Source organism: Epargyreus clarus, unplaced genomic scaffold (genome assembly GCF_041222505.1).
Source record: "Epargyreus clarus isolate Ecla_fem2 unplaced genomic scaffold, WU_Ecla_fem_2.2 ptg000008l, whole genome shotgun sequence".
NCBI classification, from domain to species: domain Eukaryota; kingdom Metazoa; phylum Arthropoda; class Insecta; order Lepidoptera; family Hesperiidae; genus Epargyreus; species Epargyreus clarus.
Window position 1 is genome coordinate 6770854 of NW_027332216.1, and position 144179 is coordinate 6915032.

Genomic DNA, 144179 nt, shown 5'->3' on the forward strand with positions numbered 1-144179 from the left:
ACAAAACATAAAGCGCCATTTTGTCAATTTGGACATTTAATGTTAGGTTACTAACACTATAGTTCTGATACAATCCGCTAGGGGCGCTATTTGGAAATTGTATGGGCAAATACGTAAACAATTACCAAAACATTCATATTTCTCAAAAACGTAAAAACTCATGGTAAGGGTACTGTTGCGCGTCGAATAAAATTGTATCAATGGAAATATTTGTACATTTATTAATGTAAAACAAACTCATATGTCTCACTATTGAGCATAGATTTTCTCTTACAATGACAGGAGTGTAAGCCAAGGTCCACTCCGTGGGCCAAGAGCTAGTTGGGACAATTCACACATCTTTTAGATTTTTTGAAATTACTATCACATGTGTAGGTTTCCTCGCAATGTGTTCCTATACCGATAAATCAAATGACAATTTATTTCTAAGAGGCACATAACTTCGGAAAAACAGAGATGCATGGAATTTCTCTATTTGACCATTCAAGCATGAACTACTTTGTCATTGAATGACAATGGCACTGAAATTTTAACCATCACAACAAAATGTTTTCGAAAAGCAATCATCACCCTATTTTATTTTTGCTTTATGTGTATGTGGTTCATCGTCCCCGAATATCCTCCCTAGCTGTTTTTGTTTTAAACGTCCTGAATAATTTCCCCTCGGAATTAACTTCAGAAGCGATAAACAAAGGAAATAAATTCGTGGAGCTGATTAATAAATCAACATACACAACAAAAGATTTACGAATTTAAAGGAAATATAAGGTGTGATGAACATAAACTTGCAAGGATGGACCTGTCCTGATTGGATTACGTTAATTTGTGCCTATAAGTAGGACTCAATCAATTATATTACAAGGTATGAGGTATGACAAAATCGATCGATTTTCGGTCGGTGTCATCGATAAACGACGATTAGTGTAAATAACTTCGGCAATTCGACAAACACGATGAAAAATCGTTAAAACGCCGATAAAATGTCGATAAACCATCCATGAGCATTGCCGATCAATAATCGAATCTATCTTAGGTTTGGCCCAATCTGTCCCTGTAGTCTCGGGAATAGAATAGGGCTACGGTATCCCCGCCTGTCGTAAGAGGCGACTAAAAGGGGGCTTCCGGGGTTGCGGGTGGCAAGAGGGAGCTCGAACCGTCCAGCAAGCAACCCCGGGAAGGACGACGGTATGTGTGGTCGCATACCGTCGTAAACACCAGATGGTGTGGGGTAGAGCCCGATCGGGGCATTGCGCTTGGAGGACTCCGGTTGTGTTCCCTCGGAGATCCCGGAGTTCTCCAACAAGCGTTGAGAACGACCACCGGGGGGGGGGGGTTTAGTGCGGTTAAAAATCCCACATAACCCGGCGTCGCTCCCACGTCGTCGGGTACCTTTTGAAGATTTCCCCCTCGCAAACAAAAAAAAAAAGGATTGGCCCAATTGCAAAAATGCTAATTGCTTTTAATACTTTCGTGATTCATATAGGAATTGACGACCCGCGTGGCGCAGCGGTTACCATACCGGTCTGACGCGCAAAGGGTCCCGGGTTCGATCCCCGGCCAGACAGATATCTAAATGATTAATTTAGATTTATGTTTCTGGGTCTGGGTGTTTGTGTATTTGTTCAGTATGTGTCCATGGCACCCACGACACAGGGAATCCTAGTGTGGGGTTGTGAGTGTAGAAAGCGTTTCTTTATTTATTCATATAGGAATTGAATGTCTCAAAATCTACATCGATTCTAGCGTCAATCGATGTAATCGATCGATTTGTGTGATTTTAGACGATCGACGTTGTATGCTCGATTTTATCATAATTCGATGATAAAGCCCTTTATTAATTATATTATCAATCTATCCAATGTTTTACATGCTAACAATCGACATGTGACTATATGTACCGGTGACAGTGTAAATGCCTGATATTTTCAGCTCGCAAATATTTCTGACTAATACTGAGTATATTTCAAAACAGATAGTGAGTGACCCTTATCACACAGTATAACTCAATAACTAGCCGCACTCCCGTCGGTCCCATGAGTTTTTAGCTGCAAATTAAATTTTAATGTTTTTGACAAAACCTCTACCAATGTATATTTATACAATAATCCCTGATTTTTATGTGCAATTTTATTACACACAAGTTATTTATTTATAAGTTCACTTTATTTATATAGAGCTTTATTTATTCAAATGTACTTTTACTGCTCACTCTACTAAGTCTTATTAGAGTGGCAAATCTAAAAAGCTTAGCCAGAGCTTTACTTAGAAATGTTTAAATAAGAACTCGTCTTCTGACGGCATCACCGCTACAGCTTTAAAAGTGCAGTGTAAAGCTTACATGCTCAGATTTAAAAGCTAGCAAGGCAAAAATAAGTATTTTTAAAAGACATTTCAGATAAGCCCGGTATTAATAGTCAAGCTATCTTAATGATACGATCGAACGATCGGTCAAATACGATTAAGACTTGCCAATTTCTAGTATGCTAAAATTGTCAAATGTGTATCTTTGGAGATCAAAATATTCAAGAGATTAGTTATTAATAACAGACATAAGTCTTCAGGGTCATCAACTACTGAAATAAATTACCAATTCAAATAATTAAAAGAAATATGTTTTACTATTCCTTCAGAAAAAAATATTCAATAAGGTTTATATCCTCGGGTCAATCCGATAGTTAAACCGTAAAACATGTAAAAAAGACAGTTTACTAAGTTCTGAACTATCCATTGAACAAAGTGTTATCTTACACACGCCAGTGACCAAGATAATGAATAAAATCACAGTAATTCATTAAATGAACTCAGTTCAGCAAAAAGTTTTCAGCACTTTGAACGTCGACTAAGTTTTTATTCCTCAGCTTGGCGCCCTAAAACACATTAATATGAATAGAACATTAAAAACCAAAGTTTGTTATATGTCAGTGTTTCTTAACCTGTGGTCTGCGGACCCCTGGGTATATGTGTATGGGGGTCCGCCGCCTTATCTATGGATATTTATATCAATAAATAAATGCCAGCAAGTCTTTGTACGTTTGTATGTCCACGGCGTTCTTCTGGACGCTCGGTGGCGGATCACGAGAAGCGACAGCACTCCATTCGCGGCCCGGCAACGTCAGCCGACGATGGTAGTAACGCGAGTCACTTCCCGTGCGGGAAGGGCCCCTCAATGATATCCCTCAAGAAATATGCGTTCAGAACGCACAAACGACATTGCGAGCCCCATAAACAGGATTTGGATTCCCCGAATCCGCTTTCGAGGGTTCGTAGGACAGGGAAGGCTTTCCGCGAAAGCGCCCTCAGGCGTCCCGTGCGCCTGCGATGAAGCACCAGGGAAGATGGAATCCGATTCATCCCAAGTCATTCAACACAAATATTACTAATTTAGTTGCAAGAAAAACAGTACCAACCTTCACATTAATACAATATTTGTATTTTTTCACTATAGGGTCCTCAAAATTGTGCTTGATGTTCTGGGGGTACATGGATTTAAAAACTTTAACAAACACTGTTATATGCTATTATTTCTGTCTTATTTTGAGGAACGCTGTAAAGTTGAATGTTTATTTTATAGCCTGAACGAAACACATTATATATTCAAACGAGGTGCTTACAGACATAACGTTGTATTTTGCATTTTAATTGGAGATATAAATGAAATATGATTATAACAATCTAGCGGCACCTATTTTAATTAAGTTTGTCGTTTATGTTCGCTTACAAACAGACACAGACTAGCAGACTGTATATTATCTAATATATAAAATTCTCGTGTCACAATGTTAGTTACCGTACTCCTCCGAAACGGCTTTACCTATTTTCACCATATTTTATATGCATATTCAATAGGTCCGAGAATCGGCTACTATCTATTTTTCATACCCCTAATTGATAAGGGTTGTTCACATTTAACATTTTTTTATTTCTATGGCAACACAATGTTTGCCGGGTCAGCTAGTGTATTATAAAATTTTATATGTTATATTTTACAGATACGTAATCAACCTAAACTTTGATAACATACAGTACTTAAAAGTATGGTAAATATAGTATACTGTATTATATACTGTATAGAACAAGCTCCAATCAACCAGTCATGAGTAAAGTCTAATACCAAGCAGTGCCCACGCGGGTAAAATACGGAGTAGTAGACATCGAATTATGTACATTATTAGCTCACATAGTCAGACAAACGTAGAAAAGATAGATTAATTAGATTATTAAACAGATTATTCCAAAAAATTATCCCCGAATTCAGATTAGACTATAATCTTATCTGCTGTTGATTACTACACATACCACTTAACATAGGGTGAACTGCTTAATGGTTTCCCATTCCATATATAAAACAAAAATCTGTACCCTTAGTATGTGTTGTTACGTTTTTACAAAAATGACTGTTTTTGTATTCGTTGACGTATTTTTCATAAATTTCCAATCAGTTCTGATACAGTCCGCTAGGGCGCTGATTGAAAATGTATAGGCAAATACGTGAACAAATACAAAAACGGTCATTTTTGTAAAAAGGTAAAATTCATACTAAGAGTACTGACTTATATACTTACCACAAAAAGCCTACCTTTATACAAACCTCTTACCTAACATCTTCGCAGGCGATAAAACTATCAAAGGCTCTTCACAATCTGTTCTTAAGATCTGTAATTAAAAGTGTACCCAACCGTGAAAGAACTTTTCGAGGATCTTTTTTGAACTTTTCAATTAAGTAAGGTATCGAATGCTAGATTAAAAAGTTAATTGAAGTTCCTCTAACTTACGTTTCGGTACTCTATTTTTATAGGATCTGAGAGGTTTCATATTATTTTATTACGTTTTAGATGAGAAACGTCTATTGAATAAAATATAGTAGATTGGTTTTAATGTTGTGTTTTATTCAGTGCTTTCAATAATATAACATTTGATTGATTTTTAACATAATTTGGCTGGTTATGAGTATTATAAATTCTTTATTAATAAAATATATAAAGCCACTGAAGTTGGCTATCAATTTCCGATTCTATAAATAAATAAACGCTTTCTACGCCCCACACTGGGATTCTCTGTATCGTGGGTGCCATGGACACATACAAAGACGAATACCCACACCCAGACCTAGAACAGATAATTCATCATCATCATTCATAATTCAGATATCTGTCTGGCCGGGTATCGAACCCGGAACCCTTTGCGCGTCAGACCGGTATGGTGAGCGCTCCGGCACGCGGGTCTTCACTATTCTTACAGATAGAACGAGAAATTATACTTAGATTTTATAAATCGTTCATCAAAACTGACAATAATGTCACCGGATTTTTTAAATTATTCAATTATCAAAAATGTTTTATCCATTCAAATAATTATTCTCTAATTAACCGTTACGAACATACTTTTATGCAGATGAATACAAAATGTTTTAATTTTCCCAATTCGACTGTAAACTATATACCTACTAGGTTTAACTTCCGGAAAACTTAGTAGAGTAAATAACGTTTCCCGGCATCTATTTAATGTCGCTCCCGTATCGAAATCCCCGCGGGCACTACATTCCAACTAGGGTAGCCAATTCTCGAGTACTTACTAGAACATTTGCATAATAGCTCTAGCTTATATAGTCTTAAATACCGGGTTAAAATTGAAGCTTCATGTTGAATTGTTTGATTTCTAAGTGAGAATTTCCTTTTAAACTTTATTATAGTAATTATACTTTATTATAATCCATCTATAATAGAGACAAGATACTCCATTCTGAACAATAATTGCAGAGCCTAACTATAAAAGCTACAATCGTGAAAGGACAAATAGGTTCATTTAATGATTTACATACCCACTTAGAAAGATTTTTTGAGATTTCTCCATTCGTTAAATATTTGTATTATTCATGTTAAACACATGAACATAACACATAACTATGAGTCAGAACGCACCGGCAAAATGCGGATTAGTAGACATCAGATTATGTACATTAGTTCAAATAGACAAACAGACGTACAAAAGATATTAGTAAGATTTGTTTGTATGAACATAATAGAGTATTTGCAGTAATTAGGACATCTCGCAAAAATAAAACTCATGGTTATGATCTTTGCAACTTCGAGAATGTATAATATGACGGGCCGGTAACTGATTTTCAGTCTTGTTTTAATAAGCCAAAGTTAATGTTGCTTTAGGACTAATGAGACCTTTGAATTTCCGCTCGATACCTCATCATAACATGCTTTATGAATAATGCATGTGTTTTATTAAAAACTGATTTTCATTTAACACTAACGTAGGTACTATGCTTATATTGAAATGAGATAAAATTGTATTATTTTGGCTTATGGGAGTACTTAAGGATACTGAAGATCAAATTAATAGATTTCAAAATTATAATATACCTAGTACCGTTTTATTAGGTGAAAATATGATAGACAAGTTATTAATGATTTTATTAAATACAAAATATTCAAAAGTCAAGCAAAGAAGAAAATTCCCAAAGCCAAGCTGGATTGCTGCGTTCTACTTTGAATGTTTACTGTCAATACAAACAAACCATACCAACTTTAAACTAGTGGACTAAATAAAAAGCTATTTCAATAAAAAATCGAATTTAATATTTCGCGTTTATGCATAGTAAAGCGATTAAACATAGTAGGAAGTAAGTATAAATCAATAGGTATCTACCTAAATAACATCAAATTATTATTTACGACAATTGCTACCCACCTTCCGTCCTATTACATTAATAACGAAGATTTATGCAAATTTACTGTTCGGATTACTTCATTGACATAACCGAAGTTGTTAATAGTTGAGCGCTCGTGGCGTTGTGGACAAGTGACAAAGGATCCGGGTGTCTCCGAAGACAGATTTACGATTGCCGCAAAGCCTAATGGCTGTTTCTTGTTTCTGTCATAGCTCTTTTAGAGGTGCAAATATAGTATGGAAGTACTGACTTTTCAAACCTTTAAGGTTGATTGTCTTTGAGGTACTTGGGGTCTACATTTCACAAATGTTTTGTTAATGTTACGTTTCGTTGCCCATATTTCAGATTTTTTTATTAGCAGTGTTAAGCTTGTTGGTGTAACTTATTCCATTCCATTATCATTCCCCATAAATAACGATAAAATTGTAACTTCTCAGGTGTACATAGCATTCGCAACCTTCAATACCCTTAGTATAAGTTATTACAATTTTACAAAAATAACTGTTTTGGTATTTGTTAACGTATTTGCCCATACATTTCTAATTAGCGTCCCTAGCGCATTGTATCAGAGCTAATTGGAAATATTTGGGAAATACGCAAACAAAAACAAAAACAGTCATTTTTGTAAAAACGTAAAAACTCATACTAAGGGTATAGTTCTAATTTTGTTTAAGGATTCCCGTTTGCTACTTGTATAGTATTACAAAAAACTTAAGGTGAAACACCCCTTAGATGCTACCCGAATTTACTTTATTCAAAAAATATTTTTTATAATATAGGAGTAGCAGACGAATATTAAATCCACCTGATGGTAAATGGCTACTGCCCCCCTTGACATCTGTAATCAACCCTAGGTACGATTAGATATTTCTACCTGAGGTCGGCCAGAGATGCGCCGCTACTCTTGAGGACTAAGCTGGAACGCCTCGGAAAAGTATGTGTCCCTTACTCTTCAAACCAAAACACAGCAGCGTTTAACACTGTTGTTATGAGGCGGAAATAGGTGTGACGAAGGTGCCGCCGGAGTCGACCCACAAAGGGTTCTACCGCCTTCAATTTAAAGTATTATATTTATTATTTATAACTATAGACATTGAAATTAAAATTATAAATAAGAAATATACAAGAAAATTAGAAACTTATTAAGGAAATGTACAAATATGAATTCAAAGTACCACTTCTATACAGTACATAAAATAGATCCGAGCAATATCTACCAGTAGCGAGTTGAACTTCGAATTCCAGACACAATTAGTTCGAGAGCACGTCGCCCGGCGCCCGACGAATTCCGTTATTGATCTAGATTACATAACTATCTACCGATAATGCACCCATCTTCATTTATGTACAGTACAGTATACCTACAGTAGTCGTAAGGGACAAATATTTATACCTATTTCTATGGATGATCAACGAAATAGCCAAAAATATTAAAGGATAGTAATAATTGGTCATTTACGTGAATGATAAAAAGATTAATTATACTACAGAAGTAGCTAACAAGCGTGCAGTACGTGATGGTAATGGTAAGTGGTCACTACCATCCATGGACATTTATCATCAACCCCAGATAGGATTTAAATCTGTCTGAAGTTGTCCACAGACGCGTTGCTATCCCAAAGGAATGAGGCGTACGAGGCGTTACGACGTATGAATAAGTGTATGTTTTTTTAATACAGGGTGTATTAACAAACAAGAACATGTTGTTTCATTACTAGTTACTAAAATATTATAAAATTATTTTAGTGTGAATTTTATATTATGAAAGAATATCAAAAGTCCGGAGGTTATTTACTCCTCTAAGAATCTGACAGAGCAAAGAGCGTACCCTGGAGACCAGAATAATGCTTCCCCACCCCCACATTGCATACGCAACATATAAGAGTACAGGAGGGTAAGATTCCCCTAAGTAAGTAACACTTTACACTATTCTTATAAGGTAGAAACAATCCGGTAGTATTGCCCCTGAAGTCGAAACACGGAAAGTGAATTTAAGTAGTTACACCCAAATCAACTACAGACTCGCATAAACTGAATAAGTTATAACCAACGTTCCACAACGACTACTCGGCCGAGTTTCTGTTAATTTTACATCACTAGCAACAGTAATACAACGAGATGCAGAAATATCAAACGTAGGAAAGTTTTGGTTGCGGGGAAACAGTTTCGCAAATTGCTTGTAATTTGCGCCGCTGCCTAAAGAGGAATCTGCTAATGGTCGACCAAAATCCGTCTTTGCAGACAGAATAAGTAGGTACGTTTACATCCTCGTGAGATTTATGCATCACTTTGATAGATGAAATAACTACATAGAGCGGTTTCACACACAATATATGTACTTATAGGGATATGTACTATATAATTATGTAATACGCATAGACGTTTCGCGCTTCCTGTGTCGTGGTTGCCATGGTTGCCATGCACACATATAAAGACGCACAACCAAATAAATACACAAACACCCATACCACAGATTAATAAATAGCCCATACCCATAACAGAAAAATAAAAACATAATTTAGAGGTTTGAAAGGAAAGGAAACCATTCACGTGTCGGACATATATTTCAATATTATATACTATTACTATCTGACCCGGCAACACAACGTTTGCCGGGTCAGCTAATACATGTACCTAATAGTTATCATGTAATAGTATACACGGTGTCACTTAGGGGTATGAAAAATAGATAATAGCCGATTCTCATACCTATTGAATATGCAAAAAAAAATGGTGAAAATCGGTAAAGCCGTTTCGGGCGAGTACGGTAACTAACATTGTGACACGAGAATATTATATATAGGATTATTATGCGGTGTCGTTGAAATCATCAAAATATTGGGAAGGAAAAACAGCACTGCGCGGGATTTCTATTCCGCGTTAGCTAAAGCTGAGCCACTTCCTATTGCCCCATCGCATGTATATTAAAGAAATATTTGTTATGTATCGTAATCTATTGTTTTATTCATGTGTATGGGAATAAATGATTTTATTATTATTTATTATTATTATTGAGGATATTTTAAGCAGTCAGATATTTTTCGTTCTGTTCTTATAATAATTCTCTAGTATTTCTTAGATTTTTCGGCTTCAACCATGTCTTTTCTTACATAAACACATGTGTAAGAAATCGCACATAGGATTGTTATATTAATCAACGCAATCAGAGCATTTATGTATATGTAGTATACCTACATGGTTTCTGTCAATTCTCGGTATCAACCAATATATGATATTTTATCTCTTTTTTTGTGTAACAATTTTATTGTTACTACTTCCATTCTGTGTCATTCAAAGGAAAATAAAGTGAATTGTTTTGCGAATATCTGCGAACATTCTATTGGGCTTGTGTTATTTGAAAACTGTTTTTGTTTTTGTTAAAAAATAAATACCCTAGAGTACTATGTATTTAAAGAACCTGTACGGTTTTATTACTATTTGAATTTTTTATTATAGAAAACTTATTGTTACCAGGCGGAGTTATTCGAGAATATGGAGAGTCATAATTATGCTCGACAGCCCAAACGACTTAGCGGATTTCAACATCTGAGATGTCGTTAGATTCATATTATGAGACTGACATAGGCTATCTGAAAATATTAAGCACTCGGGTTTATTGTTTTATAACAATTCTTTAGTTATTATTTTTTATAACTCAACTAGCTGACACGGCAAACTTTGTACCGCCTCAAAATCTACTTATCAAATATATTTCATATAAAATATAGCCTATGTTACTCGTGGATAATGTAGCTTTCGAATGGTGAAAGAAATTTTAAAATAGGTCCAGTAGTATTTGAGCCTATTCATTACAATCAAACAAACAAACAAAGTTTTCCACTTTATAAACTTAGTATTGATATTCCCCGTAAAGTGATTTAGAGAAAGAAAAACATATAAACAATGATTCAGAATAAACATAATAGGAATATTAACAGATGTTGTGTTATGCTTTGAATGACACAGTAAGACAGAGACATACAAGGGGTTCGAATTAATCCTCAAGGGTGGCAACGCATCTGTGACCGAGTTCAGGTTTAACTGTAATCCTACTTGAAGTTGATTGCGGACTTCCGGCAATAACCTTTTACATAAGTAATATCTACCGCCCATGCACATCTGAGACCAATACCAAGACCAATTCAATATAGAACAGGTTTTATGTAAAACCCACCGTTCGCGTTATTATTGCGTAGATGTTGAGTACTAACAGAACTAAGATGGTTTTTAATATAAGTCAGGCAACATACCACGGAAACGCAGAACTTGTTCACACTAAAATAGGCGTGGCGGTGGTGCTTCCACGCTTCAACCATTCTCTGCCCATTTTCAAAGTTTCATATACCACCACACCACAAATAACTTTTCATATAAAAAGAGCTGGCTTTAATTTTCTCATAAACTTAGACCTTCTTTTAACACCTTTTTATACCTAGGAGCGTTATTTACGGGCGTGACCTCAGTGATAAAGGTGAAAGTTTTATGTAAATGTCTCCAAGGACATCCATCCATCTATAGCATAAGTTCAGTAATAAATTAGTCTCTCCCGAGATAAATGGAAGAGACAAAGAGCTTCTGAAGTCTCAGACACAGTGTACACAAAGGACACTTTTATAGTCTTAGATGGAGGAATGAAATTATAAAAAGTTTGAGGGGCAGATTATTTTTTATAATTCAGGAGTTGTAGACGAATATGCAGGCTACGGTATGTGGCAACTGCCGTCCATGGACATCTGTAATCAATCCCAGATAGTATAGATTTACTATATAAGGTCGGGCACAGTTTCGCCGCTACCCTTGAGGAGTAAGTTGGAATGCCTCGGGAAAGTATATCTCTCTTACACACCCTTCCCACTCTTCATCCTTCTCTCCACACCACCCTTCTCTCCACACCCTTCAAAATAGAACACAGCAGCGCTTAACACTGTTGTTATTAGGCAGAAATAGGTGTGGCGCGGGTGCCGCCGGAGTTGAACCATAAAAGATTCTACCACCTTTGAAGCTACATTGCTGCAAAAAATAGTTATATACATTTTTTATGTTTTGTAAATTGAGTTAATGAACAAACATTATCAATATTTTTCTTTTATTGCAATTAACTAGGTCTATACGCGAAAAAACATAGTATGTCATGCAACAAAAATATGTAAATTTTGCAGCAACCGTTATCCGTATCATTTTAATACAACTATTTAAAACCACTTAAGTGCATTAGTGATCTGCATTAAAATCCTTTCAAAGCTTACTCAACGCAAGGATACATGAAATTAATTAACACGCCCACACCACTTTTGTGCAAAATTAATGCCAAAGTAATTGGCAACAAATTGCGGAACCAATACGAATTGAAAGGCTGTTTTAAACGCACACGGCATTAAGCTAATTAATCTTCCGCTTTTATTTAACGCCGATAAATAATCATTTGAATAAATGAAGTAACACGTTTAATGGAATAAAGTTTACGATTATCTACGATAGATTAAGCAATTCCACCATGACGCTAGGTCTAGCGAGACGCTCTTTAAATTAAGAGGAATATTTCTCAAAGCCTAATGTATTTTGTAGGAAACTATATTTCTCGTTTCATAAATATAAAAGTATTAAGCTATAAACTTAAACTGAAAATAGGTCTTCCTTCAGGAATAGGATAGGATAAGATTCTAGACATACTTTTCTAGACATCCATCATAGAGGGGAGTTTGTGAACTCCTTAGAGGTGTACCCCTTTGAGAAATTGTAGAATATTCGAGTAGGTTAATTTTCCTTTACATTTTTACCGGTTCACTAATTATTGTATGAAACGATATACAATCCGTAAGAATATACAAATATCTGTTTAGTAAAGCACTTATATTATGGTATAGTATAATGGCTGTGAATGATGTTTCAGATTTAAGTGATATATTAATACAGAATTATTCATTAACTATTATGATGGTCCATTCAAACTCATACACAATAAAATACCTAAGACCCCCCCCCCCCCCCCGGTGGCCGTCCTCGGCGCTACGTAGAGGACTCCGGGATATCCAACGGAAAGCAACCGGAGTCCACTTGGCGCGTTGATCCGTCGGGCTCCGCGCAGGTGAGCTTGAAACTTACCACACAATCTGGTATTCACGACGGTATGCAACCACACATACCGCCTTCCATCCCGGGGTTGCTGGCCGAGCGGTTCGAGCTCCCACTCTTGCCGTCCGCAACCCCGGAAGCCCCCTTTTATTCGCCTCTTACGACAAGCAGGGGATACCGTAGTCCTATTCTGGTCCCGGAACTACAGGGACACAATAAAATACCTAATAACGCGCCTACAAGTATAATCAGGTACCCTTTTCTTTCAAAAGTTATTTAATATTATATTATATAATAAAATAAAATTTATACAATATTTTTATGCACTCCTTTATTTATTCTGGATTACCATTTTACCATTTGTCTTTTTACAATCTAATACAATTTATTATAGGAGCCACTTGTTTTACTTTAATGAACTGAACGCAAAGAACTTTGTAGTAGGAAGATTGCAAAGCTTTGTACTGAGTTTTCAGTTTCAAGAAAAGCTGTTCCATTCTTTGATTGCAGTTTCCAATTACATTTCCATTGTAAGTTTAATAAAATACATGTAAAATATTAAAAAAACTAGCTTTTTATTCATGAACTGAATAGTAACATATAAAATATTGTATGAAGTTAAGTAGAATATAACTTATGAACGCTGCAGACAGTAAACACTTTTAATGGTATAATTAATTATATAATTATAAAAAAAAATTACACTGTTCATATATAAATCCTACAATTTATACAAATCCAACGACACCGCATAATGTTAAAATATATCAAGCCCTTTGATCTGCTGGGCATACTCAAGAATGAGACATTCATATATACATACATACATACATACATACATACATACATACATACATACATACATACATGTATTGCCACTTGCAGTCGGATAAAACTGCTAACATTGTTATTAATGACTGACGCTTAATTTTTAACGTTAAGTAATAAAATTTTACAATTCTATTCAAAGCAAGAGGTGAAATGTCCACCTCTTGCTTTGAATAGAATTGTATGGTTAATTTAAAAGTACATAGGCATTTTGATTTTTTTTTATAGTATAAGAGTAGCAGACGAGCATGCAGTCCACCTGATGGTAAATGGCTACTGCCGCCCATGGACATCTGTAATGAACTCCAGATAGGATTAGATATTCCAACCTGAGGTCGACTACAGATGCTCCGCTACCTCTGAGGACTAAGCTGGAACGCCTCGCCCTAAGGAGAACACCCTTCAAGACGGAACACAGCAGCGCTTTAGACTGATGTTAGGAGAAATAGGTGTGGCGGTGGTGCCGCAGGAGTCCAACCACAAAGGGTTCTACCACTTGCAAAACCACGGGTTTTAGTTCACGAGAGTACCCACCCTCATTGCACAGATAAGTTCTCAAGTAATAATTACTCTCCGGCAGTATTATTATTACTGAGCAGTTTTATATTACACTAACATAACATTGACTACCCTTTACTGATTAACCCTTTGATAGAAAATACGGGTGACTGTTTGTTTATCGGAGTGCAGGTGCTCGGAAGCAAACGGTGCCCTTAGGTAAACGACTGTGTAGGGGCGGAATCACCCTGAGATAAATACCTATTTATACCGTTACTACGTGATATGCGCTACATTATATAAATTGCAAGGTCAGTATATGGAGTAACTATAAGTGTAAAAAGTGTAAAAATTTAAAACATAAAAAATAATGTACAGAAACATGATATAAATGAAGGCGAATTGTTTGTACTCAGAAGATATGTACAATGGCAAAATGGTTTATTTTATGTATTTCGCCCACTCCAATTCCACATGTCCGGAATAAATATAACTGAGTGACAAACGTCACCCACACTTTATTCGTACGCTGCCGAAACGAATAAATTGCAAACGATTTTCGAGAACGTTTCGCTCCGAGCTGCCAATGATACGTCTTCCTAGGGATGTGACAACTAGTGAGAAAAATCGATTAATTAATAGCCGACCCTTGTTTTTTTTTTAATAAAACTATTACTCAAGTAACGATTATTTTAGAAATAATCGATAGATTGATATTCTATTTTGAAACGGAATTATAAATGAACCAGCGAAAACCAAGGCCGTCAGTAGGTACTTAATTTCTGAAATTTGACTGATAAATAAATTTGACACTAATATGAGGCTTCTAGGGTCATGACAGAGTCACGAGCCGTGCGTAGTCGGAAGCCCATAGAATATTCGATTTTTATCAAATAATCTTTTTAAATCGATTATTACGAAAAATAATCGATTATTATAAAAAAAATCGATTCTTTTTTCACATCCCTCCTTTCAGTGTTCGACCCATCCTGACTTGTGCGTACCTCACGTTCTCGCGATACCCATACAAATTGCTTGATAACATTAATTGTAACCCTGTAACGGTGACAAGATTGCCCTAATTTCGCTGATTAGCAAGTTACGCTACGAATAACAAGATATTAGAGACCGTATCAAAGGTATTCTTACCGAATTGGAGTCTTAATTTGTGGGTTCCTTATACGTGTTTATGTCTACTGTGTTTTGTTTGAGACTTCAAATTACTGTCGTTCATAATACAAATATAAAATAAATATCTGTCCGTCGTAATGGGTTGATCCTGAAATTTCATATACAGAAAAATAGTGTAGAGACTCTAAAGGGTATTTTTATAGATCGTAAAATATATAGATATCGTAGGGTCTATAAAAGGCATAGGCCTAAGTAAAAAATAAACCATGTAGAAATACATGTATGGAGATGGATTTCTTGCGGCATCCCTTTTTATAACCAACTGATGAGCGTGGTCTCTCCACAACGAGGTGTAGATTGGAACATACACTACCACGCTTCGTCAATGTGGATTATAGTGGTTGGACAGTTGTTGGAAAAACAGAAATCGCCGATGATATAATAAATAGTAAACACTTCCTCGCTTCATTTTATCAGATTCCCCTTACCTTGTAAATTCCATGGTCAGAGCAGTAGTCAACAGTCACGTAGAGGACGATTCCTTGATCATGAATGACGCTTACGTATTCCGGCGGCTTCCACCCGCTAACGAGAACACGAGATAAGTTTACAAACGTCGCGTCGTAGCGAAGGCGTTTGGTCCCGTTGATTATCTCGGATTTCGAATTAACATATTATAAATGTTCCTTCCTCGTCGCATAGAGGGCTGTATATGTTTAAATGTAAGGCGTTACGCCTCGTCTTTAGACAATGTAAATCTTGCATCTACGTATGAGGTGCCTTGTTTACGCTGGCTTGAATATTAAGTAGGACTAGGGTTATTTTTTCCCTGTAGTTCCGGGACCAGAATAGGGCTACAGTATCTCCTGCTTGTCGTAAGAGGCGACTAAAAGGGGCTTTCGGGGTTGCGGGTGGTAAGAGTGGGAGCTCGAACCGTCCGGCCAACGACCCCGGGAAGGATGGCGGTATGTTTGGCGGTACGTGTGGTATGGTGTGTGGTCGTCGCACACTGTCGTGTACATCGGACGGTGGGGTGATTCAATCTCACTTGGGCGGAGCCCGACGGGGCAGTGCGCTGAGAGGACTCCGGTTGCGTTCCTTTGGAGATCCCAGAGTCCTCTACGCAGCGCTGAGGACGGCCACCGGGGGGGTTTTAGTGTGGTAAAAATCCCACATAACGCCGTGTCGCTCCCACGGCACCGGGTACCTTTTGAAGGTTTCCCCCTCGAGAAGAAAAAAAAAAAAAGGGACTAGGGTTATTTGCATTTGGTAGAAGATGCCCATATACTGCATTTAAATTTAAAGAAAAGAAAAAGAAATAGAGGTGGTGGTAGAAAGATAGGTTTCTTTTAATAATAATAGATACATTACAAATATATTTTGTTATTAAATTTTAAAATTATTAATTAGAAAACATATTTTTATTTAAAATTGTTTGTTATTTATTACAACAATTTAATCTAACTTAATCCAGTGTAATTGAAATAGAGTAGACTAGAGTAGAATTTCCAAAAACAGTGAACTTCAACGCAAGATCTAAAGAACAGAGTATGAGTCAATGAGATTTTAAGTATGTACAAAGGCGTTTAAAATCATTAAATATTTGCAGTGCCTAATAGAGCAACAGCAGTTTGTTGAGAAATACAATCCAAGGCAAATGAATCGTTAGCCCTAAACCAATATTAACCGAGTGCCCAAACAAAGAGTTTTGGTGTAATATCAGAGGGTGTGGGAAGGCGTTTTACTTTAAGTAAATGTTCTTTCATTTTCTAATGGGTTGGTTGAAAGGTTGTTTATTAGCTAATTTATCAAACACATTGCTATTTTTATAACTAAATACCCTTCTTTAGTCTCAACATCCTGTTCAGATTCTTAGTATAGAATTAGAAATAGAAAAACCTTCACAAAATTGTACCAAACTGGTGGATATGTTTTCTTACAATTATTACTAAGTTTATTTATTTTTAAATTAACACTAACGGATACTGCACTAATTAGGAAACGTTCCTATTTTTAATAAATGTTCACTAGTAAAAGATTTGAAGGTGCTTGTTGCCACAAAATGGCTATCTAAAAGCAAGGTAGGTGACCATATTATTTAAAATTCTTTATATTTTTGTTGCACTGCTTTTTACCCAACTGCAGAGGGTAATGTTTTTTCTAGCATATGTATATCACACTCTTTGCAGCCAAAATGGCTTGACGGATTTTAAAATATAAAATGTTGTTGAATACGTCAAAGATCATATTTCTAAGTAACATTTTTAACACTGTAGGTACACTCTTTAAATTTAATTACGTGGCATTGAATTTATTTAAATGTCCCTAGAATCGTATTCATGTCATTTAAATCAAAATTTCGTGAAAGTTTGAACATTGTAGCATCGCATCAACATAGTCGTTTTGTACCAAATATCTTGAATAACGAAGCTAAGCTTAGCGAAGGTGATTTAATAAACTGCCGTTTTCTTTAGCGCCCGTGAGCGTATAAAGAAAATTTAGTACCTCAAAGGTGTGAAAACATGTTTAACTATGCGTTATGTAGATCTTTTAATTCCGACGTTATTTTTTCTACGTTGAATGAGATCTTTTTAGTGACTACAGAATTAGTTTAACGGAATTCACGTCGACATTCTTTTTTTTTAACTATTGTTTAAATCATGGAAGGGTATATGAAAAGAGTCGATCATGCTGATATTGTTGTTATGAAAGTCTTTATGAGATAGGAGTAGCAAACGACCATGTACTCCACCTGGTAAAAGGCAACTGTCACACATGCTCTTATGTAATTAACCCCATTTATTAAAAAAAAAACAGGTAAGAGTCCTACCAGAGGTCTGCTACGGTCGGTAACACGGCACCGATGAGCTGTGAACACTGATATTATTAACCAGATATAGGTGTGGCGGTAATATCTCCCGACTCGAACTAGAAAGGGTTCTTCCACCCTATATTTGTTATTACAATTCTTACCACAAAAGTACAGATTTCAAAAATATATTTGCTATTTCAATATTATTCTAAAGTTATAATTTCATTAATATTTGCGTAAAATATTTTGATGCTCGCAAACCAAATATTAACGCCACTTAATATAACGTGTACAACTTTTGATTTAATAAATTGATCATATGACCAGAGTCAATTTTAGCTTTAATGTGTGGCTTATTAAATTACATAATTATACCACATTTAAATTATGACATCACATCGGAATGGGAAATGTTCGTGTCATTTCTATTAACGAATTAATCACATTGAAATATAATTATTATCGTATTAACCGTATTATTATGGAGTAACCACTTAATATCAAGTTGACTTAATACTCTTTATACTTTCGCTAAAAAACAAACCAATTATATTTATACTTGCACAGACCTGTATTTTTTGATGTGAAACATCTATAGCCGCACGTAAAACCGATTTCTGGCGTGGCGACGCATGCCGTGGTATACGCCACGCCATACATGCCACGCTATACGGTGGTATATATATACAGTCTATATGCAGTAGTGTGTACGGTGTGGCGACGCGTCGCCATGCGCAATCGAATTCAATAAATAGTCATCGTTATCTGGAAAAAAATCGTAATATTTTATTTTATCATTATGACATATTTAGTTCCTATCACAATATGTTCTTTTCTGCATATTACTTTTACAAAATAATGTCGATGTTTCACATCTGCCAGGCGTCCCGTGACGTCTCACATTTTTTTAGATATAGGTCTGTGTATACTTGCATACATATTTTAAATACATACAGCAATGCAGAAATAGTATTGCCAAATTTGTACATCCAAAAATTACACAGTCGCCAAACTCATGTCAATAGATAAATAGAATGTCACCAATATTTTTACAACCCCGGCAACATGTAAACACAGTAAAAAAGTATATTTGAAGCCTGACAAGATATATACTCGCAGGCAAATATTTTCAGTTAAAATCTGCATGTCGAGCAAACGAAGCGTCGCTTTACTAAAGCTGACGTGCTTATCAAACGTTGCCGCTATGAAAATCCTGAGGAAAAGGCTCTGATAATGTAATCGAATATATACTATGAACTTATAAGTAAAACGGCAAAGGGTTTTAACAAAACTTAAAGATACCCGAGCCGTTTTCTTTTTGAAGTTAGACTCCTTTTTGCATGTGAGAGACTTTACATAGAAATCAGTCTTAACAAATAATGCCCAATTGTGGAAGTTGCAAACTGGGTCGATACTATTGAAAGAAAGTCAGGACACAAGGAAACCTAATACCAATCTTAATTTTTTAAATAAATTTTCAGGTTATTTCGCACATAATATTATCAAATTCAACGAAGATAATTAAAAAAATGGCATGGAATACAATACAGGATAAAAACTGAATTAATATAAAAACAAAAAACTTAACTTAATTGAACTGAACCTAAAAAAATTGGCAAATCGTTTTGAGTATGCCAAAGAATGAGATATACTCGTACTTACAAACATGCGTAAAAAGACATTCGTCCAAAATCGGGTTGAAATTTAAATTATTATTTCATTATAAAAATGTTTTCTCAAAGTACATTGTCGAGAAAATACGAACTCTCATCAAGCGGTGTTGTTAAATTACGCCAAGTAATCCAGACCTATTATATAACGGTGATTTACTTAATTTGGACCGCCATCATTACAATGATTGAGGTAAGTAAGAAAAATGAACGCACTTACACTTCAGAAACTGTACCTACTACTTTACGTAAAATTACGTTGAATTTGAAACTCTCTTGTGATTTAAGGTTTCCAAACACCCATTTCAATGAGTTAAGAAATATGCTTTAAAAAACCTTCAAAGATTTTTAAGTAATTTAAGAAAATAAATACGGTTTTTACATAAGCCTTTGACATTTAAAGTTTTACGAATTCGTGACGTGTTTTAACGGGTTCTTTTGCAGTGTACTGAAGGTTTAATTCTACGAACTTTTCCCTTTTCACGTGAAATTTCGTTCGCGTTTAATTAATACTACGAAACATAAGATTAAATAATTTATGAGGAATAAATAGTCGCCGACGTAACACTAAAACATAATTTTTAAAGTCTTTAAAAATTTATCCGTCTCTGTTTGCTCCCATTCCATCCAATTTGATCCCAGAATAATACATATTTTAGAAGGGTATTTCGAACATAATTAAAAGCTAAAGTGGCGATTAGTGGTATTAATTTCAGTCCACATGGGAGATTGCAAATCATAGACACCTCTGATTTTAAATAGTTTATAACAGTTATTATTACTGTATCTTGTATCACAAAAGCGACAGCCTGTGCCGGCAATGATCCTGACGGCCGTCGTGAATCGTCAGTGACTACCTGCAATGATCGTTGACGGTCGCCAACCGTTAGACACTGTCGTCAAGAATCATTGGCGGTTGTCACCAACTGTTGGTGACTATCAGCAAAGATCGTGGACGCTCGTCAGCAACCGTCAAAGATTGCCACCGTCACCGCCTGACTCAACGACTGTCAGCGGTGGTAGCTGGACCGGGCTGTCACTTCTAATTCAGATACTTTAACATAAAACTCCAATCGAACAAGTCGTTTAGACTAACAGACGCATCAACCATTATGTACAACTTAATTCATCAAACATTCTATTCTTATTTTTCCTTTGCCTCACACGTTTATAAATCTCAAAAGCTTTAGTAACTTCTCAGATGTGACAACATTTCACATCCATTCATTCCTTCCCCGTCGTACAGTGCGCTTGTTTAGCGAATTCATATTTGTAATACACTTAAGGCATTCGAGTTAGATGTAATCTTCTAGCGAATAAAGCAATGACAAATCTGCGAAACGGAACGGATTTCGTAAACTCCCAAGTCATTTGTCTTTCCGAGTTGGTTTGGATTCTCAACAATGTATAGCCTTTTGTATGGAATTCCGTACTACAGTAATCGACTAAGTTTAGTAAGTTAGGAAATAACTCTTTTTATCTAAGTAGTTTGAGTTTGGTACTTCAAAATGTATCATTAAATGTCCAGGGAATTGTCCCTGGTATATTTGATTTTGGTGTGCATTAATTAATTAAAACAAGTTGGAATGCATGCTTGTTCTTATTTTAAAAGCCCATCAACGCGCCTACGTTTATTTGCGCATAGTTTTGTTCGAATTCAATGCAATATGACTGCATGTCCATGCCGGCAACATTGCGTGCGAGCTTCGTGAGCTCTTTGTGAGTTATTTAACGCAATATGATCACAAATTCTTCGCTTCCACGCGTTCATTCCCCGTTCTCGACGTGCACGTTATTACTATAAAGTTGCTTCCTCATCGCAGTCATTACGTCACCGAGTACTTTATTGCACTTTTTTATAAATTGATATGATGATTGATGATAGACTTTTGAGTAATAACGTTAGTAATATAACACGTAAAAATTCTGTTATGTTTACATAGGTATTCAAAGTTATTTCTTGCATTTCTTAAAAACATAACGGCTGCCTTAAAAACATATATTTTTACTGTATTATATCATCGTTGACCAGTCGAAGTCATAGGTATATATATCTTATCTATACAGGTAATTGGTTGATTTTATAGGTAAACCTAGATTAGTATGTTATAATATAGATTTCTTCTTTTTATTATGATAGTTTAAATAGTTTTATATCGAGCAATACAGAACAAGGTGTATATAAACAAGTATGTGTATTTTAAGGGAAAACAATATTACTCGTATACTCACCGTAACGTTGTGCCGTTGAGCCTCGTGGAAGTTCATCACAATATATAATAAGTACGCTCCGACACGTTACAACCGTGACTCCTGATGCGTTGTGGAAATTGCATTTCCATTACTGAGAAAGCAAGCAAATTGTTGCTTTTATAAAACTTATATGTTTCTCTCCTTTAGTCTTAGCCTTGTATTTTGCTCCTTATTTTACTATGATACATGGTTTTCTGCCTACTTTTACAATCTAGTCCATATGGACTAGGCTATAATTAAATACGATTATGTGCATTTTCACAAGTATCACGTCAAACTTCATCAACTCAACAATGTAAAATGTAAAATAGGCAATAAGATAACACATTTTCTGTACTTACAAAAGTAAACATTTTATATATCGGTTTAACACCAAAGTCTTATAAACAATTCTTAATAACTACGTTCTAATTTCTTGTGTTGTGAAAAATTTGAGTCTGTATTAGGAAGTACATTATCCAAACCGCAACGTTGCACCGTTGAGCCTCGCGAAAGTTCAGCGTAATATAAGCTGTACGCTCCCACACGTTACAACCGTGACTCGTGAAGCGTTGTGGGAATCAAATTGCATTCCCATTACCAGGAAAGCAAGTAAATTGCTGTTTTATAAAAAGTATGTATTTCTCTCCTTAAATCTTAGCCCTGTACTATGCTCCTCATTTTTAATATGTTACATGGTTTTCTACCTATTTTCACAATGTAATCCTTCTGGACTAGGGTATAATTAAATATGAGTATTGCAAAATCGCAAGTATCACGCCCAACTTCATGAACGTAACAATCTAAAATGTAAAATAGGCAATTAAATAACACATTTTCTTTACTTACAAAAGTACAATAATAACTACGTTCTAATTTCTTGTGTTGTTTCGTGAAACATTGGAGTCTGTATTAGGAAGTACATTATCCAAACCGCAACGTTGCACCGTTGAGTCTCGCGAAAGTTCAGCGTAATATAAGCTGTACGCTCCCACACGTTACAACCATGACTCGTGAAGCGTTGTGGGAATCAAATTGCATTCCCATTACTGAGAAAGCAAACAAATTGCTGCTTTTTAATGTGTGTCCTGTGTGTGTTAGTCTTGCACTGCGCTTCATTCTGGTCTCTGTATCTTCAGCTTTGCTTTATTCATTTTATTGAATGTATACTATGGACAGAAGGATGAGTTTATATATAAACAACAGTATACACATTATCGCAAACTATACTTCAATATTCAATAGAGTAATAACGCCACCATAATTATCTAAAGCAGATATAGATAATATTACGATAATAATAAATAATTAATCGTCATCTTTTTTTCTCCCGGAGACCTCCATACTCAAAGTCCTCCACTTTAAAGTCGAACAAAAATTTTAAGTTACAACTTACGCACGTAAGTAATCACCAGTCTATCCAATGTTATGCCTACCAAAGATCGGAGCTTGATAATTTCAGGTTATTTAAAATTGATGATAAACTTCATGAACACTATCGCGAATTTCATAACACGGAGTATTCTAACATCTTGAAACAAAAACAAACTTGACAACTCCCTGAATAAAATTAGAAATTAACATTTCTTTTTAATTTCTAAACACCTTAATTAATTTAATATGTTTTAACACACCATGTACATACTGTCAAACAAGTTAAATTAATTCGAATACTTCGTCCTCAACAAAAGTTATACGACAGTAACATTCAAAACAAATTTAATCGGAAAGTTCTATTCATATCTATAATGTTCCTCTGAATTTACCTGTCCGGAATGAAATTACTCAAATATTAATATCATTGTTGAGGAAATAATTCCCAAGGTTCATCGGAGTTTCGCATTCCGACAACGAATTAAACGCTTGTATTGCTTCTTACAAATGGAGATCTTTCGCCTATTTTCTCATCTTCGTACGGATTTTAAATTATAATTTCGTTCGGACTAACCGTCTATCTTTTCGTGTTTCCTAGTGATTTTACTTGGACAAGTTTGGGTATAATTGCCCAAATTTTTATTGTGAAGTTACTATAAGGCGGCAAATTCACTCTATATACGTACCGAATAATAAAAAATTGACAAACATACAAGATACGCTCGAAAACACAACCCCTCCTTAGCAGTCAGGTAATAAGTACCTATGTGTCAATATTCAGTAACAATATAATATATATTCTAATTATTCTCTTATACAAAAAATCTTTAAGTGTGTAAAATGTATTCTATTTAAATATTGCTAATCAAATATTGCTAATCTAATAGTAACATTTTACGTGACTTCCACGTTCTTATACTAGTTACATAATTCATACCATGCATTTTGAAAATTTATATTTCTTAGTTAACTATGAAATTGTACTGTTTCATTTCTTTACTTATTTATTACTCACATCATTTATAATAAGACGACTTCTCTCGCGCTGTAAGTTTAAAAATATTGTGCTTTTACAAAAATCTGAAGTTGCCAACACTAAAACAAAAGTTTCCGAGCTCCCGAGGTCCCGCGCTCGAATTGTTGAAATGTTGACAAATGACAACGGCGGATTACTTTGCGGGAATATGAAGAAAACTACGCGTCCTCACAAATTACCGCGCTGACAAATACCGCCGCAGATGACCTGCAATTTATTCTGCCTCGACGAAGTTATTTCTCGCGAACAGCCGAAATAAGACCCGCAGATGAAGTAGAAATATGTGCCTCTGTAAGCCTACATGCCTTTATTATCTCTGTTATTAATAACTAAAGACATAATATGTCTACATTTCCTTCACAGTAACTTCTTAATAAAAGATTCTTAAGAATTATATTATGCTGAACAGTTCTCAGTTATTTCTTCAAAGGTGAGAATGGTGGACTATGCTTTTAGCCTTCGGGGGTTTTCAGTCTTTAGAAGTCTTTTCGAAAGATCTACACCGTCTTGTCAGAAGTCATCTAAGATTTTTAGATCTATGACGCTGAAAAACATTTCGTCAAAAACTGTTATCATTGATCGCACATATCATGAAGTTGTAGAATACTAAGCGATATGCCTTTTTAAATTTTCTAATAACGTTTCTCAAGAATATAAGTGCAAAATAGGATCAGATTTGTAGAATAAACGTTTTCATTCTCCAAATAAGTATTTGTCTGAAATTCGGTTAGGATCCTTGTTTCGAGAGGCAATTTTGTCCAGCAATAGAGTAAATGACTTCTCTAGATTGCTTTTTTCTAACTCAGCTACATATATGATTTATATTTATGAGTAAATATGCTGTATTTGGAAGAATAGACAAAAATGATTGGGTTAATTATCATTATCAAACATTCGACGACTGCCAAAAATGAATTATAATTAGTGTCGTTGATCCATTGTTCATTCATGCTCATTATTGACAAATAATCACAACTTTTGCGTACTTAATTTTCAAATTTCGATCTACAGGCTGAAAAGGATGGTATGCGACTGTTTCGAAATGTAGAAACTTTTGTAGATCGATTATTATTTTAATAAATATAAATAGGTGAACATTTAACAGATATAATTAATAAATCTCTATGAGATATATAAAGTCTAAAATCTACAGTCGATTTAGTTGTGAAATTATGGAGATAGAACCATAATTTCAAAAAACTCTGACAAAAAAATGACATTTCAGAAATCGGCTTCTCTATAAACGCACCTCAATTTAAGAAGTATCGAATCTATCGACAAAAAGTTCAGCTCGTGTTAAACACGGTCGCTTCGAAAGTAATTTATGTGACTCCAGCTGCAAGTTCGAACTTCCAGTGGTTTAATTAGAGCATTGTGAAACGTAAGAACTAATTAGCTTCACGTATGAGTTGAGACTGTTCGATCTAACTTGGAAAATTAAACAATGTTTTGAACTCATACTATAAATATAAATTTGGCAAGAAATTAATATTCAAATATGAATTAGAATGGCGTGTATTATCTTTAGTTGTACAAATCCTGATATTAAATATTAAAATATCAACAATTCCACAATATCCAATTCCATAATATCGACAATTCCAAACGCTCATTTTCAAAGTTTATATGCTTGTTTAAAAATTGATTATTATAGTTTTTGAAAATTGTTGAAAAAAATTTTGAAACATAAAGAACACCCATGTATAATTAATAGGGTTTATTTAAAAATTAACCACGTTTTATCTCGACAAAAAAGTTGCGGTTGCCTCTCTGTCTTTTTCTGTTCCCTGCAGAATTGACTACTGATTTAGTCCTGCTATAAAAAGGGGATTTAAAATATTATCTTTAAAAGGCATGGGTTACATATCCCCAAAAAGAGATAAATATTTTATGTCATAATTCACCCGCGTCATAAAAAGGGAACGCCATGCTGCTACTCAATGTTGTTCAACGGCATTTGCTGGTAATATCCAGTACGTGGAATTCGAACCTGCTTTAATCTTTGAAACAAGGAAAAATATTCCCCTACTTTTATTTTTAATAAAATCGTCCTCGTAACTCCTTTCAGCATTTTTCACATATCCTTAGGTTCGGATTTAGCCCTTTTTTTTTTGTTTACGAGGGGGAAACCTTCAAAAGGTACCCAGTATCGTAGGAGCGTCACGGGGTTATGTGGGATTCTTACCGCACTAGTTTTAGTGCTCCCAATCTTGCCGCCCGCAACCCCGGAAGCCCCCTTTTAGTCGCCTCTTACGACAGGCAGGGGATACCGTAGCCCTATTCTAATCCCGGGACTACAGGGACATCGGAATTAGCCCTGAAGGCTATTTTTTTTGTAACAATATAATGTTATCTTTCAAGCAAGAAAGAAGAAAGCAAAAAACTTAAGATATATCGATTAACTTAAGAATATATCGATATGTTTTTAATTGTTGAATAATTAATGAGTGGGAAAAGGAGGTCACCGGGTTTCTTCAAGAGAAGGAAAAATATTCCCCATGTGAAATACACAGCAATGTCGAGAGAGCGTCAGACTTGAGAATGCACTGATCTTCTCATTCCTTGTGAATTGTGAACGATTTTAGCTTAAAGCATTTACCCGTTTTCTTTAGTGCACAGTTATATGGGTCTAATCTTCGAGGAAAGGAAGAATATTGCTCCTAAGAAATTTATAACAATGATGAGAAAGCGTCAAGCAAAATAATGAAGCTTAACTATTGTTCCCTGTGAAATAGACACGATTCTTATGAGAGAGTTAAATTGCTGTTTTCCTTGATTATATAATTTATTTGACTTTTATTTTAAATGTAGGGAAAATATAATTTTAATTAATTTTCAATAACTAAGAAGCTTCAGCCATGCTGAATAGGGGAGAGAATGGAGATACTTTTAAACATAAAGATATATTTGACTTTATATTTTTGTTCACTTACAAGGGAAAAATACTTTTGTGGCAATGTAGATAAAGCATCCATCGTCATCATCACAAACTTTATAAAATAGGCTGGGCCCTGATTTCCCTTTTTAACTAGTTGTCGACTAAATCAACCGAATTTTACCCCAAATCTTAATTTTATACTTGAAAATATAATTTTCAATATCCCACTCGTAAAGAACGTAATTTCCCGACACGTTCAATATTGCAAACGTGTAATCGTTGAAGTTCGGTCGCAGAACGTGCAGTTACCGCAAACAGTGTTGCCAACTCTCAAAAATATTTATCCCTAAACTGAAGTCGAAACCCCCTATAATTGCATTAATTATTTGAAAATTCCCCTAAAAATATATTCAACTTTTTTTTTGGGATGCCGTGCCACCTTATGACCCGTTTCCCGTTTTTTTTTTTTTTAGCCCCGCCGTGCCGGCTCAGAACATGTTTGTTTTGGACGCCGTGCAAGCTTATGACACGTTTCCCGTTTTTTTTTTTTTTTTTTTTGCTCGCCGCGCCTTTACAAAACCCCTAAAAATACCCCTAGACATATAAAACCCCTAGAAATATCCCATACCACTTATTTACCCCCTAAATCTGGGGGGAAAACCCCTAAGTTGGCAACCGTGACCGCAAAGGAACTGTAAAATTACATTTAACGTCGCCCAACGACCCCTCGATACCATTAGTGTGAAATACGATCTAATTGAGTACCTCGACCGACCGCCGCGGTTTGAAAAAGTGGACAAAATAGCTGCTTGTCCGGGAAGATAAGTGCCCATTGGCTTCTGATAAGACATGCCGTTTTGTACTCATTTAACTTTTAGACTAGAAGTGGATGATTAGCTTTTTTGTGAATGGAGTACTTATGAACGTAACTTTTTTCGGTTTCGTTTTTTCCACTGTCTAGTTGCACCTCCACCAGTGTCAAATAGTAGATAATTTAAATCGTAATTAAATATCTCGTTATTGTCTCCAGAATAAATTATATTAATATAACTTTCCCTCTGGTTGCAGCACCATAGAACTAATTTAGTAATTGTAGAAATCTTAATTCAATATCACCTATTTTTTCCGGAATAAACAATGGAATAAATTATATTAATATAGCTTTCGAACCGTGAAAGGACAAATAATTTATTTAACGCGGTTATAAGCAGCTAGGCTTTGTCTAGTTTTAGCTATGACATAATTAAATGTTCTAGCAAATACATGTACTAAAGCATCATAAATATCTCTTAACAACAATTTAATTCTTTCAAAATGTAATTAATTTATTAGTTACTTCAATTCTTTCATACCTAAGATATTTAAAGACTATATCTAGACATAGTCTTCACACATGTAAATCTAGGACTCAAAGCTGGTACTGATATAGTTTATTTAACGTGTAACCACTAAATAACGTTCATTCTACTAAATACTCAAATCTCGGTCACATTCTGTGACCAACGTGACGTAAATGCATTCATATTACGACAAGTGAAGCTGATTATATGTCCGGTATCGCTAATATGAACGGTTTAACATCGACTATCTGTACCGCAATGTTTGTTCAGTAAATATTGAATCAGTGGTCGTTTCATTTAAACGTATGCTTTATCACGCGACTGAGAGTGATACATTGCTCTGTTTTATGTTGACTACATTTCAAAATGACAGTCCTATATCTGTAGCAAAGCAGATGGCATCTATAGTATATTTAGTCTGAGATACAACGAACAATTACAAAACTTTATCATTATCCAATTCCTTTTGCCGTCATTTCTAGCAAAGTTCCTGTGATTGTAGTTCAAATTGAACACCTTTAATAAATTAAATAAATTATAAACGTTAAATCGGTATTACTATAATATTTCAGTATGCCAAATGTCAGTATGCCAAAGATAAATTCCGACTATGATAATAAAAGTTTAATGGGTAATCTATGTACATACAGAGAAATATTAAAAAAATCATAAATCCATAATTAAGTATTTATCATCACCCTAGATTAGATGTAGACTTTCTTGCATTAAATTCGTGTAAATCATCCATTATGAGTCTATGTTGATCTCTAAGTGACAGCAGCCAACTACATATTAGAATACTAATATTCCTACAGAAAGAATCTATGTAGAGTTGCTTAAACCATTAGCAGATTCCTTCAAACAGCGGCGCAAATTACATACAATTTTCAAAACTTTCCCACGACTGAAACTTTCCAACATTTGATATTTCTACACCTTATGTGTAGTGCATTTTGCTTGAACATTGGCTCTTTATTAGAACGATACGACACCGCACCGATACCGTTATGTCGCGTCACAAATTCAAAAGTATGGATAGTGCATTTGACTTGATTTGTAAATGTTTGCAAGTGCTTGTAGCATAGCTTTTGATCGAGCCAAACATTTGTAGAAATTTGGAATTCTCAGCACATGCCAAGAGCGCTGACGCAGTATGAAACTTCTGTCAATGCTATCGGTACCCTTAGTATGAATTTTTACGTTTTTACATAAAATAATATTTTTGTATTTGTTTACGTATTTCCCATACTTTTCCAATCAGTTCTGATACATGGTTACTAGAGCTATTTGCTATTTAGATAGTACATCTGTGGTGCCGGTGCCGTGTCGTGTCGTCTCAATAAGGAATATCCCATTGTAGGAAGTGATGTGAAGCTGGCGGCGGTCTTATTGTGGGCGGAAAATTTCGATGTGTTACTATTCTAAGCAACTTCACGCTTTACGCTGTTCATGTTAAGCTATTTTCATTTTGTAGCACCATCACTATTTCTGTCCTAAAACATAATTCCGATGAGTTGAAGCGAAGTAGCGCTTACAATAGATTATAAGTAAGAAATTAGCCGTATTTGAAATTGAATTCAAATATTTAAAGCTCAACTATTTCTACCTTATAACAGAAATGTAAAGCGCTGCTGAATCTGTTTAAGCACAAACAACACCTCATAATAGTCATAATATATATCTACCACTAACTACTTAATTCATTTAATTTGGTACAAGGAGTATTCAAGGGTTTTTCCATCAAATTCCCATTAAAATGCAAACGATTCTATTTTTGAAATTAAATATTCGCTTTTAATTTTAGATAGGAAAAAAATACATTTATTCAGCCTACAAAATCTTAAATCAGTCAAGTCAAGTCATCATATAACAGTGATACAATGGCAAATAAACCAATAAATACACAAAATGGTAGCCGAGCAGTTCAGCGGATAAGATCTCAATCCATTATTCGCGACCACATCTCGACGGATTAGCCGCCGTCCATTAGACGCCGCTTTAGGTACTCTTCTTTTGTTTTACGATCGTATTCCCGATAAATGTATTGAAAGTGGTCACATAAATGTCGACTATTGTTTCGTTACGATTTGTTATTTGTTACGCGAAAGTTGAGTTTGATATTTTGTGGAATAAATTGATCGTAGTTCGCCCGTGGTTGCGGACTTGATCACATTACAAAGTTGTTTTGTGTAAGAAGTTTTTGGAGTAAATAAGATTGATCATATTAGTCATACTTTCAGGGGCTTATTGTTTCTCTAAAAAAGTAGTGTTGAGAAAAAATATATTAGGATAAAAAACGGACTGGTATGTGATGGAAACTGCTTACTATTTATGTTTTTACATAAAATAAGAGGTAATCGCTTAATTCAACGGCACCCGACCTGTTAGAGTAGCGCCAATTAGGGTAAGCCTATGTCCAGCAGTGGACCTTAAAGGTGGTGGATGTATAAACGAATAGATGTGCCTGGGATAAGCTTGTTAGTAAAACATTCCAATATTTTTCTTAATATCCTATTTCCAATTAACTTATTAATCTAAATACGTACATACACACTCTCAAACACACACACACACACACACACATACACGCTATGATTTTAAAACCCAGGAGATCCTCTGCTGCTGGCTACGGCTGGCGATCCTCTTATCCCACCTAACACCACAGGGATTATAGGAGCGGCTGAAAAACAGCGCTACTCGAATCGCTGATTATGAGACAGCAATGCTGAGCCGAATTCCTTTTGTCATATTAATATTACTGTAAAATGTACATTTATTCTTTGTGTAAACTGTGTTATTATGGCAATAAACGTTTATTATTATTATTTCTTAAAAGTCTCGACTCAGATGTAGGCGAATCGGTATTAACAATGATGTTCACGGGCTTACACCAAGTGAGCGTCATATTTATTTATATTGTGTTTTTATATAATATATATTTTATGTATATATGTATGTATGTAACTTATATGTATGTGACTATAAATATTATATTATACTATATATTTTTGTATATATTATGCTACTTAATTATTTTATATGAATTATATTAAATGAGTATCTTTGTCTGTCTGTAAAAATTTCCTAACTATTCTACATGTGTTTAATATAACTGCTTTCTCCATATTGATATAAGTATTAGCCGATAAATGTAAAGACTCTAGGGATATGTGTAGTTGTTTAGGTATTACTCCAGTTGTTGAGAGGGCTATTGGTACAATATTTACCGTTTTCAGTTGTCACATTCGGATAATCTCATCCCTGAGTTCCGTATATATTGATAAGTTTTCAGCTATTGTATTCTGTAGATTGTGTGTATTTGGTATTGCTATATCTATAATTTGAGCTGTTTTGTTAATTTTATCAATTAAAGTAATATCAGGTCTATTGTAATGAACTGTTTTATCGGTAAGAATAGCCCTATCGAATTAAAGTTTGTGTGTTGAATTCTTTAATACTGTTTTTGGTAAATATTTATAGTAGGGTAAAGGTTCAATGTCAATCAATTTGTGCTGTAATGCTAGTTTCTGGTGTACGAAGTGGGCAACTTGATCGTGTCTGTGCTTATAATCAGTTTGTACGATGGATACACATGCGCCTGTTATGTGTTGAATGGTTTCGGATGCCCTATTACATTTTCTACATAAGTCTGTTGATATATTTGGTACTTTTATAATGTGTTTTCGGTAGTTTCTGGTTTCAATTATTTGGTCCTGTATAGCCACCATAAACCCTTCTGTTTCGGGAAAGATGTCGCCAATCCTAAGCCAGGTGTTAGATGCTTTACTGTCTACATGTGGTTGCTCAAGATCGTGAAAATGCCTTCCGTGGAGGGATTTATACTTCCATTGATTTCTTTTGGTCTGTACATCAACGGGTTTCTGGTGTTTTTGCAAGGTTTTACTATAAAGGTTCAGAGGTGTTAATCTTCGATCATTATGCACTATTGCGCTGTGCAGACTGGATATTCAATTTTATTGTGAAAATATGTTCTTAAGTTGATTATTTGCTTGATGTGTAAATTAAAAATATCTACCAACCCCCTTCCTCCCTCCGCTCTTGGAAGCGTCATTCTTTGCGTGCAAGATCTAGGGTGGTGCTTTCTATGTTTCGTCATATTAATATTAATCGTTCGCTGAAGTTTCTGTAACTCTGTCTTGGTCCAATTAATAACACCAAACGAATAAGTTAGTAAAGGTATGGCATAGGTATTTATCGCTTTTATTAAATTTCTAGAATTAAGCTGCGTATTTAATATTACATTTAATCTGCGTTTAAATTCTTTCGTAAGATTAAGTTTTATTTCACTGTAATGTATACTTTTGGATTGATTATAGCCTAGGTATTTATAAACATCGTTTTGCATTAATGGACTAATTTGTTCGCCGTTTTGTAAACTGAAATGATGTAAATGTTGTTGACCAGCTTGAAATGAACTTATTTTACATTTATCTATCCCAAATCTCATACAAATATCAAGTGAGAATTTTTCAGTGTTATCAGCTAATTGATTTAGATCATTTTCAGATGAAGCGTACAATTTTAAGTCAATTATGTATAATAGATGACTATGTTTTATTTCTTTATTTAAAATTAAATTATCGATTTTTATGCTACTTATTAGTTTATACCCAACATTTAATGAATTTAACTTATTTGACAATGGATTTAATGCAAGACAAAACCATAGTGGACTAAGTGCGTCACCCTGAAATATTCCTCTTTTAATCTTTATAGGTTGTGTCTCTATTGTTTGGTTGTTTAAGGTTAATTTTAATCTTGTTTCCCAATTTGACATTGTATTTTTTAAGAATGAAATTACTAAAGGATGAATTTTGTAAATACCTAAAACTTCAAGCAGCCATGAGTGTGGAACCGAATCGTATGCTTTTTTATAATCAATAAACATTGTATATAAATCTGATTTATTTTTTTGGACTTGTTTTAGAATAACGGAATCAATAATCAACTGCTCTTTACACCCGTAACTAAATCTGCGACAGCCTTTTTGTTGTTCGGTTAAAATATTATTGTCTTCAATGTGTTTATATATTATATGTGTTAAACAAGAAGTTATTATTTTATAAATTGTTTGTAAGCACGTAATCGGTCTATACTTATCAGGATCCTTTAAATTATTATAATCTTTGGGTAATAGATAAGTTGTTCCTACTGTTATGTAATTTGGCATACTACTTGGGTCCTTAACGAATTGATTTATATATTTGTACAGGAATGGGTGCATATAAGTAAATGTTTTATACCAGAAGTTGTGAATATAATCAGACCCAGGTGTTTTCCAACTATGAAGGTTTTTAATAACATTCTGAAACGTTTCGGATGGTATATTTTGGAATTGCATTTCTCTTGTCTGTAAATTCTGCTCTATTTCTGCTTGAATCCAAGACGCATTTTTATCGTGTGTTACATTGTATTCCCAAATATCTGTCCAAAAAGTTTTTAAATCATCTGAAGTAGGGTATTGAACATTTTTACTATTTTCATTTATATTATTGTCTTTCAACGTCCTATAAAATTGTTTTTCGTTGAAATTAAATTGATTATTTTGCTGTTTTTCTAAGTGTACACTCCTTGTATCTTTTTAATCTACTTGAAGCTACTGATAATTTTTGTTTCAATGTATCTAAAAATTCTGTCAATTCTTTATTTGTGTCTTCGTGTATCGTGTGTATTTTATAATTATCTAATATTGCTTCAACTTGTATGCTTAATTTCTTATTTCTATTTCCATTTATATATTGTGTAAGACGTCCTATTTTAACTCTTAAATCTTTGACTTTATTTTTTAAACTAATTTGCCACCTCATTTTCATCTTATTGCGACATTGATTCATAACTTGAGTTGTTAACTTTAGGTTTGATCCATTTAGTTTAGCAGCTGTCCAAGCTGAGCAATATATTATGGTTTGCAGAGTCCAAAAATCTGTATCATCATTAATTACATGAGGTAAAATTTCACTATTGATAAAATTTACTATTTTAAATAAATATTTTGATGTTTTTTGTTTAGGTATATATATTCGTTCTGTTGCGCTAGTGTTCTTGAAAAAATCAAATGCTTCTTGAAATGTTTCTTTTATACTTTTATTCATGTTGCTATTAGAAGATAATTCTGTTGGTGGTTCTGTTGTACAAGTGTGATTAATGTCAATATTTGTATCCAAAAGTAAGCTATTATTATGTATAAAACTATTATCTTGTTGTGTCTCCATGTTATGAATAGTGTTTAAGTCATTAGCCACCTCCTGCTTTATAATTTGCAGTCTTTCATCTTTAATAAGTTTATTATTTATAATAACACGCCTCTGATCAGCTATTCGTTGTTCTGATAAGTGTTTTAAATGTGGAAATTTGTTAATAAAATCTTCATACAATTGTGTTCTGTAATTTGTTAAATTTGCCTCTAATTCAGTTATTCTAAAATATGCCCTAATTATGGTTTCGTTATATTCCTGAGTCCATTTCATTCGTTTAAGTTGTTGGTTGGGGACCGTATTTAAGTTGTTTTGTGTGGAATGTTGTGTGTAGTTTTCTGTTAGGTGTTGTAATTCGTCTTGGGCCTCTTTATGTATCCTATCTATTGTATCTTGTGGTAACAATTTACTTCTAATTATTGCCCTTCGTTGGTCACCTACACGTTGTCGACTAACAGTCATATCGGGAAATCTATCTAGGAATTTAGAATGTAATTGCGGAAGATATGTACTATTATCAGTTTCCATCTTAGTTAGAATGAAATATGTGCGTAGAATGAATTGGTTCATTTCGTTGCTCCATTTTCTACGCTTATTTAGAACGTTAGTGGTGGGCGCAGTCTTTGTAGCTTGTAAGTTAGCTTCCTGTGCAACATCCTCCAACGCTATATTAATGTTTGATGAAGAGGTAGGTGAAGGTGAGAATGAAGATGAAGTTGAATTATGCGATGAACTTGGTGATGGTAGAGATGAAAATAGTGATACGTTTGAATCTGTATCTGAAATTTCGACATGGTCCGTGGGTTTTATACTCTTAAATAACCCGTTAGAACCTCTACCATCACTACTACTACTACTACCCTCTTTCGCTTGGGGTAAACCCCGGTCTCTTCCGCTTCGCGGCCTCAAATTATATTTTAAAATATTGGAGATTTCTTCATTTCATGATCGGCCCCCTACGGGAGCCATGTGTATAGCAAGGGATCTAAATGTCCACCCTAACAGAGCCCGGCATGCTAGAGTAAGGCAAAATACTCTCCGAGGGCGCCAGATGTCGGAGAGGGACCGTTCGCGACTGAGCTCCCCCTCAGCCACGCATCCCTGACACGGTGCCTTCACACATTGGATTGGGTGTCGAGCCATTTGCCAGTAGCTGACATAATTGCCAACTACTGCCCAGGGTGCACCGGTCTGTATACACAGACACTCGTGGAGGTTGCTCGACAAGCACCCCTTATTATTATTATTATTATTAAATAAGCTAGGTAAAGACTTTAAAGTTAAGATTAATTTATTTCAATTCATTTTATTGCGGTTCGTTTCATTTCATTGCATTAATAGAATTATGTGATTTTAATTTATAATGATTTGAAATACCCTATATAAATGTATATAACTATTATTATCTTTCATTCATTCATCACATCTTGAAACAACATTTCCGTATTGAATGTCGTCATTGCCTAGTGACACTCACTTTGATCTCGATCATGTTGTGTGACATAATGACATTATTATAGCCAACCACTCGCCTAATATCGTTTGGTCGCTTTTAACATCAAATCGGCATTATCTGTACACTCAATGTATGCAGAGTAAACACTGAATCAATCATCATTCATTCTGATTTTGTTTGTCAAGGTTTAACAAACTGCTTTGTATTTAGTGTATTTATGTGTGTCTTAAAGAATTATAAAGCTATTTGAATATGTTAAGAAAAGCGACAGTCGTATACGAAAAACGACGAATGCGTTTGAATGTTGTACCTCTACTTTTTTGATACATCACATTATTTTACCTCGTGTCTATTGTACCACCTTGTTTATCTATCATGAAAACCACAGCCAAAGCGAATGATAATCGAAATAGGAAATCATTACAATCATGAATCTAAATACATTAAAATATTTACATCCAAAACTGTATTTTTACTTCACATGGATATCATTTCAAAATGGTTTGCAATCCTGTAGAACTGATACCAACTAGATTAACTAAACCATCATTACGTAAGGCGTAAGTTTGCGGAAGGTCATTATACAAAGCGTGTTTTGCCTTTAACGTACATTGTCACCTAGATTGTCTGTATCAACCCGAAACCCTTGATTTCCTAGAAAGCGGCAACCCCTTGTACATGTAGGAATTCCTGAAACGTTTCCCACGAACATTTCTATGAGCGTTTCAACGTTTCATGTTTACTCCAACACCGTATGAGTCGGTGGTGTGAACGAAAAGTTAGCCGTATCTCACTGTTATTTCAGATTTCGATGTTTATTACGTGTTTTAAACAAGTTTATGCTTTATGCTAGCTATTTTCAACACGCTGGCAAATAGTTTAATATTTGCTACCATAGAAATTGTCAGGATGTAGAAATATGTGTAATGTGTATGTGTGACGTCCATTACTTATTAAGATTATCGTAATAATTGGCCAAGTACAAGTCGAGCTCGCACACGGATGGTTCCGTATTACCATTTTTTTTTAGTATTTGTTATTATAGCAGCTATTGAAGTACATGCATTGTGGAAATTCGAACTGTCTACCTATTATGGTTCAATAGATAAAGTGAAAAATGACAAATGAAAGTGAAATATGAAAAGACGGACAGACAGCGGAGTCTAAGTAATAGGGTTCCGTTTTTAACGGGTACGGAACTCTAAAAAGTTATTAACAACACCCAAAGATTGAGTTTATATAAATATTAGTAAGTAAATGTACATAGTTGGTAGCAGTAAATCTTCGAGTGATATTGAATATGAAAGGTAAATCTGTGCTAGATAAATTACAGAATCTGGTTCATGAATTTGCATATTGAATAGAGCTACAAAACGGGACTTAGTTACAAATTTAGATGCAGTAACTGCATTCATTAATACGTTACCTATTCTGCTTCGGAAAACATGATCGAATTAACGGAATAATTTAAGAGAAATGGAATAGAGTTCGTCCCACTTAGGTAGGTGGTGAAACCCTCTGTGGTCCGACTCTGGCAGCACCACCGCCACATCTATTTTTGCCTCATAGCAGCAATTTTCAGCACAGATACATTTCCGGTGCGTTCCAATTTAATCCTCATAGTTAGAAATGCATTTGTGACCAACCTCATACAGGACTCTGAAACTTATTTGAAATTGATTACAGATGTCTATGGGTAGTAGCAGCCGCTTACCATCAGGTCGACTGACTACTCGAATCATCATCATCAACAACTCAATACTGTCGCACTGCTGGGCTCGGGTCTCTCAGAATGAGAAGGATAAGGTCATAGTCCACCGCGCTGGCCAAGTGCATATTGGTAGACTTCACATACATTTGAGATTTTTTTTACTCGAATAATCGAATGGTACTTTAATATTAAAGTTTCTATGTAATTACTTGCGCCACTTCTTCATCATAGCAAATACTTTCTGAAGCAGTATTAGTTTATGTTCAAAAACAATTTTGTAAAGGAATTAATTTGGAATATTTTAAAAATTTGGAACTTTACTTCTACATATAGATTAAAACTACTATATAGACAGATGTAACCAACGTAGGTTTGAATTTGATAAATTTCATCAATCTAACTAAATCTACGTTAGACACGAGCGAATTGCTTTTGAAATTGGTGTAGTTATTTATGCTGTCACTCTTCACAAATGAAATAAAATAAAAATTCAACGAATTCTAACTATACTAACGCTATTTTTAAAAGTACCTGATATTTTGTGGATAGTGAAGCTTTGTAGATAACCTCAAACAAATGCGTAATCCTTTATGTTATCAATATTAAAGTGTCCAAAACTTTACTAGAATTGAATGCGAAGAATGTATACTTATTTCTTAGTTAAAATACAAGTAGCACGCAGTAGTAGCAGTTATATTCTGATTGTAACCCCAAAATCTACGTCATAAACACAACATAAGAAACAACAATCTCTGACTTACCTCAAGTGTAAGGGAGACTCTTAAGGGCGGTTGCAAGTATTTTTTTTATAAATAAACTTTTTTTGTTATAACTGTCGATCCCACGAATTTCTGAATATAATTGCTTGTATACTCATGAAAGGTGTTACGGCAACAGTGGTACAACTGTAGCAGTAGTAGAACTATAATTCTAAGTAACAAAATAAGAAATCAAAATGAATAAATACGAGATTTAATATAAAACAATAATGCCCAACATAAAAGTATATTTAAACCTTTCAGTTCAAGTGTACTATTCCTTTGTGACAAGTTCAATAGTATCGTTAGCAACTTCGAGACCAGGGGAACGGAACTCGAACCGAACTCAAATACTCAATACACCTGGAGATACAACTTCACACAAGTTGCACACTGGGTCTAAATTGAATAAATCATACCGAGTTGCAAGCGAGGGGATATTTGCGTTAGAAGGACGTCCGGACGATCCCGGACGAGAGGAAGTGATTGGCGTGTGACCGACGTTGACGCTGATAACGCGGTTCAGAGTACCTATGAGCTCGGAATACGTGGAGAGATGGAGGCTACTTCAAAGATGATATTTTCATACACAATTTTTGATAGGACTTTGAATTCAAAGTACTTTTTTTTTTCTTTTTTTTATAATAAAGGAGTAGCAGACAAGCATGCAGTCCACCTGATGGTAAGTGGCTACTGCCGCCCATGGACATCTGTAATCAACCCCAGATAGGATTAGATATACCTACCTGAGGTCGGCCACAGATGCGCTTCTACCCCTGAGGACTAAGCTGGAATGCCTCAAAAAAGTATGTCTCCCTTACCACACCCTTCAAAACGGAACACAGCAGCGCCTAACACTGATGTTATTAGGCAGAAATAGGTGTGGCGGTGGTGCCACCGGAGTCGAACCACAAAGGGTTCTACCACCTTTTGTACTATCAAAGATCCTGAATTCAAAGACGACAAAATTATTATAGGAATAACGGCTTTGAGGTTTTGCCTAAATATATCCCCATTTTTTGATAAGGACATCTTTGAAAAGTACTCGGTTCCGTCAACAGGGAACGAATAAAATCCCGCTAAAGCTAAAACACCACCCGGTGGCCGTCCAAAACGCTTTACGGAAGACTCTACAGCTCAGCGAAACATATCTTCGGGTATTTATAGCGGTATGCTACCACATATAACTTAGTTACAATTTTCTTGACATACTTTTGGACAAACTATAAAACGAGTATTAACGGTTTTAACGCATTTTCTTTTCTTTGAGAATCGTATCCAATTTCTTAAGATCTTGAAGCTTAGGAGCCATCAGTAATTTAATTAAACGACCGCGAAGGTGGGTTGGAGACGAGCAAATTGCACTTAACCGCTATCTCGAGCTATCCTACTCGCTATTATCTTTAATGCATGCCTCAACTATCTTCATTGTGTGCTAGTGGGGATGCCAGTCAACTTAAATCTCTATAATAAATGGTTCTGTTGTACTGGTAAGTTTTGCAGTAGGATGGTTGCTTCCTTCTTTTTTATGAAAGTAGTAAATAAGCATGCAGTTCACCTGATGGTAAGTGCTCACTATCGTCAAAAACTTTCAGGTATAGTTATCTACCACTGAGAAACTCAAATTCAAATATTTCATTTGCTTAACATAGGACATGAAATGATACAAAAAAAGACAGATTATTAAAAATCAATTTCACCTATGAACGTATCAAATATGAACATTATTATTTTTAGAATGGCAAAAAGAATTATATATTATACCTTATTGCACGAACACGATTTATCAATCGTAATATGGTAACAAAATTTTTATTACGAAAGTAGTTTGAATGTTAGAATAGATCAGAAATCCGCTTACCTCTCAATGTATCAGTTTATTCATGTAGCTACGATTCGTCAAAGGTTCATTTGTACGTCACATGTTAGTTTGCACCGTGTGTAATTCTCCGATACATGACGAATTTCGGCATTTTCGGATGTTATGGAACAGATGCTAGCTCCACTTGTTTCGCTTTACACACTCGCACAGTAGATTTGTATATTTACTAGTATCTAAGCGCTGGTACGTATAATATGGTTTAAGTACATTTTATTTTTTTCATTTACTTATAGACTTAGTTTCTTTATCATAGTATTATCATCGTCATCGTCATCGTTAGTATCGTTGTCGCTGTCGTCGTCATCGTGGTCGTCATCATCGTCGTCGTCGTCACCACTGTCACGCTAGCTCTGATACTATTTTATTCTCAGTTGAAAAAAAATAACTAATAAAATACATTTTTTTATATTTTAAGGCCTTCCTTATTTGTGTAAACTTTATTACGCAATTATCTGTCTTCCTACACATCTATCGTTCGTAATAACCCAATTAATGCCAGAGTACTGAGTACTCCAAACATTAACAAACAAAAAGCTTAGCCGTACTTATAATTAGAAAATTATTTCCTTCCATGTAATTTTTTAATTTTCCTGAAAACCAGCTTCTTTGTCAAATTTTGTGTAAACTGAAATAGACCTTATTTCTCAAAAAACACTATATATAGTAAAACATTTAAGTATTGTAATTATTGTAGTATCTAGATATTTTGCGGTAAATGTGCGTTTGAGGCCAAAGTTTTCCAATTACACAATCATAATACCGAACATTCATGAAATTCACTTTACATCTTACTCTTTGAGTTGTTTCGTTACATTCAGAGTTATTGATACATTTATTTAAATGGGCCAATAAAATTTCAAGACCCGAGAAATATTCCGTTGGGCGTAAAATTACTTTAGTGGAATTATAAAGAGATAAATATATTTTCAAGCAGCCATAGGCAGTAGGAATAATACGATGAATGAAACGATTTCATAACGGATGAAATTTAGGGAATATTTTTTCACTAGAAATTTTATATTTTTTCTAAAGCTTATGAAGTTATCAATCCACAGTCTTACAAATTTATTTTGTCATCTCACGTCAACCCTGGAAGCCTAATTTATTTAGTAATCTCACCTCTTACAGGTCGTCTCCCTTATTACGTATTTCAAAAGAAAACACAGTAACTGAAAGTTTGAAAATGATGTCTCCGTAGTCGAACCAAGAAAGACTTTACCAATGCTGGTATTCTGGAAAGTTATTTTAATTTTAATAAAAACAAAAACCTGACTCATTAAAAATATAGATCGAAGAGGGAAGTATTGTAGCCTATGTCACTCCAATTTAAAAGAATCCAACGACATCTCATATGTGGTGGTATTGAAGGTGGTAGAACCCTTTGTGGTTCGACTCCGGCGGCACCACCGCCACACCTATTTCTAACTTATAACAGCAGTGTTAGGCGCTGCTGTGTTCAGTTTTGAAGGGTGTCGTAAGGAAGACAGACTTTTCCGAGGCGTTCCAGCTTAGTCCTCAGGGGTAGCGGCGCATCTGTGGCCGACCTCAGGTAGGATTATCTAATCCTAGCTGGGGTTGATCACAGATGTCCATGGGCGGCAGTAGCCACTTACCATCAGGTGGACTGCATGCTCGTCTGCTACTCCTATATTATAAAAAAAAATGTAAAATCCTTCAGGGCGTTTGCACTGTATAGCGTGCCAAAAAATGACACATGCATACATACATACTCTGGAAAACATTCTCCGCGTTAGGGTAAAAAGTTATCCCTACGTCACCCAGACTTACAAAGGCTAATAGTTCTGTAGTTTCATCTGCGGGTATAATTTGTACCAAAGAGCATTCACAGTCATTTATCTATGTTTGTGCTGTTCTCGTTGAGCTTTGGCTGAACAAATCGCGGGTCATCTACGTCATTAGTCAACTTGACGTAATTAAAAATTCCCGTAATACGGAAAAATTCACGCTTGTGACGTAGAGCGTGGAGCTAGGTTAATGTTCAGGTTTATGACGAATAAATTAAACTGAGGAAATCATATTAGGTACGTGACGTAATAGTGCAACATAAAATCTATTTCTAAATCTATTTTCTATGTTCTATATATTGAATTATAAAAATAAATACAGAAATAAAATTGATTTCCTTAATAACGGCAGAAAATTGAGTATCTTAAAAACAGTGAAATAGTCTTTTTTACTTTGAAAAATATTTAGTTTCTACTTAAAAAATTAAAAAGCATTTCAATGGAACACAGAAATTCTAATAAACATTTAAAGCGCCACAAAAGTAATGACATACATTAATAAATATTTAGAAGCGAATAACACAAAGGATCTATTAAACTTCAACTTTGAAGCCGACATAATTCACCGATATAAATTCATAGACGAATTCCTTAAGACTATTGTTTTAGCTATCTCATTTATTAGAAACAATAAAAACAAATTGAACGCCTCCAATGAACCTTGGGAATTAATTTCTCAACAATTATATTAATATTCGAGTAATTGGATTCCGGACAGGTACGAGTAAATATTAGGGGCCGTCGGGAATAGAACAAATGAATATAACTTTCATTTGGCCCTTAAAGTTTATTATGATCATTGCTGTCATAATGAGAGAACTTACTTAGTTGAAATAACCAATTTCTAAAAGCTTAACTGATATTAGTTGAAATTATTTGATATTAATTTGTATTGTTTTATTTTTATACGAAACTAATAATGCTAATTTTAATACTCAAGGTAGAACTCTCGACGGGACCACACCTACATATGTCTTATAAAAAACAATATTAAGCGCTGCTGTGTTCTGACTTGAAGAGTAGATAAGAGAGGTTCCAACTTAGACCTCCGGGGTAACAGTACGTAGTAGTATGAAGTAGTTCTCTAACCCTGTCTTGGGTTCAGTATAGTAATGTGCGGCAATTGCCACTTATTATCTAACTATCTTAGTCAAATAGTGTTGCTATAATATAAAACATAATAAAAAACCCATGCCCGTACTTATATGCAGAATATATAATGTTAAGCCAAATGCACTTTTGTAAACTTCGATGCAATACCAAAAAAATAGAAACATTTTTTAAAATTCAGACTAAACCAATCAGAATTGAATGGAAACGTATAAACCGATTCTGACGGGATTTTTAAGCAACGAGAGCCTAATGGGCACTGACGAAAGCTAATTTTACTTTCAAAATATCTAGAAATCGAGGATAAAAATTGAAACGGAACCGGGAGAGACAAAGGCTAATTTAATTTTTTGGAGTTCCGCTTTTTTGGGGCGTTTAGGGAATACGAAAGTTTTTTGACAAATCCGACAGATTTAAAAAATCTAATCCATGAGGTTGACCTAGATTTTTGAAAGCCTAGCAGATAAAAAAATATTTTGTGTATACGATACGATACATTACGTTTTTTGTGTTATATTTCGTTACATTATGTTACGTGATGCTGCTTGTTGTAAGGTAACGTTACGTTAGATTATTTTTGTTATTTTCCGTGTCTTATTCCTTCTTGTCTTCTCATATCATTTTTAATTATTTTTCCTCCTTCTTATTAAAACTTCCACTCTTGCTTACCTTTATATTACTCGCAAATACGCCAAAAAATACATCTTCTCATCTTCGTACAATGTAAACACACATGCCTTTTTTAATATCCAGACAGGCAATCATTTTTTAGCTACGAATCAAAATGCACTCAGCCCAAGTTTCTTACACAATAGATATGAAATAACTAAGCAAGCTCTGATGTGAAGTGGATGGAACATTGTGACATCAACAAACTTCGCGAAGCAGTTCCGACGTTTGCAAGTCGTGTACTAGGTTAGATACTAAGTTATTTTGACACAGTTGTATCTACTCTGTTGACAATTTGCTTATCCCTAAGGAATTCATGTTAAGGTACACACACAATTAAGTGGGTATTGGAAACACAATATTTTAAAGCAAAATATCGAAACGTTAATAAATAAATATTCATTATGGTTTATAAATAAAAATAGTACATTACAATACGAGGACGAAAAATTTTTTTCTGACAAGTGTGAGTTTGCAGGCCGAGCCGCAGGCGAGGACTGCAATCACACGAGTCAGAAAAACATTTTTCGTCCGCGTGTTGTATAAAATTTTATATTACGGGGTCGGAAATGGGGGTTTTGCGCACGCGAAGCGTGCGTAAAACGTCAATTTACGCACGCCGTGATATAAAATAATCATTATAAAACGCAATAGATTTTTAAACTGAACTATGAAAAGCTTCTGTTTTCTGGTTTTATGTGTGTATGTGTGAGTGTGTGTTGTGTGTGTTAGGCTGAACACTAAACTTCAACATACCTTTGTGTTCCAACTCAGTACTCAGTGGTAGCATCGCATAGATAACTAACTTCTAACCCAATGAGGTTGATTATAAATCAACTTATATAATATGATATATCTTATATATAAAATTCTCGTGTCACAATATTAGTTACCGTACTCATCCGAAACGGCTTTATCGATTTTCACCAATTTTTTTCACCAAATTCAGTAGGTCTGAGAATCGGCTATTATCTATTTTTCACACCCCTAAGTAATAAGGGTTGTTCCCCCTTAACATTTTTTTATTTATATGGTAACACAACGTTTGCCGGTTTAGCTAGTATGTATATAAAATAACTTATTGTCACGCTAAGTTAAAAACATTAAATGTAGATAATAAATAGTTAAGAACTAAAACAATCGCAATAACTTCATAACACAATTTATTCCATAATTCATAGGCTTTACAGTATAGAATTTCAATAAAGCTTTTTGTAACAATGATATTATTGTTGAACAAAATAGGATTTGTTTTGAATATGGCGTGACAATCTTTTGCAGTATTGAGCTTAATTACGAATATTCAGTATTCAAAATAACAATAAAATTAACATATTACGTATACAATAACGTCAATACGTAAATACCTTATCCCATATTCCCACTTCAAATCAGAAAATAGCAACATACTACTCCTATAAGATAAAAACCACCCTTTTTTGTTGACAAAAGTTACCCGAAGTTAGCAACTACGGGTTATGCGAGATATTTAGTCCCCGGTGGGCGTTCTCGGTTCTACGTAGATAACTCCGATATCTACAAAGTCTGTCGATCTTCCAGGGATCGCTGACTGGACAATTCGAGCCCCTACTCTTACCTACCGCAACTCCTTTGAACCAATCCTCTGAAGCTCCCTTTTAGTTGCCTTTCACGACAGGCAGGAGATACCATAGATATATTCTGGTTCCGAGATCAAATCAAGCTACAAACATTATTACGCTTTTTATATGTACCTACTACTGTGCGGAACTCTTAACGAGGGGAAACCTTCAAAAGGTACCCGGTACCGTGGGGGCGACACAGGGTTATGTGGGATTTTTACCGCACTAAACCCGGTGGCCGTCCTCGACGCTGCGTAGAGGACTCCGGGATCTCCAACGGAACGCAACCGGAGCCCTCTTGGCGCGTGAGCCCGTTGGGCTCCGCCCAGGTAAGTTTGACGCTAACCACACCATCTGGTGTTCACGACGGTATCCGACCACACATACCGCCGTCCATCCCGGGGTTGCTGGCTAGCGGTTCGAGCTCCCACTCTTGCCGTCCGCAACGCCGGAAGCCCCCTTTTAGTTGCCTCTTACAGCAGGCAGGGGATACCGTAGCCCTATTCTAGTCCCGGAACTACAGGGACAACTGTGCGGAACCTAGCTGACTTTCTACAAGCAGGGAAGGCTTAGAAGTTGGAACGTATTTCACCATTCTGTTTCAAATACGTACGATAAATTACAAGTCTTAGGGCTACTAACAAGATTTAATGACTGCTGTCCAAGTTAACAAAGTTACATCAAGAGTGAGAAACATGACGAGTTACAACACCTTCAAATTCAAAATTGGTGCAATATTTTAATACTCTTTTCTTTTACAAAATATTCATACTTCGCTTCCCTACTTTGTTATTCAGTTCCTTCGTCAATATTCGGTCCTTGTTAAAGTTCCCACAGGATTTGGCTTACTTTGGTGACAACATTGTTTGATAAATATATCAGCTTCATGTGGTGTTAGCGGCGCTTCGTTTATCGTGAAAAGTAAATCCTATCTGTAAATAGATGTTACGGTAAACCCCTATCTACTTACAGCCCTTCACTTTTTTATATTGATTAACAGTATTCTGCGGTACTACTGAAGGTATTTGTCGCGAAAATACTTTCGTGTATGTGGTAGAATTGTCTAATACGACTTCGTATCATCACCGCCATATTTTTTGTATGCCTTATAACAGCACTGATAAACGCTGCTGTATTTCGGTTCAGGTTTCGGCGTGGTAAGGGAGACATACCTGTACAAGACGTTCCAACTAAGTCTCAGGGGATATGCATGGGCAGCAGTTACCACTTACCATCAGGTGGACCTCATGCTTGTCTGCTACTTCAATTTAAAAAAGTCTTAAATGCAGGTTGTGTTTTTTGTAATTTGATGTTTGACCTTTCGCTCTATAAAAAGAGGGTTGTTCATGGTTTACAAGCTCTCACACAATATAATTTTCAATGTATATAATTCAATCGTCTAAAGCTCCATTTAGTTCTTTTCATAATTTTAACTTTCTAATTTTAACTTACACAAAGCATCGAATTTTCAGTAATAAAGGATTAATACGAGAGAAAAAATAGGAAAATATATTGAAATTCTTTTGGTTAATATTGGAGCGTATTTTTTATTTGGATTTTAATAATATTGTCCAGTCGAGTTTAAGATTACCGGAATATACCACAATCCTATAAAATATTACAAAATCTATTCACGCTATAAATTATGGACTTTGAATTCCAGTTTATCCGAGTCATAGTCGTATTAATACTCGTTTATTATTATGATGACGATGATGACGTCATAAGCCACGCATTTCGCTCGGCTGACTGATATGGTTAAGTGATAGAATGGATATTGATGACAACATTTTATTGAAAATAATTGCTCTACAATATCCAATATCGGTATAGTAAAATAAATAATTTCTGATGCAGATTTTTCAGTGCAGTTCAGTTGAAGCAGTGAATCAGTTAAAATTATACTCCTTAAGCTACTAACCTTTTTTATTCTAAGGAACATCCAATCCCTGCACCAGATAATAATGAGTTGATGACAAAAACTCAGGAGATTATTAAATCCGCGGTACCGGTTCGCTCAACCCAGCTTCGTTATGCAAGAAATTTAGTACAACAAAAACGTTCCGACGCGAAATTGACCGACAAATCCTTTACAAAATCCGGATTCCTGACAAGAATACGATTTCAGGGACACTCGGATCCCTTACCCCTTCCTTTGTTATGTAAATATCCGTGTCTGGCAAAAGTTTACCAACAAATATTCCCTCAACACCGATCTATTACGAAATGAAAGTACATTTGTAATCTCATATGTAAATCTCTATTTAAAGTCAGAAGGATATTTACTGTTGAAGTTTTGAAGCCATAATAATTATAATCTTCTGGATTTAGGTCATCATTATATGCCGAAGCTTTTAAAATAGAGATAAGTCTAATAATTTTTTTATGCACTTTTGAAGCTGATTTATTGTTCTTTTTTACAAGATTGTAGTATCAAACGAGGATGCAGTCCTCATGATCACCACTGTCTATGGACAGATGTCCAGTTACAGATGTATAGTCCGCGCCAAACATGCTAGTCCGCTCTGAAGTTGTTGCGAGCAAGTATAGTCATACAATTTGCTATGGCGACGCGATTCATTTCTATATTCAGAGCGGACTAGCAGTTTTACGCGGACTTTAACTGGCTATATTGAACAGGAGCTTCATCTGAATTCGAGATGCGGTGCCAGTCCCAGTGGTCACTTCAAATGTATGTCAACTTTTAAACAACCACAATTAATATCCTAATTCCAAATCCTTCATAATCAACCCGGAACAAACTTTGCTAAGCGAAGGTCCTTTGTCTATTTATCCCGTACTCCTTAAGGGTAATCAGACGATGATTTATGAGGATGAACTCAAAATACTCTTTATTCACTCTAATATTATATAAATGAGTGTTCTTCATCTAGAACGTATTGATTAGCGGATTAGATCCGACCACGCTATTTTCTCTCGCCCACATAAAATGTCTAAATACAAGTGAACCTTCTCTTTGGATCCAGACGTTTAATTTTTTGTTCATTCAGTGCGAGTGAATGATGACGAATGCTGAAATCGAACATTCTTTGATTGATTCTCTAATGAATGCCATTTTATTTCTTTTTGTGTTCAAGTGAAAGTGACTAAAGTGAATAAATAAATTAATAAGAAGTGAAGTAATTATCTTATTCGTAGTATATTATATTTCAGAGTTAGGTGCATCTTAGTAATTAATTATCACATGCTTTAACAACGAAGAAAAACATTGTAAGGAAACCTACATGCCTTTAAAAAAGTTTTCAAAGTGTTTAATGTGCAAATCATCACTTTGTGGTGGAATATGGTCTAAGCCCTCTTCATATTGAGTGAAGACCCGTGGCCAACAGTGGGACAATAATATGTTAACGACAAACCGTCTGATATCACCTTTAGCGTCAGGAAGATATTTGCAATATGTAAACGCGTCAGTCACAATCCGAGACCGTCCGGGTTGACAACACCCTAACCGCTGAATCACCGGGGAAATGTAATAAATTATTATAATTTATTGCTATTTATTAACTCGAAACAAGGTTTAGGATAATCATAAAAACAACAGAAGTGTTACCACTTCGATAATGTCTATAAAAGTTATTTTGGTGCTTGCAATATTAATCAAATTGAAATGGAAGTACAAAAGGACGCAGGCCCCCTGAAGCCCAGTTAGTGATGAGCGCTGTTTATGAACATCTGTGGATAACTACGAGTATGCTTAAAAAAGGGACAGGAGTTAATGTATTATTGTATCAATAATAATACTTTTAAAAACTTCTGGCAGGTTTTTCGCATAAGGATTCCATAAAATTCTACTGCTCATGGAATTATGAACCTCGATTTAAAGTTCCATAAGAGAGCCTTATTAGAAGCACGTATTACTTCCACGAACTATTGAAAGTAAATTTCAAAATTCTTATTGGTCTCATCACAGAACGTTGAATAGAACTACCTACTCGGAATGTCTCGATATTATTTATTAGTATCTTATATAATTAGCATCTATCGACATATTTATAGTTTTCTTTTTAATAATAATGTGTTATTTACTTATTTCGCACATATTTTTTTTAAATATATCCCTTTTGTAAACATTAAAAACCAGATATTCTACGAAAGCATTAAAATACTTGAATCTATGATATTTGTATTTATTCCACACGATTGATTTTATATGTTTTAACTCAATCATTATCGAATACATCATTTTCGTTTACATCCGTGTTTTTTATAAAACATATTCTTATAAAACTTGATATGAGGCTCAGTAATATTATCAAGGCTAAACACTAAATTTCAAGTTTTTAAACTAGTCCATCAAAAATAAGTATCGTCTTCTTTGTAACTTGTTTTTGGTAATATTTTCTCAGTGTTTAATCAAATGCGATAATGCCATAGAAATTTGTCGCATACGATAACATACCATTACTAATAGTTATTATTCCAGTTGGTTCAGAATAAATAAAGAACGATCATCTACATCATATATATCATTCACGTCCCATTTCTAATACTAAATAACATGCCACCTAAGTTAGCTAATCGGCGAAATTAAGGCAATCTTGTCACTGAAACACGTTTAGGTACGTTACGTTAGACGTGTAATGATATCAAGCAATTTGTTGGGTATCGCGATACGTGAGTTACACGCAAGTCAACGTGGGTTGAGGACTGAAGCGTCATTGGTACCCCGGTGCGAGTAAACGAGCCCGAAAATTGCTCGCAATTTATTTGGTTCAAGGGTGACCCGGAATAAAGTCGCAGAGACGTTTGTCACTCAGTTTGATATTATTCCGGACATCGCGGTATTGGAGCGTGAAATGTTAGCCATAAAAATTGTATCGGACATGCGGCTATTCACCAGTTTATTGAACTTTGATATTTATTTGTGACATTGGGGCACTGAAACTTATGTATACAATAAAAACATTGACATGCCGATGATTCGACTATTTTCCACAAATTGATGAATTAAATTAATTGCTCCGTTTAATATATCCGTCCATCCGTCCAACCGTCTTTTCCGACCGTGAACGTTTGACTATTGTTGGCGATGCAGGCTGCTGGCTGACAATAGGGATAGGTTTTATATAATTTTACCTTTTTATACTATTTTTGTATTTTTAAAAGAAATATATTGCATGTCACTTCTGACTACTAAGAAATAAAGGAACGCTGTTTTTATCCAAATTCCCTAAATAATTAAAAACCTTCGAATAGTTCGAAAGTCGCACTCCACTACACGTCGCTGCGAGACACCGGAGCCCTATAACTATTATTGACTATTTACTATAGTAACAAATATTGAAACGTTTCTCACTCCGTTTGGTATTCATTTCGGACATTGGTATTGAAGCGTGAAATGTAAGCCATCAAACATTGGCCATACTTTTGTTGGGCTATTTACCGCAGTTTCCCGATTCATATTTACATAGGAACCCATTCATATTCTATATGTCAAATGATTCGATCCACATTGGATCTGAATACCAAAAATATTTGTACGAAAATTTCGCCGGCCAGATACAAATTGCCTTGTATTTTGTTTGCGGTCGCAGAATCGAACGATAGGAATGCAATTTGAATTTGCGAGCTGCATTCAAAGAATAAAAGAACTTTATTCCCAAACTAAAAAGTAAAAAGCGTCTGCGATGTTCCCTTAAAAGTTTTTAGTTCAATGAGCTCTGTCCTTGCTTCAGTAAGTTTTGTTGGATGTTACATAACAAATGTAATTAGGGCGTGAAGAATAAACTTTGTTACATTTCACTAGTTCGACCTTAAAATTTCTTTGAAAGGAAAATTATTATACTATTTTCGTGAAGTTAGCTATTTAAAGTTTAAGATTTAATTGGTATATAATTGGTTCGTATAATAATTTGTTTGACCTTTACAAATAGCACGGAAATCCTTTCCGGGAAAATTTGAATAAACAGAAATAGCGACTGTGAGAAAATTATTTGACCTGATCACTTTCGCGGTCTATTAATTTCTGTGTATCTCGGAAATCTTCAGATGTATTATTTTAAGTAAGATAGTATACCTAATGACTAGCTTATATGCCACTAGCTATAACTTCGTGGACTTATTAACTTAAGTTCCAAAAAATGTATCACAAGATGTATATAAACATCACCTTCAGTCAATTTATATTTGGTTTCAAAATATTATTATTTATGAAATTCTAAATTAAATTATAAGATATATATCTATTATAAAAGAAAATAATCACTTATAACATGTTAAATAATATGGATTAATTAAACATTAAATCTAGGTCGTTTAACTCAAGCCTTTATTATTTAAAGAGTAGTGCTAGTTTACATAATTTAGTTAATCCTAGCCCAGCTATAGTTACAAAACAAATATTGAAATCATAGTTAAATACTACCTCTACTAAAAGTTACGGGTTTAAGTCCCAGTACACGGAATTCAATTAAAATTGAGTAACTGTTCGTATTACCGGAAGTTTGCTCAGCATATTATTATAATTGGCTGATTTTATTAACATTGTTCTATGAAATAGAAGACGCAAATATTATTTTACAGGTATTTATTTAGGTTATATCGACTGTAGTCAAGAAATTGAGCTTGAAATAAGCTGTAGCCTCTGGCATTTAAAGTGAAACAATGTTATATACATCGTTGTAATCTATATAAACCACAAACACATACAAAGGTATATTTAACAATATTTCAAAAATACAGAAAGACGAACTGAAGTAATATTACTCGTAGTAACTACTGACTTATCAGTTGCACCACGTGGTACCACCTAAAGAGAATTAAATTTGAAGAATAATTTGTAGAATAAAAAATGTTTTTTAAATCCATAATAAATTTGTGATAGCTTGTAACTATTTAAAATAAATATATATCTACATCTAAATTATATTCACGTATTTTGTCTCCAAATGTCGAACCTAATAAGACTAAGAATAAATACGTACTCGTATGTGTCAGTAGCTTAATTAGATCTTCTAGCAGCCGACCTAACCCGTGTCCTTATTTTACGTCAAAGCCAATTCAGCTTATTTCGACGACCGCCTGCCGTGACGGAATCGACACAGCCTTCCATACTAATGTTTTCTACTCTTCGTTCGATAAAAAGTCCGTGAAGTAAATATTTGGGCAAACTTCGTAAAGTAAATATTTACATGTGTTTTAAACGTAATTAGTTGTGTATAAATTATATAGACAATTCATGGGCTTATAGTTTGATAACGATTGAATAAAAGATCAATAATATTTAGCAAAGATTTTAACAGAATATTTAAGCCAATAAGTGGCTAAAAGTACTAAATTCGCCTAAAAATATATCTTGTAACTTAACAATTCAAAATTTACGCTCATTTTGTTTTAAACATTTAGGTTCCCATGTAGGTTTCACAGCGAGAGGCCAATTTATTGCCTAACTTATGCCATAGACGGAGAGATGCCTCTAGGGTCTCCATTTACATACACGTGACTTTCACATTAACAGATAAGGCCTAAAACATACATACGACACGATATCATATCTTGACACATTGCGACATCACGTTGTAATTTTTTACGTCGTTTTGCCGTGAATTTTAACGACACGGCGACATTTAGTCGGAACGTGTAACGACACAACATCGTGTCGAATATATCCTTAGTCCGCGTAGAATATTCACAAACGTATATTCTAGATGGACTTTCTAAAATGAGACTAGTTGTTTGACTAAAAAGCTAATTAGCTTTTAAAGTACAAACACTGCATACTTTAGGGCATAAGGGCCATTAACTTTGCAATGTGGTAGCTATTATACAATGAGTGACTAAAACTAGTACACAATAAAAATTAGATGTGATGAGAATACCTGCGAGGAAGTTATATTTGATCACTAATCTCATTGTAGATTTTTGGGAACACACAATAGACTTAAACTCAACTTTAGATTTTTTGTGAAATAAAAATAAAAAAGAGCAGGGCTGTCAAATTTATTAACAAAGTAATAAAAACACAACGTGCTTTTGAAAAAATAATATCTCAGAATTTAGAAAAAGTATTACAGTTTCAATCACACAACGTAAACAAAACAAGCTTTGTATCTTGGTAACCCTGTCGAAAATTTAACGGCAAGCTCTACAGAGCCGTGTCTGCAGGCGTTATCTTACACGGCTTATCGTGGGGCCTATGAAAGCATCTCAGGCTGTTTTCAGTTGCCTTTCTTACCTTTATAGGTATATCTTGTTGACAGATAAGCTCGAGCCAAGAGCTTCGCTGCGCTCAACGGGTTGCTACGTGCCCATGGCCACAAACAGATAAACCTTTGTCTTCTTATCGCTTCACCACCAGTCCCTTCGTGAAATTAAAAATGTTTCCTTGGTAATTTAAAAAGATACGGCCTCTTGACTCGCCGCTTCCAAGCTTAACTGTTTCATTTTGGATCCGACTCAAATTATCTAGATAAAATATACTGAGTTATCCCGTAGTATTTCCTTTCTTTACTCAGATTCAATCTCGCTAGTTAGAAATGGAGCTTTAATAAGGAGAAAGAAAGTAGAAGGCTGAATAGTGAGACTTTTAATTTAAAAATTAATTACTTCATATCGTCTTATCAACCCATCACTTTCCTACGCTCTGGCCAAATGCGAATTGGACATTTTACACAACGTCGAGGAAAAATTAGGCGTGATAATTATTTTCTTATACGTATAAGTTTAAAATTAAGATTTGCACCTCGAACCCCGATTAAGAGGCCAAGATATAACCACTAGACTGAGTGGGTGTACCGAACTCTAAAATCATATACATATCTCACAAATGGTTTCCCATAATAACATTTTTTGCTACGATTTGTTATAAAAACATATTTTATAACTTGAGCCATTAAAAACTAGTTTTTGCGTACAAATCGAGACCGAGTCGTCAGACGCATCTTGCCTCTGATAGTATAGTATCGTGTGTATCATGAAGCTTTTAATAACAATAGTAGTGACGTTATCCTTACTAAATATAGGTACAAACTGTGAACCTCAAGACGTATTTGATTACGACTATGAAGATTCAAAAGGACCGATTAAGGAGTACCCAGAAGACTCTGTTCTTAACGAGGAAGATGTTAAAGTCCCTGACTACAATATAAAGGACGCTCCCCAAATATTTCAAGATTTTATCAAAACCTACAACAAGAATTACATAAATCTGCGAGACTATGAGAAGCATTACAAGACCTTCAGATCAAACTTAGAGTTCATTATCGACTACAACAAAAGGGGAAGCTCAAAAATCGATCTGAACATGTTTTCCGATTTAGACGCAAATGAAATGAAATTTTTAACTGGATAGCGTGTGAAGGTAATCAACTTTATTAATTTGTCTGAGGTTACTGATGAAACTTTATGTATTATACATACTTATTTATGAATTTACTCCAAACTTATTATTTTTGTATATTGTACTAATAATTTCAAATGTTCCAAATATTCATTGCTATTTACAAAACAACATTGAATTAACATAATCACATTGAAAATTATTTTGCAAATAAATATCGTTTCAGCTAAATTATTCGGAATTTCGGATAATAATTCCTCTTAACATGGAATTTTAATGCATAAAAAAGTTTAGGAATAAATAAGCTATTTCTGTTACAATCGAGTTCCCGCGAAGGAAATGAAAGACAATGCTATGAGCGAGACACGAATAAATTTACAATAAGACATAAATAATACTCTTCAAATACAAGCAAGTAAATCATATAATACATAAACAGGAATATTTCTGAACTAAATACATTTGTCTTGTCGTTTTTATGCTGACTCGTAATCATTTCAAAGTAAAATAATGACACCGAATTAATTGAACATCATAACGTTACCATCATTAACATGGAAGCTTAATGACAGGTAAACAAATGCGAAATAATCTTGGAGATTAAAATTCGAATGAACAATTCTTGTATATCATCCTCGGTAAGTCATTACAGTCTCATTGCTGGGCACGTTTCTTTTCAGATTGAGAGGCATGTAGGCCACCACGCTGACCAAGTGCGAATTGGTAGACTTCACACAACTTTGAAATTTTTTAAAGAACTCTCAGCTAATAGTAATAATTTATTTCTAATTCTTATTTTTGCAAAAATAATTAAAATCATCATTGTCTTTATATGACGTCATTTACCGAGATGCCATAAAAAACCTACTACGTTTTGTAGTTTGTCGTAGCGGCAGTTTGTCGTGAAATATTTATTAACAAGTGATGCTGCTAGCGTAGTTTTCATTGCAAGATAATAGAAATTTTGCAAACATAGTAAATATGTAATGTATTGTATAACTAAATAAAATTGTTAATTCTACTGACATTTAATCATAGCTAATGGTAGTAATACATGGGTATGTACCAATCATAAGTATAACGATTATTCCCATAGCCCTCTTAGCAAAAACTCTCTACAAATAGGTACCTAAAGTGCAATTTTATTTTTTTCTTAAATATAATTGATGATGAGTCTTGAAGCGAAAAGGAGTGTTTTGCTATGAAAGAAAACGACTATTTTTTCTTAATAAGTATCGATAACATTTTACGAAGTGCTGATGATAATGATGATAATAATAAAAGATATTAACATGCAAAAACTGGTCATGATGTATAAAAATATTATAATATACAAATAACATATACCTATTAAGTACTGAGTAGTCTTCAAACAGGTTATTACAAAGTCATTACAAAGGCGGAAACAACATAATTAAAACATACAACGTTTACGGGTGTCTTTTTTAAAACACATCATTAGGAATGTAATAAAAATGTGTTATAATTTATTAATTTTGTTTCTTCTCTTGTCAGTAATTTCAATAGGAACGCTCATGGAACTCATTTAGATATTCATATTTATTCAAGGCTTAATAAAGCGGGTCGTTAGATGAAGGAAAAAGTAAGTTCGCCTTTATATTTACGAAAATAACTGAAACGAAGTATTTCACAGTTTTACACAGACGCGACCCTGGATACATGAATAGGTTCTTAATAAAATTATTTGAACTCAAAAATATCAAAAGTTTATTTATGTAAGTCCTTTAAAATGATTATTTTATTTCTCTTTGCGGCCCTCTATTCCAATCATACCAAATCTTCATATACATAACTTCATATTACGTTATTTTATAATTAGACAATCAAAGGTCAATTGTTAGTTGAGACAATTTTATATAGATTCAATTTAAATTAAATGATATGGTATTCCTGATCTAGATAGGTCTCTGTTATAAATTATCTTTTTATACTCTACTACAATTGTATTAATACGTAGAGTAGAACCACGGTAAATAAATGAGTAGAGTCCAAATATACCCCCTTTACATCGAAAATAAGGAAATTAGCAACGACTATAATGATTATAATAAAAGAGAATAATCCATATCTCATAAGTCCTTTAAATACGAACGGTCCATTAAGTGAAATTAAGATAAATTTCGGGCTGTGACAAAAAGATACTTAAAATTAATGTAGAGAAAGAAATACCAAATATAGTAGATAATATAAATCATAGGACTAATGTATATCACAAAAACGTACAATCAATTACAAATGATGAAATCATCAAAATATTAAGACTTATTGAAGGAAAAATATAGGTATTTTGGTTCAAAGTGCAAGTTACTATTGGATGGATTAAATTGACTCCATAATAAAATAAAAAAGACCCTTCAGATAACCTTTGCTGAATCCCCAGCCTGGATGGGACTGATCAAAGATTTAAAGCAAACGAAAAAGGGTTCGTTATCTTATCGCACGCTTTACATAGTTCTTAATTAAGGTGCCCGAAGGGATTTCAATCTTTTGTTGAATTTAGTGAATTCGAAGTTAATTTTAGATAATGTATCTACTCGGGAAGAAATGAGGAAAGGATGAGATTGATTCATAGAGATAATTATTACGGAGGGATATAACACGGGACGGATTATAACACTACCTGCCTACGGAAGGTAATGTTTTTCGAGCCTATGTGTATTATTGCGCGTATGTTTTATTTTTGGCATACCCTGAAGCCCAAATGTATGCCAGATTTTAAAATATAAGGTGTCGTTGGATTCGTCTAAATTGTGAGACTAACATAGGCTTATATTTTTAGGTTAGCAGTCGACGTGTTTGTATTGTTTACAAGTTTTATGATAACTAGTTAATATTCAATATCAGGTTCAATAATTTAATAGATATAAAGTAAGATAAGCGTAGTTGAAACGAGGAATGTGCTCTAATTTTATTCCTTAAAATAACTTCACAAAGAGGTACTGGGATAATACATTGTGCGAAGGGATACAAGAGGGCAGCATAATGAATTAAATTAGTCCCAACTGATAACCTTCCACGCAACCTCGGCAAGGGATGATCAAAGATTTAAAGTAAACTGAAAAGGGTACAGAAGATATATTTTAATAACATAGTGGGGATGCATTAATTTGAATTAATTAAAATTTATGTTATGAAATTTCCATTAGTACATATTTCAATTTATTAAGCTGGAACGCCTCGGAAAAGTATGTCTGTCTGTCTAATTTTTCAATAGCATTTTTTATATTTATAATACTGGTCAAAATGCGTATTTACAAGACGATTAGATCATTTAACACATTCTTAATTGATAGTCATAACATATTCTAAAACATAAAACAAAAAATACTGGCAGATCCGGTTACATCAACAACTTTTTGTCATTAATTTCCTAAGGTGTCTTGTTAACCTTTCGGAGCTACTTAACCTCAAGTGAACCGTGCGTCGTTCTTACTCTTATTATCTGTACAATGTACATATTATACTTTAATATAATATAGCTTTCAGTCATACAGTCCACCTATGGGGATGTTGTCAACCAAATTCAAAATAAGAGTACATTTTCTGATTTTCGCAGAAATGTTAATACTAAGCTCGAGCATTTGTTGAAATATTTTTAACATTATTTATTCCTCAATGTAGAACTACAACAACTTACAGATGGATAAAAAAGGCAAAACTATTAAGGAAGATAGATGCAAAAGTGGTGCCACAACAATCCAACCCCGATGTACCTACCTACCTTCAATTTATCGTAAAATTGGCTTTGCTTGTATTTAGATTATAAAGCCGCATAGTCCATGTCAAATCTAGTACATCATCATCCATGTAAGGGCACCAACTCTGCCAATGTCAAGTGGTCCGCGTTATAAGAGTTATGTGCATAACGCCTTCGCTGTGATTTATGTCACCCGAGACTACTACATATACATGTTACATATAGATATAGATATGTGTGTTGTTATATACGTACTTTCGTATACGCAAATATACCTATGCGTGTATTTTGTTAACGATTTCTGACCGGAAGATGGATGGGTGTGAAGATAGCGATAGTAGGAAGAATTAGAATAATGGCTGATATCTCTAAACTAGCATTTGAATTTTTTTTCTCTGCAAATGCTTTGTCTCGATTCTTAGTAATTATGGACACAAACTTTTGTAATTATAAGTAGTATGCCATGATTTGTATAGAGGTCGTCTACTTTAGACACCAACGAAGGTTTTTCTCGTACTCAACCACTAATGTATAATTTGTATGTTTACTAAACTACAAAATTATAGCATAATGGAACTTTTCTAATTTAAAATATTGATTAATGGTATTTCTGTCCGTTCTGTACCCTTACCAGGAGTTTTTACGTTTCGACAAATATGACTGTTTTGGTATTTGTTTACGTATTGGCCAATACGATTTCCTGGTTCTGACACAATCCGCTAGTAAGGGGCGCTGATTGGAATTTGTATGGGCAAATACTGGGTGGGTTAGACGACAGATTAACGGAAAACTAAGCCTTGACACAGAATAAACAATTAATACAGAAAATAACTTTAACATTGTTTTCATCGAATCTTAGCTTCAAAATATGAATTTAATATAAAACAGCTAAGAATTTTGAAATTATTCCAAACTTACGTGATAGTTACCTACGTGGTACTTCTCTAATATAATATGGATAAATATTATCTAGATAGATATTATCATATAAATATTATCTAGATTAATTAACTTTGAACCTATTTCAATATAAAAGAAACTCCCTTAATTGTATTTATAATTACGGGGGTTCGTCCTTTCGAGTGTAATTTAGAGGATTTATGTGGAAACTTTGGTTTTGTTTCAGGATTCAGGAGCGGCGGGCGACGATGGCTTTGTGAAAGACAACCAAGATGAGATTAAATGCGATTGTTTTGACTTGGATCCTTTTATTATTTTTTCCTTATTAAATCCATTCGAGATATAAATTAATTATCTTTATTAATTATTGAGCATTCCATAACTATGAATGCATTCATAGTTATGGAATGCTTTATTTTATTATTTTTTATAACAGGTCGCAAAATATGTCAGTACAGAGAATAAGAAACTGAAGAAATTCTAAAAATATACGCAAAAAAATTGCTGTGGTCGACAAACCAACATATAACTTTAGTAACAAAAATAAATAAGTAGGTACTAACCAACATACCTTAGAATGCTTTTCAATAACATATAAGGTAATAATTAAACCAACGTATTTTTTAAGCACAAACATATTATTTATATATTTGGATATGTATTTATATATAGTAAGTATTACAATATTTATGTATTTAACACCAGCCGCAAATTGTCTCCACTCACCAAGGGTTGACTGGTAGAGAATGCCATCAGGCATTAAGTTTGCCCTGTTGTACCTTAACCTTGTGTTTGTGTTACAATAAATATATAAATAAATAAATAAATAAATATAATATTTTTTTTCCTATATTATTGAATAAAATTCCGAAGAATACAAAATATATAAGACAATATAGTTATCAATCTGTACCGAAATTACCTAGAAAAGTTACCTTTCATTATGATCAATAGATAGTTCCACGAAAAGAATAGTTTTTTCAGAACTTTATACGCACACATCACCATATTTTCTCTCTATTTACACTATCTTACTGGATTTCATTTTTACTAAGTTATAATAAAAAAGTAACGTTTACTAAAGCATATAACATAGTAGGTTCTAAAACAGAAATACTCGGTAAATATGAACATGTTTGGCAAGGTTCCTGAAGCGTGAAGCTTCGAACCACCGAAGTGTAAATCTGAAAAATATTCCTCAAAAGAATCGGACTTGTACGAAGAGTTTCAAAACTAAGTAAACTAGGTTTGTTTTTACCATAAAAAAGCGTGTTAAAAAGCAAATAATATTATGACGTAAGTAGCATATTAAAATTCTATAAAGATGCATTTAATCTCAAGAAATAATTCACCAAGTACGAGTTGAACCACACATGGAGGCTTCCGTACCACCAAATGTTCATTGTTTTTCACTTCTTTTTATTCATTTTATTATTTTCAACAATACTTAGTTATATGACACAGCAAAAAGATGGCGTTGGGGTGATGATGAATGATACGTAAACAACGTATAATATTCTTAATAAAATTAAAATAACTATATTAAAATATGTTTTACGGTTCTTAATTGAATTTGTTATAATACCAGTTATAGTAGTAAACGGATTGTAAAAATTTCAACCGTCTTCCTGGTACGGTTGATATTCATTTTTAATTTATATTATTTTTAGTTTTGGTACCCTTTAATATCATTTTTATTTTATTTTTAGTACTTGTTGTTATGCATCCTCTGTAAAATTTCATGTGTCTATCTATTACGGTTCCGGAGATATATGCCTGTGACAGACGGACAGACAGAGAAGTCTTAGTAATAGGGTTCCGTTTTTCCTCTTTGGGTACGGAACCCTAAAAATGATACTGTTCAACCTAGAAAGTGAAATCCTAGCAAGTAGCACTGCTGCGTTCCTCGTTGAAGGGCGTTCTAAGGGAAATATATCCGTGATGTTCCAACTTGGTCTTCAGGGGTAGGAACGCATCTGTGAGGAACCTCCAGTAGGAATTTAATCTTATACGGAGTTAATTACAGATGTCCATGGGCAGCAGTATCAAAACTCCATTAATTCACAATAAACATTATAATTAACGTTAATGCATTAACCCTTTTGGGTTGAATGAAAGACAGACTGGCTTAACAGCTATTTCACTTCCAGTTATATAACCTCGGCAATATACATAGGCATTTATAATATTGTACAAAATGGATAAGGAGGAATTCTATACGAAAACTCCTATCTTACACAATAAAACTGAGTCGAAACGCCTCATTGTATGAGCTATCCAGGGCACAAAGCCCAGTATATAAAAACCTGCGTTATTGCTATAAATTTATGGCAGGAGTAACATTCACGATTTTTACTACTTCACATCATTATTCTCGAATACTTTCATAATTATAGTATTTTTTTCATTACTTATTATAACTATATTTTGTTATTTTTAAATATTATACACACTGTAGTATTTACTGGGATTATTTTTGAATATTGTAATATCTGCTACGAGTTTCCGAACACTTGCTTTTATACTGACAGCTGTCAAAGCTGTCGCACTGCTGTCAGTGCCAAAATAACGTGACGTAGGTCGGTGCTTACGTTCTCCAATATTTAAAATTATTTCCTATTTACTTCTTGTAGTAAAAGTAGAGTAGCGTATGCAAGTTGTTTCGGTATCTCAATTGTGTAGTGCTTCAAGTGAGTGTGATAGACTTCGTTAATTATGGATCAATGAACATTTATCAGCTACAATTTGTTTTTTTTTCTTTTTTAATTATTCTGTAACTACGAAAAGACTCGAAAGAATTACAATTGCGTGACGAAGTAAGTGCTTTTTGTGTTAATATTTAAGTTCAACACATAATGATGTTGAGTAGATACAAGAATTTAATAAATAGTTATCGCATGAAAAAAATTGCTATGTATTTGATGCATTATTTAAAATAAACATACTGCATAGAGATGTGAGTCTATTATTAAGGACTTGTACTTACTTAACATTACTATTATTTTTATGTACAAATCATAGTTATTGCTTTTATTTGCGTTTTATTTCCTGCGGAAACTCGTATTGTTTCCTTTAGTTAATTATTTAACTACTCAATAAAGTAAATAAACATTTAAGCTAGCTAACATATATTTTTTTGTACATTACCTACTTCTACATTACTTAATTGTAAGACAATACAATATGGAATATGCCACTTAGTTGCTATAGGCATGTTTTTATTAATTGAAAAATATTTACAATTATAATTACAAAATGTCACTTAGTTTGGAGGCAGGATCATTTGGGATTCGAAGGCAGAAGAATGAATGTCACACCTACCTGTGTAATAAAAATAAAAAATAATATATATTTAAATATAAACAGAAATATAAAAAGTCTTATAGCACTTATATCCAATGGATCCATTAATAATTATTTAATTTAATGCTGCACACTATTTTCTAATTACTTTAAAAAATTACATTAAAAATTATCATATCTAAGGTCACATATTTTAAGTAATGCCATCAACACCTGAAAAATTTATATGGTTTTGATAGAATAGGAGAACTTAATTAAACAACTCTAATGGTTCTTTTTTGGACTGTGAAAGATCCAATGTAAACTCATCGGAGCATTCTAACTTCACAAAGTGTGTAGATCATAATTCATCAATAAGGTAACTGAAGGCATGTTGAAACTATCAATCAAGTAGCTACAATTGGATAGAAATTTTTTAATCTTATTGTTGCCCTATTGGAAAGTTTCAAAACATCCAACACTGGCCGACAAAATTTCTATACCTTTTCCTAGTAGTCAGAATCATGGTGCATAGAACCTTATTCAATCCTTACCGAATTGTGGAAAGCATGTACCTAGCATCAGTGAGTGATCATAGCATTGTAACCTTGATTCTTCATTGATTAATAGAGGAACAGTTAGAATAGTTCTACAAGAAATGAGAAATCATTCAGTTATTCTATACAAATATATATTATAGAATAACATAAAAACTGGTAATTCTAGTGCTTATCTATGCATGCTCATCTATAATCAAATGCGCCAACATTAGAGCCATTTTTATACAAATGTGTATCTGCTTTATAATGTGACATAGTATAATATTTTTTTTTCCCTAAAAGTTTCTAGCATATTTTAAGTAATTGTGCAAGTCCAAGTCGAACTCGCCTACAGGGGTTCTATACCACCAGATTTTCATTTATTTTTAGTATTTATTGCCATAGCAGCCATGTAAACACATTGTGAATATTTTAAATGTCTACCTATTACGGTTATATAGACAAAGCGAAAAACGCCGAAAAGAAGTGTTTTTTAATGAGGACTCCATTTATTTCGAAGCTTTTTTACCATGCTTTTGCTTGGGTTGTATCTATGTATGCATCGGAATCTCTATGTTTACCCACTTTGAACGGTCTGATTAATTTAAAATTTTGAACAGTTATCAAGAACTGATAACAATACACAATTTTAATAATTTTATCCCATTCTACTCAGGATTGACGATTTTCCTTGTGCGATTTTAGCGTGGGTTTTACTTTTTAAATTATAATTTACTAGTGGTGCCCGCGGCTTCGCCCGCATTTTAAAGAAATAATATGATATACATAAAACTGAAATAAACTAAAAATTTGTACCTGCATTGGAATGACAGTGGTGCCGTCTGTCGAAAATTTGTCTTACCAACTCACAAACCGTCGTGGGTTCTTGGACAAAAACTTTGCTAAAGATCGTCACTTGATCAAATGCATAGTTTACGATTCTATAAAACTGCGATGGTAACGAAGTCTGTCGAATCCAATGTGAAACAATCCAAAATCAACAACTACTTACGAATTAAAAATTAATTAAAAGAACCTTTATATCACGGCGTGCGTAAATGGACGTTTTACGCACGCTTCGCGTGCGCAAAACCCCCATTTCCGACCCCGTAATATAAAATTTTATACAACACGCGGACGAAAAATGTTTTTCTGACTCGTATGATTGCAGTCCTCGCCTGCGGCTCGGCCTGCAAACTCACACTTGTCAGAAAAAAATTTTTCGTCCTCGTATTGTAATGTACTATTTCCCACGGACTAAATTGTGAATCTAAACCATTCTTAAGTCCCCTTGAACACGCACAACAAATTTCATCTAAATCAGTCCAGTCCTTTAGGAGGAGTTCAGTGACATACACACGCACATAAGAAACATATATGTGAAGATTTATTTATTTGTTACTATAGAGGTCATCGTTGTACATACTCTGGAAAAAAATCAAGTATCCATCTATTACGGTTTTGGAGATAGATACCTGTGTCAGACAGACAGACAAACAAACAGACAGTGGAGGCATAGTAGTAGGGTTCCGTTTTTATCCTTTGATTACAAAATCCTAAAAACGGCAAATTAGAATGTGTACAGGCGGAAATACCAAGGGAAGCTCGTTAATTTAGCATTAAAACGAAATCAAACGTATTAAACCTTTGTATTTACGATACCACAAATTACACGACTCTACAAAAAAATTTTCGTTCTTTGTCCTAAAGTTTATACTATTATTTTCCAGTTAGTTATGCACAAAAACGAAAAGAAAATACCTTTTTTCGGTATAAAGTTTGCTTTTGTGACATCATGAATTTTGAACAACGCTATCAAGGCCAATACAATGAAAACATGATGGGCGACTATATTTGGGGTTTATTGAGAGAAAGTAGCTATGAACATAAAAGAAAAAGTAAAAGTGTGCACTTTTAAGTTATTTTCCACTTTTCTGTAAGCTAATTTGATAGTAAAACTTAATAAAAATAATAAACATTTTTATTTCAATAGTTTTATTTTCAATCAAAAATTAAAATCCGAGATTTTTAAAAATTTCGTTCAATCAGTCTTCTAAGCACAAAAGCAAAGTTTTTCATGCCATATATTTTTTTCCGTCTTATTACGACCTAAACTACCGAAATTTAATGCTTTGCAATCAAAGTCAAATTTCATGTTGACCCGTGTTATTGGCCATCCTCACGCTCTAATAACGACGAACGGAAGCTTTCTGGCCGAGCAAAATGAGAATCAATTGTTGACTATGAATCAACTCGATGCATATAGCGATTAGTGATGTAGCTATAATTATATGTTACAAATAATCGTCAGTACAAATTTCAGGAATTTTGTAAAACATTATAATTCGTTTTAATACACGGATAGAGGAAATTACGAGTATGTGTAGCATACTCGTATTTGATATTAATTTACGAAATAATAAACAATAAAATTTTTGAATTGTTTTAACTGATTCGTGATTACAATTTTGGAAGGTATAAGGTATATAAAAATCACGAGTAGGTATGGTCCTTTTCACGAGTAGTTATGGTAGTAAGCCCATTACTGTTCTCTACGGTTCTACGCCCTTCGGGTCGTATCTCTTTTCAGAATAGATATGGTAGATTTACGTGACGTAAATAAGACACACATGTCTTAAAAATGTAAGATACATAAGTTCCTATAACTGTACTTTCACTTTCGTTACTTTCTTTAATGAACCATTTACTTATAGTGGTTGTACTTTTAAAAATTATGGAATTTGTATTAGAGTATAAAAATAATTTCGCTTCACATCCCTAGTACTGATGAATGGCAATCACTACGTAATAATGGTAACTTATAGTGCCTATTCTTTATGAACTAACCAGTTGTTATGCGATCGCGTCAAGTGTAGTACAGAATTTACATGCGTATTTTTTCTTTGTTTATTTACTTTTTTTATTTGCTTATGAACGTGAATGAAGTTAATGTGTTAATAGTGTCTTTGGATAAATTACTTTGAGAGGTAAGCTGTAAGATTTTTTCTGTTATCTGAAAAAAACATTATTTTACTTACTTAACTTGGTTTTTTTATTTTAATTATTATTAATAGTGTTCTTTAATTGTTAAAATAAGTGGCAACCCTAAATAATCTCTAAAATAAGTAAAAGTATTAAATACATACGACTTACGCCATTAATAAAAATATCTAAATATTTTAAGCATTTCAGGAAGAAGTGTAATTAAAATTGAAAGTTTACGCACTGTTAATTTTCACACGAGTTTTTTTTTTTAATTATGAGCACTAAATTAATTCTCTAATATATTTTTTAAGTAAAATTGAAATTGCTAACATAAACTCAATTTTATTCTTAATCACGTCAGAAATCTATAAACACTCGTATTATGCATTTATTTTAATATACATTTATTTTATTTACGATTATTTTAAAAGGTTATTACAACCGGTTAAGATGAATATATTAATAGATAGATAGATAGATAGATATTCTTAATTGCACACTTCAACAGAACATAACAATCATATTCAATTATATAGTTAATCGTATGCAATAGGCGGCCTTATCGCTAAGCAGCGATTAATTTGTCTTTTAAATATTTTTGGCTCAATGGTTTATTCCTTACAACTGGAAAACATTACCCGAGCGAATGTGAAACCACTTTTGCTATGTTGCTAGTATTAAATATCAGTGATCGTGTGGGTAACACCACACATTCACATTCCACCATCAGAGAAGTATCAATTTACAGATTGAATGCTTTCAGCCAACCCGAACACGTAGAATTGCTTCCGAAAAGTTTTATCAAAAGCACGCATTCCCAGAACTAGGGAAAATTTCCTCAAAAACACGTGATTTTGTTTCGTTATAAATCTCTTCTTGTTAGACTGAAGACATTAGCATGGTAAATAAATTTGCCATTAGGTACTTGGTTATAGGCCGCGTAAAACTGCTAGTCCGCTCTGAATATAGAAATGAATCGCGTCGCCATAGTAAATTGTATGCAACACCTGCTCGCAACAACTTCAGAGCGGACTAGCAGTTTGGCGCGGACTATACCACTTTGAAGCCTATCGTAGATAGTATCGTATCGTAGATGTTAGCTGATTATTAAGTTTCGAATATCATTTACGAGCAAATATGTCAGTATAACCCAACTTTTAGACCAGAATATAGTAGCGCAAAATTAGTTTATTGCCTAATTGCGTGTTAATACGAGCAGATGTTGTGTTAAGTGATATACAGTTTTTTATGTAAATTTTATGTTAACATATGTTAATCATCAATATGTTAACATTATTAAAAATAAACGAGTTACCTAAAGCAGGCACATACGTAGTGCTATAGCTTAAGTGTCTGAATATGTGTCAAATACATAAATAGATTTGGACAATGAACCGAATGTTTAAAGAATGCGGGCGCACCAGGAAATAGAAATAAGCACTAGGTAAATAGGCCACGTTTTTTGTCTGTTCTACGATATATCTATGTTACGATTTGGCGTTTAGTATTCAGATAAGATTAGATTTTGCTAGGTAATGAAAATAAACATAATAAGATTGAGATAAGCCAAATTAATGACTCTAAAAGCGGCAAATCAAATGGAATGATTACCCAATTAAAGTAATTTTACACGAAATCTGTCAATAACTCATTTAAAAAGTCTCAGTAAAATGTATTTTGTGAAAAGCGATAAAGATTTTCTATAAATATTCTATCTACTCACCCATTTTATGATTTCCTCAGTTCAAGTTTCCTGTCAAAACCTATTTCTATACAAAAGATTCAATACTTGTAGGAATTCTTGATGCGAAATATTTGACGGAAACTATCACGAATTTACGATCGTATCGTATTGTAGCATTCCGATTGCTTGTTTATTGTTTGGTCTGAATCTGCTATGCGGAAATTTAACTTGCAAATGTCTTCCTCGAGATATTTTCTTAGAAGTACCTTTTGACGGAGTATGCCTATAGTATAAAAGTTCCGTTGGAATTTATCCGCACCAAGAGAACATACAATTTCAACGAGTCTGAATCTGAAAGCATGGCCTCTTTACTCTGACCGAAATATCAACTTCGCTACGTATTTTGACCAAATTGAAGTGAAAAATTCAAGATAGCAACGTTGTTCAATAGTTTTTTATTATTTCGTGAAGTATCTAGGTGTTTTTGGGCATTTTGCAAGAATTGTACTGAAATGTATAAAAAAATGCTCAAAGATCTTTGACACTTGCGTGTTGATTATTATACACAGCAAGCCACTGGATAAATTACCCCTAACTATATAAAATACCATAACTCCGTTAATTATTGTAGATTTTTAATTTGTTTGCATGTTCAGCACCGGTACTGATGCCGATATCATTGACTAGTCGCCGATGGGGGAGTCGGATTGATGACCAACCGGTGTTTTAATTTACTCTAATAGGTAATTTAATCTAATCTAAAAAAAATCTAGGGAAAAGGCTCAGTCTACACATTTACATGTTGGTTAAGAAGCTATTTTCATATATTTAGTTGTTAGCTTTCGGTATGACAAAAATGTTCTTATTTGCAACTTCATTCATTTTTAACGGCATGTAAGGTGATTGAAAAACGGATCACCTTAATCTCTGGAGCGATAAAAAGCAATTATGCTTAGACCCTTCCGGTAGCTAATTTCGTTATACATTCGGGCCCGGTACCGGTGCCGATAGCGTTGACGGATCGCGGCTCGGACGGCCAGAATTGATGAGCGGAGTACGTGCTGCGCCGCCCGACGCAGCGTGATGTATCGCCCGCTTGTAATCGCTGGACTAACACGGGTCCTGTAATTTGTTAGGAAAGAACCGACTTTTGCAGACGTGCACCATCATCGACGTCGCGCGATCACTAACAGCCGACATCTAGCTACGGTATTGTTTATTACGTGGTTTCTTTAATATTTCGCAGTTGAGAGATAGATTTCTATCTTTTCTATGTTTTTCTTTTCTATAACTTGACGGCCCATTTTGTATTCATAAAAGATTTCTGTAAATTCAAAGCGAGACTTCAACTCATTAGGGAATACTAGTATTATGTAATATTCTGAAGTAATTTCTTCGTTTCCAATTAGTAGAATATTTTGCGGTCTATTTGCTGAATAAAAGACCCCATCATTGTTAGCGACTGGTTGAGAAATCGTTGGCATATTTCAATGTAAGCAGTAATATGATATAGTATGGCAATTACTGACGTCAAACCGAATGTATAGGTATTACTTGTAGGTTGCCAAGTATAATGACATTCTCATCTTCAACCCTTTACTGTCTCACTGCTGAACAGGGCGTTTCTCTTATAATTAGAAAAAATATTTTAAAGCATAATCTACTACGACAATAAAGTACAGACTTTACACACCACAGTATGTTAATCTACACTAATATTATAAAGAGGAAAACTTTGTTTGTTTGTTTGGTTATAATTAATAGGCTCAAAAACTACTGGACCGTTTTCAAAAATTCTTTCACCATTTGAAAGCTACATTATCTACGAGAAACATAGGCTATATTTTATATGAAATATATTTGATAAATAGATTTTGAGGCGGTACAAAGTTTGCCGCGTCAGCTAGTTTCTTCATACAGTTTTCCTTAAAGGATCATGACTTCAAAAGCCTACATAGCTTAAAGAAATAGGTGTTTTATGTTCGAATCACTAACACGCCCAGAATGTACACCGAAATTCATATCACTGGCGATCTCCACTCAATTTCTTTCTTACTCCTACAATACATACATTTCAAGGGAGAAAATAAAATACTCTTTTTTTTGTCTAATTAGAAAGCCGTAGTAATCGGCAAGGTATTTACATGTGCGATAGTGTAGATGAGCGTTCTCATTAAAAGCGGTCTTTAACTTTTCTGTCGCTAAAAATAACGTACCTACCTGTTAGGTATATTTATTATCGGCACACGGTACTTAACACATTATGCTGTCACATTGATACGCTGAAAATAACTGAATTAATTTCGATTTCATCGATATAGTTAGGATGAATTTGTAAGTTTGTAGGAAATTGTAATTGTTGTGCAATGACCTGACCTGTTTATGTGTGAAACTACTGCAAATGACAATCCTTGAAATCCAAATCTTAGTATGCAGTGTTTTTATTGAGAGACAAATAGGAATATTCTTAACACAGCATACAATGATGATGATATATTTTGCTTACTGAAAAATTAGGTCTAGTGTGAGCTTTCTATAAAATGAAATGTGTACTATTGACGAATGACTAACGTTTTAATAATGTTTTCTAAGTTAGAATATGAGGTATATTTTATTCTTAATAGCAATATTTCATAATAGGGAATCCTCTTGCCAAATTGTTGTAATTGCAAATTATTAGTCTATTCTACAGCGGTTTGTTTTTTAATAAATATGGGTCAAGGAAATCATGTTAATGATACGTAATCAAATACGCTCTACGACATTTTTTTGTGTAATAGATTAATTTGACGTTTTGTCAACTTTTTCTTAATTCCTTCAGATAATATAAATTACTAATAAGGTCTTGAAGAATTTTATTGGCAATAGATGTCAGCAGAAATTGGCTTCAGTTATGTTTGGGCATAATATTAGTACAAGAAAGGAAGTCTGTAAATAAACAATATGTAGATAAAAGGAGCACAGGTGTGATGGAAATGGAAAGCTCTATTAATTACGGTGCCGGAGGGTGACTGTTTGGAGAAAACAAATAGGTATTTATCTTGTTAAGAACGTTATTGCGCTTCTGATAAGTTTTTGGGTATAGTATATTGTGGGTATATTGTTTTCTCCTTCTGTAGGAAATTACTGTAGAAGTATTATAGTTACTTACTTAAGCAGAACTTAGTGTTTCTACGTAATATTTTTTTATTTATTTGTAACTAAAGTGTAAAAATAAAATATCATTCGTGTCGTTAATTTATTGACATTTTAAGTGTTATTCACAATATGAAGCTGTAAGGAGTAGCTAACGAGCATGCATTCAAATTGTTGGTAAGTTTCAACTACGGCCGCCCATGGATATCTAAAATCAACCTCACATAGGATTGGATTTCAACCTGACGTCGGCCATAGACACCCCAGAGAACTAAGTAGGAACGCCTGTGACAAGTATATCACCCTTCAAAGCGGAACACAGCAGCGCTTAGCACTTCTGTTATTAGGCGAAAGGTGTAAAGGTAAAGGTAGAAATAGATGTAGCGGTGGTGTCTCCGGAGCTGAACCATAAAAGGTTCTGCTACCTTCTAAATGCACTATAATGCGCAGATGTCAACGAAGGAATGTCAACTAAAGAAACAGAACTCACAAGTGTGAACCAAACTTAAGACGTTGTACTATATTAGTTGAGTACATGCGGTGCCTGCGCTCGGCGAGAACAAATTGCTGTCTCGTAATCGACGGACTCGCGCTTCCAACAATTTTTCTAGAGAACGCTTTATTAGTCGCCCATTTGTTACCCTTTTGCGTCTTTACTAGAGTAAGTGTATTTGTTATGATGTTTTTTTTGTTATTGTTATACGTCCTATCTCCCCGCTATAAAAGTATTTTGTATTTAAATATATAATCATAATTTTTATTACTGAATTCAAAAAAGGATAAGATATTTTGCTCTGTGTATATTTTTTCTTTTTAATTTGCAATTAATTATTCAATTAGCTATTTAATAGCTGTATCATGTAACAAAATGAACAAAAGTATTACTTGCTTTGCAAAATTAAATGAATTAAATCAAAGAGGTATAAATGAATGTGAAACGAATATTGTTTTCTGTAATTGTATTGTAATTTGTATTGTATAAAGTTGAATAGCAATGTGGCTATTAAAATTCTTGCTAAAAGGCATAGCGAAATGTAAGAAATTTCACATTAAACTTTATTCGAAATGTGCATTATGTACAACCAGCTCCAAAAGTAGATGAACAGATGAAGGTTTAAAAAATACATGTACACCCAAGCGTTCACAAGTAGCTCAAAAAAGTAGATAAACACTACAGTGTCCAAGGTAGCTGAACAGTGACATATCATATTAGTGACGTTAGCAATTTTGCACATACGGTGTCCATCAGGTGGACTGCATGCTCGTTTGCTACTCATATTTTATAAAAAAAAGAAATATGATGCTAGAGGTGTTTAGCTTCTTATGAACGTTTGGGTGTACAGGTATTTTTGTAATTTTGACCTGCTCGTCTACTAATGAGTCTGACTGTACTTGGATTACCCAAAACGAATTTAATCGAATGTTAGCATCATAAAATTGCAACGACCTTAGCATTTACTTAATAATAAATATCTTGGCACGTTTATGGCATAATACTAAATGGGTATATTACAGCAAAGTAATTATGAAGTTTAATTAATGTAATAAAATCATTCTGTAAATGTAGTGCTGTAAATATTTTATAAGGTTTATTAGACATTAAATCTATAAAGTTTGTGTTGTACCTTGGTTCCACATAATTCTTAACTGTAACACTTTATCGTAAACTTTTTATTATGGGTTTATTATTAATACCTAAAATATATATCAATATGTTATAATATGTTTCAGTTTCTATTTCTCACAAATGGGTCCCGAAACTTATTAAACATTCACTGCTACTTGGTGACACAATTCTGCTAGCCTCGTATGTAAGTCAGCTTGCAAACATAATTTCACATATTACAATAATTTCACAACAAATTGTTATATACTTATTTGTATTAGCTCTCAGAAAATCTTTATTAAATTCTACATATTATCTTATATTCCTTCCAGTCCAATAATATGTAATGAGGATTGAGAATCATTGACTAATTCCCACTGGGCGCTTAATGTTTGATAATAGCTAATCCTTATCGTGATTACTGTTCCCCGAAGGTCGATAAATTTGCTGAAGCTTACCGTTGTATTTGGATGATTATTATTGTCTTGCTGGATTGTATAACAAACGCAGCGTTCTGTTCTACTCCTATAGATCCTATTAATATTCTGGTTTATTTGAATTTGTCGAAGCCTTTTGAAAAAGAAAAAATAATGTTGCTACACTTGTTCCTTTGTTAAAAAAATGTAAGTTGAATGAAGTCATATGTAGCAAGCTTTAATAGTTTTATATTCCATTTTCTCCAATATTAATATTTGAGAGCCCTTAAACTAATTATTAACAGTAACTTTGAGATAGGGGTGAAGGCAATAGAATATAAAAAAATATGTTAAAGTGTTAGAACTCTTCATGTATCAATTGCGACGGTCCCACTCTTATTCTACTACTTTGTTGTGGAATGTACTGTATTATTATATTTGGCTATTTTTTCCGATAAGTCGATTTCTTAGAGTGCTTATCATAAATCGCCAACATCCTGTGTGATATTTCTAATTTTGGTGTCTGGGATCATATACATATTAATGGATCACTAGTACAGGTTATCGTCTTAAGGTCAACCGGAACATGGTCAATGTTAATATTGATTACATTATCGGTTGATTATGATTATTAGCGTCAAACACGTAATAATGTTATTAGGGTAATATCGTGATATAAAGCGTCATACTCATATCTATGACACATCATTTTAATACCAGATATCTATATGATATTGAATTAAGGCTTAGTCATCATACTTATGTCGATATATAAATCGATTGAAACATATCATACCTATATTAAAACAATCGATTAAGACATAATTATGTTTTCACTTGCACTCGGCTGATGAGATGAGATGAAAGTTAACGCGTAAAATGAAAATTAAGGTCAATAATGTTTAAAAAGTTTTATTTATCTCCCTAATCTTATTATTTTATTCTTATTATTTATTTTTATATATTTTCCGGTATAACTTATACTGGAAATTACCGGTTATTTAATATATTACCCACCTGGTTGACCCGACAACGTTATATTCTCCCCTATCTATGGAAAAGAGTATGTAATCAATTTGATGCAATTTATGACCAATCAATTTAAATTTAATCAAAAACGATACAATAATATAAAGTTGATAAGAAGGCTTATAAATTGTATTGTACCCTCCATGATGTTTTTATCAAATTATCATTCTTTTATGAGTTTATGTTTGGTTTATAAAATAATTTGGCGATAATGATATTTTTGCCTTTTATGCAAACTTTGCAATTTTTTTTCTATATTTTATTTGACGCATCCTGGCAAATATGCCCTTAATTAAGTATACCTACTTACAGTGCTAGTTCTTTACTTGTCATATTACTTTGTTTAAACAAAAAATATATCTAGTTATTATAGTTCTAATAGTTCTTATAGTAGAAGCCTTGGTGGAAGGATTAAAAAATAATCCGACGGAATGACGGTGACCAATTATCACCGTAGATTAGGATTCATTCTTCACACAAACCACTCGAAACTATGCTAAATGTGTATGTAATGTAAATTCCTACTAGGAATTACAATACTAGAACAATTTCGTAATATGTAAATAATAGGTCGTCACTATAATTTGTGATATTGCGATACGTGGGCTATATTTTGCGATGACAGTCATTAAGACCATAATTTAAAAATGCAAATCATTTTTGCAATTCACCAGCGGATGTAAAACTTACTATGATAGATCAATGATATGATAGAGGTACATTATGATAGAGATACATGATAATTTGTCCAATTAGGGTAATTTTGATCAATGGCATAAAAATCTACTTATCTAAAGTTACTAATTAGGAATTGGAACGCGTTGGGATTGATAGTGTTTGCAAAAATATCATAATTTTCACTCGGGATTATTTTGTAGCATCAGTAGTTGCACTGTTATCATGGTGTTAGGATGTACTGAAAAACTACAGATTAACTTTCACTTATTTATGATTTTAGTGCAATCAAAGTTAAGTTTTTTAAAGAGAAATTCTAACATTTGTTTATTCAAATGGTCTGAACTTCTGAAGTACCAATGTGTCACTATGTCACTAAGTACCCACGTCAGTCATTAATGCTAAGGGCTTCTGCTTAAAAATGGGGAAATAGTCGTGGAAAAGAGAATAGGACAGGAACATACGAGTACTTATGTTTATATGATAAAATTAGTTTCCAAAAAGTAGACTTAAGTTTGTCAAATGTTATAATATTACGTATTCGCAGAATCAAACAAATTGTATAAATCTAGTATTCGAGACCCTGCGAGACTTGTTATAAGATTTTATTAAGTAAATTATTAATGTTTTTATTTAAAGTAAATTATACTAGCTACATACAGTTGTGTTCATAGCATATTAAGTGCACTTGCATAAATAATCGCATGTCATACTAATGTCAATTTAATCATTTGACCTTCTGCACCAGCAATTTATGAAATTATGCCAATTTTATGGCCGCAAACTCACCTGTGATTAGAGACAATTTGATGCTATGACAACGAGTATAATCAATGTAATAGGTAGATTCGATGCAAATTAATTTCTTGCTGGTTTACAAAGAGCGTAATAAGCGAACGATATTAATACGAGAGTACGTCGGAGTTCTCTTTATCAAGTAGTTTCATATTCTACCACAGACCTCTGTGGTGTTCGGGCGAGGAGATAGAAGCATTAAAATTGTAAACAACAGCGGTTTAGTACAACCATAATAAGGATCGCACAGTCTAATATCACCTATCACAACACCTTTCTATGTCCAAACAGATGGTTGTATTTCCACGAAAAAACTGAAGGTGCGGGCTACTGGGCATTTTCTATTACCAAAATTGAGTTATAGTAAAATAATAAGACAACTTCCAATTGGTGATCGATGACAACTCGATGATCGATAACTATCAGTTTTAATCATCGTTTACTCTAACAAAGTTTAAAACGCCGTCAAATATTGGTCAATGTTGTCAGTGTAAAAACACGCAGATACAAACAAAGCTATTCGGATGAAAATGAAATATCCCATCGTATGTTTTCTTTATATCACACGCAAGTTGACAAAGATAACCAAAATATCATCATGATCACTGCTACTCAAATATCTCCACTTGGAAATGTAATTCCCACAACTTTTCTTATTCGTTAAGTGGCGAATTGACAGTAATTGATTTGTTTCCTGCGAATCCCATTCCGCCAATCTTTTCTCACGAAATAACTTACAAGTTTGTGTGGTTATTGTGTTATTATTGTAGCTTTCCGGACAAGGTTATAATTGGATATCCCGAGTTGTAACTTTGTCACTTTTCTCCATTGAGGAGACGTTATTGTTTCGGATAAATTAGAGACAAAATATTAATTTATTCTTGTTTCATAATTCTTCTTCTTTCAAGGACTTGTCTTACTTAACAGAAAATCTGTGATTTTATTAACTGAATGAAGTGCGTCAACAAGTCCTATTAAACGCTAATTAAATCAAACGTCTAATTAACCAAAAGTGTTACGTTTTTTTAAAAACTGTATAAAAATACAAATTAATTTAATGTCTATGAAAAATTTCTAAATTTTAAAATTGTATTTTAGCCATCTATCAAATGCACATCTACTCACCACAAAATGTCGGTCTACGTCAGAATTTTAAATTGGTAGAGGATATATTCAGTATTAATTTTTCGTTTCCGTTGTTTCCGAAAAATAACACACGCTAAAAGCAACAGCTACAGTAGCATGAAAATCTTATGATGGATCACATTTAAAACTAACCTTTACCTACACTAACGAGATGTTGCGTCGTTAAGCTTAGGTACCTCGGAATGTAGGAATTTATTAACAAATTGGCATGTGGTGACACAAAGCATCTTTAATTAAATCAACTTGGCCATTATTACTACAGCTTTGTAGTCGTCGAGCGAAGCCTTCACTAAGTAAATCATTGTTAGCACTCCTTGGACCTCTGTCAATTAGTAGCAAATTTAATTGTAATGGTTGCGTCTATATAGAATCCGGTTTGCGCTTAGGGGGTTGTCCTGATTTCGGTGGCTTTTCGACTTAAAATTTTTGATTTTGACTAATTTTGAAGATGGTAGTCTTGTGGCGGCGCCACCCCACCGCTACTCATAAAACAGAAATATACCAACATTAACATATTCTGATTTAAAGGCTTACTAAAGACAATTACACGAGGTGTTCTAGACCTTAAAAGTAAAAACGCATCTAAGACTAATGCTAGTTTTAGAAAGTTTGGAAAATCCAAAAGTGCACGACTCATAATGCTCATTTAATTATGAAATATAAAAAAAAAAAACTTAAGTCGTTCAAAATTAATTGCCGAAAAAACAGCTGTAGTAGGAAGAAGGTACTGCACAAGCGCCCCTGGTGGAATAAATGTACATAATATCTATAGATATACAGTCTTGTAGTTTTCGTTTTTTATTAATTGCAATTAAACGACACTGAATTAATTAATTATTCGCATTCAGTGACCTACAATCGTCGATTAGAATTTAAAAAAAAAATTAACTCAAATGATGGATTTTTTCACAAGTTACAGTGTTTTCAGGTTTCACACATGACGGACAGGAAAATTTTTTGACCTATTTTGGTGTTTTTTTCCAATTCTATTGCAGTAAATCAATTTTTAAAAAGTATGGAATTAATCTCCATTAAATTATCTCGACAGTAGTATGCAAAATATCTTGATTCCGTGAACTATCAAGGCTATAATAATAAAAATAGCCGCCAAAATGAAGCGAAAAAAATTTTTCGATCGTAAAGCACTCTCTGATGCTTCGCATCATGAGTCGTGCAATTAGCTACATGAAGCAATGACAGGCCGCGTCATTCGGAATTAGTCTCCGGATATTTAGATAACGACAAAAAAGGTCGTATATATAACATTTTCTGTAGAATTTAAAGTAACGTGGGCGGAGTATTAGCTCCAAAAAAGGTCCTCGACCGCAAGGAGAGTTTCTAGGAAGACACGCGGACCACAAGTAAAGAATCTCGCATTGCCGATCGCTGGTTTAGATCATAGCACTTCAATCCATTTGACGGTTAATTTTAAATGTCTATGAGCTATGTCCACTTACATCAGCTGCATGCTTGTTTGTTTATCCAATGAAATATAACCAATCAAGTATATGCTTTCGTTATAGTGTAATAGATTTTATGTAGCTATTGTACATGTTATTCGTTAATTTGGAGAAAAATACGTCTTCTATTTTGAAACTTCCAGTTTCGACTTTTGTATCCCAGCAAATTAACTACGAAAGTTATTTCAAACTAGCGCGCTGATTCCGTTCAAAATAAAAGTTTATTCGCAAACGAAATAAAAATAAGAATGAACTAACATGAACAATGTTATCAACTTTTACTTCGCTTAATATTTCGTTCTGTTTATGAGATAAAATGTCTATGTATTTAATAAGATTTGTTTGTATAAAAATGGAAATACGAATAGGCAGAGGCCTTTTCAGTTGTCGAAGAGAGAAACCTTCAAAAGGTACCCGGTGCCTTTGGTGTATTTATCCACCAACGACTCGAATTGAAGCAAACATTAAAATTACAATAAATTAAGCAAAAACCTAAAAAGTAACCATTGAAAGGTAGAACGGTTTGAAAGGAACCGTCGCCCGTGCGTATACCACCGCTATATCTATTTCTAACTTGCATCAGTTCTGACTTTTGGTAGAAGTGTGTGAATATTGGCTGACTTTGGTATATATGATGTGCCTATCTCAGTCCCCAGAAGGCCAATCAAATATGCATTGTGAGCATATTTGATTGGCTTTAGATAGAATAGTTCTGTTCTCCGTTCTATATTTATGTACCTGTACCCTTACCGTTTACGTTACGTTTTGACAAATATGACTGTTTTGGTATTTTTTTACGTATTTGCCCATACAATTTCCAATTAGGGCCCCTAGCGGATTGGAACTATAGTGTCAGTAACGTAACATTAAATGTCTAAATTGACAAAATGGCGCTTTATGTTTTGTCTCTCTTTTTTGCGAACATGTGAGGTAGAAAAAAAAATATATCGTCAGTTGAGCTCTTACTTATTGTTACGTTTACTAAGTCTACTGAAGCAAACGGAACAGAATATTGGAATGAGTAAACGTAACGTAAATTTGTGGGATGTTTTGAAAACTCATGGTATGGGTACTGGTTACAGATGTCCAATTGTCCATGGACGGCAGTATCCACTTGCCATCAGTTGCGACTACATGCTCGTTTGCCATGCCAGGCTTGTCTATTTCAGTTACTTTCACAGCATTATGTCTTATGGCATTCTGCTCTGGGGTAGTGCTGCTGACATAGACTCTATATTTACTATTCAAAAAAGAGCAATAAGGTCAATATATAATCTGCGACGTGGTGAGTCCCTGAGAGAACTGTTTCCCACTATTAACATATTGACGGTACATAGTCAATACATCTATGAAAATATTATGTATATAAGAAAACATACTGATATGTTTGAAAAAAATAGTAACCACCATAACTTTAATACTAGAAATAGAAATAAATTAGCAATTCCTAAACATAGATTATGCAAGGTGGCTAGATCTTTCGTGGGTAACTGTATTCGCTACTACAATAAAATACCTGACCACATTTTGAATCTCACAGAAAAAAAGTTCAAACATGTCGTTAAACAAACGCTATGTAAAAAAGCGTACTATAAACTAAGTGATTATTTGACTGACAATACGGTGTGGTCTGAAGTAGTTCCAGCTCCACATGTACCATTAGGTTAAGTTTAACATTGTAAAATCCATTTTTTTAAAAGATGTGTGTTATGGAGTTTCCACCGCCGCTTCTTCTCCATAACGAAACACCTTGTGAAGTGGTGGTAGTTTGACATTCAAAAAGTGCTCTGTAAAGAACCTATTTTGAATAAAAAAAAATGATTTTGATTTGATTTGTTTGCTCCTTTAATGTAAGAAAAAGAATAAAACCGCGATTCATACAAGACATTTAATATAAAATTCCAGTCTATCATATAATCTTATTTAGGCTATAAAATATTAATTCCACGGTTGGAATCTCAAGCCTCAAGGTTATTTCAATAATGTTCGCGAAATAATTTTCGCATTAATTGTACAAAATAATGAAATGTTTATTACAATTCAGTAAAACTGTATAAACCTCATAAATATTCAACGTGTTTTACTTCTAATACGTATTTAGAATTTATGTGAGCTTCGAGAAAGTAGGTACTACTTTTAGGTTAGGAATAACATGCCACACAAAAATACCTCGCCTACTTGTGATTTTTGTATATCTAGACTAGGTATTCTAGACTCGAAATGAACTCAAACATTCTTAGAATTTCCGTAGAACCTTTTAACTTTTTATATTGACGTTTAGGCTTGTATGTATAGGCAGATAGATGGATATTTTGTGGTATACAAAGAAAACTGTTATTACAATAAATATTGGTAATTGTGCCGACGTACCTATAGGTATAGGTATTATTTTAGACAAGTTCGTTATTCGTTTATTTAATAAAGTATGATTTAAATATAATACTAACATATTTGCATACACCCCATAGCTCTGCCAGCGCTAGGTATGAAAACTAAGTATTGTATTTCTTTTTATGAGAACGAATTTGTTCACAAGTTAATGGGTTTCACTTTGTTTCTTGTGTCTCTGCGGGCTACAATTTGTCTCTACATCAGGTAGATTATAGCATTCTATCACCACGATTTGATATGGTGCTACGACTCAGATCTTCCCGATAAGTTTATGTATTTTCGCTAATAATCTTGCTTATCAAGTAAACGCACACACAATAAAAGAATAAAAACGAATATGCCTGCCCAATTTGCTTGAGTACAATAAACATAATAATATAAGCCTGTGTAAAATCTCATCACAGTATCTTAAAATGGAATATCTGTTTTCAGATAAACTATGTCTTCCCCATCCAAACACCGGTACAAAAGGCAGCCGTGGTGTAAGCGGCTGATGCACAAGAGACTTCCGATAACCAGGTGGCTGCCAGAATACAATTCTGAGAAAGCACTAGCCGACTTCATAGCTGGTATCACAGTGGGCTTAACGGTCATACCTCAAGCACTTGCGTATGCTACGTTAGCCGGACTCCATCCTCAGGTATGTTTTATTTTATTTTGACGGCATTTTTTTTTTTATAATATAAGAGTAGCAGACGAGCATGCAGTCCACCTGATGGTAAGTGGCTACTGCCGCCCATGGACATTTGTAATCAACCCCAGATAGGATTATATATTCCTACCTGAGGTCGGCCACAGATGCGCCGCTACCCCTGAGGACTAAGCTGGAACGCCTCGGAAAAGTCGGTCTCCCTTACCACACCCTTCAAACCGGAACACAGCAGCGCCTAACACTGCTGTTATTAGGTAGAAATAGGTGTAGCGGTGGTGCCGCCGGAGTCGAACCACAAAGGGTTCTACCACCTTCAAAATACCACCTTCGGCATGTTTCAATAAGATATTAATCCCTTTTATCAAGAATAAAACGTGACAAAACTTACATCCCTACAAAGTCTTCAAAATGCTCTCAAAGGTAGCCGAAATTTAATATCCTAAATGTGGGCTGTCGCCTTTACACGGTAAGTACTTAGGACTCTATCATATTTGAAGGTTAGCATGGCATATATATCTACTTTGTAGCATCATAATTCTGATAAGTGATGCTGCGAAGGTATAAAGTCTACACTTTACTACGAAAGGAGATACACATATATGTGGCGTTCCACCTAATTGGGTAGGTAACTAATAAGGCATCTGTGGTAGAACTCTACTCCTATATAATGTTAGTCACTTACCATCAGAAAGACAACACGTACACATGTTACCTCCACATTATAAAATAATATAAATAAAACAATCTTTTACTTCTAAAATAGTTTATTCTGTGGTACACAGACTCAGTAATTCTAATATCCGATTTATGTTTTCGTGTGCGTGAAGTCGTAAAACAAGCCTTAATTTAGTTCGTCCGTCGTCGGCGGCAATCCTCTGAACTTTACAGCCAATCGCGTTGAAATATCCGAAACAGATGTGTCTTGCGAATCGGAAAAAAACGCGTTAGTAAAAATATTTACTACCTATCTCCTTCAAATACAAGGGAATGAAAATATCCTCCCCCTCGGCAAGGACACGGCACCAAAGGTCGAAGCCGTAAAATTGCTCTTTTTGATCGCATTTTTCATGTTATTACAACCCTAGAGTAATAACAGTCTGAATAAAATAACTCTAAACAAAATATGAAATTAGATTCACGTAACTTTCTCGCTACAGTGGATAAATAAGTAGTACAAAGCGAATAAAAATGTGAACATTTATTCCTTGAACATTTTTTTAACTTTCGCAAATTAAAATATCTTATTCGTACTTTAAGTATTGCGTGTAATTCTATAGTTATGAATTCATGGAAGGTATCTTGACGTACGAATGAATTATATTACAAAGGAGGCATTAAGCAAGTAAGTCAAGGTAAATCTTTAATAAATGAGATGAAAGTAAAGTTTATACGTTCATACGTTACATATTCCACTTTACTTTTCGAGGATTTTATTGGTAAATCAGCACATACTTCCCCTTAGTTTTACATACACCATGAACAGTATACCTAGTATAATGAAAAACAAAATATTTTATTGAAAGAAAATTTATGGAACTTTTTGAACGACAATAATTTACACCAGCACTTCCGAGATGTTTCGTTGTGGAAGGGATAGCACACGTCATTTCATATTAGGGTTTGACAAAATAAATCTAAAAGTAAGTATAGCATCAAACCTAGTATCTCCAAAGTGTTATGTGACCTCAAACGTTTGTTATTTAGAAATAGTAAGATATAAAATTAAATATAAGCTGTATTAACCCGTTTTTTCTTTGACATTTCCTAAAACAGAATATAAAACTAGACGTAATATACCTACGAGTAAAATATTAGGTACATTATAATTCTATAACAGACTAAATGTGAATAAGATGATAATACTGATAAATTATACTGCGCAGTTTCATTCTTTTGTTAAACAAGTCTAAATTATAATGTATTGAATATACATATATTTTATTTATAAATATTCGACATCCGCATATTTGTATTAGCGCAACTCGATAAGTAGATAGATAGATTAGCATTAAATATATTTACACAAAGTTGTATTTCTATATACCTAAAAAACCTTTATTTATTTACCTACATATATTTTGTATATTTTAGCGTAGTAGAATTTAATAAAAGTTAAACAAAGTCATCAATCAGTCTACTTTCAAAATCAAAAAAATCAAAATCATTTTTTTTTAATTCAAAATAGGTTCTTTACAGAGCACTTTTTGGAATATCAATACAACTACCACCACTTCACAAGGTGTTTCGTTATGGAGAAGAAGCGGCGAAAGAAACTCCATAACACACATCTTTTTTAAAAAAATGTTTTACAATGTTAAACGTAGCCTAATGGTACATGTGGAGCTGGAACTACTTCAGACCACACCGTTTTGTCAAATAATCACTTAGTTTATGGTACGCTTTTTTACATAGCGTTTGTTTAACAACATGTTTGAACTTTTTTTCTGTGAAATTCAAAATGTGGTCAGATATTTTATTGTAGTAGCAAATACAGTTACCCATGAAAGATCTAGCACTCGTTGTACTATATTGTTTAAATAAGAATTTATCAACTTAAGAGAATTTCCCTGAATCCTATAATATTGTAATTTTAACAATAAGGTTTTATGATCAACCCAACCAAAAGCTTTAGACAAGTCACAAAAAATATCTATAGCATCATGTGCTTGTTCCCAGCAATCAAAAATATGTCGCAGCAATTGAACACCAGCGTCAGTACTAGAACGGTCATTATTAAAGCCAAATTGTCTTTGGTGTAAAAGATTATTTACTTTAAAATGTAGCAACATTTGGTGTAAAAGGATCTTTTCAAAAATTTTACTTAGAACAGGCAGTACTGAGATAGGTCTATAATTGTTGGGATCTTTAGTATCACCTGCCTTAAACAATGGTATTATCTTACTATGTTTCATTAAATCAGGAAAACAGCCCTGATCAACACACTTTTAGAGTGAAAGGGTAATTTGTAATACGCAGACAACTTCAAAAAGTCAGAGATTTGACCCTCTGACCATAAAAACATATCCAAAACCAAATCCTAACATATTTCCACTATGAAACAAAACGAAAAATGTTACAATGAAAATAAAAAAATGTTTGTAATAGCGCGATACATTTCCGGCCTCGTCGAAGGGTTGTCGATCTGACCTATTTTAAGGAATAGGCCGACACCAAATTGTTTGCTCTTCCCGCACTTTCACAAACACCCAATTTATACACAATCATACCCGTTTTCCCGGATGAGGATTCTGGGAATTCAAGCTCGACCTTATACGACTAAGACGAAAACAAACATTTCACATATGAATTTGTCCTACAATGTCCAACTATCTGACCGAGATTGTAACCAAAATAGTTTGCCAAATTGCCAAAGTCAAATATTCAGATCGTATTGTTAAGTCGCAATGGATAGGTTTCTTTGTCTTTAATCTTGTGCTGCAACAAATACCATTTATTAAAGAAGTCGGTTAACAACACTGTATTTTATTAGGCACATGCATAGATTAGTAAAGATTACTCACTCCTAACTAGAAAATGTGCCCAGTTTTGAGAATTGAAATACTTGCGTAAAAAAGTTTTGCCACGTCTCCGTGCTAAAATATCCCTAAAATATTTGAAATAATTATTTATTTATTATGTAAATTCGTGTAAATTACGCAGTATTAGTTATTTATTCGTAAATTTTATCTAAAAATGTTTTTATTTGTCAAGAATTCAAAAAAAGAACTTACGATAATAAGCCATTTGTGGTTTCATTCAATTTCAAGGCGGCGAAGTATCTTTACTAATCTATGGGCACATGTAGGTAATAAATATTCCATAATTCTTTAATATATTTAAAACATATTGTCAAATAGTTGAAAAGACTAAGGAACGGGCTCCACTACACCGTATAATCGATACGCAATGCTTATTCCCTATGCATACCTATAATCTTTGTATTTAAAGCATGCAAACGCTATATAGTTTGTTTTATATATACTCTGGGATACAGTCCGACACGGAAGTAACATAAATAACTTGTACGAGAATATTAAGCGTGAGATGGACACTTAAAAACCACATAAATATGTACAATATGTTAACATTGAAAAATACTTCCTAAGTTTTATTTATATTTTACATGAAATAGCTATAAGGTTAAAGTAGAATAAAAAATCCAATAGAAGCTAATCTCGCATTAACGGCATATAAATGAGATGATACATAAGATATTAGGCCTTCGCTAAAAACTTGTATAATTCTACATATTTGACAATTTATAAACTGTATAAATAAAAAAATGACGAATACCACTAAACAAGATAGAGCCATGTGATGGACGGGCAGACAGCGGACACTTAGTAATAGGGTTATGTTTTACCCTTTGGGCACGGTACCCTAAAATAATCAATAATGCATTACCATACATATACTTACATGCATTTACTTTACATTTCATTCAAATCGCCTTAGTAAAAGTGTTTGACATTAAATATTTTAAGCTCATACTCTAACGCAAATCTAATATGAAATATAGTTTACTTCAGATATCCTACCTACTGAAGTGGAATGAAGTCCTTACCCGCTTTCTGAGTAAAAACAAATACCTTCTCCGAATCTAATGAATATTCTTAACATAATATTATAACAGTTGTTAATATACATTATTAATTTTCAGTACGGCCTCTACTCGTCTTTTATGGGATGTTTTGTGTACATAATATTCGGATCCTGTAAGGACATCACTCTAGGCCCTACGGCACTGTTGGCCCTTATGACATATGAACAAATACAAGGCAGGAACTTCGACTACGCGGTGCTCCTATGTTTCCTCACTGGGGTCGTTCAATTAGTGATGGGTGTATTGCATTTAGGTAAGTATCTTAATATAGCTGTTACTATTTTGAGTGATATATTGTTTTGTATGTTTAATTTTTTTCTATTCTATCAATAAATAATCAACTCTACAGCCTTCCAACACACCCACATCTACACACACAAGCATTCAACCATAAGCGCATACAAACACACACGCAAACGCGAGCGCAAGCGAACGCGTTTGAAGCATAAAGATATACGGCACTTTACAAACTATTTAACTAACTGTATGCACGCCACATTTGTAAATCAGTCGGCTTCTATACCATTCCACCAAAACACAAGAACTGCTCCACGCTAGAAATAACTGATGCGGTGGTACCTTTACAGTTGCACCATAAAGGTTTTGCCTATGAAACTTAGACTGGAAGTTGAAGCTACAAACGCATTGTGGCTATTAGATTGAAATATGTGTTCAGGGCGATGCTTCCGCATTCAAACCATGACTTTTTTGCACCTTGAAAATGTGATTCTTATAATTTTAAAGGTAATTTGAAAATCAATGAAATCACGTATCCAACTTAATAGCAAACAAGTAATTAATTAAAAAATCAAAAAACCCGACTGCACTATAAAGCTAAAGTCGAATTTCCAAAAACTGTGAAATAGGCGTTTTATTATTTTTATCCAGAAAGCGAAATACATAGTTTTATAGAAGGTATCTGCTTAAAATCAAAAGATCTTTAAACAATATTATCCTATTTTATCCTCGTAGAGCTCATTTACGCTATATAAATACCCTATGAGTAAATTTCGAACACTCTAAAGTACAGCGGTTTTCCTTTGCGTTTATCTTTATCACAGCGGCACTACTCATTTAGTCAGACAGTCATCTCAATATGTTTTATATATGTATATATTATATAATGTATGTGTAATACCTTTAAATTCCTTTATTTTGATACCCTACTCGATAGGTATGGATTTTTTTTTAAAACGTGTTACTATTTCGCAAAAAAATATCCACCATTTACGATCTATAAAAGATCTGTCCGGTGGTTATATTACCTCGTTGGGGTAGAATTTCATTATTTTTATCGAACAAGCCTAATACAACATTTTATAGTGTTTGCTTCAAAATTGACGGTTGTTCAAATGAACTTTTAACCCTTATTTTACCCTCTACGGGGTTGATTTTTCGGGAGGGGATGGGGAGGTGTGTTCTTCTTCCTACCCGGAAAGCCAAATACTAAATTTTATAGTAGTTGCTTCAAAATTAAAGAATTTCAAAAAACTGTTTTTCCCTATTTTACCCTCTTAGGGGCGGAATTTCCAAAAAGCTTTTCTTAGTATTTATTTACGCTATATAGCAAACTCATGTGCAAAATTTCAGAACTCTAAGTTGAGCGATTTTGGCTGTACGTTGATTTCTGAAAAATGAAAAAGTCATTTAATTAGTCAGTCAGTCAGCCATCTTGCTGTTTTATATATATACAAATATATTTTTATAATCTACGTTTAATTTACTTTCATTTCATATCCCACTCGATAGGTTCGGTTAACTTTTTTTTTTAAATTTGTTACTATTTCGCGCCAAAAATTCACCCTTTTGATTTTTTTTTTCTAACACCTATCTAAGGACACTCGGGTCATTGAGACGAATGTAATGACACCTTAACTGTCGAAATTTATCCAGCCGTTTGTAAGATCGGATCAAATAAAGAAAGACAAACATACAAGATACGCGCGAAAAACATAACCCTTCCTTGGCAGTCGGGTAAAAAACTGAAACAATTATTTTACCGAATACTGTACAATTCAAAATTCTAAGGTACAATGGTTATTTTGGTGTAAATAAAAAATATTTTTTGCTTGAAGTAGGAAATAGACCTATAAATTCACTAGTGGCAGCCGAATCAATAGATTAATACAGGAAAACCATTATGATTGTTATTATTATTTTTTTGCTAATAGTTAATTGTACTATTAATGGTCGTGAGTCATAATTAGTTTAGCTACATTATTGTGTAAAATAATTAATATGTAAGATTTTTGTGTATTGTGGATACAAAAACCCGCGTGGCGGAACGGTCACCATACCGGTCTGACGCGCAGAGTCCAGGGTTCGATTCCCGGCCAGACAGATTTTTAAATGATGTGTTTAGGTTTATGTTTCTGGATCTGGGTGTTTGTGTATTTGTCTGTGTGTGTTATAATAGCTATAGTGTATGCTAAATAGCGTCCACGATATAGGGAATCCTAGTGTGAGGCTGTGAGTGTAGAAAGCGTTTCTTTTTTTTTTATTGGACACACATACAAAGACGAGTACACGAACACCCAGAACCAGAAGAAAACATATTTTTTTTATATATCTTAACAAGGTCGAACCCGGCGCAATCGTCCTTCAAACCACGGGTTCGACCACTTTGATATAAACTATTATATTATTACTAGCTGGCCCGGCAAACGTTGTGTTGCCATATAAATAAAAAAATGTTAAGGGTGAACAACCCTTATCAATTAGGGGTATGAAAAATAGATAGTAGCTGATTCTCAGACCTACTGAATATGCATATAAAATTTGGTGAAAATCGGTAAAGCTGTTTCGGAGGAGTACGGTAACTAACATTGTGACACGAGAATTTTATATATAAGATTATTTGCGGGCTCTTCTTTAACATCCTATGGTAATTATTATATTAATATTTTATTTACTTTACCAGGTGTTTTAATAGACTTCATATCGGTGCCGGTCACCGTGGGATTTACGTCCGCTACATCAGTAATCATAGCTGTATCACAACTCAAAGGACTCCTGGGTCTTCAATTCAAATCAAGGGGATTTGTTGACTCCTTGAAAAAGGTGAGAGGCAGATTTTACAAAATTACGAACTAAAGTCCAATAAAATCTCCAATTGAGGTAGATCTTGCAATAAATGTATAGGTGTCATATCGTTAAACTTTAATCGATAAATTTAATTGTATTGTGTATTTTTATTACCTAGTCATACAGAAATATTTCCCAATTAAACGTTGCTCAATTGGTCATATTATATAGGGTAGCTGCATTGCAGTGCTAAAGGCAATATGAGAGAGTAAGTAAAAGTAACTGTACGAAGTAGTGTCATCTTTATCTATGTGTAAAATACAAACAGTCAGGCATATCTATCAATCATCTTGATAACCTAAAACAAGATCTAAATTTGACCAACTGACCTAATTTAAGATTTTTCTTGAGATTATGTACGGATTATAAAATGTTTATTCATTTATCTTTGTTGCAGGTTTTCGTGAATATACCTAATGCTAAACTGGCAGATACCACTATGGGCATAACATGCATAATCATTTTACTTCTAATGAGAGTAAGTAATACTATGACTGACATTTTTTTATATGTCTAATCTTCTATTTATTTATTTAATTAATTAATCAGAACGGTATTATATTTACCATTTACACTAATTAATAATAAGAATTAAAGTACTTAAACATAAAATATATACTAATCTTCAATTTAAGAATAATATAAATAAAAAATATTTACTTAGTCAGTCATCATATCATATCACGCATTCAGTTCACAATATAGCAGACAGAACTATATCCCACTGTTGGCTATATCCTGCTTTTTGAATGAGATGGATTCACATTATAATCCATCACACTTGCCAAGCGTGAATTAGACTTCACACACCTTTGAGAATCCTATTATCAACTCACGTGAAAATTTCCTTACGATATTTTCCTTCGCCGTTGACATAGGTGTTAATGATTTCTAATACGCACATAACTTCAAAAAATTACACAAGAATCTCGTATCAAAAAACGGTTCATCTGATTTCTTTATCCCACCTTCAGAAATAATCTTTTGAGGTTTTGCTATTATGCGAATATACATAATATTAAATAAAAAAAAAAGTCTGTTATGAAAAACTCAGATTTCAATACGTTCTTCGGTAATTCATGATAGTTATATTGTTTTCTTATAGAAGTTATATATTATGCTAATGTTTTTTGTATTGGTTTTATTAGTTTCCATTCTAGCTTTTATTCCATGCCCTTCATAAATTGCCGCTTAATGTAGTCTCGCATATCTCACATGGTAATATCGATACATTTTTAAGACTTTTGCATCTTAAAGAACTAGCAATATTATTAAAATTATATCTAATCTTGTTCATATGCTTGTATTATGTATATACATATTCAACGTTTTATATCTATATTTTCACTTAATATATTGTGCGGGTTTGCTATAAGTTACTAAAAGGAATATGCATTAATCTACACTAATATTATGAAGAGGAAAACTTTGTTTGTTTGTTTGTTGTTTTTTCAAATAATCATTTAAAAATTCTTTTACCATTCAAAAGCTACATTATCCACGAGTAACATAGGCTATATTTTATATGACATATATTTGATAAATAGATTTAGAGGCGGTACAAAGTTTGCCGGGTCAGCTAGTCTATAATATAGAAAAATAATTTAAGTAATTATAGAAATATTTGAAATCATCACACATGGAAAACAATTTTTTTTTTTTGTGAATCATAATAGATTACATCATTGTGGCAATAAGAATATAATATCTATGTAAATTATTATATTTCGTTATTTCTATGTTATTTCAGATGGTATTTCATCTTTTCATATTATAATATAACCGTAGCGTTTTGTATTAAAATTATTTTATTTAAACATCTGCTTATTACAAATGCTTTTTGTAATATTTTTCTGCATTCATTACCTCAAACATATTTTAATATCCATTACATTAATAGACAACTATCTGATGTGTAATTTATTTTTTACATATATGGGAGTAAATTATACTTTGATGTTCATTTTTTATAATCATCATCAATATAATTATCACTCGCGTCTACAACAACAGAATTTTTTTATCAAATAATCATTTAAAGGTTAAATAACTAAATTAAAGAATATTATTTTTATTCTTTATTATTAAAAAGCGAAAGAATAGGTGCTTCTTACTGACATACCCAGAGCCTAAACCGTTCTTTACTCATGTGCCTAAACTGCTGAAGTTATAGTATGATATTTAGACAACGGGTACAATTTTATGACGTACGCGCCAACTTTAAAAAAGATTTCAAAAGTACTTCAAAAAGCATGTCAAAATATCAAAATTTTTGACATGCCATTCGTAAAGGAGTATAGTAGTTAAAGCGGTTGAAAAGTAGGGGTTCTTAGTATTGTATTCTACTAATATACATAATTTGTATGTTCAACGTCGGCAATAGCTAGTTGAAGAGAATATTTTACTTCAGTATAAAATAAAATATTTTCGAGATGTGCCCATGTCAAACGCTCCGTTCTAGGAATACTCCGTGAAACAGTTTTTATCTGCGTTGTCCATAGAATTTCCTCGAAACTATATTTTTGTATCGTACGAATGTTTTTACTTTGTGGGCTGATTTCTCTTATATTCAGAAAAAAAACAAAACATAAAAATGTAATTTAATTTTCTAGAGAAACGTACTCATATATGACTCGGTTCAATAGAGATTATTATCCAAAATGAGGACTTTATTCTATTTCTCACTCGTACTGCCAACGAACGAAAAATAATTAAAAATAATTCGCCAAGTACGAGTCGAACTCGCACATGGAGGTTTCCGTACCATCAAATGTTCATTATTTTTATTCATTTTATTACTTTCAACAATATGAAACAACAATAGGCGTTGGGGTGATGATAAAAGATACGTAAATTTTCAGCAATACTTACTTATACGACACAAAAATGGCGTTGGGTGATGATGAATGTTACGTAAACAACGTATAATAAAATTAAAATAACTGTATTAAAATATGTTTTATGGTTCTTTACTATAATACCTCCTTTATCATTCAACTTTATTTTATTTTTAGTATTTTTTGTTATAGCGGCCACCGTTATGCATCTTCTGTAAAAAAATTATGTGTCTATCTATTAGGTTCCGGAGATATAGCCCTGTGACAGACGGACAGACAGCGAAGAAGTAATAGGATTTCGTTTTTACCCTTTGGGTACGGAACCCTAAAAACGTTTTTTAGGTCTGGACAATATAAAGATACTAGTAGTATTTTTGGTGACATATGATAACTTTCAAATATATTAACAATTTAAATAAATTTTCGAAATCGACGTCTTACAATTATAGAGATCCAGGTTTGAATATGAAATTTCGGGCATGCGCCTCACATATTTGAACGCGTATTTAGGTAAATACACGCAGTATTAAAAATTATTACATACTTCAACGGCGATAAAAGATATCGTGATAAACTTATATGCTCGCGAATTCTAAAAAGTCTTTTATAACGTGCATAATTGCATATGACTAACCTGCATTTGGCCATCGCTGTGGTCTATAGCTTAAACCATACTAATTGGGAGAGGAAACTCTGCCAATTTGCAATAATATGTTGATGATGTAATTACAATTCAAAAATTAAAAGTGTATTTCCCTTCTAGAAAATGAAAGACATAAACCTGCCGACTTCGCAGAAGGGTCTCAAGAAGGCTCTCTGGCTGCTCTCTACCTCCCGCAACGCTATCATAGTGCTGATATGTTCTCTAATAGCGTTTTTATGGGAGATGCACTCGACGTCTCCCTTCAAGTTAACTGGAACCGTCAAGTGAGTTATACTTTTATTTCATTGCTTGTAACTTATTAGTAAGATGTTTCATGTTTTTATGCTTGTAAGTATTATTCTTTGGCACGCCCAAGAGCTCAAACAGATTGACGGACTTTAACTGAAATGGCCTTGGATTTGTTGGAGTCTTCAATGTGGGAGTAACACTGCTTATATTTTACGCAGTTAGGTTTTATAAATATTCTCTATTATTAAAAATGGCATAAAACGGAGATCGATATCACTTTTTTTCATTTAGAATTTAACTGCAGAAATCCAAGCATGACCAATTTCTGTCTTTATAGCAAATGTCCGATTAGAAAAAAAATAGCTGCACGTACTATTAAGCGAGAGGTTCCAGCTTATTGTTTTAGATTGAATTTAAAATGTGGTGACTAATCTAATCATGCATTGACATCTAAACAAACATTACAAAATTTCACCTCAATCAGCTAGGATTAACAGATTTTAAATTCAGTTGCAAGATTTGACCGCACATACATATTACATACAAACTATAAAGTCCAGTAAAAAAAAGCTTGTAAAAATATCCAAAGCGACAGACATACTTCAAGTTACATATTCCGTAACCGTTGCATTACATAACTTAACCTGATATCGTATGCAAAGGATAATGACATAATCGTGCCTTACAACCAGCCCAAAATGAAATAACCTTGATAATTCGACGCAGTAATTGTCCAAAATAATGTGCAAACATTACTCGAATAATTGATCTATATATGTAATTGTTTTTTGTAGCAATTTTGTATGCATGTTCGAATAATTCGCTACGTGTAGTCCACGCCAAACTGCTAGTCCGCACTGAAGTTGTTGCAAGCAGGTGTAGTCATACAATTTTGCTATGGCGACGCGATTCATTTCTATATTCAGAACGGACTAGCAGTTCTACGCGAACTATACAGTTGGTATACAATAGTAGGAGATTCCGCGTGCGATCCTCGGCTAAGAGCAAGCCAAATTTATATATTTTATTTGATTCTAATGTTACCTATATTATGAAGTCGATTACAAAGCATCCCTACCCCTCAAAGTTAAATTGGAATACATCATGTAAATATAATAAGACGGCTTATTACGCGATGAATACTACCTACCGTTTGTATAATAAGGTATACTACCCGCCGTTGAAATAATAAATGTGACATTGCAACTCACCGGTAGTCGGGTCAGTCTTACTTCGGCAGCGGCGAGGGATGGGCGTGTCGCAAGCGCACGAATTACAAATACATTGTTTTTTTGAGTTCCAACCCATGTAGTCGAATCACAAGACATGACACATCTATTTACCAACAAACTAATTCTTTCCTATCATTATAAACAGATAATTGATTGAGTTACAGCTAAAAAAAATCTACCGTCACGATTTTACAAACATACCCAATTTGCGTTAGAACTCTATTATCCTTTTATATCTGTCTAAACTTTGTCCGTGTTCACTATACCTTGATGCTAAACAATCTTTTAGAGAAGGTCTACCCAGCTGGAGCTTGCCGCCATTTAACACAGAGGTTGGAGGAAGAAATGTTACGTTCGTGGAAATGTGCTCCGACCTCGGCTCATCAATAGTCCTGGTGCCTATTATAGGCGTTTTAGGCAACGTGGCTATTGCTAAGGCTTTTGGTAAGTCGCTGTATACTTTTACTCAAAATAATATACTTATACTCGTTTTGCTTCTCACTTAAACTAATCCAAAAATCTATATTTTAAGTTTTGATGTATTGATGTTACTATCAATTCAATAGGCTTTTAAGAAATAATGTTTCAAATAAATGTAGGTCATTAAGGGAAAACAACAGAATGGTTTTAATTAAATTTTAATTTACTTTAATTGGTTCATATCGCGCATTAATTGGTTCAAAACATGCCTGCCAAGTAAATATTATTATATGTTTTACGTAAGTTCAATAAGGTTTACCCGTGTATTAAACTTCTCATCTTCTCTGATTATAATAATACCAAATACAGTATTAGTAATAATAATTTCATCTATACATGCAATATGATCTTTTGTGAAGTATACCTCTAAACGCTTGTAAGGTAAATTAAACTGAAGTATTAATAGTCGATTCAAAATCGATTTGTTGCAATTTGCGCGTCACTGAATCAATTTGCTGAATAGAAAATGAGTGATACGCAAAGCGAGCGGCTTTGCAATTATACCTTTGCATTGCGTTAGGATCGACTAGCCTTGGTTACCTATTGTTGTACAGGAAATATAATTATCACATGTATGGCCTTCCGGGTTCGCCTCCTGACGAATTGTATTGAGATTGCAGTACAATATCTTAAAGATTTTAATATCCTTTCAATAATTTAAATCCGATAAGAACTTGTTTTTGTATTTTTTGTGGTTAAAATTTAATTACTTATAAAGTAGGTGCATACGTCGTGGTTTAATAAAATAATCCTAGACAAAACAAACAAGACTAGAGCGATTAGGGTGCGCTTCCACCAGATAAATGCGATATGGATAAGCTATGAATGTGTGTCCACAAATCCACCAATAGGATTGATTCATTAATCAATTTTGTGGGTAAAAATCGAGTTCAAAGATTCATACATATATACTTTGTACATACCAAGCTAATAACATCGTAATAAAATTGGTTTAGCTCTAGTAGCGAAGTTATGTTTTTATATAAAGGGATGCGAGCTAAAGATCGCGTCCAGTGTAGCTACGTATTTTATATCCCATCTTACTCGCTTAGCTTAGCTTCGAACTCGCACACCATTTAGCTACATCGCACATCAGTGGAAAGACACCTTAACATTCGATCTAGATCTAGGCAACACGTTCCGTCGTCAGTCATTGCGCCAATTTTCCGAAAAATTTAAGTGTCACCTCCATTTTATTATATATCTTTAATAGTTTATTAGTTTTACAAATATGTACAATTTTATCGTCTTTAGCGTAATTCACTGAAGAATTAAACCACGTTTTTATTTATATTTCCCCCGATTGTGGAGGGTAATGTTTTTACCTTGTGGCACGACCTGCAGCGTAAACCATCTTGATGGATTTTAACATATTATGTGGTTTGTGTGTCGTTGGATTCATTTAAATTGTGGGAGTGACATAGAACACGTTACTTCCCTTTTCAGAAAAATATTTTTAAACGTTTGAGTTCTTGATTTAAAAATAAGTATTCGTTATTCTGTATTCAATCATAGGTTATGGTATCTTATTGTTTTAAATGATTATTTTATTACAGCCAGTGGAGAATCAGTGGATGCAACACAAGAGCTCGTCACTCTATCACTGGCGAACATTCTGGGGTCATTCGTGAGCGCTATGCCCATCACTGGCTCGTTCTCACGCAGCGCCGTCAACCATGCCAGTGGCGTCTCTACACAATTTGGAAGTATTTATACTGGTGAGTTTAGAATTTACATATTAATAGACATTTTTTTCTTTCAGGATATAGGTACTTCACGAATGTTTCTGGCCCATTCGTAATAGGAGTGATGACAGTATTGAAGAATCAAAGAGTAGATTATTTAAGTAAAAAAAATGTGTTAAAAGAATTCTTTTAAAAACCTACTTTGATAACTATATATTACATAAATTTAGAAGATAAAAGTATAAAATACTGCAGTATGTCATGTTGTCTGAAACGCTAATTGGCGAATGAAGTCATGGCAATATGTAACGTCGGGTCGTGATGTCACCAGCGGACGAAAAAGTAATATAAAAAAACGTTATTATATAAATTAGGCCAAAATCGAATGTTACCTAAAAACGTCCCATTCATCATATTGTAACCATTGTAAAAAGTAATATACTTTTGAAAACATGCAATGTTAAGTCCGTCTTACTTGTTTGATCATTCGTGATTGAAATTTAAAGAAATAACCATTACTACTAATTGCAGTTTACTAGCGCTTATAAAAATAAATCTTATGCCATAAAATCATTTACTATTTTTAATTTTATTCAAAAAATGACTTTATTTGAACGTTCTTGTTAGTCACGATGTGATTAATCCGTGGCTAATTTGAACCATTCAATGAAAATTGAAATCAATCAATGTTGAATGCGCCTTAGACTTTTGAAGGTAAGTAATTTTGCAAAGGCAGACAGAATGTATTACAAATATTAAGATATATACGAGCGCTACGTGTTTTAAATTTTAACACTTGAAAACTTGATAAATATTTCCCATTTTCTACACACTGTCCTCGTATTGCTTGCAACAAATGTCCATTGTCCATACTTTTAAATCGTCATTAAGATCAATGTTAAATTTGTCTTACACTACTGAAGGTAAGTAATGTTGCAAACAGGCAGAATGTATTACAGATATTAAGATATATACGAGCGCTACGTGTTTTAAATTTTAACACTTGAAAACTTGATAAATATTTCCCATTTTCTACACACTGTCCTCGTATTACTTGCAACAAATGTCCATTGTCCATACTTTTAAATCGTCATTAAGATCAATGTTGATTGTGCCTTACACTACTGAAGGTAAGTAATGTTGCAAACAGGCAGAATATATTACAGATATTAAGATACATACGAGCGCTACGTGTTTCTGATTTTAGCACGGCAGAAATTGATAAATATTTCCCATTTTCTACACGTTGTAGGTATTACTTGAAAAGTAACAAATGCCCATACTTTTAATTCGTCATTAAGATCAATATTAATTGTGTCTTACACTACTGAAAGTAAATATTGTTGCAAAGGCAGGCAGAATGTATTACAGATATTAAGATATATACGAGCGCTACGTGTTTTAGATTTTAGCACGAGAGAAATTGATAAATATTTTCTACACGTTATAGGTATTACTTGAAAAGTAACAAATGCCCATACTTTTAATTCGTCATTAAGATCAATATTAATTGTGTCTTACACTACTGAAAGTAAATATTGTTGCAAAGGCAAGCAGAATGTATTACAGATATTAAGATATATACGAGCGCTACGTGTTTTAGATTTTAGCACGAGAGAAATTGATAAATATTTTGTACACGTTATAGGTATTACTTGAAAAGTAACAAATGCCCATACTTTTAAATCGTCATTATCCATATTATTTTAGTGGATAAGACAATTATAAAAATATGGTGACTATAATTCTTCACGTATTTAATTAAGGAATCGTAAAAATTTGCTGGTACATACTAATTAGGCTTTGAAATAATATTGTTATACTTATAAATCTAGTAAATACAAATGTCACTACATTCTTATTTTACTCTTTGCTAAATAATTATATCGGGGAGCTTATTTTCCTTGATCTGAGTAGATTTTTTTTATTGTGAAAGATCTAGATCTACTTTTTCTAGAATATGAAGATAAAGAGTTTCAGGAAAAGCAATAAAGAAAGAAAAGTAATTTCTTGAAAGTCCATAGTTAATTAAGTGTACCTTAATTTATAAGTTTTTATAAAGTTTGATATATGTTTTAAAATATCCAGTAACTTAGACTCACACTACACACTTGTGGACTTTAGATCACAGTTTTAACTATTAAATGGTTCAAAATATGGATATTTTAAAGGAGATACTTTGGAAATTATAAATGTGTATATATTCTCCTTGATATTATAAAATGTAGTTTACTTATTCACATACATAATAAGCCGTAGATTTACATATCATATCATACATATTATACTCAATACATATTAAATTACCCTTTGAAGTTGGTAGAACCCTTTGTGGTTTGACTCTGGAGGCACCACCGCCACACATATCTAATAACAGCAATGCTAAGGGCTTTCGTGTTACGCTTTGTAGGTCGTGGTTAAGAAGACTTACATATCCGAGTTCCAATTTAGTCCTCTGGAGTAGCAAAGCTTGTGGTCGAGCTCAGATGTAATTTAATGTGAGGTTGATTACAGACCTCTGAGGGCGACTGTAGCCACTTACTATAGGGTGGACTGCATGCTCGTCTCATAATTCAATATTTAAAAAAACCTTTTAGTTTTCTATTACAGTCACAAAAGAGTTCTATTACTATTACACACAGTTTCTTTCAATTATTAGAACTCCTTTAACACTACGAAGATATTTTTTGTTTCTTTATTGTAATTCATGTAAGTGCACGCTAGCTCAACGCCACTGTATCGTGTGAAAAATGCATCCCGTATAAACACTGTATACTATGATTACACCTGTTACGGGTGAGTTAACAACAGTTATATTGGATAAGATAAAGCAACAGTACTTGTTCTTGTAGTTTTGATTGTAATTTTTGTGTTACCTTTGTTATAATAATTCTTCTATGTGTATTTAATAGTGAACATAACCTTGATACGTCTCTTCAATTGTGTATTTTGAAGATTCTGAATTGATATGATAGGAAGGGAAAAGAATAATGTTAATACGAGATGTTTTTTATTAAAAATATATGAACGCCATGTTTCGCAGTAAGCATTACGAATGACGATAAAAAAAACACATTAGATTTTGTAACTAACTCCTTAGAGTAGCCAAGTATCTGTGAACGACTCGTGAGGCTACGATAGTAATATCTGTAGTCGATCCTAGATTAGAAGGTGATAGAACTCTTTGTGAATCGACTCAGGGGGCACCGCCGCTACACCTACCTAACTACAGTATTAACCTACTAACAGCAATATTAACCGCTGCTCTGTTCTGGTTTGACGGCTGTGAAACTTCTATATTACTAAAAATACTGTACTAAACGTACGGGGTTCTGTAACAAAATTTTACAACATATTTACTGTGGACTGCAGAAATCATCATATGTATGCAGCCTCGCTTGCTGCTTCTATTTTATATCTAAATATATATAACTCAAAGGTGACTGACTGACATAGTGATCTATCAACGCACAGCCCAAACCACTGTACGGATCGGGCTGAAATTTGGCAGGCAGGTAGATGTTATGACGTAGGCATCCGCTAAGAAAGGATTTTAATCAATTCTACCCCCAAGGGGATAAAATAGGGGATGAAAGTTTGTATAAATATTCTTAGTAATAATAATATTACTTCGTAACGCGAGCGAAGCTGCGGGCAAAAGCTCGTAAATGTATAAAGAATTATAATATAAAGGGTATGTTTTATTTGCAGGTATCCTGGTGATCTTGGCCCTAAGTCTCCTCACTCCGTACTTCTACTATATTCCGAAGGCGTCGCTCGCTGCCGTCGTCATTTGTGCTGTGATATTTATGATAGAGTATGAAGTAAGTACACCAAGAGCACTGTTGCACAAGTTGATATATTGATATTAAAATGTTGATATAAATATGGCCGTTTTACCAAAGAAATAATTAAAGCCGCAATATTCTATAGATTTGAAAATTAATAACAAGTTATATTTCAACTGAAATAGAATGACAATCATAGGTGCGAAACATACAAAAATAAAGTTGTATTAAAAAACTTTTTTTTTTGTAGCGTCGTTTTGTTTTTCGTATTCTTTTGGAAAACTCTTTTATTTAATACTCATGAGGTGCATGAAAGAGGGTACATGAAAGAATTAGTCTGCCATCTTGTATTTAAAATGACGTCACTAATTAGGTAATCCTCACATGCAAACTACCAAGACTATTTAAATAAAAACTTGTAAGAACAACTATACAAACCCACTGTCTGCTCGGGAATCGAACCCGGAGCCTTTGCCTTTCAGACTTGCATGATAACCACTGTACCGTATAACTTGTCTACATACAATTGAGATTCTACATGTAATATACTAATTCATTATTAGGCAATTACCAATTTCCCGTTCAAATCAAATTATAGTATGCAACTGATAGCGTGTTGTTGATTGAAGTCGAAGCATTGTCTTGTTGTGTAAGTTACGCTAATTAACGTAATTGTTACGAGAAAATTCGAAGTAACATTAAATTTGCATATCCACGCATTGCTTTGGCTAATGCAAATGCTTAATAGTATAGTGAGTATATCGCACCGAGAGAATTCGCAAGATCTCGCTAATTTTGATTATTTAATTTTTAAGCGATCTTGGATAACCGTAGTAACACAAGACACTAAGAACAGCGGCCATAATGTTTTTGGGTACGGGGGTAAACCGCTTACATACATATATTATGATGTTGTCTGATGGAAAACACCAAATTTCTTATAATTATAATTTAATTGTGATTGATATGTAATTACAAAGACATTGGATCGCGATCTTATGAACTATTTATTTTTCTATGTTAGTCTCCTCGCCCGACCACGCAATATCGTAATATTTAATAATTTAAATCATAGTTTAATCATAAAAGTTTCATCCCAATCATAATTTATAAATCTAACAACAACATTTACGATGGAAATATTTTAGAGTCCTTAAGTACAAACGTTTCAAAATTTTCTGTTTACAGGTAGTTAAACCAATGTGGCGATCAAGACGCGCGGACTTAGTACCGGCGTTCGCAACGTTTGCCGTATGTCTTATAGTGGGCGTGGAGATCGGCATCGTGGCCGGTGTGGTGCTCAACGTACTATTGCTGCTGTACCCCAGCGCTAGGCCACAACTGGACGCTGAGATCGTTACTGTGAGTATGAGGCGGTGGTTTTGTTTATAATATAAAAGTAGCATACAATCCACCTGATGTTATAGTCCGCGTAAAACTGCTAGTCCGCTCTGAATACAGAAATGAATCGCGTCGCCATAGCAAATTGTATGACTACACCTGCTCGCAACAACTTCAGAGCAGACTAGCAGTTTGGCGCGGACTATAAGTGGCTACTGTCGCCCATTGTTATCTGTAATCAACCCCAGATAGGATTAGATATTCCTACTTAAGGTCGGCCACAGATGCGCCGCCCTTAGGACTAAGCTGGAACGCCTCGGAAAAATATGTTTCCCTTACGACACCCTTCAAACCAGAACACAGCAGCGCTTAGCACTGCTGTTATAGGGCAGAAGTAGGTGTGGCGGTGGTGCCGCCGGAGTCGAACCACAAAGGGTTCTACCACCTTCAAACGGGTGTGCCCCACAATGGGCTTGGAGATCGGCATCGTGGCCGGTGTGGTGCTGTACCCCAGTGCGATGCCGCAGCTGGAAGCTGAGATCGTCACTGTAAATATGAAATCCCACCAAAAACATAAATGTAATTGGGAGACCAAGTTGTCATAAACCATCTTTTAACACGTAAAATATATAACAGCATTGTTCGATGGACTTAAAAAATATGTAACGTCATATTTTTTTTTACTCTTCTATACTATTTTTTTTATTTAACATATATGGTTTCAACCTGATATTTAGGATCACTTTTTGCCACCAGCAACTACCATCCTTGTAAAACGTAACAAATCAAGTGCTGTATTAGTTGCTGACGCAATGTTAAAACAAATTTAAAAATCTGGTGAAAATAATTCTACCTAACACCCTTAAAATAGCATAGCAGAGAGGACTTTAACTCATTCAAAATCGCCGAATAACGTCAGTCCATCAATATTAAGTCTATCTACAAGCAATAAACAAAAACCTTTACAATTTCAGAATTCATCTGGTCTCAACTACATCCTGATCACGGTGGGCAACAGCCTCTACTTCCCCGGCGTGGAGTACATACGACAATATGTCAGCCGCGTTGCGAAGAAACAGGGCGGTTGCAGCATGCCCGTTGTTATCGACTGCAGATATGTCCTAGGTTTGTCTTTCTTTATAAATGATGTGTAAAAGGAGAATTATTTAATAAATCATAAAAATTTAATTGCATGTGAAAATATCAATTTTTAAAATCATAGAATGTTTGACGACCCGCGTGGCGGAGCGGTCACTATATCGGTCTGACACGCAGAGGGTCCCGCGTTCGATCCTCGGCCAGATAAAGATCTAAAAGATGAATTAAGATTTCTGTTTCTGGGTCTGAGTGTCTGTATTTGTCTATGTGTGTGTCCATGGCAACCACGACACAAGGAATCGTAGTGTGGGGCTGTATATAGAAAGCGTTCATGTTTATTTCTCGATGATGATGATATGAAAAAATATAAATGTAATTAGGCTATTTAGACCACATATTACTCCGAAAGTTTTTCCCATATTAATGCAAATAATGTAACGTTTACTATACTAAACAACACACCAGGATCCATATTGTATGTACCATAGACACTTACAGAGACAAACATCGAAACCTACAACAGATATTCAGTTTAAGTCATATTTCTTCCCGGTAGGATACTCTGACCATTTACGTATCACGTAGTTTTCTGTTTTAAAAAAAGATTTTTTTTATGAAAAACTAAAATCATGTGAATTAAGAAACTTTTATATTTACATTATTTTTAACAGGTGCAGACTTCACAGCGGCCAAAGGGCTATGTGCGTTATCAAACTCCCTATCATCCCGCGGGCAGCCCTTAGTGTTACTGTCGCCGCGAGCGAGCGTGGCGGCCGTGTTTAGCGGCGCCGGCTCTGGTATTATCGTAGTACTCACTACTAACGAGTTGGATACTACTCTACAAGGTATGTATATATTTAAGGTATAATTTCATGAATTGCGGTTGACGAAACATGAAGCGATGGTCACGCTATTAAGTGGCTAGTTAATCACGCGCCTCGGAAGTTCCCTTTTAATAATAATATTAAATTGCATGTCGCATTACAAGCAACTAAATGATGACAAAAAATTGTAACAAATAAACGATTGGGGGTATACTTAAGTTCAGGGTGGCGCATAATTAATCACCCTATTTTGTTTTTGAATAACTTTTGTACTGATTAAAAAAAGTTATATTGAGTAATAGAAATCTTTACCAGGGCCTGTAACTTTTTTTTGCTAATTAGAAAATATGATATGTGTCAAGTGTCTTCCACCAGCGTTGATACAAATTTGCGCCCGTTTTACCTTATTTTCCATGACTTTCCATAAGATTTCCGCCGGTAACACTACGCATTCCAGTCGAATATTCTCTTTAAGAATATTTCTATTACTCAAAGTCACTTTTTTATCCACTACAAAAGTTATTCAAAAACAAAATAGGGTGATTAATTTTGCGCCACCCTAACAAACTTGCTTGTTTATTAGCACGTAAATGTGTGTACTTTCTAAAATAATTTCGTTTTCATTATATTGCAATTAAAATAATATAGTGTGCCTTTATTTTGAACGTAATAACACCTAGACAAAAATATAAATTCAAATTTATTCAATAATTTGCTATAGGAGAGACCCGGAAGCCGTTACTTATCGCACCAGAATTCTAAAAGCTGTGCCACACGGATTATTATTGTTGAGTTCTTTGGTACTGATCTCAGAAAATGTATTTTTGTTTCAGATCTCACCGGCCAAGTTCCAATGCCAATCATAAGCGGCAAAAGGGACAACGTGACCCCACCACCTACATATAACTCGTTGCAACAATGTGACGACGTTGTCGAGGTAATAGTGGCCGAACATAACAACATTCCCTTACTGAACCACAATAGGAACGGTGCGAGAAAACTCATTCAAAACGAGGTGAACGATACGTGAATTCATTCATTCTTAGCGTGATAAAGTAGATAGTTTTTTTTTTCAATTTTTTTATGAATCACAATGGCAAGAATGATGTATGATTAAACTGAATGAATGATTTACAATTCAAATATATGTAAGTTGTAATAAAATAATGAGCATGGCACTTATACTATACAAGGTAGGACAACGTACATTTTATTATTGGAACAAAATTATATCTTTTCATATCTTTTGTACTTGAATTCTGCTTGTCGTAAATATACATTCACTTGCAACTGCTTGCAATTTTTCTGCATATGACTCTTCCAGCAAATATGCATACTCTCGGTTATTTTATCACTCCTTAGACTTAGAACTCCCGAAGCGCTTCTCGCATACAATTTTTTGGGCCTCGGAAATTGTGTGATGTTTGTTTGTGAGCAACATAATGGGTCATTTTCGGTCTTTGGTTACTACGTAACCTCGATGGCTACTTTTACATACCCGTACACCACTGCCGTCTCATGATTTTTTAAACAAATAGCTTTATCAGGTCTACGCGCGAAGGCGAAATAAAAACGCCCCATGAGTACTGTTAAAAAGTTTATCGAATCATTTACAAACAGTTCAAATATTTATCATTTTCAACTTTCTAATCAAAAGGTTTATAGTGTTAAGATTACAAGTTTGTTATTGCCACCATTTTATGCAGTTCATAAAAATAACATTTAAATAACAGCAACAAAATAATTAATAAATTTTTATTTCCCTTTACGCAAAATTCATAGATGCTTCCGAGTTTCATGTATTATTTACTTACTTGCGCTTACTTCGGGTGTCTTTTTCGGCCGAAGTTCGCGCGAAAAGTAGGTATGTGAAAAAGCCGTCTGATGAAACAAATTATATCAGTTATATGCATATCCCACAATGTCCTTGTTTTTAAAGCGATTGATTTTTTTGTTGACGTACATAATACATAATACCTCCAATATTAATAGTAATAATTTAGTTTTTATTTAATTAATTTTGAAGTTATTTACATAGCATAATTTCGAATGCCCAAAAGTGTCATCAACAAAATTTACACCTATCAAAACAAAAAATACTTTGGAACTGTACTACATTATGAGTGTTTATTACAATTCCTAGTGCATTAACATATTACGCTATTGTTTTTTCATATCATTCTTGCTTATATTTTTGCCTGCCTTAGCTTAAGACGTTTATTTGTTTGTATTAGTCATAAGTTTTAGATATTAATTTTATTTTTAACATTTTTCCCAAGTGTTCCAACATTCAAAACTATGATGTAATCACTACCAAAGAAGACTAACAGTTCTCATTTATAAAATGATAAACCCAGTGAGCGTCCGATTTTTTTTTTATCCACCATCCATCCAGAATGTTTTCTTCCTTCCCAGTAGAAATGATTCCAGTAACTGAAAGTTCCCATTTCGTCCACACAAAAATTATACGAGAAATAAAGTCGATGTTACTTAATGAATTAGCATTTAGAAGCTATGGATTTTAAATTAATATTTTCATTTGTCATAAATAAAATTTTCATCACAAGAACGCATCACTAAGTAAAACGAAAGAAATAACTTTAAATACTTGGAGTATTTTAAGTACTAAATGATCAATAATGACACGTCATTTGTTATTGGCGGAACTTTATACTAAAGCTCAACAATATGTTGTCAATTTTGTGTAATGTGTTAAAATATGACATTTGTTCAAAAATACGTTCACTTCATACATTATTTTGAGGAAATGCTGTTACATTTGTTATCATTACAACTATTTCATACATACATTGCCTACTATCTACATTGTAGATCGGACTAGGGATGGCGATCTGATATCGATTAATCGAAGAATCGAAATTTTGAGCCAAAAATGTTTTAATCGATCTCCAGTAATGGATCGATTCAGTGGATCGATCTTTCATCCTAGAAAATGGAATGACGATCTTTTCGAAGTTGGTTGAGTGTGTTATAGACAGTTTTGCTGACGAATTGCGTTTTTCAATGCTAGTTTGGTCTTGATGACCTTTTTTCGCTATCTTAACCCTTTTTAACTGAAAGGATCCAAGATCAATTTTTAGAGAATCGATTCTTTGAGCCTCGATTTTTTGCACTTCGATTCGAACTGATTCAAGAATCGATCTTTTTTGGAAAGAACCGCCATCCCTACATTGGGCATGACAGTTCACACGCGAAGGGTGTCAACGGATAATAAATTTGTGACTGACCTGTTATGACACCTTTCTTATTTGGTTGTGTTTCAAAGATGATTTACTATTGGTTGTTGATTTTTTTCTTGTCACCAATAAATTTTCTTTTTTGTACCTAAGAAGCACTTTTTATTCCATATATTGTTTAAGGAGGTATTACAAGCATCCAGTATAACTGGTATTAAACTACTTTTATGTACAACTAGATAAGTTATTTTATGTTAAGTGTATACAATCTGCCGCACACTACTTGTAAACAATTGTTTTTCTTTGTAAAATGTACTTAAATACGTTTCAAAATTAGATTACATATTTAATAATGCCACCTAGAATGTTATTTAAGTCAAATTAAGGATAAAACCTAGAAATTGGGCAGTAAAGCTATAGGACAATAGTAGACAAATCAACGAAATGATTTGTCTACTTCGGTCGCCAAGACTCACAACCAAGCGCATTAACTATATTTCTGCTGTCTATTTTTCAGCCAAAATCTATCTTAATTATGTCACATAATTAATGCCTTTAAATATTTTTGTCAAGTAAAATCATATCGTAAGTATGTTAATGTTAAAGTTAAACAGTAATGAAGAAATTCATGTAATCTAATTAAGGAAAAAATATTTGAGTACATTGTGTGTTATGTGTTTTGTTGTCCTATTTAATGTGTTCACCCTAGTTCCTCTCGTATGTTAATAAATAAACAGCACAATATATTTTCAGACTTTTATTTCATGTAAATATTCTCTAAATACTACAAAAAATACTTAAAACTAAATTGAGATATACTTTAATTAAAGTCTTAGCACCATTTTCTATAATAATAAATGCATCCACTGACTATGTTATTATGAGTATCATAAATCTTACTATCTACAAACGAAATGTTTTATTTACTTATACTTCAAAATAAATCTCAATAAAAACTATTAAATGCAATGCTGCTTATATCTAATCAATAGAATTGCTGAATAAAATATTTCTAAAATTAATCGACATTTTACTCAATCGTAACGTTTACAAGTTTTTCTTTGCGCCTGGAATTTATTTTTAATCCCTAAAAACCATTTTCTTCACCATTTTAACACTATCACACCATAACAGTATCGAAATAGTAGGCACCATGCGTTCCCTAAACCACAAATAAATAATTCTAATAAATACATGTGTACGTCTACATGTATTAAATTTGTTGTATCGTTTATAATTACTGACGTACCACGCTCTGGTGGAGGAACATTGGTTTGGACGCAGATAACAGTTTCTCAGAAACGACGTGGGCGATTCTAGCGCTGCGTTGCCATACCAATTCTCTTGTACGCTCGTGGTTGCTGTCGACACGAACCTGTCACATTAAAATACCAATTAACACAATTCACTTTTTCACCGGGGATACAACAGCATAAATATAAACACAGTGTATGTAATATGTAATCTGAAGGTATAGGGTAGAACCCTTTGTGGTTCGACTCCGGCGGGACCACCGCCACACCTATTTCTACCTAATAACAGCAGTGTTAGGCGCTGCTGTGTTCCGGTTAGAAGGGTGTGGTAAGGGAGACAGACTTTTCCGAGGCGTTCCAGCTTAGTCCTCAGGGGTAGCGGCGCATCTGTGGCCGACCTCAGGTAGGAATATCTAATCCTATTTGAGGTTGATTACAGATGACCATGGGCGGCAGTAGCCACTTACCATCAGGTGGACTGCATGCTCGTCTTCTACTCCTATATTATAAAAAAAATGGTGCTTTAGTAGTTAGTCTAATAGTACTAGTATTATTAGTACCTATGTATACACAACCTATAGCTTTTCTGCACATATCCGTTTACACTGCCCTTACAAGTACCTGTACTTACAGTAATACCAAATTACCTTTATTTTAGCACTCAATTTTCTCTTTTATTACAATTACTCAGACACTATCATCATTGGATAAAAAAGTATAAATTGGGAAATAAGTCAATGTTATATGTATAAGTATTTATTTACCTGTTTTGGTTGCAAAACCTTGATAGAGTGCAGTGTTGCAACACCTTGGTTATTGACTCTTAGACTAATCTTGCCGCTCATCTCAGCGGTAGTGGCCGTTGCCGACTTGATTTCCTTTTTAGATCCACGACCAACCTGGAAATTTATATTGCTTTAACAAAAAGTCAATTTCTATTTTTTTATTATTTAAATCAACTCTACTACATTGTTTAATCCTAATTACAAAGGTGTTTTATATCAATTAATTACTTACAGATGTGCTACCATAAATGTCGCAGAAAAATGCTGAGGGTAACAAAAAACTCGGAATTAGGTCTTACCTCCTTCTCAACCCTCAAAATCAGAGGTCCGACAGCGAAGTTGCTCTTTACAGTTGTGTGGTCTGACATAATGCTGACAGCAACATCGCCAGTTCTCCTCAACGACGACAATCCGTACAGCGTGCCTTTAGCTCTTGGCTTGCTCTTCTCAGAAGTTTTCACTTTGTTCTTGTTAACGGGCGGCTTCTTCGTCGTAGTCTTAGTAGGTGGCTTCGGCCTCGGTTTAGTTGCCTTAGTTGGAGGCTTTGGCTTGGCAACAGGCTTGGCTTTACTACTCTCATTTCCTGTTTTCTCTTTCAAAGCTCTTGCTTGCATCGTCACAGTTTCAACTACGATGTTGTTAGGTGTCTCCTCAGAAACGTGTTCTTCGATCTTATTAGCGCTCTCAGGAATCTCGGTTGTCGTTATCTTAACTTTCGTTTTGTCTGATCCAGTACGCGCAGTGTTCTTCTTCTTGGTGGAAGTTTTTCTAGAATAAATCAAATCAATCAAATGTCATGAATTTGCCAAATATTTTGTAAGAGAAAGTGTTTTCGATTAACAAAAAATCTAACGACGAAGAATTCTCAATGAGCGCTAAAGTCAGACATTGATTAAAGATATTGCGGTTGAATATACAACCGTTAAAAACACTGCTAAAGATTGAAACGTTAAATTTACCTTTTGTTCGACTTTTTCTTGTTCTTCTTTGGTTTGGAGTTCTTTTTGTTCGCGTCTATCGGCTGGAGCTTCACGCTAACGGGATCGTACGATCGCTTCAGAATGTCGTTCATTTTCTCAATAATGTTGTCGATGAATCTGTTGTACTTGACTATGTAGATGGCGGGTACTGCGGGCTTCTTGGCCGGCTCGTCTTCCAATGCGCCTGTTTATTACATTTTGTTTCGTCAAGTGAAATTCAAAAGAAAGATAAATATAAAACTTGATTCTGTGTTTAGTGGAATATTGTATGTTGTGTTTTATATAATGCGTGTACTCGTGTTTCGTATGTGTAATTTTTTTTTGTTATTTGAAACATGTTGGATAACAACAAAATATATTGTCAGCAAACCATATAGAGCCTCATAATTATATTTCCAATGGATCGAGATGCGAGATACATGCGATAATATCAATTCATATGAAGTATTTTAACAATTTCAATTTGGTATTATCAGACTGTCAAGGAGTTATTTTCCCGCTTATATAACCTTTCAATTACTTTGATATCACTTTTTAAATAATGTATAATTATAAACACCTAGGTACGTGTGTTGTTGTGATTAAAGAAACTTAAAAGTGCCTATTTCACTACATATTCAACGCCAATTTTAGTACACCATAATTTGGTCTAAATTTATTCAGAAATATCTATCCGAATAGTTCCTAACATTTCTTAATTAAATCTGCTTACATAAAGAGTTCACAAAACCGCAAGGGAAACCTAATTAATTAACATACAATTTCTCTTTATTAAAATGTCACCTGTGTAAATATTTAGTCATTCAATTACATCTTCATGATATCACGCAACTATGTATAGCAGTTATAATTAGGTATTCAACCGGTCGATAATTCATACGGCAAATACATCAAATTCAAATCACGTTGTGTAGGCACGCGAACGAGTAACTGTTTCGGTATTGGCGAGCTCCCGCTGAATTCTAATCGCAGACAACAATTAATAGGACCACTCAACGGTGGATTTTCTATTTTCCACACGTAAAAGAAACTGCGCGCTGCAACACGTACATTCGAAGAAATCTAATTATGGAATACGTACGAACGCTACTCGGACCGCTTCGATATTCTAAAGATTTAGTGATAGATCGATTCGGTAACTTGAAACTCATAAATTAATAGCCTTGTTACATCTTCCTTATTAATTGAGCATTATGTAAGATCACGTCAAAGTTATAAATTATGAATAGACTCTATGATCATTATTCGTCCACTAATTTCTCAAATAGGCAATATAATTTCGTTTCCGTGAAAGGGAGACGAGACGCGTTGGATCAGGTCATTTTAGGTGATACCGGTAATAAACTGGTTCCATTTAGGTCGAATATGACACTTTGCGACTCTCCCAGAATTTCTCAACGACAAACAATTTTAAAATTTCTCTTTTCGCATCTCATTATCTCGTTTTCACTGAGGCGGACGTTCGGACACGCAAATTTCGCGGTGACTTCGTCATTTAGTAAGAGTAATTATTTAGTGCGATTTACTTTCTATGGGTTCTGGTGTCCACGAGATGCGTCAAGGTCGTTCCTGGACGATATCGAAGCAAGGTCAAAGAAAGTGTCAAGGCTGTAGAAGAAATCGGGTGAGTTCAACGAACGGGCTCCGGATGGGAAAGTAAGCGGACGATAGACGCAATGCCCGGCCGACCCGTTAACACACATCCACTACAAACTAGTTCCTCCTTGACAGTCTACGAAGCCCCTCCCCTCGCTGGACACGCGCGGGATTTCTAGATTACTATCGCCCATCGATCGTTCCCATCTCTAAATGGAATCTCGTCCGTGACTTTCATAAATAGTACAGATCAAAGTATTAAACAGCGGAAATAGGAATAGTTTGTTAGGATAAGGATTGAGGATATTGGTTTGTGCGTTAAACTACATATATAAATCGGTCAAAAAGCTAGTTACTTAAGCCATATTTTAATTTCTATATACAATATCAATATCGCTATTAAATAATATAAATGTTAAAATATATGAATAAATAATATATTGCTATAAAATCATTACGTATCAGATAGCTGTAAATATATGCTGGTAGAGATAAGGGAAAAGGAGATTGTTATATAAATATTTTATTTTGACTAGTATACCTTTATTATTACAATCAATTAAATTAATATCGCTAGATAATGTCACTGTCTCCTGACAAAGTAAACGAACTAGGATTCTGACCGATAACAATTACTTGTCTAATGACTTACGAAATTCCTGTAATCACGCACAAATCATTGCCAAGGTGAGATAAAAAATTTCACACAGTAAATTCGAACAAACAGATTTATTTCAAATAAATTGCCACGAAACTAGTGTGACATGATCTAGACATTAATTTAACTTTAACTCTCTCGACTCCATACTTACACATTCACACATCAAGCACACGCACTTAATAAATAAAATAAATTAGATAGAATAAATAAATAGTCAATAAATAGCTAAGCTAAAGGAGGGGACCGCAGTGGTCTCTCAGGTGGATGGAGGGCAGGTGCCCGGGACTCCGGCGTCGCTTACTAACTATCTGAACTTTTTGTGCTCTGCGGCTGCGACCGCGGCGGATGTCGCTTTAGTTTTCTTTACTTTGCCGTAGTGGCTGGCTTTTTTCCCGCTCTTTTTCGCGAGTGCCGCGATGTTTGCCTTCAGTTTTTTTGACTCACGTGCTTGCTTGGGAATGGTCCTGCCGAGTGCGTCGGAAAGCTCGTCGTCGTCATCATCGTCATCATCCTCTTCATCTTCGTCGTCGTCTTCATCATCATCGAGAGCGTCAGTAATGTCGCCTTCTTCGTCTTCGTCGTCGTCGGCGTCAGCGGCCGCGTTAACTTCTGAACTGGCAGGGGTCTCTACTTCAGCACTGGCGGGCTCCTTTTGCGCTTCAGTCTCTTCAGCTTCAGCAACGGCTTCTGTTTCTGAGCCTTCTACCTCTTCGGCAGCGTTTGCGGCCTCTTCAACAGAGGAAGCGGCGGCGGCGGCGGGGGCAGGTGCAGCGGCCACAGTATCGACTGGAGCCACCACTGGTTGTACAGCTGCTGTCTCTTCTTCTTCATCGTCATCATCATCTGAGGCAAAAATATAACATGAAAAATCTTATAAACGTATTACAAACAGTATTTAGGTACATTAGAGAGTAATTTAGCATATTCCAATGTTAAAATTCATATATTTTCGACTTTTCACTTTATCAAAAACATTATTTTTATGATTTTTAGGCTGGCTAATATAGAGCAATATCTTACCTCCAATGATACCATCAATTAGTCTTTCCAAGTAGTCTTCCTCATCATCTTCACCTTCTTCGTCATCGTCTTCTTCATCGTCATCGTCGTCATCATCATCATCTGTGCAAATTTACATGACTTAATAAATTTATCACAATCATTATAAATATCAGTGTTATTTATGTGTTTACTCATATAAAGATTTGAACACTAATTCAAGTTACAGTTAGTAACAATTAGTAAAGTGGAAAAATGTGAATCTATTTAGGACTAATGTGACTTTTTGTAACTTAATCCAAAATTAATGTTTAAACAGTAACAAGTGGTAAATGGGCTAAATTAATAGTGCCCAATGCGCCATTAATCATATAAAACATTTAAGTAAACGAACGCAATAAATCTTTAATAACTTTTATTACTTTATCTTAAATTTAGTAAACGCGGTGGATAAACGCAAATGAACTGTAGAGCGAACAGTTAGGCGTGCGGCGATGCATGACGTCCTGAGCAAGGCGAGCCTTTCGTTAGAAAGCCGGGGAGCATCATTTTCTCTGATTGAGTCTTTCTGTTTGAATTAATTAACGAATGAGAGCACCTGTCACGCTCCTCTTCTCACATTCCGCGAGCGTCCGTGTCCTGATTCAATGGAATTTTTATCGATCAATCGTAACACTTTCCACGTTGGATACGAATTTGCTTCTATTACTCTAAAAGTTTGCCAAACTTTTGGACGCTTAACGTTTTCTGATTCCATTACTATAAAACGTATTCTTGTCTCTATTAAGCATCCAAGTAGCTATATTAAATGTAATTTTATGTTCTATTCACGCTTTAGGAATGTTTATGTGTTTATGAACATTAAATGCTAATAAAATTTGCCATAAATCACGGTATCATGATACATACAATCATATGATCGGCCCATGCATCATAATATAATCTTATTAACCAGACAATTACCCAGGTGCACATTGGATATAAGTTATTTCTTGCGCATATGAATACAAGTCTTCTACGCCTTTATTTATTGTAAAATATGCAAAATATTTGCTGTTATACTGATCGGAATGACGATCTCTGAGATTTGCCGTTACGTCTCCTGGTTATTTAAACGGTAAAACTAATCAGCTAGTCTCGACCCGCACCAATGGATCCCGATATGTAAATATGAAAAATAGCTATTTCCTTTTTTGTTCATTTCTTTATGCTATGCTAAGTAAGCTAAATTATTAGAGTAATTTAAAGTTATACTCGTATGTAGCCAATGGATAACTCTAATTTCTTAAGAATTTCTAAATACAAATGCTTCAACTTATTTACAGAATTCATAGTAATATAAATTATTATCAATTATCTGAATGAAGATTTCTTTTTAATATCGTTTATGTAATTGTATAATGTAATTATAACTGTTGGATGTAAACGTCTAGAATGGTTCTAAAATAGTAGTTATCCGTTATCCTGCTTTCTTTTCTTTTTTTTATTGTAATTTAGAATTTGGACTTACCGTCACCAGTTAATGCGTCGTCCAGATCAACGTCATCGTCGTCATCATCGTCGTCGTCATCATCATCATCGTCGTCGGAGGACGCAGCGGGCACGGGAGCCGCCGGCGCCGCCTGTCTACTCACTCCCTTCTCCTCCTCCAGCCGCGAAACGGGACTCCCGCATGCCAACAACACTAAGCAGCACACCGCCGCTAACAACAACAACGACCTCATCTCGTATCTGAAACAAACAGAGGCCTTTAATCATCAGCACTGGGAGGCCGCGATGCGACAGTGCCGGAGTCCAGACACGTCACGGGGACACTGTTGCTATCACGAGATCACAACACTTCACTAACACGTGAACACATGCACTCGTCCGTGAAGGGCACTTCACCTTTTGACTTTTTCACTGAGTCCGTGGGCTCCAGCGGAAGTGTTCCGCTCGCGTCTTTCTGTGTCGGTGGTCGGGACGCTATGGCCCAGCCTAGCGTACGGAAACGGTATAGCGGCGGCGTTTTCACCGCACTCTCTTTTATAGAGTTACGTCACACATGCAAGGAAGGAAAGTAGTGATGGAAGCCACCGCGGACAAAGATCACTGGTCACACAGATGGTACACCATTCACATTTGTCAGCAATCTCCATTTATATAAGAATTCAATTTCATGTTACTATAGCAGTAACTTAATGATTTCATTGAAGTACACAATTCAACTTAGGTGTTGGTTTTATTTATGTATAATTTTATGGGACATATTTACTTATCATTTAGGGTTAACACTATCCAGGTTCACATTTGTTTGGAAGATTTTTTTTAATGTCTAATATAGCAACATGTTCGATTATAAGCTAAGCTTTTTAACGTTACATCAAAATGTTCTTGTCTAGTAAAACACCATTATCAGTATAAACTACGCAAACAACTTTTCCAAGAGATACATATCTATATTAATATTATAAAGAGGAAAGCTTTGTTTACTTGTTTGATTGTAATGAATAGGCTCAGAAACTACTGGACCGATTTAAAAATTCTTTCACCATTCGAAAGCTACATTATTCACGAGTAACATAGGCTATATTTTATATGAAATATATTTGATAAATAGATTTTGAGGCGGTACAAAGTTTGCCGGGTCAGCTAGTATGACATATTAAGACCACCAACTTGATCGTATCCTACGAAAAGTCTCTCGTCTGTTACTCTTTACTCTTTGACCATCGAAGAGGGGTTGGTCAAGTTCGATTGACTAATATATTCAGCTTATTTGCCGACTCCGCATGTCTCGACGGAGAAAAGTATTGGCAACAAGCGTGTGGAGTCGGAATCTTAAAACATTTTGAACATTAGTATGTGGGGACCAGTCCCATACTTTCACTTAAGGTTATGTATGTAAATGCGCCTAAAGTGTAATTGATAACGTGACGTAAAACCAACCGGCTATTGGGAAATACTGTAACTTTTACTATGTATTCTATATGTGTAGCTATTGTAACCGATAAACGAATTAGTATAAATAAAGTGGTACCTCTTCGAGCACGACTATTATTGTGTTTTGACTTTGTAGGCATTGGCTGTATGTCTGTATGTAGTGATATCTATGTTAAATTGCGAGTATAAATTTTTCCAAAGTCACCTACGATTTTTCATTTTACTTATATTAGGTATATATACTTCAAATGTAATTGTGTTATTTAGATACTATTTTAGTATTTTAGTAACATCGATTAAAATAGAGTATCCACCAGAAAATATTTTGATATGTGTAGTTACACTTCTTTATTACGAATTATCAGGAAAATCCATCCATCCACTGAACAAAGTACTCGTAACATCAAGTTGGTATCTAACGTGTATGAATTTGTTTTGTTTTTTTTAATATTTTTTAGTGATGCAATTAATTATTAATACTAGTAATTATTAATACTAGTAGAGCTGCCGTAATAATACATTAATACATTAATTTAAGTTCTATAATTATATAATAGTTCTTCTATATTATATCGTTTACAAATATTAAGATCTAACTTTTCAATAATCCATATCTAATCATAAGGGTATCATCACACTGGCTCATAGTTATGCTACCTCGCCCAAACCGAGAAAGGTCTAAACCCGTTTTCGGTATTGTAGGCGGTCACAAATATTTGTATGCGGCTTGTGAATGGACCTCGAGGACTTTCTCTCGCTCCAACGGAGTCTCTAACACTCACACAGGTGTACTATTCCTCTATACATATAAATTTGTTGCAGCACACTGTACTAATTAGAAGTTTTGGGAAATAACTCATTTATTAAGTAGGTACATGTGCTAGAAATGTACATAAACTACATAACTTTACGAATATGTATTCCCAAAATCTTTTGACTCCATGCTTTATATAGAAACTAGATTGAAAATACATTATATTTTATTATGGAAACCAATTTTAATACGTTCATAGTTTCTATTGAGAAATGCTAATATTCCTTAGGCTTCTGGGCTCTGGCTAACGGCAACAGATTGGTATGTTAATGACCATCACAAATACACAATAATTCTGCCCCATCGACTATTACCTTACCATTACATTACCTGGTAACTTATTGACATAAGTCAAGGCAATAATAATATTAGGCATTTCTTATTACAACAAAATTTTCTCTATCACAGTAACATAGCGTGGTATTGTCGCGCAGCTCACACAACCAACACTTGTCGTAAGGTCAACGTATTCGCAATGGCACGTTTACGCTAAATATTTGTGTTACTCATTCTGAACTTCCTCGCTGCAACTTTCCGTTCCTGAACTCCTTGTTCTTATATAAATTACCATATAATAAAGTGTTAAATGATTACTGCCGTTATATCTCATGACAGTACACGAACAGTGTTTCTAAAAAAATATGTATTATGTTCCACTCTACTGTAGCTTTTAACTTGGTTTGATACTATTCTATTCACTTAACTTTAATTAAATACATAATATACCTACAGCGGTATTATGCATTTAATTAAAGGTATTTGTTTGGCTGTTGACATAGATATATCTTGCCGGCATTAGGAACCACTAAAATATATTACACACAAAACCGACTGAAAACAGGCCATCAAAAAGCCTGAGCAAGGGTGGAATCAGAAACTATCAATCCTAGATGAGACATACCTAACTTCTTTCTGTTTTCAAGGATAAAACATTAGCAGGCACTATCACCTTATAATTAAATTTAAAAAATAGTAATATAAAAGTTACTAAAAGATCAAAACAGCGCCATCATCCAAAGTTCAAATATTACATAACCCGCAAATCTGGGAAAAGTTATGATTTTAGAGAGAAATCTCTCTTTGCGGATATTAAATGAAAGTGGAGTGTTTATTTAAACACGATTTGGTCAACCGATACTTATCTTTTGGCTTTAAGTATAATGAAGTTAACGAGGGGATATTACCGTTTTTGAATTTGCATTTATGTAAGTCATCAGACTAAATCGATTTTGACAAAATAAATATATTTTTTAATGTATGCCAGTAATAAAAAGAACTTAAATAAGAAGAGTTCTATAAGAAGTTTGGTACGGATATTGCCACTTTCGAAAAATTAAGCCATGTAATTAGCATATATCGAAATGAGAATCCTGCAATTATCAAGTAGGTAAGTACGATACAACACCGACACTTCAAACTAGAAAACAGCAGTGCTACGCAACGCCTACAAGGCAAATTACGAAACATTCGTAACTTTATGACGTATTTTATTTACTTTTGATTAAACAGAGACAGTAAACATTAAATAATTATTATAAACCCGACGAAAAAAGTCCAAATTAAAACGTAAAAGTATTTACAGGTAGTTTTAACAGAAGTTTCGTAAGCGATTCGATTACTTATGAGAATTAGTCATTTATGTTTATTGAGGAAAGTTGTTTCAAATTCTTCGAATATTATTTTAAAATCTGTCGGTTCAAAATGTCTTTTGCGAGGATTTCGTTGCTTTGCAAGGTTACATCTTTTACGAAACTATTCAAATTAAACACGTTATGTGACTCGGATGTTGGTTACGAAGAAAAAGCTCAATAAAGAATGTAATTAATATTTATTGTACTCAAATTTATAGTCTAATAATTAAAAACAATATGCATGATATGACTTTCGAAGCTCAACTTTCTATTATAAATAAATCACAAATTTATTACCAATTGGTAACGGATGTTATGTATAGGTAATATAAGACATAAATATTTTAATGACAGTAGGCGCCGTAGGCGCAGTAGTTTTGAAACTGTTCAACTGGTTCGTTTGATCGAATTCAGATAAGGCCATTTTCGTTTTATAAATTTTAGATCTAGAATAGACATATGACGTCAATCACGCATACAGGCAAAAATAAAATTTCATATAATTTGGAACTACTACTACATGAACACAATTTAATTCAGAGGCTTAAATCCAGCAAGGATACAGATAGAGAGAAAGGATCAGAGTTCTTCATTTAATACAATAGAAAAATTCTTTATTGCACACCAAAGACAAAATAAAAAAAAAAACAAAAATAACAGACAATTAAGGGTAAAATAGACGATTTAATATACAGAGTATTTACGAGATATATTAAAATAGTAGGATCTTTTTGCCCACAAATTTCGAATCCACGCGTCACTGTATAGCCCTTAACAAAGCTATAACTAGGCCCATGGTTAACGCAATTGGGCAAAATTTGGTGTGCTTCAATATTATTTTCAAGAGGCTCTTGAAGAGGACCATTCAAGAGGACCACACAACAAACCAATGTAACTCTTAATTAACTCCGTTAATCAAGCGTTGACATGAATAATGAACCGGCTTGGATATTAACATATTATATTCTTCACTTGTAACATAACTCAAGTAATATGATGTTAATTCGATGTCGTATTTGATATCTTTACCCTGACCTTGATAGAGTCTGCATCTACTATCTACAGGGCTTGTAACTTTTATTAATGAACTCATAAACCTGTAGATAGAAGTAGATAATCTAATGTAGATACATACTACTTTCAGGACATCTACCTACAGTTTGAAATTTTAATTTATCCAGCCAATGTTTTGCCTATCAAAGATACTTGACATTTGCTTGAGAAAAGCTTAAATTTTGAACTTAAGTACGCAAACAACAAATAAGGGGTGTTAGATGAAAAAAAATTAGGAACTATTTAAACGTATTTTCAAGATAATTTTTGTGCCTATTTATTTATAAAAGTTAAGCTGCTATGCTCAGATTTGACATGTATGACTTTGTAAAACGCATGACATTCCAACATAGTCCTCAGGGGTAGCAACGCATTTACTGCCGAATTTTAATATGATTTCTTTTCAATTTGGAGTTGATTACAAATGTCCATGGGTAGCAGTGACCACTTACCAACAGAATTTGTATACACGTTTGCCACTGGAACTTCATAGACATAAACATGTTTAAAGCAAAGATTTTATTTCTAAAACGAAGCTTTGAACCCCGTTTATACATACTTTCTACAGACATATTAAAAAGTCTACCTAACGAATACTAAATCTAACACAAAAGTGGCAGCCCTAGTAGCGGACGTGTCGGTCTCTCAGTTGGCCCACTAACAACCGGTCGCGAGTACTTTCTTTCGGGCCTTCTCACTTCCGCCTGCGAGCCTCCACGTGCCCGACCAAGGACCTGTCTCACCCATATACCCAGACCTTTTATTATTATACCACTGTTATCTATATATATAAAAGCGAAAAGATACTCACGTTCAAAACGTATTAATCAAGGTTTTGACTAAACTGCTGAAGCTACAATCATGAAATTTGAAACAAAGCTTCATTTTATAATGTAGATGCGCACTAAGAACGGATTTTTTGATATTCCACCGTTAAGGGGGTTAAATGGGGGTTGAAAGTTAGTATGAAAGTCCGTCAGTTTTAAAGCAAACTGGATGAAAATTGGTATTTAGCTTTCTGATTTAAAGTAATAAAAATCTAATCTAAGGGTTTTTCCAAAATCAACCCTAAAGGTGGTTAAATAGGGGTTGACAGCTTTTTTGGAATTTTTCCATTTTGGATGTCAGCACTATGAAAGTTAGCCATTGCTTTACTGGTTAGATATAATAGAACTTTAGTTCTACCGTTTTTGGAAAATCAACCCCTATGTGCGTTAAATAAGGGTTGTAAGTTTGTATGGAATTCCCCCAGATTTGATGTAAACTCTATGAAAATCGGTATTTGGGGTTTCGATAAAAAATAATAAAATACCTATTTCACCATTTTTGGAAAATCAACCCTTAAGTTTGTAAAATAAGGGTTGACAGTTTATTTTAGAATTTGCCAATTTGAAAGCCAGCACTACGAAAGATAGTCGTTGCCTTACTGATTAGATATAGTGGAACTTTAATTTTAGCGTTTTTGGGAAAATCAACCCTTATATGAGTTAAATAAGGGTTGTTAGTTTGTATGAAAGTCCCCCAGTTTTGATGTAAACTGTACGAAAATCGGTATTTGGGTTTTCGGTAGAAAATAATTAAACACCTCTTTCACCATTTTTGGAAAATCAACCCTTAAGTTGGTAAAATAAGGGTTGACAGTTTATTTTAGAATTTGCCAATTTGAAAGCCAGCACTACGAAAGTTAGTCATTGCCTTACTGATTAGATATAGTGGAACTTTAATTCTAGCGTTTTTGGGAAAATCAACCCTTATATGGGTTAAATAAGGGTTGTTAGTTTGTATGAAAGTCCCCCAGTTTTGATGTAAACTGTACGAAAATCGGTATTTGGGTTTTCGATAGAAAATAATTAAACACCTATTTCATCATTTTTAGAAAATCAACCCTTAAGTTGGAAAAATAAGGGTTGACAGCTTATTTTAAAAATTTCGGATTTGAAAGCCAGCACTGTGAAAGTTAGCCATTGCTTCACTGGTAAGATATAGTGGAACTTTAATTCTATCGTTTTTGGAAAATCAACCCTTATTTGGGTTAAATACGGGTTGTAGGTTTGTATGAGAGTCCCCCAGATTTGATGTAAACTGTACGAAAATCGGTATTTGGGTTTTCGATAGAAAATAATTAAACACCTATTTCATCATTTTTGGAAAATCAACCCTTAAGTTGGAAAAATAAGGGTTGACAGCTTATTTTAAAAATTTCGGATTTGAAAGCCAGCACTTTGAAAGTTAGCCATTGCCTCACTGGTAAGATATAGTGGAACTTTAATTCTATTGTTTTTGGAAAATCAACCCTTATATGGGTTCGATAAGGGTTGTAAGTTTGTATGAAAGTCCCCCAGTTTTGATGTAAACTGTATGAAAATCGGTATTTGGGTTTTCGATAGAAAATAATTAAACACCTATTTCATCATTTTTGGAAAATCAACCCTTAAGTTGGTAAAATAAGGGTTGACAGCTTATTTTAAAATTTGCCATTTTGAAAGCCAGCACTACGAAAGTTAGTGCCTTATTGGTTAGATATAGTGGAACTTTAATTCTACCGTCCTTGGCAAAATCAACCCTCATGTGGGTTAAATAGGGGTTGAAAGTTTGTTGGGAAGTCCGCAGATTTTAAAACAAAGTATATGAAAATTGGTATTTAGCTTTCTGATTGAAAATAATAGAACACCTATTTTACCGTTTTTGGAAAATCAACCCTTAAGTTCGATTAATAGGGAATATAAATTTATTTTAAAATCCGTTAATTTGGAAACAAGGATTGTAATAATAGCATTTAGCTTTCTGGTTCAAAATAATAGAGTTTCTTTAACACCATTTATGGAAAATCTACCCTTAAGAAGGTAAAATAGAGGTGGAAACTTTGTTTAGAAGTCCGCGGCTTTTTAAGAAAAGTCTATGTAAATTGTTATTTGGCTTTCTGATTCAAAATACTAGGACACCTATTTCACAGTTTTTGGAAAATCAACCCTTAAGGTTGTTTAATAGGGTATGGAATTTTATTTTAAAATCCGTTTATTTTGAAACAAGGACTGTAAAAAATGGTAATTGGCTTTCTGGCTGGGAATGATAGAACTTTTTTAACACCATTTATGGAAAATCTACCCTTAAGAGGGTATAATAGGGGTAGAAACTTCGTTTAGAAGTCCGCAGATTTGAAGCAAAGTCTATGAAAATTGGTATTTTGATTTCTGGTTGTAAATAATATATCACTTATTTTTCCATTTTTTGAAAATCAACCCTTAAGGTCGTTAAATAGGGGTTGGAACTTTATTTTATAATCCGTTAATTTGGAAGCAACCACTATCAAAATGTATCATTAGACTCAATAAAGCATCTGAGTCACTGTTTTTTTAGATCAACCCTTAAGACGGCTATAAAAGGGTGTATGCATTATGCCTTTCTGTTTACCCATCTGTTTCAGCATTTTTAGCAACTCAACCATCAACCCCATTAGGGTACTATTAGTAAAGAAAGTTTCTTTAAAAATCGTTATTGAAGTTACTTTCTTTGGCGTGCCTGAAAAGAGAACATAGTAGAAAAAAGCAGAGAAGTTTAGTGTAGGGCGAAATTCCACGGGCCGACGTAACATATATTTTTAACATGGGAATGTATTGCGCGTGCTGAAGTGCAGAACAGCGGTTTTTTAAGGTTCCGTACCTAAAGGATAAAAACGGAACCCTATTATTAAGACTTCGCTGTCTGTTCGTCTGTCCGTGTGTCACAGGGCTCTACCTCTGGAACTGTAATAGATAGACATTTGAAATTCTTACAGAGGATGCATAGCTGTGGCCGCTATAACAACAAATAATAAAAATAAAAAAAATTGAACACAAAAAGCAGTTTGTGTTGTATGGGGTCCCCATACAACACAAACTGCTATTCGATATTTTTCCAACTAACTTTTGAACCGTTAAAGGTAGACAGTTCAAATTTTCACAATGTGTGTACGTTAATGGTTGCTGCAATATTAAATACTAGAAATTTAAAAGAAAAAAGAAAATTTTGGTTCTACGGAACCCTCCGGGTGCGGGTTTGACTTGCACTTGGCCAATTATTAGTAAAGCGCAGACCCGCGGGCCACAAGGGAAAGTCGCGGGCCACACACCACCCGTGGGTGTCGGGTTGCCGACCGTTGGTGTTGAATATTATCTTTCAGAAATTTGCTGATAAGGTATCTATTGATGCATATGTACATAGGAATGTTTTTGAAATTCTACTAAGGAAGTAAAAGAAGTGTTATATGTATGTATACGGGAATCTTTTAGGTTCGAAGTTAGAAACGTGAAATTTCAGATAACGTCTATTCAGACAAATATACGACAACGTTGAAGGGGTGCAAATTTCATATATGATAATGCGTAAGTTTATTCAATTTAGCCTACTTTTTGGTATACTGATTAGGTACATCGCAACTACTTTGGACACACTGCGTGCCAACATTTTGTCCTGCCGTGGGATATGGTTGTGGTTATGCGTGGATTAGTGATGGTGATGTGGTAGATACATAGACCTTGGATTAAAATTTCGGGCTAGAACAGGGCTACCCCGTATCCCCTGCCTGTCGTACGAGACTAAAGGGGGACTTTTGGAGTTGCGGGCGGCAAGAATCGGAGCTCTAGCCGCCCAGCCAGAGACCCTGGAAAGAACCGCTGTATGTAAGACCCCATATAACATGGACGGTTCCTATGGAATAGTGTAAATAATAATTATTGTATCCTACATGAAACTTATATTTTAAAGAAAGTTTCATTACAGTCCACTAATTAGAGTTTTTGTGTATGTTTCTGAAGAAAGCTTGACCAATTTAGGTACACAGTGACGAAAAAAAAAGCTTTTATTAATTAAATATTAATGCTTCTTTATCGTTAAAATTGTTAGGTACAAATTTACGATTACAGTTATTTGTATGTCATATAATATTGATTTACGCGGGCGAAGCCGCGGGTTCTGCTAGTTATAAATATTATCATCATTGACAATTTACTTATGGCTCATATATTAGACATCAACGAGCTCCCGAATAAATATTTATTATTTTAATTTAACTTTTTTTCTTTTACTAAATATATTCTTGTAGCATTCCTCTTGTAAGATTAAATGTATTATTTACTTAAATGAATACATTTTAAAGCTGTATAAACGATGAGTAATCAACGCCACCTAGCGGCGCATTTGGAATTTACATGGATAGACTTACTCTACTACACATTCACTTCATGTAAAGGCTTCTGAGGACTAAATAACTCCAAGCTATTTTTATAGATGGCGCTACAACAGTTGTATTTAAATGTCTTATAAGCGCGTATACTTAAACATAGAGTCTTACACTTATGATAAGTTATTTACGATACGATATGTCAAATATTTTACGATGACAGCTTATATCTGCGTAAGATAACTAAAATGTTAATTTCATTAATTTACTGCAATTAGAAACATTATCAATACACGCAATATACTATTTATAGCCATATCCCTTTACTTAACGATGACTTTATAGGCCAATTTGAATGTTAATAAGTTTAAACAAAATAACATTTCAAAATTAGTTGCAACACCACAAACTCTACTACGATATTTACTAAAGATCTTATCTATTATTGCATTTCATTTACCTACCTATGTATGTACATAAAATGTATAGGTACTTATCTTGGCTAATAATAATAAGGACATTTATGAAACGAATATTTTAACAATCTTTGCCTCAAAACTTGCTCTATTACTTTATCACCTTCAGGTTTCAATTCCAGGCAGCAGATCTTTCAGGTATGCAATAACAGGTATTTCAGTTATTCACCTACACAGTGCATATCACAAATTAATTATTTCTTGCTTAAATAGAGAGAGTGTTCGGCACTCTCTCTATTTGCCTGAGTGACATCAGATCGACTGGAAGTCAGCAATAGTTGGACCTACCCCAGAAAAGTCGAAGTTACACCATGGCGTAGTAATACGTGGCATATCTAAACAAATGAATGCAACTGATGCCTGAAGTTTATTTCAAAATAACAGCTATTTGCTGAACTCATAATAATGCTTCATTATAATTACCATGCCACCAAATTCATTTACGTTACTTTATATATTACTCAGAGTCAATATAAATTATGAATATAAATCTGCGTATTAATGGGGTATTACGTTAAGAAGCACGCCACTTGTTCGGTCACGTATACCTATATCACGTGAAACATCATAAGGAAAATATGAAAAACATGTTTTCCCAATAATACTAACAAATCATCATAATGATTATTAAATACTTAAACAGCTACGTGTGTTAATTGTGCGACGACGATTACTAAGCCCCGTTGTCCATTAAAGATAAATTTAAAATTAATCTCGTTTAATTTGCCAATTCATTGCCATTTATATACTATGAATAAAGGATAAAGCATATTAATATGCTTTGTTCCTTTATTCATTTATACTTAAGATAATTCAGGTAGTGGTAAGGACCGGTTTTAATTTTCTACTCCGAATTTATACGTAAACCTTTATATGAATGTTCTTATTGTTTTATTATTTTTTGTAAATAATTTTGAAGTTGCAAACTAACATGTAATCCAGCTAATGGTTACTGGCTGCTGCTCGAGGACATCAGTCATCAATAGCCGAATAGTTCAGAGACCTGTGTGAGGTCAACCACAGATCAGTTACTACCCCTAAAATGGAACACCTCAAACACGTTTATCTCCCTTACCATACCCTTTAAACCAGAATATCACTTAACACTGTCGTTATTAGACAAAAACAAGTGCGATGGCTGTGCCTAAGGACTCGAACTACTAAAAATTGTATCTCCACCTCGTACATATACTACTACCTAGGTACTTATTGCTTTAATAATAGTAATACCATATTTAATTGTATTTGCCTTTCACAAATACGTAGGTAAATGTCTAACCTTGATATTAGAACAATAGCGATAGCAATTACTCAAAAAAAGGCGTGTCAGTAATACTAGTGCATTCGATAGATATTTATTTGAAAAAATATGACAAACGTTCAATCATTTTTAAATACTCGTATTTATGGCTGACTAAGCGGAATAAAAAGGAGGGAAATAATATCTTAATTGCTACCTATAATAACAGGGGCGTTTATTATTTTTTCCTTTATGAAATTATTTTAACTTATTATTTAAGTATTCACTTGTAGACTTAGATTGTCTCAAAATTAAATATTCATCCGAAAAGATTTTACCTAGATTTAACTAGATACTTTTTCCGTAAATAAATACGAAAATTTTATTAAAAAACAGCTACAGCTACAGCTATTTCATGTATTATAGCTATTTGAACACTACCAAAATATCCAAACTATATTATTATTTTTAAGACACTTGGAATCTCAAATATGTGTGTGTTCTGTTCAACCATTAAGTACTCCATATTTCCTTACTCTGATGCACGTCGAAGCATGGTGGACCAGTTGAGAGTACCAGGTATGTTCCATTTACAGGAAAAGGCCTCTGCTGTATGAAAAAACAAGTACAGTAATTGCAGGAAGTAACAATTGATAAATTGGTTAAAAACACAATTCTGACAATAAAAGTTTTATGGGACCATTATTATAACCGTCGTTGCATATTTTGCATTGTTAGCATTACTTCTGATCTGATTGGTTAAAGAGAGCATCCTTACATGATGTTAAGAGTTTAATCGATGAGTAATTATAAAAAAGTGTAGTATTAATTTTCCTACCATCAATCAATAGGTATGTATGACAACTCACGATGCGTACTACGTCGTGTCGCACACCGCGATTTCTGCGAAAAATATCAAATAACAATAATTCAATTCTAATAGTCAGGACTAATTCATTTCTAAGTAAGTAGCACAAACATTTCTCAGAAACATCACCTGGTGGTGCCCAGCAACGTCACTGTAGGTGACGCATTATATACTTCAATAATATTATTGTTATACAATGTTATATATGTTATGTATACAATGTTTTATATTTTATTAATATATTTGTTTATTGTAATTAGCACAGTAAGCGACTGTGAAGGTTTTAATGTTTTATGTTTACTATCAAAGAGTGCGCCCGAAGGTTCTTATGTACGATACCTTAATTCGCAAATCAGCCAACTCCACTTTTTGTCAAAATGTTTTTTTTATTTATTATGATAATAAATGGCGTTGAACAAAATCAAAATACGAGTAGATAAAAAAAAACATTTTGAAAAAAGTGGAGTTGGCTGATTTGCGAATTAAGGTATCGATATATTTCTTTCTCTTCAAATTGTCATTAAAGTTTTCATCGGTTTTTCTCTGCTTTTCTATTAATGTCCCTCGCACGCGCTCTAATTCCAACACTCTTGTTTTATTCACTATAGCAACCAACAACAAAGGTAAGCTTAAACGCAAACTTATGACGCAACCAGCGCGAAGCTCCGTGATATCCCGCCGAAATGTCAAGGCTGTCATTGTCAGTCACATGACGCGGTCACATGACGGCGGCGGTTGCGCTCGGCCAATATTTATGTTGTTCCGATTACACAAAGATACCGCATTCCGATCTTACCGATTAGCCTAACACATCCTTGTTACATCTGTACCCTTAGTATGAGTTTTTACGTTTTTACAAAAATGACTATTTTTGTATTTTTTACGTATTTCCCATACATATCCAATCAGTTCTGATACAGTCCGCTAGGGGCGCTGATTGGAAATATATGAGAATAATTTTCAATTTTTTTTGTATTTGTTTACGTATTTCCCATGGGAAACGTAATTTTTGTAAAAAAGTAAAAACTCATACTAATGGTACTGAATACTAAATCCTCACCTGCTGCACTTACCCTTTTTGTAGTATCAAACCTGTAACCGCTTATATAATGAAAGTAAATTAGTATGCGGTCTACATAATATTAAGAGGTCTTTGCCGCCCATGAACATTTGTTACTAACCACAAATGGGTCAGTCCTAACCACGAGTAGTTACAGATGCGTTGCTTATAATTAGGACTAAGATAGAACTATTAAATGACATCTGTAATCAAACCCACTGTCGGCAACCGATGCCACAGCAGCGTACATTTTTTACCAGTAATTAATTTAACTTTAACACAAAAAACAATCCCAATGTACCGCCGTATAATAATATTGTAATGAAGTTCTTCATTAATTTTCTATACGTTCAATAAATATTTTTAGCATATGTATATAGAAAAATATTGTGTTATATCAATGTTAAAGGAATTAATAATGTTATTATCAGATAAATTACTATTATTACGTAAACTCCTATTAATACGTGCGTACTATAGATAACAAAGTATTTTATTGAACAGTGTGTTTTTAAAATTCATTTGTACGTTAAATAAATTAATACATTACAGCAGTGTGTAAGCTCATTGAATGCCTGTAATTTTAAATATCTATAATTATAAATATTAATTTTATTGTAATAATCTGAAAATATTTTAATAATATTATGAGTTAAAGAAAATAAAGGACCATTATTATTAATTACTATAAGTATTTACTACAGCACTGAATTAAATGATTTTATTTATTTTAATTTAATTTTATAATTTTAATTTAACTTAGCATTAAATTTTTATTATTATTGTTCAACATGCTAATAAAAAAATATTAAATAAGGTATACATTGAAATAAATAATAAATGTTATTTACAATTATATACACGTAGTTCCGATCATACTAGTACAAAGATGCCGCATTCCGATACTCTAGGCCGATTGAAGATTAGCACATCCTTATTATGCTTAGTCACGGAACTCATGTTTATGTATGTGTCCTATATAAGCTCGCTTGTGCACTTGTGCAGGGCTTCGAAGCTGTTTAATAGTGCAGACGTGCTTAAATGCTCTATTAGGGATGTGAGAACGATTAAAAAAAGAGGATTTATTAATAATCAAGTTTTCTTTCTTCAAATATGTTATTGTAGAAATAATATATTTTTAATTTTGTATTCAAAATTGGCCGGCGAAAATAAAGGTTGATAATACGCCCGCGTTGCCGACCGCTCATTTAAAATAATTGATCAGATAATTGATTTGTAAAAAATCGAATAATAATATTTTAAGAAACGATTATGTAATAAAAGTTGATTATTTTATCGCATCCCTAGGTTCTGGCAACGATTTGACCCTTCTAAGTAAATAACACTAAGAATTTTAAACATCGGATTACAATTAAACAAACCATTGAACATTGAATTATCAATGGCACAATGCATGGCCAAGTCAAGAGTATTATTGTACCGATGTCCAATTAATTATTTTATATTAGATACGGCAGATGTCGATATTAATTAAATTTAATTTGTTAATGTTTGACTATTTCAATTAATTATTCTTGGTGTCTAGTAATATAATAAATCAATACCAATGAAAGAGAGAAGAGGAAAAGTAATAAAATGCTTTAAGAATTTGTGATACGTCATTTCGTTACTCTATTATACTCGTATATGAACGTAACCTCTAATGCGTAACTTTGAGCAAAACTATTCTTACTGTATGTATTTATTAGATTATATTTTATAATGTGGTGCAATGCGATATAGAAATCGTGATTCACTAAATTCACTTGCTAATTGTTCTCTTTGTTAATTCGAAAAGCAAACTGTTAAAATATGTTTTAAGGTAAGCAATATGAAGCGCTCTACCCGCCCTTCCATTAGTGACTCCTGATTGTGAACTATAAGATTTTGAGCCATTGATGTACCACTTCTTTTCTCTAGTGATATCATTGTTTTACGTTCACTCATCTTTTTCGTCATTAATGTAATTTCCCGTAAGATACAGTGGTTGTTATTTTTATATTAATATTTTTTTACGATTCCTTTGCTTAATTTTCGATGCGACGAATTATTGTTATTAATTTTTATTGAATTTAAAATGTATGTTTTATACATATACATTATACATACTTTATTTTTACACACCGAAATTGCTGTTGTATGATTCAATTAAAATAACATACATCATTATTACCGAATGACGTCATATTCTGTTCGCGTGACCAACTATAGAGAATCAGTCCGGTTCGAAATTGTCTCAAATTGCTGACGGATGTTCAGACAAATTGCCCACTCACCTATAGGATCTTGATAAAGCTTAAGTCATACTTAATACTAGTGTTGTTTTATGAAGCTTTTCAATCTAATGCCAATAAAATGTTTTTTTTTTTATGTGAAACATCTATAGCCGCACGTAAAACCGATTTCTGGCGTGGCTACGCATGACGCGTCGCCACGCTATACGATGGTATATATATACAGTCTATATGCAGTAGTGTGTGCGGTGTGGCGACGCGTCGCCATGCGCAATCGAATTCAATAAATAGTCATCGTTATCTGGAAAAAAATCGTACGGCTATGAACGTACAATTTTTAGGCGAAACCGAACAAACCTTTCGTTGGACCAATTGGAAAACTCTAGATTTGTTTACAATTTAACCTACACAAACATTATTAAACCAAGCAACTAAAGAACCAAAGCTCATTTCCACTAAGAGGTCGCTATCCGACGACGGCTGTGGAGTCCCCGAGGACTTAAGCCAGAAAGGGAGTGTTGTGGGTTAGGCATCCCTTAAGGATGAGTCCCACACTACCAAGCAATCGTCGCGACTTCAGTACAAGTCCATGAGCATACACCCCTCCGTGTCCGCAGGGTAGCCCTTTTATTTAGTCAGACCCTTTATATAAGAGGAAATATAAATCAATCATCAAGTGTATGAATAGCTTTATATGTATTTAACATTGACGTACGTGCGTAATCGACCATTTAAATGTTTTTGTTAAGCTACATCGGATATTTATAGCTCATTAATGAATCTTTAAAATACTCATACGATAAAAAATATCAATACATTTTTATACGAAGTATGTCACTAAACACAACATTTAATACCCGAGTGGGTTTACTAAGATAGGTAACCTAATATTTGTAGATTTTTTAAGTTGATTAAACACGATTACATGAGCATTTACGCTCCATTGATTTAGAAATATGAGATACACTATCATATACTTATTTCAATTGCGCAAAATTAGATTTCATTTGATCGTAATTTGTAAATAATGTTCAATGCGACGAGCATGCAGTTAAATAACAAGAATAATTTATAAGTGTAGTAAATAACACGATAATAATTTTAAAAAATACACTACTATATTAAATTTAAGAAATATGATCCGAGGAAAATTTGGGAATATGAGAACTTTCTGACGCAAGACCACTTCACGTGTTTTCAGATGAAATCATAGATTAACACTTCAGTATATTATATTATATTAAAATATAATATAAAAATATTAATTATTTACAAAAAATAAACAATATGCTCGAAGGCTCGTAAATAATTAACTGGAAAGAAAAAAATATTAATATACATATTAAAATAGAAGTCAATAAATATAAGGCAGGCGACGACAAATGTTTTTTGGTAGTTGTTCTTTAATCTTTCTTTGCAGTGGAATAAAAAGTTTAATATTAGTAAAATTCAGATGTAACCTCCTGTATAATTTTATTTTATCTCTAAATCATTGTTATTATGAGAATGTGTGCTACTTTTACTCAAAGCCTTGTCCAGTAAACGAGAGAGCTCAATAATCTATAAATATTTGCAATTACACTATCTACCCTTGAACTAATTATATGTTGAGTTAATTTATTTAAATGAATTTCATTATATATAAACTTTTTACTGATAAACATTTCTTGAAATCAAGATATTAAATATCTTAAATTCCATTTAAGATAAGTTTATATACCTATAAGATTATGAAAACATTTATATGTGAAATTGCATCGTAAAATATTTTATTGAAATTTCATTATCGTGTTTAGAAATATACTGCGTTATAAAATGATAATTTACTTATAACTAATTGTTTACATGTATCTACTACTTACAATAGTTGTACTGTAAGTAAATGTTTAATTATACGTATATTTATGATTGTCTTTATGTACTTAGAATATAAATAGATATGTTATTATGACATATAATAAATCAATAAATATTTCAAAACTAAGAACCGTTACGGTAACACCACAAAAAATGTTGAAAATATGTAAACTCAATATAAATTATTTTTCTTTTGTAAATGTCAGTATTCATTTATTTTCACAGATCAATATTCTATGTTGTGGTAATGTTTTGATAAAAAAGTTTTATTCCAAGAATCTATCAGTAAACTACAACCAATAGGGCTTAAACAGTAGCGGGAGAATCGCAGATTATATCTTATTCATTAATTAAAGAAGTACTGCTGGACAAACCCAGGTAAAACACTAGACTGTACTTAAACAATATTGTGTGTGACTGTACAATAATGACTGATCCGGGTAGCTATGCACGTGCAAGGTTTTTCTTCGCATCACGATAGAATGTAGTTAGGCTGATTCAAAAACCAAATTCCAAGAAGATAACACGGTAATAATTTGCATCCTGGTATTTTCAACGTAATAAATATATCTTTCTTAATAATTAGAACTGTGCTATAAACCTCCATATGCAGAGTGCATTTGCTATTTCTATACTAAAATAGATTAAATAGATGCACAATCGTGTAATATGTATTTCGCACTCCTATTTCTACCTGTTAGTAGACACACTAAAACATAATAAAAAAATGCAAATATACAATAACAAAAATAAAAATACACTATATTATGTTAATAATTAATATCATACTTTAACCAAAATAATCAAGTAATGTTTAAATCTAATTAATTTAATTTTGTTAATAAAATAATCAATATGTAATATGTAATTAACTAAATCAATATAAATATGCAATTTTATAATGGCTAGAAATTATAAATGTTAACAAATGAAATACAATATATTGCAGGAAATTATGTATAGCAGGAAATAAATGGCTTTTTTATTTTATATTTTATTTTATTATTTCTACCTGTGCTAGCAGTGTTAAACGCGCTCTAGTTTGAAGGGTATACTCATGGTAAGAAAGACATAGTTACTTTGCAGAGGCATTCCAGCTTAGCTCTCAGGCTTAGCGGCGCATCTGTAGCCGAGCTCAGGCAGGAATATAATCTTATCTGAGGTTGATTATATATGTCCATGGGCGGCAGTACGCACTTACGCACAGATGGACTGCATTAACACGGCTGTTATTATGCAGAAATAGGTGTGGCGGTGTTGCCACAGGAGTCGAATCACAGAGGGTTCTACAACCTTTATAAAGTCCAATAATAATATTATATACCAATATGGAAGCAGTTCCAAACATCTGTGGGTGGCAGGCAATATTTAACATCTGTTAATTTGCTCAGTCATTTATTGATTCAGTTCTAATATTCACATAGCAACACATCCATTTTAAGATTAAGTTGTTATGGAATACGAACTATAAAATTACTTAACATACATATGTTACATAAAAGTCCTTAACGTGTTACCATGTGACTATACCGGATACTGCCCAAAACCAGTTGTCAATATGTTTTCCATTTTAATAATAACTTGAGATCTCTATGTGATCACAAAAACGGATTATAAGTATTTTGACAAGCAATCTTCTTTACAGAAGTACTTACTTCGTAATATTTTTAAATTTGTCATGCAAAAAATTTTTTCGCTATTACACATTAGCAAGCCTACAAAAAATGTGCCAAGTATTTTTTTTATTGCTATATAGTTATCTATAAAATATTTCCATTTGTTTTTATATTCAAAATGCCCATTAATAAATTACATCCATGACGTCATTAAGTGTCTTGATAATAAAATATGAATACCTTAGGAGATCCGCCTATATCCTTTTGATGTGATTATTTGTAAAAACATAAGTGTCCTTATAACATACGAGTCAAATGTAAACAACAACATAATCAAATCAAATCAAAATTATTTTATTCAAAATAGATTCTTTATAAAACTCTTTTTGAACGTCAATATATTTACCGCCATTTCTCAAGGTTTCGTTATAGAGAAGCGGCGAAAGAAAGTCCATAACATTTTTTTAAAAATATATATATATATATATATGGGATTGGGACACCTATTTAGTTTATGATTTAGTTTTTTATTTTCGTATTTTTTTAACATACCAACTCCGACGTAGCAATTGTTTTTTGTAAAATAGCAACACTGAAGGAGTCTGTAGTTCTTACATTAGCTCTTGGAAGTAAAATAAGAATTCATTATCATCATCAAGCCTGTCATTTCTACGATCCCACATATACGAGTATATACTTAAATGGTATCTACAATGATAAACTTAACCCAATAGAACATGTATATGATAAAGAAAATTAAATAAAGAAACAAAGGCATAACTAAACAATAAAAATTCAGTAGAAACCGTAACGTACTACGTATATCAGACATTCAAAACAATGGCATTTCACATGAATACAAACTCGTTAATTAGTATTGTGTAACAGTATGTCAATACAGCACAACACGCTAGAAATACAAAATACGTAACGTAACGTTAGCCCAGTTTACGTACACTTTTCGCAATCGTACGTAAAACATTGTGCCTAGACACGGGACAAAAGTATCGATACTTTGTTGTAGCGAGTATTTTTTTTTGTTATTGATACTTTTCTACTCGAAATTTCATTTCATAGATTTCTTATTGAATAAAACATAGAAATTACCTACTTAAAATTAGGGTGCTTAATACAGCAGACAGCGAAAAAAATCGTCAATCGTCAAAGGAACGTCAAAGAACACAATTAGTCCCTACTGTTTGACTGCGAAAAAGATTATTACGGATTGCACGGCACTTGTGTAAGCATTGAACCATAAGACATATACCGCACCATAAGACTATAACCGATACTTATTATACTTTGAAGTATTGATACGTTTGTGTCGATACTTTGACGAGTACGATACTTTTTGTTTGATACTCCTCGTAGATACGTTATCGATATTTTCTATACAATACCGTGTCCCTACTTGTGCCCCCACGCCATGCACCTCGACCCCCTCTCGGCCCCCCACTTCCCCTGTAAGTCATATGAGCGGAGTCACATGCTCCCGCATCGGTTGCAATTACGGAAGAGTCTTTACTTTCTCCAGCCAGTTAACATATTTGCGCGCCCCCCACCGCACGTAAAGGGCAACCTTTGTTTTTATTACGATTATGCGGATGTCTCGACTCAAATGACGCAATAATCCCATTGTCAAAAAACATTTTATTTTACCTTTAAATTTATATAACGTCAGCGATTGAAAATTGCATCGTCATGCTCGTATTATATTTGGCGAACTCGTTTTTGAGCACGCTCTCTAAGGACAAAGTGTAGTATTAATCTGGTTGTTTCTGAAATTTTCACGTGAGAAAATAGCGTATGATATTGATTTACAGTGAATGAGACCATATTTAGGGCATACAATATAGAGAGTTGAGCGTTTTTTGTAAAGCTTCAAATTTCATAGTACAAAAGACTTCAACGAGAGATACAGATCTCGACCAAATATTTTCAATGTACAACATTTTTGCTTTATTTTTATGTATTTCGATTATTTCTGTTATAAATGTTAGTAATATTTTTTATGTTACCAATTTATATAAACATGTAAATAATAATGTAACTTGCATTATTATAATGTTTGCTGTTTATATAGATACTTTCAATTATCTACTATATTTTTGTATACATATTCTTATGTACTATTAAATAATTCATTATTTATTTTAGAAAGTTTTAATAAACTATTATGTGAAATCTGACGGTGGTTACATCATTGCGCTGAAATAAATAAAATATTAAATTGTTTAAACTATAAAGTCAGTTAATATACAAAAAAAAAAATAACTCTTAAACCATATAATAGGGGCGTAACCCAAATTTTGCTACACCATATTACAATCCAGCATTATAATATGTTAAAATAAACGTGTCAAAGCCTTGGCCGAAGTTATGTAATAATAGACAATAAACATTGTTACCGGACGCAGATAGTCCGAGAATTATAATTAAGATTAATCAAGGTTTATTGCTAAAACCTACTTGCGCACTCGTATGCATCTAAGCTGATGTTTAACTTTACATCATTGTTAGAAACATTCTTATCATATCTAATTTACATAGTCACATGACTTGCCAGCGTTACGTGATAGAGTAGTGGTATGAAGGTCGGAATCAAAATGTGCGTGTCTGTAGTTCAAATCCCAGGCATACACCTCAAGCTTTTTTGGATTTTTCCACCTATTAGAAATTGATTATATTATCACTTGCATGAACGATGATGGAAAACATTATAACCTAAGGGTTCCTTAAAAAAGTTCTGAAGCGTGTATAAAGTCTACTAATCCGCACTTGAACAGCATCGTGGCAGCATACTCATATCCAGCAGTCAGATAGTAATCGGGCTGGTGACAACGAAGATGTATTTATAAAACTTAAGTTTACGTCATATGTATCTAAGCTGATGCTTAACTTTACCTCATTGCTCAAAACACAGTTATCGCATCCGATTTACATAGTCACATGACATGCGTTTCATGACTCTCTAAGTGCGGGGTGAGATTGAAATTCCACGCAAAAACCTCGGGCTTTTTTTTGTATTTCTTCCGCGTGTTAAAAAATAATTATATTTACATTTATAATAATAATAATAACACGTTTATTTCAGACATTGATACATCCATATGTCGTTAGTGTGTTAGTAATTGTACTTATATTATGTTAGTATTGTTAGTTATTATATTTATCTTATACCAATTATCTTATATCAATGGCTATCTCCATACAGTCCTTTGAATGGAGCAGTCCGGCCTAGCGGCATTTACTTTAACGATGATGGAAAACATTGACGAAACCACTTGAGGGTTCTTTAAAAAATATCTAAAACGTGTATAAAGTCCACTAATCCGCACTTTTGTTTTGACCCAAATGACTGTTTTTGTTTTTGTTTACGTATTTCGCATATTATTATACATCCAATCGGTTCTGATACAAACCGCTAGGGGCGCTGATTGGTAATGTATGGGCAAATACGTAAAAAAATGCCAAAATGGTAATTTTTGTAAAAGTAAGGGATTGACAACGATAAAGGTTTATTTATAAAATCTACATGCCCAGTGCCCACACATATGTACTCATATCTAAGCTGGTGTGTAACATTACATCATTGTGTTCAAAACAATTTTATCACATCAAATTTACATAGTCACATGACTTGCAGAAGCTTTATGGCATAGTGGTGTGAAGACGGCCTCTCAATGTAAGGGTTCATGGTTGAAATCATACGCACAGGTTTCTAATTTTCGAAGTTGTGTGTATATTAGAAATTAATTATATTATCATTGGCTAGGACAATGATGTAAAACATCGCGAGGTAACACATACATGTTAGTGCTAAAAAAAATGAAATCGAGGTCTACCAATTTACATTTGGTCAGCTTGGTGAACTAAAGGATTAACCCATTTAACTCTGAGTAGAGACCCTTGTCCAGCAGTGGGACACGGAAACATGGGGTGATGACGGTGAAGGTATACCTGCGCACACATACATATCTAAATCTAAACTAATGTTTAACTTTACATTGTGTTCAAACCGGCCCGTACAATTTTATCACATCCTATTTTCATAGTCACATGACTTGCAAAAAGCGCTGCAGTTATTCAAAACCTCGCGGTCGCTATGTTACGCAAGGAAAGATTTTTTATTTCCATCTGGGAACCGGTTGGGTTAAGTGTCTTGCGCACAATCCGCCGTTCGTACATTTCGTGCAAAGTGCAATATGAAAATATTTGTCTAGTACCCACAAAATACAACCTTTTGGAATTACTTTCTTAGTTGTAAAGCTACTTATATATTTGTTACTATTTGTATATATTTGCAGTTAGCGTAAAGTTAGGAACGGATGGTGCGTTTGAGGCTTAACTTACGTGTCATAATGCGAATCACGTGATTTGCGGACAATCACTTGTATTCCGGCAAAAACAAGATTTCAAGAAAGATGTCCGATCTACGAATAGCATCTCCACATTACAACAATACGGAACACGGCGGTCGTTGATCGGAATGTCTGTCACATGACCTATACTATAGAAAAAGTATAAAAGAACAATTTAAAATTCACGTGACCGCTCAATTTTGTACGGCTTAGGCAAGAGACGAGGATAAGAGCCAGTTTTACTAAAACTAAAATAAACTACACAAAAACTCGTTATTTCGCCGATCATTTCAGTTTAATAACGACTTGTGGTAATATGATCAAGAATTTTTACATAATTATATATAATATCGTAACAGCGTAATATTCCACTCTATAATTTATCAAATTCATTCCTCTCAAGGATTTGATAAATATCAATATCATAAATGATATGAAGCTATTTTTATAGAGAACATTTTCTTTTCATAAAAGAGTGCCTTTTCTTGAACTTTACCTTTTTTGAGTTGGACCAAAGTTTTGCAACATCCTTTCAAAAAACAATTGCATATTTGACACTCGTTACTCGTTATCTAATAATATCGGATAAAACTATAATAGAGAAGTTACAATTTTGGTTAGTTTCCACTTATTAAAATAAGTTTACCTTCTTCTTACAAGTATTATATCTGTGGTTTGTTGTTATGCCTTTGTACGCAGTGTAATATACACCACTAAGTATTATAAAACAACTGACTTTTGAATAATAAGAGAGCTTAGACATGGAGCTCTTCAAAAAACGTACAATAAGAGCTTTTCAAAGCCAGCAATGCATTGACAATTCCTCTGGTGTTGCAAATTTTCATTAACAACGGCGACTACTTTCCATAAGGTAGCCCGTTTGCTTCATGGTTTTTTATTATATAATATAGGAGTAGCAGACGAGCATGCAGTCCACCTGATGGTAAGTGGCTACTGCCGCCCATGGACATCTGTAATCAACCCCAGATAGGATTAAAAATTCCTACCTGAGGTCGGCCACAGATGCGCCGCTACCCCTGAGGACTAAGCTGGAACGCCTCGGAAAAGTCTGTCTCCTTTACCACACCCTTCAAACCGGAACACAGCAGCGCCGAACACTGCTGTTATTAGGTGGAAATAGGTGTGGTGGTGGTGCCGCCGGAGTCGAACCACAACAGGTTCTACCACTTTCAAAAGTTTAGTTTAGTTTAGTTTTAGTATAAAAAAACTCAGAATGGAATATTGGTAGTAAGAAAATATCTCACCGTTTAGACTAAGATGCGCTATCATATAACACAAACCATATGTCACAGAGATCATCGTTGTCATTGGAAAATTCGTTGTTTTCTTAGAAAGGCAACCAAGCAACACTGTTTTTAAATTAGAGTTTAACGTATTTTTTAAATTAGGCATTTTGAATTGCCTTTAAAGAATTAGAAACTATCATCATCTAACTTGAAAATTATTAATTATTTTACTTGTATATATTATGTATATTGTATATTTTATGTAATTTGGACGTCAATTATTGTTATTTTTAAGCTACACTAACGCATTAGGATTTTTTTTCCTGTAATGTTAGATGTAAGTTGTGAATAAATAAATAAATAAATAAATAAAAATAAAAACTTCTTACAAATAAGAAGTATTATGAACAATTTATTTTCTATATTTTATGAGGTACCGGTCACCATATCATTAGTATGATATTCGTCGACGTGTTAAAGTCGGCAATTCCTTTTAACTTATTTCTTTAAACACATTAAACTCCGATGACTTCCAAGATAATCCCATGCTGTTTTGATAAAATGCGGCGACGAATAAATACGAGGATAGAGTTCAGAGGACGACGGAAAGTCCGGTACAATGACCCCGGAAAGCATATATAGCAAGTAAATGTGGTAAAGAGACAGTCAATGTATTTAAAAACTTAAGTACCTGGAATACTTAAAATTTTAATGTCCAAAAAAGAATTTTGTACAAACCTCAATTACTAGTCAATTTAAACTGTCATTTTAATACATCCCAAGAGATATAAATACAATATAAATAAAGTAAAACTTTATTATACATATGAATTTAATAAAAATAATCGATCAAATTAACATTTTATATTTCTTTAAACATTTACCTATAGTTCTAGTTATAATGTGGAAATGCAGTAAAATAGACGTGTTTTAATTCGTTAATTAACTATAGATGATGATTCTGTTTACAGATGGTGTTACATTGTCCTTCCTTGTATTAACTGCTAAGTGGAAATACCCCAGAGATTTAGGAAATTCTTCGAACTTTTTCAAAACTCATTCTAAAAACTTTACTTAATAATTACTTACCGAAAAAAATAATTACTTTGTCGAATGGTAACAGCAGCGAACTCTCGTCTGAAGGTCTTAAAACTGAGTACTTTGTACAATTGCATTGATATACAATCATACAAAAATCAGTACTTTGTGTGATTGTCTTACGAGTATATATAAAATTCTCGTGTTACAATGTTAGATACCGTACTCCTCCGAAACGGCTTTACCGATTTTCACCAAATATATGCATATTCAGTAGGTCTGAGAATTTTTATACCCCTAAGTGATAAGGGTTATTTACTCTTAACACTTTTTTATTTATATGGCAACACAACGCTTGCCGGGTCAGCTAGTATTGATATATAATACACTCATGTTATGGTCACTATACCGGTATAGAGTTGGAACGTCCCGTATTCTAATCTAGTCCAAATGGCAATTTACGTTACAAATGAATTATTGTGGCATTTAGATTTTTATAATATGGAGGTAGCAAACGAGCATGTAGCGAATCTGATGGTAAGTGACCACTATCGCCCATAGACATCTATAGTCAATAAGGTTAGAATCCTATCTTAGATAAACCCCCAAACCCCAGATCACTAACTTGCAAAACATCAGATAGGTCTTTCAGCTCCTTGCCTTCAAAGCAATTGATACTGATATGCAGACAAAGCCACGCATTTCCTCTTTAAGAAGATTTACTTCCAATACATATACAGGTACAATATCTGCAAATCTAATATTTAAGACGTCTAATTGGGTCCCTAGACATAAAATTCAACAGCTTAATATGAGTAAACAACATCGTAGGATAACAATAGCGATGTGCGGTCACGAGCTAAACTCACGCGCATCCTTGGTAAGCAAGTCCCTTCTCCTCGGGTTACTGACCCTGACTGTAACTAGGCGGCCTTTTTATGAAGTTGAAGGAGCTTACAGTTCAGCTTATTAAGTGGTCATCGTTTAACCCACTCCAAATGTAATCGAGATTTTTATAATATAGGAGTAGCGGATGAGCATGCAGTCCACCTGATGGTAAGTAGCTACTGCCGCCCACGGACATATGTAATCAACCCCAGGTAGGATTAGATATTCCTACCGCTGCTACCCCTAAGGATTAAGCTGGAACGCCTCGGAAAAGTATGTCTCCCGTACCACAACCTTCAAACCAGAACACAGCAACGTTTAACACTGCTGTTATGAGGCTGAAATAGGTGTGGCGGAGGCGGGCGGTGGCGGAGGATAGGATTCCTATCTGGGGTCGATTACGGATCCATGGGTGGCAGTAGCCACTTACCATCAGGCGGATTGCATGCTCGTCTGCTACTCCTATATTATATAAGAAAAAAAAACACAAAACTCGGACTTGAGCTGGAGCAATGTGGATTGATGGTTGGTGACCGGCCAGTGTTAGTATATTTGACGACCCGCTTGACGAAGCAATCCCCATACCGGCCTGCCGCACAGTGTTCAGGGTTCGATTCCCGGTCAGAATGTATGATGAATTTAGATTACTGTTGGGTTTGGGTGTTAGTATATTCGTCTATGTGTCTATGACAACCACAACATAGGGAATCCTACTGTAGAGCGTAGAAAACGTCGTCTCTTTTTTCAAACACTTCCGAGGTTTAACGGCTTCTACCTAATACTTACAATTAGGACCATCAGCTTAACATGTTCTCCAAAGCCCGGAAATGTATAAAATTTCTTAACATCGGTGACCCAACGAACTTCTGTAATCCTGCACCCAATATTGCCTAATTGATAATTTACGATTATATGGATAACTCGTGGGGCTACGCGCGTTTCACACTTTCACACCCATATCGTTAATCTATGTTTATTTTTGCAACACTATATACATTCTATAGGTCGTAGTCATCCATTATTATCTCATTGTTGGGTACTTCTCCTCTCAGAATGAGAAAGATCAGGACATAGTCCACCACGCTGTCCAAGTGCGTATTGGTAGACGTCACATAGGTACCTATGATTTTTTTAATCTCTCGGTTTGTCGGCTTCCTCACGATATTTTTTTATAGATAAAGCAAGTGACAAATAATTTGTAACACCCACATAACTTTGAAAAATCCTCCAAAAATGATGAAATCTGGAAAAATCACATAAGTTTGTATCTCGGACTTCTCGATCGAGAGGCCGAGTTGCAACCACAACACTACCACTACTTATTACGTTGTATAGGTGCAGAGCAAAGATCAGTGTAGGAAACGGGAGCCAGTCACGAGACTCGAGTCACGTGCTCGGTGAAAGGGAGCTAACGCTATATCTCCCAGTGCAGTCGCATTTTGTAACAGTCTGGATTATGACGCCTCTTATTTACATAAATGATTGAACGTGATTTTCTTAAAGATATGCAAGCTACTGGTTTTGTCATAAAGACTGTAACATACGAACATTTAAATAAGCAACAGCATTCGCTGACAAAAGTCACCAACAGTCGCCAGTGAGGCTGTCGCACGTATATTAAAGCCCTAAAACAGCCGGTTAAAAAATAAGACGTAAAGTATCTATAACATTTAAATTATACTTTACGTTTTATTTTATTAAAATTATAACAAAATATTATTTAATTTCTATTATTATTTATATTATATCATTTAAAATTATCTTTATTTTTTAACCTTAAACATTTTTTTTGAATATGTATCATGCTTCCTGCTGCAGTTTAAAAATTTGAAATTACCGTATCCGGTTCAGATACGAGACAACTCTACGAACTGCGTAGGCATAGTAATAGACAAACAAAAAATAAAATAGATGGTAATGCGTCCTTTCAACCACCATTAGGTTTTTGCAAATATTAAAAGTTTTCGTTTTTATATACATTTAAGAAACAAAAAACTGTTAATTGGAGTATTTAACTAATTTTGTTTCTTATAACTTCAAATAAAACATCAATCATAATTATTCTTTCAAAATACATTTTACGTACTATTGCTAAAGTGAGGGTATAATTGACTCTATAGTGAGGTGTATTCTTCGTTAGTGAAAAACAATAAGGTACTAATGGGGCATTGACAATGGACGTCTGATGGTCAAATGACCATCAATCATCAAACCTTTTGATCAAGACAACCCATCAATATTACGCATTTTTATTTCGCATTAATGCCATAAAGTTTATTAATGCCAAGTTTTTTATGAACAATACTGAAATTATATAGTGAACTTAATTAACTTCAAATATTAATAAGGTTTTGATTGAGTAAGCATTTGGTATGAAAATAATATCTATGCATCTGTTACTTATATTAAGCCCAATTGTAATCCTGCAATTGCATACTCTCCATGTTTAAAAACAAACAAGCGTAATGATTCAAGATTTTTTTAAATTTGAGTTTAATGGGTTACAAAGGTTAATGTTAAAGACTATTTAGCCTATGTTAATAAAGATAATTTAAACAAAAACTTAACTTCTAAATACACACACAATTTGTGGCCATTTATTTCAGACACTTTAGATAGAAGAAATGAAAATAGCAGCACCTACGTCTCGAGTCATACAAATTACCTTTTTTAAATATTATATTTGGCAGCATAGATTAGTAAAGATTTCTCACTCCTAACAAGAAAATGTAACCAGTTTTGACAATTGAAATTGTCACTGTCATCTATTTTCGTGTTTGAAAAATATTTAAAAAATGTAGTTTTTAGATCATTTACGAATGAAACGATATTTCTCCGCACTTTTTCTTCGATTTCGTGTTTTTGCACAAATTTTTAGATTAGATTAGATTAGATTTTAATACATATTGTATA

General features: G+C 33.8%; 2 protein-coding genes and 1 long non-coding RNA gene across 4 annotated transcripts; 2 read left to right on the plus strand and 1 right to left on the minus strand.

Moving 5' to 3' along the window:
• Positions 1–54644: 54644 nt before the first annotated feature.
• On the plus strand, positions 54645–59970 carry LOC140744003 (uncharacterized). The gene is made up of 2 exons (XR_012102518.1): positions 54645–55076; positions 59900–59970. It is a non-coding gene; the product is annotated as an uncharacterized LOC140744003 (long non-coding RNA).
• Positions 59971–62216: 2246 nt separating this feature from the next.
• LOC140744282 (sodium-independent sulfate anion transporter) lies at positions 62217–107275 on the plus strand. 2 transcript variants are annotated; one of them, XM_073075836.1, is made up of 13 exons: positions 62217–62489; positions 81249–81456; positions 86129–86324; positions 88992–89131; positions 89553–89633; positions 92756–92919; positions 94406–94560; positions 96153–96314; positions 99993–100105; positions 101258–101431; positions 102385–102535; positions 103180–103353; positions 104166–107275. In XM_073075836.1, the coding sequence occupies exons 2-13, from the start codon at positions 81256–81258 to the stop codon at positions 104360–104362; spliced, it is 1908 nt and encodes a 635-aa protein (XP_072931937.1). In that variant the 5' UTR covers positions 62217–62489; positions 81249–81255; the 3' UTR covers positions 104363–107275. The 2 variants fall into 2 exon arrangements, with proteins under 2 accessions (XP_072931937.1, XP_072931938.1); XM_073075837.1 differs by lacking the exon at positions 62217–62489 and adding an exon at positions 66350–66481.
• Positions 107272–114534, minus strand: LOC140744283 (uncharacterized). The gene is made up of 7 exons (XM_073075838.1): positions 114314–114534; positions 112825–112926; positions 112177–112647; positions 109527–109731; positions 108867–109335; positions 108547–108681; positions 107272–107904 (listed from the first exon to the last, which is right to left on the minus strand). Exons 1-7 carry the CDS (start codon positions 114525–114527, stop codon positions 107767–107769), a joined length of 1734 nt encoding a protein of 577 aa, XP_072931939.1. The 5' UTR covers positions 114528–114534; the 3' UTR covers positions 107272–107766.
• Positions 114535–144179: the final 29645 nt, after the last annotated feature.

Coding starts and splice junctions, on each gene's coding strand:
- LOC140744282 (XM_073075836.1), top strand. CDS start 81,256: ATGTCTTCCCCATCCAAACACCGGTACAAAAGGCAGCCGTGGTGTAAG. Junction 101,432..102,384: donor TGGACGCTGAGATCGTTACT/GTGAGTATGAGG, acceptor TTACAATTTCAG/AATTCATCTGGTCTCAACTA. Junction 103,354..104,165: donor GTTGGATACTACTCTACAAG/GTATGTATATAT, acceptor TTTTTGTTTCAG/ATCTCACCGGCCAAGTTCCA.
- LOC140744283 (XM_073075838.1), bottom strand. CDS start 114,527: ATGAGGTCGTTGTTGTTGTTAGCGGCGGTGTGCTGCTTAGTGTTGTTG. Junction 109,732..112,176: donor GAAAAAAGCCAGCCACTACG/GCAAAGTAAAGA, acceptor TGTAATAAACAG/GCGCATTGGAAGACGAGCCG. Junction 107,905..108,546: donor AGGTTTTGCAACCAAAACAG/GTAAATAAATAC, acceptor TTAATGTGACAG/GTTCGTGTCGACAGCAACCA.